We start from the raw sequence: 144,179 nt of genomic DNA on the forward strand, positions 1-144,179 counted from the left end.
GCGACGCGGCCTACCTTCATGCGGCTAGTTGGCCAGCGCTATCATATTGACAAGCTACTCCTCCCGGGAGTAATGCACATATTCGGCTTGTCCTCTACCACAGCCGACCTGCCCTGCAGCATGAGTAAATTCCCTTATCTTCCCGTTTGTTTTGTTTTAACTGATTTATTTTTTTCTTCTGCAGCTGAAGTCATGTGGCGCGCCAAAGCTACCGAGAAGCTCAAATTGAAGACCGCTCAGATCGAGGCGGTGACGAACAAGGAGGCCGCCGAACGGGGCCTTTCTCCAGCTGATCCAGCCGGTGAAGAAGGTGAGGGGACACCAATTGTCCCCGAAGCCTCAGACGCCCCTGCCTCTCACGATGAGGCCGCGGGCGACATAGAACCTCCTACCGAAGCCGAGGTGGAGGGTCGTTCGACCGATGACGTGCCGCTACGCACTCGGAAGCGCCGACGACCGGAATCCGCATCTGCCTCAACTACACTTGATGAGTCACAGCCCGAGCGGGGCGCGGATGCACCGGTGTTGTCCGGGACGGTTTCCCTTGAGAGTACTCCGACCCCTCATGGTTCTCCGAGGGCCAGCTCTGAGGTGCCGCCATCCAGCCCTTCAAGGACTTTGCGCCGTATCAGGCGCTTGGGCGAGCTTCCCTCCTCGTCCACCGGTGGGCCGTCCGGTAAGGCTGACGCTTCCAAGAGAGAGCCGAGCGGCCAGAATTTAATTAAAACCGTTCTGCGCCTTCCTTCGGAGGCGTACCTGGCTGCTGCTGATCGGCCTGTGGTCCCCGAGCAGCAGATTACCTTGACAGGCCCTCTGGCCCAAGCTTGGGTGGACGCTCGGCGTCGAATAGCCAGGCTGACTCCCGGGCAGCTCGGCGACATCAATCTACAACAGGCCACTGGAGTATGCTCTGTTTCTTTGTTTGCGTATTTAAATTATGTTTTTAACCTGTCCACATTTGCTAGCAGAACTGGGTGGAGCAGATCGCCATTAGCGATCGATTGGCCGAACTGGAGGACGAGTTGAAAAAACAAAAAGCTGCGGGGGAACCGAGCAGTCGACGGCCGCTCTGGAGAAGGCCAAAAAACTACTGGATGTCGAACGGAAAAGGGCTTCCGACTTGGCGAGCAAGGTCGTTCGGCTTGAAACGATGATCAAACAACGAGATAAGGAGATCAAAACGGCGACCACTCAGAAGCAACAGGCTATCAATGATATGGACCGCATGAAGGTGGAGATCAGGGGGCTGGAACAACGCATCAAAGATTTGGACGCCCTGCTAGCCACCGAGAAAGAGAGCCGCTCGGCCGACCTCCAAAGATTTGATGGAGATTTGAAGGATCTTCAGGCCGCCAGCGACGCTGCCCACGCCGCGCTCAAAGAATATCAAGAGGGGGAGTCGGCTCGCTCCGAAGAAGGGAGGAAGGCGTTCCTCCGCTCGGAAGACTTCGGAGAGAAGTTTACCGACAAGATATCCCTCACTTTCGAGGAGGCGATCAAGGCGGCGGTGGGCTATCTGAAGACCAAAGGCCACCTGCCTGCCGAGCTGACCATCCCCCCTGAGGACCTTGCGAGCGTGATGGACTCCATCCCCGACGCTCTTTTTTATTTTGATGCGTGAGGAGCGTTTTCATGAACTTTTTTGTATTCCCGTCGTTCGGCCCAACTTATCTCTGTAATGACTTGTTTGATTTACCTAATGAGTAATAGATGACCTTCTGCTCCTTTCACTTCTGTTTTAGCAAGGCATTTTTCCCTCGTCACGCCAAAGTGTTCTTTATATCCTTTCCGCTCGGCTCAATTCGATCGTCTTAATTACATCTATCATGCGACCGCGCAGCCGCTAAGCTTTCGAACGTAACCGCTCGGCATTTACATGCTAATATCCCTAACTTTCACTGACCAACTTTTTCTTTGTGCCTTACCCCCAAAGGGATTTTCCGTACATTTTTTATGAGCGAGCCGCTCAGCCGTATAACCAGGCTATCGTTGATTGTATCATGTGACTGGCTATCCGCTCGGACGTTTATAGACGTCTCTCGATATTTAACGTCGGAGCTCGACGGCCTTCCGCCGGACGTTTATAGACGCCGGCTCGTCTCGATATTTAACGCCGAGCTCGACGGCCGCCAACGTCATTATACCGTGGCACGCCGCACACCGACTTACTGTCGACGCCGAAGATGGCACAAGCCCGATGCTCGCGGATGCCGACCAGCTACCGAGCATGCTCGACGGCCTTCCGTCGGCGCCGGCTCGTCTCTCGATATTTAACGTCGGAGCTCGACGGTCTTCCGCTCGGACGTTTATAGACGCCGGCTCGTCTCTCGATATTTAACGTCGGAGCTCGACGGCCTTCCGCTCGGACGTTTATAGACGCCGGCTCGTCTCTCGATATTTAACGTCGGAGCTCGACGGCCTTCCGCTCGGACGTTTATAGACGCCGGCTCGTCTCTCGATATTTAACGTCGGAGCTCGACGGCCTTCCGCTCGGACGTTTATAGACGCCGGCTCGTCTCTCGATATTTAACGTCGGAGCTCGACGGCCTTTACGGCTAACTTCGATACTGCCGATCGGCGGAACCCTTGGCCATCCTTTGAATTAATTTTGCTGCCTACATTACAAGGACATAGGCGACCGAAATGTGTATAAATTTACGTTTAGCACCTTTCCCCCAGCGCGGACATCGTACTCCCGGCCGAACTGCTCGGGGTCTTCTTCGTCGAGCGCTTGGCTCGGATAACATACCTCTGGCCGAACGGCTCGGGGCCTTCGCTCTCGAACGCTTGGCTCGGATAATTTACCTCCGGCCGAACGGCTCGAGGCCTTCGTTCTCGAGCGCTTGGCTCGGATAATTTACCTCCGGCCGAACGGCTCGGGGCCTTCGTTCTCGAGCGCTTGGCTCGGATAATTTACCTCCGGCCGAACGGCTCGGGGCCTTCGCTCTCGAGCGCTTGGCTCGGATAATTTACCTCCGGTCGAACGGCTCGGGGCCTTCGCTCTCGAGCGCTTGGCTCAGATAATTTACCTCCGGCCGAACGGCTCGGGGCCTTCGTTCGTCGAGCGCTTGGCTCGGATACTATACACCATGAAGATAGGCCGCTCGGCCGATAATACCAATTGCGCATATTATAACATTTTGCCTTCTGCATTTCAAATATACAACCAAACGGAAAATATACAGCACATATTCTATTGGTGCACCTTTCACCCTGCCCCGTACAGGCTGGAGATAATTTGCGCTTCATGGTGGATCCAAGTGCCAATCCGTCTTCATACGCTCGGCGGCTCGTCCACCCAACTTCCTCGTATGCGGTCGATTCATCGCCTGACATCAAACTCCCGCTCTTGAGGTTCCAGAAGGAGGAGCTTGCTATAAGTTGAATTCGGGAGAGGAAGTATCTGCTTTTGAGGGAAATGGGACTGTGGCAATCGGTGCTTCCGCTCGGGAGAAGCGTCCGCTCGGAGGGCCTTGCCTTTTTTGTTGTCCCGTATTGGTACTTCATCTGACGAAGATCCCCGATTGCGATTCACTGCCACAGCATCAGGAGGCGTCCGGAATAGGGCCCGAAGGAATAGAACGGTAGCCGATGGTGTTTCCGCTCGACCACCAGACGCTGACGCTGCTTGCTTCTCCGGCAGCTCGGCTGTTACCTTCTGTTTTTGCTCCACAAGCTTGGCGGCCCTTATCTCGATCAGAGCGTCGAGTTCCTCCGTCGAGAGCGTCACCAAGTGTTGTCGTCCAGCCTCGTCCATGGCTGCCGATCGGATGCAGGAGCGTTCCCACAGACAGCGCCAAATTGATCCTGTCCGAATGGTCGAACCAATGGACGATGGGCACGTGGCGCACTCCTAGTCGATGGTGTAGGCCTCCGTCTGGTCACACGAATCTCCGGCGAACCTGCACAAAAGTCGGGCCGGGAAGGGGTTCCCGGCGGCGATCCTCCGACGCTCAAGTCAGGTAAGCGGACAGCAAAAGGGTGGCTCCAAAAATTCAAGAGCGCGTACCTCCGGCGAAGGAAGAAGCTCTTTATATAGAGCGGTGAAAGAACTAGTACACGTCCACCGAGGCGCATACGTGTCCGCAGCCCACACCTCGGTATGTACCTGTCAGAGAGCTTACCTGACACCATACTGCTACAGTTCAGTCATGTCTTCGATGGGACAACAGAACACCTTGTTGTCAGACTTAGAGTATGGACTAGCCATAGGACTTGACGACTGTCAGGAGATGTTCCTATCCTTCACCCACCGCCCGGCCGGGACGTCCGTCCGGCCGACCGACGTGAATAGCGTCGTCCGGATGGCCCTAATTTCCCGCGCCAGCCGGGCGGCGCGCCCATTATGTCCTGCCCTCTCTTAGCCCTTCCGCTCGGCCATTTACTACTTCATTGAGCGTCGGAACCCCGACCCCTGTCAGAGCGTCTTTCACGATCAGACGTGTATGGGCAGGCCGATCGGCCTGCTCTTTTGTCATACGTCCGATCGGCTCACCCTTCTCCGACGGACCACGTGGCCCTCTGACCTCCACGTGGCACTGACCCCTCGTTAGGGGGTCCCGGGCTCTTACCACCGGATCACATGCTTTTGATGGTTTATTCATAGCATAATCTCACATTTACTTTACATTTCATAAATTGCATATGATCTTGGACTTAATTGCAATTTAGCTAATTATCACGGTATTTGATGCTAATATTTGATTATCATTTTGTAGGCATCAAAAGGGTTTTTGACCCGATCAGATCAGGCCACACTTGGGCTCAAATCTAGGGCTAAACGAAGCGATCAAGCCTTGGAGTGTTTTGGACCGTCCATTGAAGATTAAGCAGATTTGAGCCATCCATTGAAGATCTGGCTCATCTGACCTAATGAGGAGCAGATCTGGACCGTAGATGAAGATCGGTACTGTTGGATCAGAATTTTGGCTATTTTCCACCATTGATCAAGCTTCGAGAATTCTCAGCCGTCTGATCAGATTTGGGAGAGTTTAAATACCGTGAGAAGCTACAGTGTACAGTGGGCTCGAGCAATCGTGATTCTTGCCACAGTGGTCTTCTTCTTCTCCGCTGCAACGCCGAGTTCCCTTTCCACAAACTAGATCCAAGCTTCTTCTTCTTCAACGACGGCGATCCTAAGCGGCCGGCGTTCACTTTTCGACGTTCAGAGAGCGATTGAGGGAGGTCTCCAGTTCGCGATTGAGTTCTGTTTCATCGCCGCAAACCCGATCGAGGGAGGTTCCAGATCGGCGTTGTTCGCTTCCACCAGAGCTTCAAGGGAGGTCTCCGGGAGCTTTTGGGCCTTTTCCGATTTCCATACCACATCAAACCTGGGTCGATTTGGCCGATTGATCTGGATTGCAAAATCATAGAATTCTCCTCTGTTCTTCGGATGGTGAGTTTATCAGTCGAATGTGAGCTTCGAGGGAGGTCTCCAGGAGCTGTGAGCATTCCCTGGTAATAGAAGGAAGCTTGGTTAATTGTAGTTGGTTGCCCGAAGGGTGTTTCCCAGAGGGTGCTCTGTTTTACAGCAGATTGAAGGAGTTGAGTTCAGGATTTGGATTGTGGAATGCTAGGGTTTGGTTTTCTTTATCTTTTTCTTTGTTTTGTCTTTGAAACTAGCTCAGATCATCAGATCTGATTCAATTCCTTTATCATTGCTTATTGTTTCAATTTATTGCAGTCCCTAATTCTGATTTACTACTTTGCAAACCCCACTTCTAATTTCTAATTGTAATTCTGATTTTCTTTGAACTTTTACAATTCTAACTAATGTTTAGCTGATAACTTAGTTTGAAATCTAATTCTAATTTTTAATTCAATGTTTTGGTTCACAAGTTATAGATTGTTTCAATTCAAAAACGTAGAAACACTTGTTCAATGTACTTGGTTTGTTGTGAATTTGGTGGAGTACAAATGTGAATGTTTAACTTGAATTTTTCCTTGTTACCTTCTATTAAACACTGTTGAATGAGATCAAGAATTGAAAACTAGTTGTTTAAGTTTGATTGTTGAATTTGATTGTTATTGAGAATTGGATGTGAAATGGGTTTCTACAAATATGTTTGGGCTAAAGGAGTTTTGTTCTTACTGATATTGTAAATTGGAAATTGGTAATTGACTCAATTATCTCAATGATGCTTTGAATCCGAATTTACTTGTTGTAAGCTTGATGAGATGGAAGAGAATCTTGTTTAGATGAAATTACTCTTTTCCTTGACTCTATTCTTGATTTAATTACATGAAGACAATTTGCAATGTGAATCAAATGGAAAAGATTAAGTGACCATGTAGACGCACGAATTCAATTTGTATTGATTCAAGAATTCACACACACACCTACATTTTATGCAAACTTTATGCTTAAAATAAGGACTATATATTGATATGGTCGAGAGAAAATTATACACATGAGATCATTAATTGGCTTGTAAGGTTTTTGAAAAACCTTAAACCAATTTCTCTTCTCCTCTCCCTCTTCGCTCTCTCTTTGCCCCTTCCCCTTGTTGTCGTGACCACCACAAGAAAGAAATCGCTATCTTGTGTGCTTCTTTTCCTCTTCTTCGCTCGTGACTAGTAACTTCCGAAGGAGAAACTTATACTCAAGGAGTTGTCTTGAGGAGCTCGGCGTGGATACGAATAGAGGCGAGGTTTGGCAACATCGCTACAGTTGATGCCCTTCTCATTACAGGTCATCCGTAAGGTACACCTAGCGTAAATTTACTTTCTGTAAAAAATTTAATTATGCGATCATGTTTGGCATGTTGTATCCTTGTATGTGTGTGGTGCATATGATATAATAATTTGGAATTATTATTGTTTTATTTTCAGTTGTGCATGTTTACGAAACGTGTTTTAGCATACACTGTATCGGGCATATCCCAACACCAAGTTCATCGAGGACAGTGGGAGTAAAATCAGGAAACTATCTTTTAAGGAAAGTATTGTTGATTCTCCTGTGGTCACTACTAGTGCAATCAATAGTGGTATAATTACCATACCGCACATTATAAGTATCATACATCCAGTGAGCATAGTGAACCAAAATATTCTCATGACATCTCCAATGTAATTGGAGGAACCTGCCACTGAAATTAAAGTATTGCCTCATTTTGATGAGCAAGTATCTCAACCATCTCAAATACAAGTGTCTTTAAGGCGATCTACAAAGGGAATGGAGAATCACGAATTCTCGTGATTATATTTATTTCCAAGAGCATCATTTTGACATAGGGTTGGAAAGTGATCCTACATCTTTCCAAAAAAATAAACAATGCTCTAACCTTGAAAGGTGGATTAACGCCATGTAAGAAGAGTTGAAGTCTATGACAGACAATGATATTTGAGAACTTGTCGAATTGCCTGAAGGAAAGAAGCCCACTGGTTGTAAATGGATATTTAAAATCAAGCGGGATTCAAGAGGCAATGTCGAAAAGTATAAGGCTCGTCTTGTTGCCAAGGGATTCACTCAGAAAGAAAACATTGATTACAAGGAGACTTTCTCACCTGTGTCGACGAAATACTCCCTTAGAGTAATTATGGCACTTGCAGCTCATTATGATTTAGAGCTATATCAAATGGACATAAAGATTGCATTTCTCAATAGAGATAAAGAGGAGTCTATATATATGGTGCAATCAGAGAATTTTGAGTCTAAGGACTCAAAGCACCTAGTATGTAAATTAAAGAAATTCATTTATGGTTTAAAGTAGGTGTCACATCAGTGATACCAGAAATATTACCTCATTTGGATTTAAAGAGAACTCCGTTGATCAGTGCATATGTCAAGTTTAGTAGGAGTAAGTTTGTTATACTTGTTTTATATGTGGACGATATATTGCTTGTGAGCAATAATAAGGGTATGCTGCATCAAACCAAGTCATTTCTATTTGGTAATTTTGAAATAAAAGATCTTGGTGAACCATCCTTTGTTTTAGACATGCAAATCTATCGTGATCGTTCAAAAGGCATTCTTAGACTTTCAAAATAGGCCTATATTGAAAATGTGCTTATAATATATGGTATACAGATTAGACTTTCACTGTACACCTACTGAGTGACACACCTGTGCCAACAGGTGACAAGTTCAGCTGGCAGCAATGTCCACGACTTGAACTTGAAATAAAGAAATGGAACAATTCCCATATGCGTCAGCAGTGGGAAGTCTCATGTATGCACAAGTTTGTACTTGACCAGATATGACATTTATAGTGGGGATGTTAGGCAGATATGTAAGTAACTCAGGACCATCACACTGGAAAGCAGTAAAGAGAGTGATGTGGTATTTACAAAGAACTAATTAAAGGACATATGCTTACGTATTGGAGATCAGATCATCTGGAGGTGATTGGATATTCAAACTTCGATTTTGCTAGATGCTTGGATAGTAGGAGATCTACTTCGGGCTATATTTTCATGCTTGCTAGAGGGGCTATACTTAGAAGAGTGTCAAGCTGACGCTAGTAGTCACTGTTAGAATGTATACTAAAAGCCTAACTTTTGATATAAAACATTTATCTAGAAATAAGAATCACATTGGTCAAATGTCTACATTTGTGATAAATGTAGTTGTTCAATTAATTTATACTGTAGATAACATAGTATGTGGTGTCACATGCAGAAGATGATGTTATCAGTACCTTATAAATTATAAACAGTAGCTCACGACCAAAATGGAAAGGAACAAACCATTAGAAGGTCGTAGTGTAATTAGGTATCAGTTTATCTTGACTGTATAATTACACTAGTACACTTAGAGTGTATTGAGTAGGACCATTTGAGGTTGTTTCTTTTATACTGACTTTATAAAGAAACAAAGACCTCGGTTATTATGGAAGTGTGTGCTCTTAATCCTAATATAATAACAAGTACATATATTTGATATTTATTTCTTTAATTTATCAATGGGTGAGATTTAGTTCGATGAATCAATAAGCCCAATAAGTTGGGAAATGACATCACTTATAGTGTGTGTTGTTGATTATAGAAGGAAACTGTGTCCTAGAGATACTAGGTTGATAATGTCCTCAAGAGGAGCTCATAAGGATTGTCATGTTAAACCCTGCAGGTGGTCCGACATGATGATAAGGTTGAGTGGTACTACTCTTGGACTAAGATATTAATTAAATGAGTTGTCAGTAACTCACTTAATTAGTGGACATTCGATATCTTAAACACAGGGAGACTAACACACTCATAATAAGAAGGAGCCCAAAAATGTAATTTGGGATTGGTGCGGTAGTTCAATAATAGTTCTCTAGTGGAATGAATTATTATTGATAAAATTAAGTTGTGTGTTAGGCGAAGATGCGTAATTTTATCGGGAGACCAAAACCAATTCCTCCTCTCGGTCCCTATCGTAGCCTCTTATTTATAGAGTACTATACTCACCTATACCCACCTTCTATACCCACCTAAAGGGGTCGGCCAAGCTAGCTTGGGAACCAAGCTAGGCCTAGGTATAATTGGGTGGCCGGCCCTAGCTTAAACCCAAGCTAGAGGGGCCGACCATATTAAATTAAAAAGAATTTTAATTTTAATTTTTATTATGTGGAAGATATAATTTATTAAAGAGAATTAAAATTAAAATATCTCTCTTGTAAAAGATCTACAAAAGATTAAAGAAAGAGATTAGATCTCTTTCCTTATTTGTAGATTGGTGAGATATTTTATTTTCTCTTTAAAAATTATTCACATGTTGTAAAATTAAAATTATGGAAATTTCTTTTTATCAACCATGAAGAGATTTTAGAAGAGAAATTTTAATTTTAAAATTTCCGGAAACAAATTAGGAAGTTTTAATTTGTTGATTAAAACTTGTCTAATTTACTTCCTTTTGATGTGGCCGGCCAATATAGTTTAATTGGGAAATTTTATTTTATTTTTCTCAATTAAATCATGTTAAGGAAATTAAGAAAATTTTATTGTAATTAAATTTCCTAATTTGCCTAGACCAAGGAATATAAAAGAAGGGGTGAGGGTGCCTTCATGGAAAAACCTCTATTATTTTTCTCCCTCTTTTCCTTGGTGTGGTGGTCGGCCCTTCCCTTTCTCTCCTCTCCTCTTATTGGCCGAAACCTATCTTCTTGGTGGAGCTTTTGTTTGTGGCCGGATCAAGGAAGGAGAAGAAGGAGAGAAAGCAAGTCTCGTCTCTAGCATCTCTTGGAGCATTGGTGGTGGCCGAAATTCTTCATGCTTGAAGAAAGTTATTATGGCCGGCCATCCTCTTCTTCTCTTCCTCTTGGTGGTGGCCGAACCTTCTCTATTGGCTTGGAGCTCTTGTGGTGGCCGAATACTACTCGGAGAAGAAGAAGAAGAAGAAGGGAAAACTTGAATCCCTTGGAGCTTGGTTGGTGTTTTGTTCTTCGTCCTTGGTGAAGCTTCTTTGTGTTGGCCGAACCTAGCTAGGAGGAGAAGAAGGTGCTTGGTGGTTTCTCATCTCGGAAGATCGTTGCCCACACAACGTCCGAGGTTAGAAGAGGAATACGGTAGAAGATCAAGAGGTCTTTCTAGAAGGTATAACTAGTAATTTTTCTTTTTCGCATCATGCTAGTTATTTATGGAAATAATACCAAATACAAGAGGCTTACGTTCTAGTATTTCGAATATATTTTTCGAAGTTGTGTTCTTTTATTTTTTTTCCTTGTGATTTGATTGTTCTTTTTGGTTAACCTAAAGTTATTTTAAGAAATTAAATATTAGATTTCTATAAAAGGTTTTGTCTAGTCGGTGGTGGTTGCTCTCATATCCAAGAAGGCCATGTGCCTCGCCACGTCAGTACTGGGAACCAATTATGGAAATTAATATTTAATGGAATTAATAACTTAAGGTGACTTGGGTCGAACGTGTTAAGTTCCTCAGGAGATCCAAGTCAAAACCTAAAAGAACAAATAGATTAAGTTTTGGATCAAACGTGTTAAGTTCCGCAGGCGATCCAAAATTTAATTTAAAAGAACACATGGTAGCTAGGAAAAGGTTCAGACCTTTGTACAAAATTTTTGTACAGTGGAACCTCTAGGTTTTCCGAGTAGCAATCAACAGTCACTTCTACTATGGAGGCAGAGTTTGTAGCATACTATGAAGCATCCAATCACAAGATTTGGCTACGAAACTTCATCACAGTATTACAGATTGTTAATGACATTGACAGACCACTAAGGATCTATTATGATAATAAAACCGCAAAACTTTATGCCAAGAACAACCAGAGCTCGTCGAAGTCTAAGCACATCGACACCAAATTTCTAGTAGTTAAAGAAAGAGTTCAGAGTAGTCAGATTATGGTAGAGCACATCAACACAAATTCCATGTTGGCTGATCCACTCATTAAAGCCTTTGTGCCTAAGGTGTTTCATGTGCATGTTATGAATATGGGAGTCCTTATGGAAGAAGAACTCATCTAGTGGGAGTCTGTATTTATTTTATTGCTCTATATTCGATAATAAAGATAAATATTTTATTTTGATTATTGTACGTACTTAAAGTTCAAAATATTAATAGAAATTTATATGTTTGTTTGACATTTTGACTGTGATATTATTATTTACTATTGATGTTTAGTATTTGGTGTTTATAAATATGATACAGATTCCTTTTGAAATTATAAAGTTGATCATGATTTACTATTGCAGTTTAGCATAAACTTTTTCACAAATATGATCTGACCTCTTTTGAGGTCATCTTAGGAGTAGTTGAAAATTGACATGTACCGATCGCATTTCATGTAATTTTCACTCTATACATCTACATTTTGATCTATGTCATTAATGACATTGATATTGTGATTACTGTTGGGGCTTGTTACAATCATATATAATAGCTATGACCTTTTTAGTCATATATCAATGAAGTTAATGGATCAGATTATTTATAGGGATATTATATGCCCATAAAGTTTGATATCAATGAAAATTTTACTTGTATTTCATATATAACTGACAAATAGTCTAAGTTAGATATTATTGATTATTATCTCTAATTAGTGGGCTTAATTGTAAGTTGTGTATATGAGTACAAATCGAACCCATTAAAGTGATCTAACTTAGGTTTATTGGATTTCGATTATTGGATGCAGACCTTGTATGTGTAGAACCTATAATTCCGTATCTATTATCATCTATGGACTGATAATAAATATCCACTACTATATATAGAGTTGATCCCAATAATTTAGGATTTTAATCTTGACAGATATTTTAATCTTGTAGTCCAAAAGTTAGATTAGAGGGAGAGAAGTTCTTCTGAGATTTATGTAGATCGATTGCTTCGAGGATTGTTATGCTCTGGTGAGAGACTGAGAGGGTATAATCATCAATGGGGTCTTTGAACTATTTATATCATACTGGGGGTTTTTAATGCTCCTCATACTACGGGGTTCATTTTGATGTTTTCCGAAACGGGGGAGGGGGTAATTGAAATTTCCCCCAAAAAAATAACAATCTGAGGAGAAGAAGCTCCAAATTTGATTCATGAGTTCCAAAGGTCCAACAAGGCAACAACACGTTGGAAATCCCTAAACCCATCAATCAAGAACAGTTCGTGAACTGATACAGAACAAGAGAGCAAGGGCTTGATGCCAGCTCGCCTCATTTATACTGATTCTTCTTCCAAAGGTTTCCGAACATCCGCACACCGGCAGCCTTCCTCCGCCCGCCGCGGCTTCCGCCGGCGCCATCCTCCTCGTACACGTAGTCTTGGTCCGCCAACGGCGAAGCCCAGCTGCCGTAACCGACCCCGAGGTGTTGTTTGTCCATCGACCTGCAACGCTCCGCCACCCTTCTCCCACCCGTCTCATCACCTGAGGCGGCGTCTCCCGTGGCCAGTGCTGCTGCGGCCGCTTCGGCGGCCTTCCGCCATTGCTCGGTTTGCACCTTCAACCGCTTCAGCTCCATCTCCAATGTCGCCTTGGCGCCTTCTGCCGTCTCCAGCTGCGCCGCCAGCTGTTTCTCATTAGTTTTACTCTCTTTGAGCTGTTCTTCTACTGAATTCAGCCGTGCCGTGAACTCCTCTTGCTTGGATCGAGAGGACTCTGCGATTCGCTGAGCTTCCTCCTCTGCTCTGGTCTTGAAGATGACGTTTTCTTCCAGGAGAATTGCCACTTCCTTCTCCTTCTCCAAAAGCTTGGCTTTCCAAAAGCCAACTTCTTCATCCTCTCTCTTCTTTCCATCTTCTTTCTTCTCTCCTTCTTCTTCTTCTTCCCCTGCCGCAGAAATAGTTTCATCGTTCTCGTTCGTCTCTGTTTTCTCGACCATTGTTATCTCCTGCATGCTGTCAGCTTCATCCTCCGTGGGAACGGATTCGGCCGGCACTAGTACTTCAAACACATCCATCGTCGCCGGCGAAGTGACGCTCTCCTCCATCGTCTCATTTTGTCGAACCCCTTCTGGTCGAGAACCCTGAGAAAGAGCAGCCTCCTCCTCTTTTCTTTTCTTGGCCAAGGCAGCGGCAGGGACACGCACCTTGACCTTGACGAGGGCTCGCTCCACTTCGCGTTTGGCAGCTTCCGCGGCGGCGAGCTGCTCTCTCAGCTTCTTGAGCTCAGCCTGCGTTTCTCTCAACTTTGTCTCGAGCTCCGCCGCCCTCGTGCTCCGTTTTCTTTGCTGCAGACCACACATCGGGCACAAAACTACACATCAAAAAGCTGAGAATGGCCAGTGAACCACGAACAAGGAGAAACCTTGATCCTCGCTTACCTCCTGTGAACCCCCGTGAGGGGACACCTTAGGGCTGCCATCGGCAGCAGCCGCCCTGCGGTGCGCGTTGTTGGCCTCGGAGCAGGCAGTGCTCCTGAGGTGCAGAGGTGCTCGGGGCGACTGCCTCTGCGGTGCGTCCGACGACCCTCTGCTTCCCATAATCAAAACGCCAAGGTCGCTCCCTCTCTCAACTCCGCAACAAGAAACAGCAACGCAGCAGACAAGATGTTCGAAGAAAGTCCTCACCTGGACTCGGGCGTCGCAGCGACCCCAGCTTTTAAGGGATCCTCCTTCTTCCCAAGCCGTTGTCTCCACCTGTCCATTTCGCGGATGATCAACGGTCAAATTAAATAGCTGCAGAGAGGAAGAAAGCAGCGTGACCACAGATTTCAAAGGCCTACTTCAAATTTCAAACTCCGTAGACAAGTAAGAGACAAAATGATCAAATGCGGACAGTAAACGTTAGGAATAGGAAGAATCATTATAGTCACGTGCATGCAAAACTGAGAAGCTTATTTTTATTTGATAGGCTCGCTCAACACTGTCAACCAGCTCACTTAATCAATTGCCTAAAGGGCTCGTCAGTTGCCCCTAAAGATGTAATATACTGGTAAAATATTTAAAAGAATAAATAAAAATAAAAAAATAAAAAATTGAATTTTACTAGACGTAGAGGCTTCTAAATATATCGTAAATTATATTTTAAATTTATCTTATAAATACATTAAGTGTAAAAACGGGAAAAAAAAATTATTCCGGGCTAGAGCCCTGGTAAAAAAAATATAATTAGAGGATAGATTATAATTATGATCGGATCATATTCATGATTTAGTAGTAATTAGTTGTGATCCCTCTTTAAATTTATCGTCTTCTCAAGTTATAATTTGAATCGAGACGAATGGCTGGAGGTCGCCAACAATAGGTAAGTGTCTAAGCCGTCGGACTCTTGGTAGTATGGTCACTTGTCCATCGTCGAGAGTTTTTAGTCATCCATTCTAATTTAAACTATAATTTGAAGGATGATAAATTTAAAGAAAAATCACAATCAATTAAGATGAGATTGTGACTATGATTTTTTTACCGGGGATCTGACCTCTATTTATTCATTCATGATTTAAGGCATTGGTTGTACAAGCGACCTAGTTATTTTAATTTATCATTTCCCCCGATTTTTCTCTGATAAAATTTATATTATTTAGGCTTGAAATGATATATTTATATTTTTGGGTTGAATTTTTTTTAAAAAAAAATTAAATACACGTCCCATTTATATTAGACCTGCTAAATGCTCATCAAGCGAGGCTGGTTGAGGCGGGCTAAGTGGGCTAGGAACAATCCAATCTAGGAGGGATTATAGATTAGATGGATCAACTCATTAAGAATTAAAAAGGAAAAGAAAAAAAAATTACCGTTCATGATTAAATATTTCTTACAAATTCTCTAATAAAATTTTTAATTCTTGATTTCATATGTTAGCCAAACATATACATACATGTTAGCCAAACCAACTGGCAAAAAAAAAATCATAACTTTTACTTAAAAAATACATATATAATTATAAATCCATAATCCATTTTTTTATGAAAGAAATTCCTTATCAACCCACTGAACTAACTCCTGATCAGAGATATAGTATATCTATATATAGAGATAGATGCTAAACTCATGTTTCTTTTATATATATATATATATATATATATATATATATATATATATATATATATATATATATATATATATATATATATATATATATATATATATATATATATCTTACTATTTTATTAAATATCTCCCCCCTTTACTAACTAATTTTGGTGAAGCCTAAAATGCATTTACGCTAATGTCCTTTTTTCTATTTACACTAAAAATAACTCCAATGTTTATTAGTAATTACACAAGTAAAACAATCAGTGATCTAGAGTTCGAGACTCAGCTACAACGTATTATTATAAATTTTTCTTATCATTAATTTTCTCTGGTTGTTTTATATAAAAAAATATAGTTCTCTTTAGTCCCATATCTTATAATTGATAACACTATGATCAAAGAAGCTTCTATAAATATTTAAGGCCAACGTTGTTAAAAAATATACTTTTCTTAGTTTTTTTACTAAGACAAGTATAATATTAAATTAAAATAATTTTTTGCATAGGAAAGTCCGTTACAGTAGTTTGTTGATGGGATTCTTTAGCGTCACTATTGCATGGGTCTGACGAATCTTACCCAAATAATTAATTCTTGGTTCTTACCCAAATAATTAATTCTTGGTTTATAAGGGTGACATTAGAAAATCCAAACAATTCGGATTTTTTCAAAGACTCAAATAATTTATATATTATTATATTACACACGCAACGCATGTGCACGATTACACTAGTATATATATATAAACATGGGTAACATCCAACAAAGGTGATCCAACGTAGCTTCCTCTCTCATCTTTATGTAATAATTTTTCTCTCTTTCCTCTTAAATTAAAATAAAATTTTCTCTCCTTTGATTACATGCAACAACCACTATGGTAATGATTTTTAAAAATCAGCACACAACTTAAATACATCAGTCATCCTTATATGGTGTTACATTGTTTTTTAAAACCCTAGTCTTTAAAGTTCAGCCACGACCAGAACCAAGGCCAGGTTGTACTAGTACTGGTGTTTAAAGATGAGCACCAAGATAGTAGTGTAGTGATGGTTTTTAAAAACCAGTACCAAGGTAAAGCTGGTGTGGTGCTGATTTTAACTTGGTGTTGGTCTTTAAAAATCAGCACCACAGCAATAGCTGGTGTATTTAAGCTGTGGTGTTGATTTTTAAAAATCAACATCACAGTGATTATTGTGTGCAATCAAAAGAGAGAGAATAAAGAATTTTATTTTAATTTAAGATAAAAGAGAAAAAAAAAGTTATTACATATAGTTGAGAGAAGAAGTCACATCAGATTGCCCACATCGAATGTTGTCCATGGTCGTTCACCTAAGGGTTATATATATATATATAATTTTAATACCCTGTACATCCTTATATGGCCGACCATGGGCAACAATATATGCGGATGATTTGATGCGGTAAAAACTTTTTTTTATTTTCCCCTCTCATGTGCATGCAACACTTTTCTTTCTCTTGCATGCAAACAACTCTTTTCTATCTCTTGCATACAAGGTGGTACTGATTTGTACAAACCAGCACCACCCAACACCAACGTGGTGTTGGTCTTTAAAGACCAGCACCAGCTAGTGTGGCCCTAAACCAGCACCAACGTTGGTGCTGGTTTCAAACTAGCACCACACTAGCTAGCGCTGGTCTTTAAAGACCAGCATTAGCGCTGGGTTGAAATTAGCACTAGACAGCACCAATGTTGGTTTGAAACCAACACTAGTCAGCACTAATGTTGATCATATCTGAAAACGGTGAAGATTGCTAGCTGGAGATCTGGCTCCTCGGTTGACTGGGCGAACACTCCACTCCGTTTTGTAACACAAAGAACGTCAATATCGGGCCAAGGAAGGGGTCCCCAGCGTTGGCCCTCCTACGCTCAAGTCATTCACCGGAATAGTAGAAAAGACGACAAGGAATTGTAACAACAACAGGAGCTCTAGCACGAATAATGCATATCTCCACCGGTGCATGGACCCCCCCCCCCCCCCCTTATATAGTGCTCCAATAGCATACGTGCATGTTTTTCAAGATGCATGCACATTTTCCCAACTATTCTATGAAAGGACATATCAGAAAAGTGACTCTGACATTATTCCTTAACAAAGCATGCAAATCTCTAACATGACAGTAGAAGCTTCCGTTGTACAATTTCCTTGCTGACCATACCCTGCTGTCAGCGGCACCAACTCCCAAAATGATACAATAAGCTAGGCAAGGGGTTCTACTATTAGGCCGAGCGAAGGAGCCGCTCGGTTGGGATTCCCTTTCCGGCCAATCTCAGTTGTTCTTCTCTGCGGTCGCTCGGCTCGGTAGGTAGTTCTTCGCATGACTAGCCATGCGGTCCAATCATACTATCCTTTATAGGATCGTCACAGTTGAGCCTCTAATGACCTCTCTATAGTCGACCCGGCTAGATGAGTGATTTGCCCAGATGAGCCTCCAGGCCGAACGGACCCTTTAGGCCCAGTCAGCATATTATCGCCCGCTCGACCAACTTTAGTGACCAGGCGACTTTCTGCCTTTGACCTCCTTGATTTAGACCTCCACGTCGGCTATTGTTCCACCTTTGACTTATACTTGGTAAGCTCCCTTTACCACTGCGTCACAAGTCTTCCCCTCAAGTCTAGTCGAAGGAGACTGTAAGTCCAACTGACTAGACGAGCAGTGTCTTTGGTGACCTCCCAGGTCAATCGGGCATTCTCAGTTTCGGAACAGTCGCTCGACTATGATAAGTACTGCAGGTAATCCTCACTCTGAGTTAGAGTTGTCGCCTGATTATCACTTACTAAAATAGACTTAGAGTCGCCATTCAACATTCACTTATTATCATGAGTTTAGAGTCGCCGCTCGATTATGGTGAATTTGAAGTTTCATTCTGCTATAGGTTTAGAGCCATCGTTCGACTATGAGATGAAATGATTATTCTGTTGGTGTGGTTACCACTAACGGTCTAACTCAGGTTTTGATGAATGATAAATTAGGTTAAGTTAGGTTTGTCGTTATCTAACATTCTGACGGAGTGTGCAGACGAAGTCCAGACAGGTCGACGGGCTGACCGGATGTCTGGCACAAAGTCCAAATGGGTCGACGGGCTGACCTGACATTTGGCACGAAGTCCAAGCGGGTCGACGGGCTAACCGGACGCTTGGCACGAAGTCCAGCTAGGTCGACGGGCTGACCGGATAGCTGGCGAGAAGTCCAGATGGGTAGAAGGGTTGACCAGACGTCTAGCAGGTGAGTAAAGGTAAGTCACTGGAAGGGAGTGACTGTGAGGACGCGTTCCCGGGAAGGGAACATTAGGCGTCGATCCGACTTAGATCCATTTCGGATATCTAAGTCGAGATCGTGACTAGATTCCGGTCTCGAAAAGACGGAATCTAAGTCATACTCTTTATGTTGAACTTATAAATTATGCTAAAACTTTATTTTGCAGGATACACATTATATATCTGCCTTGGACTAACCTTGTCTTGCAGGAGAAGGACTTTCTGGAGAAAGGAGGTCCGGGTGCTCGGAAGGGATCTGGGCGCTCGGAAGGGATCCGGGTGCCCGGAGGCAAACTTTATCCAAGACGCGGCGTCGACACATGGAGCTCGCTAGTTGGGACTGCTACGTCACACCAAGGCGCCCGAAAGGGATCCGGGGCGCCCCGAGCGTCCTATATAAGGAGGGTCAAAGGCGGAGCTCAAAACAACAACTTTGAATTGACGATCTGCTCTCCTGCGCCCCTACGACGTTGCGACGTCACTCCAACAAAGCTCTGATTTCTTTCTTATTGCTCTATTGTCGGTATTTTATTTCTATCAATTCTTGTACTTAACTCTTTTGTAATTATTATTTGAATTGATAGTGATTGCCCAACGAAAGTACTCAACGAGTACGGGCCTTGGAGTAGGAGTCGACACAGGCTCCGAACCAAGTAAAAAGGTTCTGTGTTAGCATTGTTTTACTTTTCCGCTACGCTTACTCTCGACGAATTTTTGTAATCAATATTCACCCCCCTTTATCGAACGATCACGATCCAACAAGTGGTATCAGAGCAGGTACCGCTCTGATTTGGTGCAACCACCAATTAGACAAGAGGGTGATCTATTTTTTAGATTTTTTTTCTCTTGCTTTCGGATTTCAGTTTTTCGTATAATTCCACCCTGATATTATTACCTTTTTGGAAGTCTCCTTCCGTCGTAATTAAATCTAAATTGGTACAACACCAATTTAGTTATTTTTATTTAATTCTTCCCGCACTACTAAACCAAGATCAAGTCTTGGAACCTCTCTATTTGTTTTTTTTTTGTGCAGATTAAAATGTCGCAGATCGAGAGCTTCAGCACAGTGCGACCTCCCCTTTTTAACGGGGATGATTTCCTGTACTGGAAAAAGCGGATGGAGGTTTATCTCAAGACAGATTTCGACCGGTGGCTGAGCGTCACAAAAGCTTACAAACCGCCAGTTGATAGCTCCGGGAATCTACTGGATCCTGAACAATGGACATCAGACATAAAGAAGAAGGCATCAACGAAGAACAAGACAATCAACACATTACAATGCGGATTAACGAGAGAAGAGCTGAACTGGGTCGGACCGCATCATAATGCTAAAGAGCTATGGGATAAACTGATCGAGCTGCACGAAGGAACTAGCGACGCTAAGGTAACAAAAAGGGATTTATTATTAAATAAAATATTTAATATAAAAATGCAGGAAGGAGAAACAGCGAGTCAGCTGCACGCGAGGATCAAGGATATCCTCAACGGGCTCCACGCAATAAGCCACCAAATAGACAACAGAGATCTAATCAGGTATGCGTTAAACGCATTTCCACGTAATAGTTTGTGGACATCCATAGTGGATGCCTACAAAATTTCTAGGAATTTAACTAAATTTAAATTAGATGAATTATTTTGTGAATTGGAGTTACATGAGCAGACTAATGCTGGAGCCGAGAAAGGTGTTGCCTTATATGCAGGTTCCTCCAAGAAGAACAAGCCTGAACCTGAAGAAAACTCTGACCAAAGCTCTGAAGATGAGGAACACCTAGTGAACCTGGTAAGGAAGATGTTCACTAGGAGGAAGAGAAGCTTCAGCAAGAAGGATCTACAAAAGATCAGTTCTCCAGCCGATTCGAGGAATGTAACATGCTTCGAATGCAACAAAAAGGGGCACTACAAGAACGAGTGTCCAAGACTGAAGATCGACAAACCGAAGCCGACCAAAAAGAAGGCCCTCAAAGTGACGTGGGACGACTCCTCCTCGAATGAATCAGATGCAAAAGATCAGAAGCATCAGAGCCACCTCGCGCTGATGGCCCACGAAGCAGAGTCGGAAGACAAATCGAAAGACGGGTCTGAACCTGAATCAAGCCACGAGTCTGTACTTGTTTCCGAAGGTTCCAAAAAGGTATTCCTAACCTTAAACCGAAAGTTTTTAAAATTATTTCTTGCTTAAATAGTAAGTTAGTTAAATTAGAAAATGAAAACAAATCACTCCTTGAGGAAAATCAAATCCTCAAGGAACAAGTTGTAAATAATAAACCAACTCAAGATCTAACACTTGAGGAGGAGAATTCATCATTAAAATTAGAAATTAATAATTTAAAAAATATGTTAGAAAAATTTACTACCAGATCAAAAAATTTAGACTTAATCCTAAATAATCAAAAAGCATGTTATAATAAAACCGGACTCGGATATAAGTCGAACTCAAATAAAACTTTTAAATCATTAATAACCCAATACAAACCAACGAATAAAGCCTGGGTTCCGAAAGCGTGTTTGACCACGCAAATAGGACCTAACCAATATTATATCCCTAAAGATAAAATATATTATGTAAAGTCAAATAAACCAAAACAAAAACCAAAATACAAACCTAAACAAAAAAATTTTAAAATCTAAATATATTAGAACTCACCAAAATTTAAACTATCACCAAGTAAAGTATAATTATAAAAGAAATAGACATAAACCTAGAACTAAAAATTAAATTAACGACCATTAATTCAGAGGGAGGCTCCAGAATAGCTGGCACCTCCAAGACTAATCTACCCAGCAGGGTAACCCTAACCAACCTACCCGACAGGGTAATTAGGACTAGTTAAAAAGGATTCAAGTTTAACTTGAAAAATGGTACTGGTAAAGTTTTGGAGGATAGTACGTTAGGGAAACTTAGTCTATGCATGTCTAGGAAGATATGGCTTCAACCTGGTGCATTTGGCTAAGTGGAACTGACCGAAGCTACCCTTTATGAATCCTAACTAGTTAGACCAAGGTTTTGTACTAAGTCTAGTGGATAGGACTATTTGGAAAACCTCGAATGCATGGTTACTCTAATGATGTCCAAGTGACTCACCATAGTCCAGAAGTTTATGTTAGGATCGGTTTGTTAGGACCAAAAGTAGCTAGAGGGGGGGGGGGGGGGGGGGGGAATAGCTCGTCGCGTTCGCTCGGTGCTCGGCGGTGCTTGTTCCTTCAAAGATGTGCAGCGGAAATACAAAGAAACAATCACACAACGCTAACACGGTTGGTTTACTTGGTATCCACCTCACAAGAGGTGACTAATCCAAGGATCCACACCAACACACACACCCTCCACTATGAATAACACTCCTTTATGGTAACTACCAAAGGCGGAGAAGCCCTACAACCCTCTCGGTACAAGAAGAAGGAAAGGGAAACAAAATACAAACACAAAGCTTACAATGAATGCAGAAAACCCTAACCCTAGCTTCTCTTCTTGCCTTTGATCCGCCTCTTGACTCGGAGAGCTTCCAAGAACCTTCAAGAACTGGCGATCACGAGCTTTGAGAGTGCTGTGGAGGAGCTGGCGAAGATCTGAGATGAAACGGTGAAGAGGTACCGCAGCCAACGCACGCCTGCAGCTCAAATACGACGCAACGGCCGGATCCCGATCGATTCGAATATTCCCAATCGATCGGGGAGGCTTTGGATCGATCCACGGATCGATCCAGAGCGCCTCTGTGCGGATCGATCCACGGATCGATCCAGCGCTTATCGCGCAAAGCAGCCGCGTCCCAATCGATCCACTGATCGATTTGGACATCTGGATCGATCCACGAATTGATCCAGAGGCTCTCTGTTCGCTAGGAAAGGCCTGGATCGATCCACTGATCGATCCAGCTCCTGGATCGATCCAGCACTTGGTTTTTGTCTAAAACCAAGTCCCAAGCCTCTCAAACCAACATCCGGTCAACCTTGACCTGTTGATACATCATACCTAGCATCTGGTCACTCCTTTGACCTGCTAGGACTTCCCACCAAGTATCTGGTCAATCCCTTTGACCCACTTGGACTTTACTCGTCGTGCCAAGTATCCGGTCACTCTCTTGTCCTACTTGGACTTCCACCAGATGTCTAATCATCCTTGATCCATCTGGATTTTCCCTTGCCTGGCTTCACTCACCAGGACTTTCACCTGGCTTCACTCACCAGGATTTCCTTATGCCTAGCTTCACTCACTAGGACTTTCACCTGGCTTCACTCACCAGGATTTCCAATCTACCTAGCTTCACTCACTAGGGCTTTCCTTCTGCCTGGCTTCACTCACTAGGGCTTTCCTTCTGCCTGGCTTCACTCACCAGGACTTTCACTTCTGCTGCCTAACATACCAGTTAGGACTTCCTAGTCAGGTATCCGGTCACTCTTGACCTACTTGACTCTCCTTCAATCACACTGATCAATCCCTGATCAGAATCTCCCCACATGAACAACTGCACCTGCATTGTCCATGTGTCTACATGTATTGTCAAACATCGAAACTATGACCAAGACCCAAGCTTGGTCAACTCAGTCAACCTTGACCTAAAGGATATTGCACCAACACGGTTGAGCTAGAGGGGGGGGGGGTGAATGACTCACTTCTTTTCTGACCAACTTTGTTTTGCACAGTGGAAATCTGAAGGCAATGCTAACACCGGTATTTACTTGGTATCCACCTCCTCAAGGAGGTCACTAGTCCAAGGATCAACACCACTCACACTCTTTCACTATCAAAAATCCTCCTTCTCGGAATCACACAGAAGGTGGAGAAACCTTAATAGAAATACAACTCTCCCTTCTCTTCAAAGTAAATATCACAGACACTACAAAGAAGAAGAAGAGAAGGATTACAAGCTTTAACCGGCTTCTTCTTTGCAGGTGAGACTTCAGTAGGTAGTGGAGAGGAGCTTGAACCCTTTTTCTTGAATCTTGATCACTTGAGAGCTTTCAAAAGACTTTTTTAGCAATGGAACAGTATGTTTCTCGTTGTTTTTGTTTTCCAGTTTCTTCCCGTGTTTTAAACGTTGAGAAAAACTAGCCGTTTCTCACACCGCCGTCGCCGTGGATCGATTGAGATTATATCTCAATCGATTCACAAGTATCCGTTGGAAGTTATCGCGTCAAGATCAACGGCGCAGATTCTTTCATTGAACTTGGATCGATTGGAACAGATTTTGAATCGATCCAGACACCTGCTCGTGAAATCGTAGCTTTGTGAATCGATCGGTCGATCGATTCAATACCTTGAATCGATCGGCTGATCTATTCAGAACGATTCTGTGCTTCGCACAGAATGTTCATGGATCAATCGGTCGATCGATTCAATCCCTTGAATCGATCGGCTGATCGATTCAATCCCTTGAATCGATCGGCTGATCGATTCAGAACGATTCTGTGCTTCACACAGAATGTTCATGGATCGATCGGTCGATCAATTCAACCCCTTGAATCGATCGGCTGATCGATTCAGAACGATTCTGTGCTTCGCACAGAATGTTCACGGATCGATCGGCCGATCGATTCAGTACCTTGAATCGATTGGTCGATCGATCCAAACACATTCTGTGCTGCGCAGAACCTTACCAATCGATCAGCCAATCGATTGACTTACCTTTAATCGATCGGCTGATCGATTCAGAGGCAATCTGCCGCACAACCATGTCTGAATCGATTTACCAGTCGATCTCTGACAGTGAGCCTAACACACACATAATCTTGTGACTTGCAGGAGCTTCTCTTGCCAAGAATCCGGTCCCCGGCCTTCTTGGACTTCTCTTGCCTTGCATCTGGTCTTCTGACCCGCAAGAACTCTTTTTGCCAAGAATCCAGTCCTCGACCTTCTTGGACTTCTCTTGCATCTGGTCTTCTAACCTGCAAGAAACTCCTCCTACAAACTCACAATGCATGTTAGTTCCACTGTATTAACCTAAACTTAAATAATTGTCAACACATTGAAACTTTCAGGGCATGATTGCACCAACAATTTCCCCCTTTTTGATGTTTGACAATCTATTTAAGTTTAGGCTAGTTTCCAAAACAATGATAAATAATGATTGTATTGCATAATTACAGTAAGCTTGATTTTAATCTACTGAGATAAGCATAAGCAATAAGTATGAACTTCAACATAGATCTCCTCCTTTGTCAAAAATCAAAAGCAAATAACTCCCCCTCAATAAGTGCACAAAGCAAATACGATAAATCCGAGGAGTGCTCCCCCTAAAACACACATATATCAATAGAACATAACAACACTGAAATGTAGAACCAAAAGGAGAGCTTATCGTAAAAGTATATCATACATTCAAAACGAAAGAGAGTTCACAAAAGGGACTCCAGAACAACCATCCATACAACAAATAAAAACATATCACACAGGAACATAAAACTCGATAAGCTCGTCTCCCGGAGGAGTGGGATCAGGATCAGCAGCTGGAGCGGACGTAGTAGCCGGAGCAGGAACTGCCGTAGAGTCAGGATCAGGGGCATCCTCAGCAGGGGGAACAGGGACGGTGGATGGACCAGACTGAGACGGGTGAACCGTCACCCACGAGCCCACTAAGTCCACTAGTGTATCCAGAGTCGCCTGGATCGAAGTCTGCTGCTGGACTACAGTATCCATCGTGGTTCGCAGACTAGCTACCTCCAGGGTCAGCTCCTCAAGGTGAGTGGAAACCGTCTCCTCAAAAGTCGGAGAAGCTGGTCCGTGGAACTCCTGCTCAGCCTCATCCTCCGCAGGAGCCAAGGCCTGTACATCCCCCCTGTGGCGAGCCCGGGGTCCCTCCCCAAAAGCACGACCATCTATCCATCAAACTCCAGCTGGACTACCAATCAGACCCGACTTCTTGAAAGAGCGGAAAGAAATCCGAGAATACGCCACTGTCATGTGCTCCAGCCGTCCCCGGGAGACATCGATCTTCTGGGACGCCAGCCAATCTGTGATAAGATGCCCGAAAGGCATATGTATCGTCTGCTGCACGGGCTGGGTAAAATGAATGATGCAATGAAAGATGTTCAAAGCGATGTTGATGTCAAGGGAATGACGAATGACATAGAGAGCAAACATATGAGGCGGTCGTAGAGCGGCTAGGGCACGAGAGGCAATGGGGAAAAGGCAGTTGATGATCACTTTAAACAAAGCGGCATTTTCAGCCGATAACTCAAAAGAAGAAAACTTAGTGATATGAGCATCTGGCCCATCCGGACGAGGATGACCAAAGAAGAACTGATGCATGGATGCAATGCTAATATGCTCAAAAGGTGGAGGCAGCTCATCGGGAAGATTTGGATAAAAGACAAAATCATTGTTTGAAGGTAGACATTCGAGATAAGATTGAAGAATCTCATAAGAGAAGTCCAGGCTCCGTTTTGCAACACGAGTGCGATAATTTACACCATTTGAAGTGTGTAAATTATTATAGAATTCGGAGACAAGGCCTATATTGGCGTCCCTCTAACAGGTCAACAAGGAGTCAAGTTTATAATGCTTGAACCTATTATAGGTATCAAAACAAGATGTCCTATAGTATTGCAAATCAACTGATCTAGGGGGTATAAGTTTGAAAGCGTTTTTGCTAAAAGCTTGTTGCATTGCAGCATTTGGAAATCTCGGATCAGTGGGAGGTTGAGGACGTGAGGAAGGTACAGACGATCCTTCACCCGATTCACGAACCTTTTGTTTCTTTCTGTGGGATAGAAAACAAATGCAAGAGAGGCACACGGTTTGACAGTGAACGGGAAGGATAAGCAAAAAATTCAAGGGCAATGCAAGTGATGCAATGTATGAGGGATAATGCAATGCACAAAGACACACAAGAACCATATAGATTAGATCAAAAATAGGAGCAAAAAGAACAACAAGGAGTAGAGCAAAGAACTTTACCTAGGGTTAGGGTTTGGAGTCCGCATTTTGTGTGAGGACGCGGAGACGAGGAAAGGAGCTGCCCAGTGCATCGAGAGAGAACTGGAAGAGAAGTGGAATAGCTCCCCTTCTCCAGAGAAGCACGCCGGAGTGACGATCGAGACAGACGAAAAACGTCGCCTGGGAAGTCGCCTAGGGCAAGACCGCGTCGAGAGAGAGAAAAAGGAAGAAATAGAATGAGGGGATCGATTCAGATCTAAGGGTTTAAGACGGGTTTTAAGGTCTCGATCGATCGACCAATCAATTGAGAGTAAGTGAATCGATCGGTCGATCGATTCACAATGCTTCTGTGAAAATCGAACAAACGGCTGAATCGATCCATAGATCGATTCAGACGCCTTCTGTGGAAAACCGAAAGGGCGTCTCAATCGATCCATTGATCGATCGAGGTGCTCTGAATCGATCCATTGATCGATTCAGACGCCTTCTGTGGAAAACCGAAAGAGCGTCTCAATCGATCCATTGATCGATTGAGGTGCTCTGAATCGATCCATTGATAGATTTAGACGCCTTCTGTCGAAAACCAAAAGAGCGTCTCAATCGATCCATTGATCGATCGAGGTGCTTTGAATCGATCCATTGACCGATTCAGATGCCTTCTGTGGCCAAGTGCGAGCCTCCCAATCGATTGACCAATCGATTGGGAAGCCTGATATTTCTGCACGTCTGAAAAACTTTCAGAACCAAGATTTGGAAAAGCACAACTAATTGTACACTACTCCAAAAATCACGAAATTTTGCATAGACACTATATGTATGCCCCAAATTATATTAAAAAAAATAAAATTTAATAAAAATGAACTCGCCTTAGTGAAAACTTACACAAAACCATAAATTATTGAAAACTGCAAAGATATGAGGAAGTTTGTATCTACCTGTTTCATAATAATCCCCATCCAATAACACACTTCAACCAATGTTTCAGAAGTGAGTTGTTATATGGTAAATTAAAAATTTCCAATCATAATCGTAGGGCAACGGGCACATGAGTTGTACACTTGCTTTCCCTATGATTGGACAAATGAATGTTTCATGTGAAAATCATTTTTCTTGGCCAACTTAATGCATCATAACAAGCATTATGACCAAGATAAATGTTCCTAACCTCTCACCCCCATCTAAATCATACAAAGAAGATAACCCTATGTGTTTGTGAGAGGCAAAAATTAAGGTGAAGAACCTAAAAGCTTTACCTATAAAGTGACCATGGAGGATTTGATTTAATCAATACAACACATTCCCAATTCTCTTCTAAGAAAGCTAAATTCAACTTCGGGAAGAGGTTTGGTGAAGATATCGGCTAAATTTGATTTTGATCCAACATAATTTAAAATGATATCACCTCGAGTTACATGATCACGGATAAAATGATGTTTAACCTCTATGTGTTTCGTTCTTGAATGATGAACGGGATTTTTGGTTAAGTTGATTGTACTCACATTATCACAAAGTACTTGAACATTGTTATAGGTAAGTTTATAGTCTTCTAGAGTATGAGTCATCCACAATAATTGTGATACACACTCTCCCATGGCAATATATTCCGCTTCGGTTGTGGAGAGAGCTACACAATGTTGTTTTCTACTTGACCAACTTACTAAAGAGGACCCTAGAAATTGACAGCTACCACTAGTACTTTTGCGATCCAACTTGCATCCGACATAATCGGAATCGTTATAGCCCACTAGGTCAAAAGTTTCGGTTCTAGGATACCAAAGACCAACATTTTGAGTCCCCTTGAGATAACGAAGAATTCGCTTAACGACACTCAAATGTGACTCCTTGGCACAAGATTGATACCTAGCACATATACCTACGGCGAAAAGTATATCCGGTCTACTAGCCGTGAGATAGAGAAGACTTCCTATAGCACTACGATACACTTTGGAGTCAACTTTTTTCCCCTCAATGTCTTTATCCAACTTAGTATTTGTGGCCATGGGGGTAGATATTTCCTTTGCATTTTCCATTCCAAATTTCTTAAATAACTCTTTGACATATTTGGATTGATGAATGTAAATGTCTTCTTTTGTTTGCTTAATTTGTAATCCTAGGAAAAATGTCAACTCACCAACCAAACTCATTTCGAATTCACTCTCTATGTGATTAATGAATTCATTTAAAAAATCTTTATTTGTGGAACCACAAATAATGTCATCTACATATACTTGGGCCACAAACAAATCATTACCATTATTTTTCAAGAATAAAGTAGGATCAATTTTTCCTCTATGAAACCCTTTTGATACTAGAAATGTTGACAGTCGTTCATACCAAGCCCGAGGAGCTTGTTTTAGTCCATATAAGGCATTTTAAAGTTTATATACATGGGTTGGACACTCCAAATTTTCAAATTCCGGTGGTTGCTCAACATATACTTCTTCTTTTATTACACCATTTAAAAATGTTGATTTTACATCCATTTGGTACAATTTGAAGCCCTTGTGGGCGGCAAAGGCCAACATCATTCTAATTGACTCCAATCTTGCTACGGGTGCATAAGTTTCATCATAGTCCAACCCTTCTACTTGATTGAAACCCCTAGCGACCAATCTAGCTTTGTTTCTCACCACTATCCTTTTATCATCAAGTTTGTTCCTAAAAACCCATTTTGTATCAATAATTGATTTGTTGTTAGGCCTAGGAACTAAATCTCAAACTTGACTTCTCTCAAATTGAGATAATTCATCTTGCATTGCTAAAATCTAATCCGGATCAAACAAGGCATCATCAATGGTTTTTGGTTCTATTTGAGATATTAAGGTAACTTGACTTCCTTCATTTCTAAAGTAAGATCGAGTTCTCACTCCTTGAGTAATGTCTCCTACTACTTGATCTAAGGGATGATTTACATGAGTCCTAGTAGGTCTTGAGTCTTGATTTGTTATAATTTCGGGTTCAAGTGGCAAAGGTTCATTTTTCTCACCATCACTTTCTTGATTTTCTTCTCCTTGATGATTTACCTCATTTAGTGTTAGTTTCTCTAACTCAAATTATAATTCTTCATCGTTTGTTCTTATTGAGTTTAAAGAGGGATTTTCTTCAAATACAACATTTAGTGATTCTTCAACTAGTTTTGATCTTTTGTTGTAAATTCGGTATGCCTTGCTATGACTTGAGTAACCTACAAGAATCCCCTCATCCGCCTTAGCGGAAAACTTTCCCAAGTGATCCTTGGTGTTTAGAATATAGACCTTACACCCAAATACTCTAAGATGTTTAATTGTAGGTTGTTTACCAAACCACAATTCATGAGGTGTTTTCCCTAGAAACCTATGTATTAAAGTACGATTTTGGACATAACAAGCCGTATTAATTGCTTCGGCCCATAGGAAACTATGTAGTGAATATTCATTTAACATGCTCCTAGTGGCCTCTTGTAACACCCTATTTTTCCTCTCAACAACTCCATTTTGTTGAGGTGTTCTAGGGGTTGAAAACTCATGTTTGTAGCCTTTTTCCATACAAAAACTTGTGAATTTATCATTTTCAAACTCACCTCCATGATCACTTCTTATTTTGTTTATCTTATGAGCCTTTTCATTTTCTACTCTATTACAAAAGCAATCAGGGTATCTAGAGTTTGATCCTTATGTTTCAAGAAAAACACCCATGTATATCTAGTGTAATCATCCACAATCACAAAGCAATATCTACTACCATTTAAAGAAATATATTTACTACTATCAAATAAATCCATGTGAATTAGCTCTAAAGCATTTGAAGTACTTACAACATTTTTACCTTTATGAGTAGCTTTGGTTTGCTTACCCATTTGACATGCATCACATATTTTGTCTTTTTAAAACTTCAACTTTGGCAATCCGTGCACCAACTCCTTCTTTGAAAGATTTTTGATATTCTTCATGTTGGTGTGAGCGAGTCTCCGGTGCCAAAGCCACGTCTCCTCTTCTTTGGACATGAGACACTTAGCAAACACATTAGTAGCACCAAATAGTTCAACTTGATAAATATTTTCTTTTCTATGGCCTATAAGAACATTGGTGCTTAGTTCACTATGTTTGACTAGGCATTGAGATGAGTTGAACTCAACTCTATACCCCGAGTCACATAGTTGACTAACACTCAAAAGATTAAAAGCCATGCCTTTTACTAGTAACACATTTTTTATTACAAATTTCTCGGAAATTCTAATATCTCCAATTCCTATAACTTTTAGCTCACCACTATTACCGAAAGAAATGGTACCTTTACTTTTGTGTCTAAATGATGAAAATTTTGATGAGTCTCCCGTCATATGCTTAGAGCATCCACTATCTACGAACCATGTTGTTGGATGCTCCCCCTTTGCGCATGCCTGTTTAAACATGATGAACCAAATGTTTTGGTACCCACACGTTGGGTCCGGTAGCATCAATAACAAATTGCTTGGGTATCCAAGCTTGAACAACCTTAACCCTTGAAGCATGGTTTCTACTAATTAGGGACATGAATTTAACTTCCTTATCTTGAGATTTAAAACCTAGTCCCGCTTTGTTGTACACGCTTCTTTGAGCTCCTAGAATCATGTCTAAGTATTTTGAGCTTGAAGTAAATTTTACTAGAGCACATTTAAGATCATCAACTTGTGATTTCAATGATACATTTTCTTTTTCAAGATCATCAACATCATTTTTGTCATTTTCATGAAGCATGCAACTTTCACATGGCACAATTTCATTTTTGAGTGATTTCAATTCATTTTGCAATCTTTTAACCTTCCCTTTTGATTTAGCTAGTGCATTGGTTAAGCATGCAATGGTGGCATACATCTTATCAAGTTTGAGAGAAATTACCTCATCATCACTAGATGATGACTCACTTGAAGACTCCACATCTTCTACATGACTATCTTCATCTTCACTATCTTCTACATGACTTAAGGCCATGAGAGTCATGTGCTTTGAGCTCTTCCTTTCATCTTCTTCCGATGAGCTTGATGATGAGTCATCCCATGTGGCTTTCAACGCCTTCTTCTTTTTCTTGATCTTTTCCTCTTGCTTCTTCAATTTTGGACACTCCGTTTTGTAGTGCCCCTTTTTCTTACATTCATAGCAAATTACATCAGTCTTATTCTTAGAATCCACAAGAGATTTACCTTTTCTTTTCTCATCATTGAAGATTTTCTTAACATCCTTCTTGTCAAACTTCCTTGAATGTCTCATCATTCTTCGAACGAAGTTTGCCATTTCACTTGATGATAGCTCTTCATCACTATCACTATCACTATCTTGTTCGGATTCTGAAGATGACTCCTTCTTCTCCTTTTTCTTTTCCTTGTGCTTCTTTTTACTCTTTTCACCTGCAACCAAGGCTATACCTTTCTCCTTATGGCTTGTGTTAGCTTGCTCATGCAATTCAAGTTCACAAAATAATTCATCCAATTTTACTATTGACAAATCCCTTGAAACCTTATACGCATCCACCATGGATGACCATAAAGAGTTTCTTGGGAAAGATTTTAAAGCATACCTTATGAGATCTCGGTTCTCCACACTCTGTCCAACTGAATGAAGACCATTTAGGAGTTCCTTGAATCTCCCATGTAGTGAGCTTACCATTTCTCCATCCTTCATGGTGAAGTTTTGAAGTTGATTTATCAACACATCCCTCTTTGCAATTCTTGAATCCTTGGTGCCTTCATTTAGTTCAATAAGCTTATCCCATAAATCCTTGGCACTCTTAAAGGGTCCAACTTTGTTGAGTTGTTCCGAGCTTAATCCACATTGAAGAGTCACAATCGTCTTTGCATTTGCTTGAGCCTTCATTTTTTGTTCAACAGTCCACCTTGATGACTCAAGCATTTTTTCATTTTCAGTTGGCGCCATGAATCCCTCTGTGATTGAGAACCACATATCAATTTCGGTCATGAGATAGTGTTCCATGCGGCTCTTCCAATAAGCAAAATTGCTGCCTTCATAGAATGGTGGTCGTGAAGTACTGTGTCCCTCCTTCATTGACATCTTGTAGCTCTTTAACTTGTGCTTTCTTGACGATGAATCCTCAAAAGCAAACCAACGCTCTGATACCACTTGTTAGGATCGGTTGAGCTAGAGGGGGGGGGTGAATGACTCACTTCTTTTCTGACCAACTTTGTTTTGCACAGCGGAAATCTGAAGGCAATGCTAACACCGGTATTTACTTGGTATCCACCTCTTCAAGGAGGTGACTAGTCCAAGGATCCACACCACTCACACTCTTTCACTATCAAAAACCCTCCTTCTCGGAATCACACCGAAGGTGGAGAAACCTTAACAGAAATACAACTCTCCCTTCTCTTCAAAGTAAATATCACAGACACTACAAAGAAGAAGAAGAGAAGGATTACAAGCTTTAACCGGCTTCTTCTTTGCAGGTGAGACTTCAGTAGGTAGTGGAGAGGAGCTTGAACCCTTTTTCTTGAATCTTGATCACTTGAGAGCTTTCAAAAGACTTTTTTTAGCAATGGAACAGTATGTTTCTCGTTGTTTTTGTTTTCCAGTTTCTTCCCGTGTTTTAAACGTTGAGAAAAACTAGTCGTTTCTCACGCCGCCGTCGCCGTGGATTGATTGAGATTATATCTCAATCGATTCACAAGTATCTGTTGGAAGTTATCGCTTCAAGATCAAGGGCGCAGATTCTTTCATTGAACTTGGATCGATTGGAACAGATTTTGAATCGATCCAGACACCTGCTCGTGAAATCGCAGCTTTGTGAATCGATCGGCCGACGATTCTGTGCTTCGCACAGAATGTTCATGGATCGATCGGTCGATCGATTCAATCCCTTGAATCGATCGGCTGATCGATTCAGAACGATTCTGTGCTTCGCACAGAATGTTCATGGATCGATCGGCCGATCGATTCAGTACCTTGAATCGATCGGCTGATCGATCCAGACGCATTCTGTGCTGCGCAGAACCTTACCAATCGATCAGCCAATCGATTGACTTACCTTCAATCGATCGGCTGATCGATTCAGAGGCAATCTGCCGCACAGCCATGTCTGAATCGATTTACCAGTCGATCTCTGACAGTGAGCCTAACACACACATAATCTTATGACTTGCAGGAGCTTCTCTTGCCAAGAATCCGGTCCCCGACCTTCTTGGACTTCTCTTGCCTTGCATCTGGTCTTCTGACCCGCAAGAACTCTTTTTGCCAAGAATCCAGTTCTCGACCTTCTTGGACTTCTCTTGCATCTGGTCTTCTGACCTGCAAGAAACTCCTCCTGCAAACTCACAATGCATGTTAGTTCCACCGTATTAACCTAAACTTAAATAATTGTCAACACATTGAAACTTCAGAGCATGATTGCACCAACAGTTATCCAGAGAACGTCTATTTATTGAACCCAAAGCTAAACCTGAATCTAACACAAGTTAAAAATAAACCCTAAAATTGAACCTAATTCATCTCACAAAATTATAAGATTCCCTGATTGAAAACATAAATCGGGTGAGATGACTAAGGACCTAAATGAAATTAATTAAATTAATTGAAATAAATTAAATTAAATCTAATTTAAATTAAATTAAGTTAAATTAAATTAATTAATTAAATCAATTAAATTAACATGTTAAATTAACTTAATTTTTTTAACTTAAAAATTATTTTTAAAATTAAACTTAATTTTTTAAAAAAAACTATTTTAAAAATTAAACTTAATTTTTTTAAAAACTTAAAAATTTATTTTAAAAATTAAACTTAAATTTTTTTAACTTAAAAATTAATCTTAAATTTTTTTAACTTAAAAACTAATTTTAAAACTTAAATTTGTTTTAACTTAAATATTATTTTAAAAATTAAAGTTAAATTTTTTTAACAAAAAAAAAATATTTTAAAAATTAAACTTAATTTTTCTTTTAACTTAAAAATCATTTTAAAAATTAAACTTAAATTTTTTTTAACTTAAAATTTATTTTAAATATCAAATTTAAATTTTTTTTACTTAAAAATTTATTTTAAAATTAAACTTAAATTTTTTAACTTAAATTTTTTTAAAAAATTAAACTTAAATTTTTTACTTAAAAATTTATTTAAAAATTAAACTAAATTTTTTTAACTTAAAAATTTATTTTTTTTTTTATTTTTTAATTTAAAATTTTATTTTAAACTTAATTTTTTTTTAAAAAAAATATTTTTTAACTTAAAAATTTTTTAACTCAAAATTTTAACTTAAAAATTTTATATTAAACTTAATTTTTTTTAACAAAAAAAAATTATTTAAAAAATTTTAACTTAAATTTTTTAAACAAAGTATTTTAAATTGATTTTACTTAAAAATTATTTTAAAATTAAACCTAATTTTTTAAAATAAAAACTTAACTTAAAAATTCACTCTAATAAATCTTATTCGACTTACTTTCATCAAATATAAAGAATGATTATAAGTCCAAAATTTAGACTAACCCAATTCCTACCTATAGTAGGAAACTAAGTGGATTTTGGACAGTAGTTGCTCCAAACATATGACTGGAGATCACATAAAATTCACTCAACTCACCTACAAAAGCCTAGGAATAGTTGCCTTTGGAAACAATGGCAAACTCAAGGTAATTGGTATAGGTAATATCGAACTAAAAATTGACTTTATTATTACAAATGTTTTACTTGTTGAAAATTTCAAGTATAATCTTTTAAGTATCAGTCAATTGTGTGATACTAGGTATAAGGTTAGGTTTTTATCTACAGAATGCTTAATCAAACACTTAGACAACCCTAACATAAGCCTAAAAGGATTTAGAAAAGACAACATCTATGCAATTAACTTAACCACTTCTTCAATTAAGTGTTACTTAACACAAAAAGAAGAAACCTGGTTATGGCATAGAAGAATGTCACACACAAATTTTAGAAATATAAGCAGACTAAATGGTTTAGTTAGAGGTCTACCAAAATTACCTAACTTAGATTCAACCATATGTAATGCCTGTCAACAAGGTAAACAAACAAAATCTACCCACAAACCAACTAATCAATCACAAACCAACTCAATATTAGAACTGTTACACTTAGACTTATTTGACTCCCATGGAGTCAAATCAATAAATGGAAGTCTATACTGTCTAGTAATAATAAATGACTATTCTAGGTTCACTTGGGTAAAATTCTTAAAAAATAAAGATGAAACCTTTGAAATATTTACAAATTTCTGTAAACAAATTGAAAATGAAAAAGGTATCAAGATTAAAAGAATTAGAAGAGATAATGGGGGAGAATTTGGATATCATCACGAATTTTCATGTTCGAAAACCCCCCAGCAAAATGGAATTGTAGAAAGAAAAAATAGAACCCTACTTGAAGCTTCCAGAACTATGCTAAATGAATATAATCTACCTAAATATTTTTGGACAGAAGCTGTCAGCACAGCCTGCTATGTGCAAAATAGAACAACACTAAATAAAACACACAATAAAACCCCTTTTGAAATTTACTATAACAAACAACTTAATATAAAATATTTTAGAGTATTTGGGTGCCCAGTCTTCATCCTAAACACAAGAGAACATTTAGGAAAATTAACTTCAAAAGTAGAAAATGAAACTTTTGTAGGTTACTCCCTAAATAGTAGGGGCTACAGAGTTTATAATAAGGTTACCTTAAGGATTGAAGAGACTACCAATGTGAAATTTGAAGAATCCAATGAAAACCTAGAACAAACTCAACTACAACCAATTGAATTTATTCAAGAAAATAATTCTGAAGGAACCAACCAACCCCTAAATCATGAAGAAGAAGATCAACCTCAAGAGAATCAACATCCTAGAACTATACAAGTCAACCCGAATCATCCAACTGATCAAATAATTGGTGACCCAGACCTAAGGGTTCAAACTAGGTCATCCTTTAGAAATCTAAGCCAAATATCATTAATCTCAAAAATTAAACCCAAAACCATAGCTGAATCCCTACTTGACCTAGACTGGGTCATAGCTATGCAAGAAAAACTAGCTCAATTTGAGTGTAATGAAGTTTGGGACTTAGTACCACCACCCAAAAACAAGAAAGTAATAGATGTTGGGACCGAAAAGTAGCTAGAGGGGGGGGGGTGAATAGCTCTTCGCGTGCTCTTCATCGGCGTTGCTCGTTTCTTCAAGGATGTGCAGCGGAAATACAAGAAACAAACCACACAACGCTAACAAGGTTGGTTTACTTGGTATCCACCTCACAAGAGGTGACTAGTCCAAGGATCCACACCTACTCATACACCCTCCACTAATAAAATCCTCCTTTTCGGTAACTACCGAAGGCGGAGAAGCCCTACAAGTTCACACTACAAGAAGAAGGGGAAAGGATACAAAATACAAGCACAAAGCTTACAATGAGTACAAGAAAACCCTAACCCTAGCTTTCTTCCTCTTGCAATAGATCCGCCTCTTGACTTGGAAGAACCTCCAAGAACTTCAAGAACTGGCGTGGAGAGCTCTGTGGAGTCGCTGGTGAAGATCTGAGCTTTGTCGTGGAAGCAATACCGAAGGAAATGAACGCCTACGGCTTAAATCGACGCTAATGGTCGAATCCCGATCGATTGGAATGCTCCCAATCGATCGGGGAGGCTTTGGATCGATCCAGAGCGTCTCTGTGCTCTGGAAAAACATCTGGATCGATCCACGGATCGATCCAGTGCTTATCGCGCGAAGCAGCAGCGTCCCAATCGATCCACTGATCGATTGGGACCTCTGGATCGATCCACCGATCGATCCAGAGGGGTTCTGTTCGCAGGGACTCACCGGATCGATCGGCCGATCGATCCAGATCTTCTGGATTGATCCACTGATCGATCCAGATCTGCTGGATCAATCGGCTGATCAATCCAAATCTGTGGATCAATCGGCTGATCAATTCAGATCTGCTGAATCAATCGGCTGATCAATTCAGATCTTGGTTTTTTCCCCAAAACCAAGTCCAAAGCCCCCTAAACCAACATCTAGTCAACCATGACTTGTTGGTACATAAGACCTAGCATCCGGTCACCCTTGACCAGCTAGGACTCTCTCACCAAGTGTCTGGTCAATCCCTTTGACCCACTTGGACTTTTCTCTTCTTGCTAAGTATTTGGTTAATCCCTCTGACCTACTTGGACTTTTCTTCCTCGTGCCAAGTATCCGGTCAATCCCTTTGACCTACTTGGACTCTCACCAGATGTCTGGTCAACCTTGACCCATCTGGGTTTCTCTTGCCTGGCTTCACTCACCAGGACTTTCCCAATTGCCTAGCTTCACTCACTAGGTCTTTCTCCTGGCTTCACTCACCAGGATTTTCCTCCTGCCTAGCTTCACTCACTAGGACTTCCCAATTGTCTAGCTTCACTCACTAGGTCTTTCACCTGGCTTCACTCACCAGGATTTTCCTCCTGCCTAGCTTCACTCACTAGGACTTCCCAATTGCCTAGCTTCACTCACTAGGTCTTTCACCTGGCTTTACTCACCAGGATTTTCCTCCTGCCTAGCTTCACTCACTAGGTCTTTCACCTGGCTTCACTCACCAGGATTTTCCTCCTACCTAGCTTCACTCACTAGGTCTTTCCTTCTGCCTAACATCCCAGTTAGGACTTTCCAGTCAAGTATCCGGTCATCCTTGACCTACTTGACTCTTTTTCAATCAACCTTGCATTGTCAAACATCGAAACCCAAACCAAGACTCAAGCTTGGTCAACCAGGTCAAACTTGACCTGAGGGATGTTGCACCAACAATAGAAACAAAATGGGTATTTAAAAACAAACTAAGTGAAACTGAGAAAATTACTAGAAATAAAGCAGACTAGTTGCTAAAGGGTTTAGTCAAGTAGAAGGACTTGACTATGATGAGACTTATGCCCCGGTAGCCATATTAGAGTCCATTAGAATGTTACTTAGCTATGCAACCCACAAAGGGTTCATATTATATTAGATGGCCGTTAAATCTGCGTTCCTAAATGGACTAATAAAAGCCTAGGAGAGTGCGTTGCACAATTATTATGGATGATGCACACCCTTCATGTCGATTTTGGATATCGATTTGAATACCGACACAAGAGGCTAGCAATCTTGTGCTTCAATCAAGGTGCGCTTTGATCAATCAAGATCTTGCTTGATTGATCAAACACACGTCTGACCAAGCATGTGGGTTACTAGGAAAGGTTCTGTGCTCGTACAAAATTTTTGTACAGGGGATTTACACAGAACGGAATTCCCAACGCCTTCATCAACATGTTTAACTTACCATGTGTAATAGTTTGAATCCCCTGAGGCGTAGACGAAAGACCTTTTGTTAAACAAGACAAGAACGGGTGCTTGGCTCGATCAGCTTGCGTATCTCCTACTTGTTGGTGCGGTTAGCACTAACGGTCTAACTCAGGTTTTGATGAATGACAAATCAGGTTAAGTTAGGTTTGTCGTGATCTAACACTCTAACCGAGTGTGTAGACGAAGTCCAGACAGGTCGATGGGCTGACCGGATGTCTGCCACGAAGTCCAGACACGTCGACGGGCTGACCGGATGTCTGGCAAGAAGTCCAGCTAGGTCGACGGGCTGACCGGATAGCTGGCGAGAAGTCCAGATGGGTCGAAGGGCTGACCGGACGTCTGGCAGGTAAGTAAGGTAAGTCACTGGAGGGGAGTGATTGTGAGGACGCGTTCCCGGGAAGGGAACATTAGGCGTCGATCCGGCTTAGATCCATTTCGGATATCTAAGTCGAGATCGTGACTAGATTCCGGTCTCGGAAAGACGGAATCTAAGTCATACTTTTTATGTCAAACTTATAGACTGTGCTAACGATCTATTTTGCAGGATATACATTATTCATTTTCCTCAGACTAACCTTGTCTTGCAGGAAAGCAGGTCTCTGGAGAAAGGTGGTCCAGGCGCCCGGGAGGCAAAACTCATCCTGATCACGCGTCGCAACGTGGAGCTTGCTGGTTGGACTTGCCACGTCCCACCAGGGCACCCGGAAGGGATCCAGGTGCCCCGAGCCTCCTATATAAGGAGGGTCAAAGGCAAAGCACAAAACACAACTCAGAATTCTCAGACTGCTTACTCTGCTGCTCTACGCTCCAGCGACGCTAACGAAGCTCCAACAACTCGCTCATGTTATTTTAATTTCCTCCTTTGTCGGTATAAGCTTTGTTTTATTTTCATTAGCACTTCTGTACTTAACTTTTTGTAATCAAATATTCGAACTGCTAGTGGATTGCCCAACGAAAGCACTCGACGAGTGCGGGCCTTGGAGTAGGAGTCAACACAGGCTCCGAATCAAGTAAAACCAAACTGTGTTAGCCTTGCCTTGCTTTCTTACTTTTTCTTTACTCTATTTCCGCTGTGCGCTTAACTCTTTTCGAACGAAAGTTTTAATCGATATTCACCCCCCCCCTCTATCGAATGCTTACGATCCAACACTACTCTTTCTTGCAAAGATTCTTCTCCTCCCCCTCATGATTCCCTCTATCGGGTCAGGAGTGTCTGATACTTGAAGTTTTTATTCAAACGTCTTGATGACGCCCGCTAGGTTTCATAGCCGTCGTTTAGCTGTTGAACCTGGGTTTATAGCCGGTGCTCAACTGTCTATCCCTCACATACTCGAGTTTTTAGCCACCACTCAGTTGTAGTTGAGGTAGACTCTCGAGTTTATAGTCGCCGCTAGGCTTTATTTGGTGTAGACATTCTCGGGTTTATAGTTGTCACTTGACTTTAATTAATGTAACTCTTGAATTTATAGCCGTCACTCAGCTTTAATTAACATAGACTCTCAGGTTTATAGTCACCGCTCGACTTTAGTTGGCATGGACTCTCATGTTTATAGCTGTCGGTAGTCTTTATTTAATGTAGACTCTCAAGTTTATAGTCACCACTCGACTTTAGTTAGTGTAGACTCTTAGGTTTATAGTCGTCGCACAACTTTATTTAATATATACTCTTGGGTTTATAGCCACCGCTTGGCTTTAGTTGGCGTAGACTCTTGGGTTTATAGCTGCCGCTCAGCTTTAGTTGGCGTAAACTATCAGGTTTATAGTCGTCACTCGGCTTTATTTAACATAGATTCTCGGGTTTATAGCCACCACTCGGCTTTAATTGGCGTAGACTCTCAAGTTTATAGTCATTGCTTGACTATTGTTTTCATATTCGACGCGAAGACTATACTTGCTTATAACTTAGCCAGACGGCTCAAGGTTCCGGGACACTTGGTAGATTTTCACTCATATCTTCTTGCACTCATAGAACAAACATTTCTATAAGTATATTTGAATTTAATCATGCACCTCTCATCTGGCCCTATAGGGTTGGAGATGGTTTGTGCTCCAGGGCCGCTCGAGCGTTTTCCCATTTTCATCTTGTAAATAGTAAGCTCTCGAGTGGAGCTTCTGAATGACTTTATATGATCCTCCCTACGGGGCTTCTAGCTTAACGACATCGCCGACCGGCTTCACTCTCTTCCATACCATGTTACTGATGTAAAATGACCTCGAGATCACCCTCTGGTTGTAGCTCTACTTCATTCGTAGCCAGTATGCCATGAGCCGAATAGCGTCCTTTTCTCGCGCCTCGTCCACCAAGTCAAGCTCCATGAGCCTCTGATCTGCGTTACCCTCGTCATAGAGCTGCACCCGGTCGGACTCTACTCCCACTTCAACTAGAACCACTGCCTCATCCCCGTACACCAGACGAACGGGGTTATACTGACCGCCTCTGTTGGTGTGGTGAGATAAGCCCACAATATGCTCGGGAGTTCGTCGACCCAGCTGCCCCTGAGGCCCTAACATGGTCGAGCCGAGCATGGAGTCCTCTGAGGATTTCTCTATTAGTGACTTCTACCTGGTCGTTACTCTTAGGATATGCCACTGACATGAAGGTCTGCAAGATGTCATAGCCCGTACATCATTCTTTGAGCCTCCACCCATAGAACTGTCTTCTATTGTCTGATACGAGCTTGCAAGGGATGCCGAATCAACACAGGATATTTTGCCATAAAAATTTGATAACCATGTGTATGGTTATCTTGGCGAGCAGCTCGGCCTCCACCCACTTTGAAAATAATCTACAGTCATAAGTAGAAATCTTTGTTGCCCGGTCGCCATAGGAAATGGTCTAACGATGTCCATGCCTCACTGGTATAATGGACACGACACAGCAGATGCCTTTAACTCTTCAGTAGGTCGGTGCGGGATATTCTGGTACTTCTGGCAGGAGAGGCAAGTGGTCACCGTCCGAGCGGCGTCATCTTGCAATGTGGGCCAGAAGTATCCGATCAGTAGGATCTTGCGGGCCAATAATCTGCCACCCGGATGACTACCGCAGGAGCCTTAGTGAACTTCTTGCAGAATGTACTCAATGTCATCTAATTCGATGCACTTGAGTAGCGGCCTTAAGAAAGCTCTTTTATATAACTGATTTCTAATTAGGTAGAACCGTTTGACCCTCTTTTTTAATAAACGAGCTTCCTCTCGGTCAGCCAGTGTGGCCCCGGCTCAAAGGAATTCAATCAGCAGCATCCTCCAGCCATTCGGGAAGCCCATTCCAGCCGTCCTGTCGATATGTACCACCAGTAAAACCTACTCGACCGACTTATCTATAACGACCGGAGATAAAGAACTTGCTAACTTGGCCAACTCATCAACATACTAGTTGTCCGACCAGAGGATCTTCTGTATAATTACTTCTTGGAAACTTATCTTCAATTTCTCAAAAGCCTCAGCATATAGCTTAAGTCAGGCATTATTTATCTCGAATGTTCCCGACAGTTGCTGAGCCGCCAGTTGAGAATCCGAATATATGAGGATTCTTTTGACTCCCACATGTCAGGCTGCTTACAGACCAGCTATCAGAACCTCATTTCTGCCTCATTATTTGTGCAATAATCCAGCCGTATAGACAACTGCATCCTATCCTCACGTGTCGATATTAATAGGATGTCTATTCAACTGCCTTACCAAATGAATGAGCCATCGAGATATTTCTTCCAAGTCATGTCTGGCTCGATGTTATGTACCTCAGTGATAAAATCAGCCAAGGCTTGGACCTTGATTATCATTTGGGGTTGATATTGTATGTCAAACTCACTTAGTTTGGTGGTCTATTTGATCAGTCGTCTAGATGCCTCCGGGTTAAGGAGGACTTTTCCCAGTGCTCTGTTAATCAGCACCACAATGGGATGTGAGAGGAAGTATGGACGAAGTCTTCGAGTGGCGAGTACTAGTCTGAATGCCAACTTTTCGAGACAAATGTAGCGGGACTCAGCATCTTTCAATATATGACTTAAGAAATACACCAGTTATTATTCCATGCTGTTATGCCACACCAATGCCGAACCAACCACATACTCTGTGGATGACAAATATATTTAGAGTGGCTCGCTGGTGATGAGCTTTGCCTGTACAGGTAGCGAAGTAAGGTATTTCTAAAGTTCTTCGAGTGCCTTGTCATATTCCGAGTCCCATTGGAATTTCGTCATGTGACATGGTATCTTGAAGAATGAGTAACTCCGGTTAGACGATTTAGAGATGAATCTTGACAACACGGTGATTCGTCCGGTCAGCCGTTGGGTCTCCTTTAAGTTGCAGGGCGGGGGTATGTCCTACAATGCCTTCAATTTGCTCAGATTACCTCGATTCCCAGTTCGGTCACGATATAGCCAAGGAAGTGACCGCTCTTTGCCCCGAGCAGGTACTTACTTGGGTTCAGCTTGATCCCATACGTCCTCAGGGTTCGACAAGTTTTTTAGATATATGCTCAAAGGTCAGTAGATTAGAGCAATTTTATTAATATATCATCGACATATACCTCCATATTTTAGTCGATCTGCCGTCAAAACACCTTGTTCATCAGTCTTTGGTAAGTGGCGCCAGCATTCTTCAGTCTAAACGGCATGACATTGTAACAGTAGATCCCGTCGACCGTAATGAAATTGACCTTCTCTTGATCTTCCTTGGCGAGCGACACGTGATGATAGCCCTGGTACACATCAAGCATGCAGATTAGCTCGCAGCCCACCGTGGAGTCCACCATTTGATCTATATAAGGCAGGGGATAGAAGTCCTTTAGGCAAGTTTTGTTTAAGTCGTGAAAGTCAATGCAAACTCACCACTTGTTTCTCAGTTTGGAGACTAGCACAATGTTGGCCAGCCAGCTAGGAAATTGGACCTCACGGATGTAATTGGGCTCCAGTAATTTTTCTACTTCCGCTCGGATGATATGATTTTGTTTCATGCTAAAATATCTCTTCCTCTATTTCACTGGACTTGCATCCGATCGGATGTGAAGCTCGTATTGTGCCACGCTCGGCGAGATGCCCTAGAGTTCATGAGTTGACTAGACAAATACATCATAGTTTAGCCCAAGGAAGACGACCAACTTTGCCTTCTTATCATCTGTCAAGTCAGCGGCGACAAATGTTGTGACTTCCGGTTAGCTATGATGGATCTGAACCTCCTCTTTTTCATCATAAACCAGCACAGGAGTTTCCTCCATGATTGTGTTCACCTTTAAACGCTGAGTCTTCCGAGCGGCATTTGCCTCAGATTTAACCATCTTAATGTAGCATCGTCGAGTAGTCAATTGGTTGCATTTGACTTTGCCCATCAAATTATCCACCGGAAACTTGATCTTCTAGCAAAAGGTGTGCACTATAGCTTGGAACTCGTTCAGGGCCGATTAGCCCAATTGACATTGTAGGTGGGCGGCGCATCCACCACGATGAAGTTTGTGATTCTTGTCCTCTTGAGAGGCTCTTCTCCGAGTGATATGGCTAGCTGAGTCTGAATGATCGATAATACTTCAATGCTCGTGAACCCATACAGCGGGGTCGTCATAGGCTGTAAGTCACTCCTGTCGATTTGCAACTGGTTGAATGCCTTTTTGAAGATGATATTTACCAAGCTGTCTGTATCCACAAAAGTTTGATAAATTGTGAAATTATCTATTACCGCTCGGATGATCAAGGCATCGTCATGAGATATCTCCACTCCCTCTAGGTCCCGAGGGTCGAAACTGATCTCTGGTCCTTCGGCCTTTTCTTTGCTGCATCCCACAACATGTATCTTCATTTGCCAAGCGTGTGACTTCCTCGCTCTATTGGAATCACTGTCGATTGACCCCCTAGCTATCATTTTGATTTCACCCTGAACCGCATTGCTTCAGTTTTCCTCCTCCCGAGCCGAAGGTTAATCCTACTCAGCCGAAGCTCAGACGGGACTTGCATTTCCTCTTCGTTGAGGCTGGCGTTGACACTGCTCAGCCACCAATCTCTCTTCTTCCCTTCGCCAATCTTATCAGCATCGATTATGTCGATCGAGGGAGGGTGAATGACAACGTTATCCTAGAGGAACTGGTTGTCTTGAAACTGGCCTCAAGTCATAGCAGTCCCGTGTATTGTGCGTCGTCAAGCGATGGTAGGAGTAGAATAATGGTGTCCATGGCCTGCCTTTCATAGCCTTTGGCCGCTCTATCTCCACATGCTGCACTGCATGAGCTCGGGGGCCTCTATCTCCACATGCTGCACTGCATGAGCTCGGGGGCTCCTGGGGCGGCTACATTGCTCCCGATCAGGGACCCTTTGGTGGTTGATGGTTATTGGTTGGTCGTCATTCAAGGGGAGCAGTATGTTCGACGGACACTTCCTTCCTTAGTGCCTCTTGGGCCTCTTCCACATTGATGTATTCGGTGGTGCACCTGAGCAGGTGATCAAAGTTTTTTGGTGACTTCCGAATGAGTGAGCGAAAGAATTCACATTCGATGAGCCCCTGTAAGAAGGTGCTCACCAGTATTTCCGAGGTGACTAAAGGAATATCCATGGTCACTTGATTGAACCTCTTGATATAGGCTCTTAATGTCTCCTTGGACCCTTGCTTCACAGTGAACAAGTTAACGTTTGTCTTCTGGTAACGGCGGCTACTAGCAAAATGATGCAAAAATGTCGCTCAGAAGTCCTTAAAGCTATGGATTGATTCGATCGACAGGCGTCTAAACCACTTATGCACTGATCCGAAAAGGATGGTGAGGATGACTTGACACTTCACTCCATCAGTGTACTGAAGGAGCATGGTCGTGTTGTCAAACCTGATCAGGTAATCCTTTGGGTCGGTTGTCCCATTATATTCCCCAATCATCAGTGTTGTGTAATGTTAGGGTAGTGGGTCATCCAAGATCCCCTGAGAGAATTGCCAGTTGATTCATTCGAGAGAATCATCGACCCTTAGTGTCTTTCCTTTCCGTCCATCCTGAATTGGCACGTCATCCTAGGAGGATCCTTGCTTTCTGTCTGCTCGGCCTTGTTCCTTTGAAAGAGTGTGGAACAACACCCAATGAAAAGGGATCGGCGCATTCGATGCATCCCCATATGTGTCGATTAGCTTCTTATTTTACCCCCAAATGGATATGTTTTCCGCTCGATCTCTATAGCTAGCCTGTTGTTCCGTTGCTGACGTCGCGAGTTCATTTGCTTGATGCTCGACCATTGCCTGTTGTTGTTGCTTCACCATCTTGGCCGCTCGGGCTAGTATCAACATGCCCAACTCCTCCTTCGTCAGTGTCACAGTCGTGAGTCATCTAGCGTCCTCCATTTCCACATCTCGGATATAGGTAAAGTTCCCACAAACGACACCAATATGATCTTGTCTGAAAACAGTGAAGATGGCTAGCTGGGGATGTGACTCCTCGGTTGACCAGGCGAAGACTCCGCTCCACTCTGCAACACGAAGAACGTTAGTGTCGAGCCAAGGAAGGGATCCCCGGTGTTGACCCTTCGACACTCAAGTCAGTCATCAGAATAGTAAAAAAGACGGCAAGAAACTGTAGCAACAACAGGAGCTCTAGCACTAATAGTGCATACTTCCACCAGTGCATGGACCCCCTTATATAGTGGTCCAATAGAAGATGTGCACGCTTCTTAAGGCACGTGCACATTTTTCCAACTATCCTATGAAAGGACATGTCAGAAAAGTATCTTTGACATTATTTCTTAATAGAGTGTGCAAATCTCTAATATGACAGTGGAAGTTTCCGTCGTATAATTTTCTTGTTGACCATACTCTGCTGTCAGCGGCACCAACTCTCAAAAGGATACAATGAGCTAAGCAAGGGATCCCATTGTTTGGCCGAGGAGGGGATCCGCTCAGACGAGATTCTTTTCCCGATCAATCTCAGCTGCTCTTCTCCACGGCCGCTCGGCTCAGTAGGTAGTTCTTCGTGCGACCGGCCATGTAGTCTGATTGGACTAGCCTTTGTAGGCGTCACAGTTGAGCCTCTGATGTCCTCTCTATAGTCGACCTGGCCGGATGAGCGATTTTCCCAGGCAAGCCTCTAGGCTGAACGAACCCTTTAGGCCCGGTCGGATTGTTACCGCCTACTCAGCCAACTTTGGTGACCTGGCGGCTTCCTGCATTTGACCACCTTGACTTGGACCTCCACGTCGACTGTTGTCCCGCCTTTGACTCATACTTGGTAAGCTCCCTTTACCACTGCATCAAACATGGTACTGGTCTTTAAAGATCAGCATCAGTGCTGATTTGAAACCAGCACCAATTAGTATTAATGTGAAAGGGTTGTAAATGAACCAAGCGTTCGTGAACAAACTTGGTGTTTATCTTGGTAAGAGCTTGTTTATGTTCGTTCAATATACATAAAATTAATTAAACAAACAAGCTTGAACAGCTCGTTAAGCTAAACAAACAAGCTTGAACACATATGTCTTCAGCTCGTTAACGTTCGTGAACAACGTTCGTGAACAATGTTCGTAAACAACGTTCGTGAACAATGTTCATGAACCATATTTATTAATAAAACTCTTTTCAATATGCTAAATAAATAATAAAATAAAATAAAATAAATAAATTTAAATTATCAATCTTAATAACCAATCAAACAATTAAAAATTGTAAACAATCAAACAAGCTTGAATTTAGAGCTTGATAACAAGCCAAGCTTGAATTGAGAGCTTGATAATATCTAAACGAACCAAGCTCAAGCCAAGCTTCAAACAAGCTCAAGCTCATAAAAAATAAACCAAGTCAAGCTTGAACACTCATTTCAAAAGCTTGGTTCATTTTAAGCTCAGCTCGGCTCGGTTATCTTATCAAATAAGCTTAAACACCCCAAAGTTCGACTCGAATTATTTACATTCCTATGAACCAAGCTCAAGTCAAGCTTCAAACAAGCTCAAGCTCATAAAAAATAAACCAAGCCAAGCTTGAACACTCATTTCAAAAGCTTGGTTCATTTTAACCTCGGCTCGGCTCGGCTCGGCTCGTTTATAGCCCTAAATGTGATACTAGTTTTTAAAGATCAGCACCAGCATTAGTTTGAAACCAACACTAGTTAGCACCAATGTGATGCTGATCTTTAAAGATCAACATCACATTGGTACTAGCTGGTACAAACTAAAACTCAGTACCATGTTGTATGTAGGAGAGAGAAAAGAATTGTTTATATGTAGGAGAGAGAAAAGCGTTGTATATATATATATGAGAAAGGGAATGTTGATTATAACTACTATAAATATTAAATTAATTTTAATTAAGTTAAATCAATTTTAATTAAGTCATTAAATAGTATTTTAATATAGTAGCCGTTACCTATATAATCATTTTAATTAAGTTGAAATACTTTTACTTTATTTGGCAACTATCATCATGATTATTATAATAATATTGAAATACGAATATTTTTAGAATAGAATATTGTTTTAAAATGATTTTTTAAATAATAAAAAAGGTGCATTTTTAATTGTTGACAAATAGATATATATATACATTGAGCATTTTCCAAAAGTGGTCTGTGTGAAACACTTTCTTTTAAAACCTCAAACAACCATAACACCTTTCTAAAGTATTTTTTTTGAGTCGTTACACTACTTAAAGAGATAAATATGTGTAGTCGAACTAAGGAAATGTTTTGACTATTAAAAGAGAAAAAAAAAATTGAAACTTTCTGTGAATTTATTATTTTTGAAGGTGTAAAAGTGGTGGTATTTTGAAACCAAGTGAACTTCGAGGGGTTCTCGGTGAAATTTTCTCAAATTTCAAATGCACGCGTCTAGTCGTTGCATTGTGTAACTGGTACATCTCCTCTAGAGCGTGGAGGCGCTAAGAGAACGCGCGCTCAAAAAAAAAAAAAAAAAAAAAACCAACACCGAAGTCAGAAAAGTCAAGTATTCGGTACTTTCTCTTCTTCGCGATGGAATCAATGAACTGGTGGGAGGCGGCTCCGGCCTCCCCTCCCTCCCTCCCTTCTCCCTCCACGACCCCCAACACTGTCCATCTCTCCACGCGCCTTTTTGTAACGGAAACTTCTCGATATCTCTCAAATCCCTTCCCCCTCCGCGTTTTTTGTCGCATTCCCATTCCCACAGCCACGGCCATCTCCCCCTCTCCCAGCCTCCATCGTTTCCCTCTCGCTCTCCTCTCGTCGTGCTCCGAAAGATGGCCGATCTGACCGCACGGAAGCGATTTCAGACGCGCTCGGCCTCGCCTTTCTCCGGCCTGAACCCCTCCGCCGAGGAGTTCGTTCCCCCCTCCTTACTGCCTCCGGGTCTCTCCTCGCCGCCCGATCAGCACCGGGTGTACGTCCCTCGCGACTCCCGAGCCGGGGCCTCCGATCATCCAACTCCTCGCCGGGTACGAGCATTCTTGGCCATGCTTATTGTGTTCTGGACGTGAGCGCGATGCGATCACGGTCCCCTGATCCGGACCTAATCTTCCGTAGTTGGAGGAAAGGGGAAACCTACCTGTCGTAATCGATTTTTTTGTTTTCTCTTTCCCGCAGAGAAACTACAGTTTGCTTGATATGCGTAATAGGTTCGACAGAATTCCTATGGCTCAATACGGAGAGTCTGTCAGGAGGACTGTCTTTGTTTCTAATCTTGACCAGCAGGTATGCAGGCTGTAACTTCATACCTCATAATCTTGTACGCGTTTTTGTATCCAACAAATATGTTACGGAAGTGAGATGGTAGCTTGAAGGAATAGTCATGTATTTTTCTGACTCTAGTTACTTCCGTCGTCTCAGATCACTGAAGAGCAGCTTGTTGAATCATTTAGATGCTGCGGGAAAGTAAGTTCCTCAATTGCACTAAGACAATAAGTTACTATATCTGTTCGCGCTTTCAGGATTACATTCACTGGAAACTAATTATTATACATTGGCTATATGAATTTACATTGTTGATTTCATCCATTTTGACAGAGACTAGAACACTATGTACTTAACTCTTAGAACAACTAAAAAAGTGTATATGTTTGCATATTGTGATCAGAAGAAATGTATGCTTATTGTCCTAACAATACATGGTTCTGTGCACCCTCCTACATTCGTTGTACTTTGTTCCTGTTGAGAAAGCTCTAACATGGTGGGAGCCTCAACTTGAAAGTAGTTTTAAGAATTTTTTTTTTTTTTCAAGTTTATGTTTGTAACAACTATGGATAAAAACATTCCAGACCACAATTATCATGCTGTAGTTTTGTTTATTTCAAAAAGCTGCAATATTTGTCGCTTTGCCTTATTCAGGTTTTAGCTACTATGCCTTCCTTTTTTCCTTTCAATTTGTCTTCTCCAAGTGCATCTGATATCTGTTTTCATGATCAAAAAATCTCTTCATCATGGTTTCCTCATCTCATACTTCAACCTAGCCCTTGGGTTGAATAAGTTTGGGCTAAGAGAAGAAGAAATAATTGTACCAATGATATTATTAATTTCTATACCTCATTTCTCTCCATCACACTGGTAAGTGATTGTTCTTATTCATAAAGGCCCCTATTTTTGACATGTTATTTGGCTTGCCTCTTTTTTTATTTCATCAACATGATTTTGTTTACATAAGTGTAGGACGAAAGGTGTTACCCTCATCCGTTCATTTTCTTTATAATTCCACTGTATATTTGCTTTTGTTTGGAAGGATTTTAAGCTTCCTATTTTTGATATGCGATTTAGCTCATGCTTCCATTGCATCATTATTATTCTGTTTCCATAAGTGTAGAACGAAAAGGTTCTAGCCTTCCTTTCTTTGTCATTCCACTTATCATTGCTATATAAGTGTTTGTATGTCTTCTTTTCTTAGCTATTTTTGAACTATGCAAGCAAAGTTCCATTGCCGGAAAATGTTTCTGAAAGGGACTTCAATTTTTGTCTCTCTTGCAAATGCCTATCACTTTATATTATTTTAACAATCTCTCTTCAAGAAATGTGTGTGCGCGTGTGCGAGACAAGTATAGACAATCATTAATGATACCTTCCTTATGAAAATTTGCCTATATGTTTTATGTTTGATTGGTAATTGCTCGCTGTGATTTAAAAATTAAATGGGGCCTTCCAATCCTGATGTTAAGAATGATGGATTCTATGCAATGCTTTTATTAGTTAGAAGCTTATAAAAAGTATAGAGGCATAGTTATTTAAGACGTTAGGGGCCCAAAAGCACATAGATACTATGGGGCCTAAGGTGCACAACACAAAGGTGCACGCCTTACCGAATTAAGGCGCTTTGGGTATAAATTTTTACAATTCAAGCATATATAAAGAATTTCTGCCAAAATATTTCACTAACAAAATTATAGTCCATAAAATGTTAAACGATAATGTAAATATAATATTCACTAGTAAATAAATACATTATATGCATAATTCAAATTTAAAAAAAATTCAAATATCTACACATGAAAAATCTTCATCATCTTCCTCAATCATATCATTATCATCATCATCAGCAGCAGATGTTTCAAATTTGTATAGCCGAATCTTCATCGGATTCCTCATGACAGATTTCTTCCTCTTCATCAATAAGTTGACTTGTAGAAGATTTCTCTTAGTTCTTTTTGATGTAGTTGTCCTTACTTCTTTTGAAGAAGATGAATCTTGAGATCTAAAACGGTAGCCATCTTCACCAATTCCAGAAGCTCCAACTTCACTCCAAGTTAAATTGTCATCATCAAATACTTAATCATTCAATCTTCTCATCAACCATTCATTACTATCATCTATCTCATCAAAAGAAATATGATCAATAGTGTTATGCATATCATATCAACGCCTCAAAGTCCTATTATACTCAATAAAAACGTCAGGGTGCGCCAGGCAAGCAGAGTGCCAAGGCACATCCAGGCGAGCGCCTAGCCATAGCCAGGCGAGCGAAGCGCCTAGGCACAGCTAGGCGAGCGCCTTTAATAACTATGTGTAGAGGGAGTTTGGTTTTGTGATCCATCATTATTGAGATGTCCACTTAAATCCTAATTGGAAAAAAAACATTTCATGCAATGCAAAGTTTGATGAAGAGCCAACGTATGATCATGAATAAAATTGATATTCAACTCTATAAGAGCTCGTATATGTTCATTTAAAAAAATATATTTGACAAACAAGCTTGAATATTTGTGGGCTATTCTCATTAATATTCATGAATAAAACTTGTGAACACTTCGTGAACATTATTATTTACCAACTTGACTAATGCTTTATTGTAAAGTTTTAAATTCAAACATATTAAGAGTATAACATGCAAGTTATTTATATATTAATATTAAATCTATTATTTTTAATATCTTAGACACTTCATATTCAAATTATCATGTAACAATATGTCTTCTATTTATTGGATCATTGATTTAATAAAGTTCCAAATACAACCATGCCACTAGTTGTGCTCAATAAATGCTTGAGCTTAATAAGCTTTTTAATAAACTAGCTTGAATAAATTAGATAAATAAACAAATAAGGTTGAACATGGTTAAAGTTGATTGGCTAACTGCTGATCTTAGAAACTCGAGCTTGTATATGGACTATCACGCTTGTGTTTGATGGACTAATGGGCATGGAGCCTCTTACCTTCAACACGCCCTTTGCACCCATCAAGATTTAGGGGTATGGGCCCTTTTTTGGTACAAGTTGATTTGAAGCTGGCCTTTTGTTGTTATACCATGTTAAGATTGATGGATTAATCACTTATAGCTTCTAGGAAAGAGTTCAATTTACATTTATATAATCGACCACCACATTTGTCCATGTTAGACCAATGGACATAGAGCCTTATAGCTTTAACAAACATTATCATGCTCGGAATTTTTACTCCAAGTGGAAAATCCTTGAATATATTGTATTCTCAAGCAATTAGGAAAATCCTTGAATCCAACTCTTTCTTTGAAATCATGTACTCTACTAATGCTTTTAGGAGTTATGTTCAATGTTCTAGTGCAATCATATAGGTGGTATAATGTTAATTTACTATGGTTGGAACTTATTGGTATGCTACTAGCCTTTTATTATTTTGTTATTGAATTGGTATAGTACACAATTTACAATATGTATAATTGATTGGTCCTGATTGATCAAGTTGGATTCAAATTAGCGAAGTCCATATGTTTCTTATTGTGAAAATGAATGTGAATATGCAATTTTTTACAAATTTAATAGAAAGTCCAAAATCATTCTAAATCCAAATGATATTAACCAGTATCATCACAAAATGGAAGAATCAAGATATTTTGTCAAAATTCAACCTACAAACTCACACTAAGATATATTTGCAACTAGAGAGGGAACAATTAGGGAAGAGGTGAGATGGGAAAAAATTTATTAGGAAAGCATAAGGGCATATTTCTCTAGTTTGCCTTTCCTTGAAGCGACCTCATTTTTTCGTTAGAAGGAAACAAAAGAAGGATGCAAAAAGGGGATCACACTGACCATGGCGATTGTTTAATAAAATCATAGAGACTTTACTAAAAACATTAGTGTTTGTAAAGTCATAAGAACATGTATGGGAGTTGACACCTGCTTAGTATCATAAGGTCAAGAAAGTTGGTGATAGGGGAGCTGATGACAGAGGCCCCAATGGCGGTTGTAATTATGACGGTCTTAAGGTAGCAAAATTCTTTGTCCGGTAAGTTTTGACCCACACGAAAGGCATAATGATCTGGGTACTATCTTGGAGAAAGACTAACTGAAATTGCCATGTATGTGAAGAAACAGAATACCCACACTTGACGGGAAGACTTTATGAAGCTTTATTGTTCTCTGGGATTGGCTTTTTGCCTTTCCTGCGCAACTTAAGTGCGAAGAAGGTCTCCTTCCCGGGAGCTTAAGTCATTAGTGAGATAGCACACTTGAAGAGCTAGAATTCTAAACTCGTGTCATAATTTACAGGCCAAGGAAAGTCTCAAAGGTAATAGAAGCATGCAAAGGTTTTCTCGGAGTTGTTGAAGATTGTCCCTTGAGTGCAAAAGTAGAAGGAAACTTGACTGCATGGTCCACCTATCATGTAGGGACTAAAGTTTAGCCTTAATGATGCAATGGTGTCGAGTGGAAGTCTTCACTTAATACATAAAAGTTACTCTAGAAATAATAGGTTGATCTTCTCCAAGAGTTCACATTGACGAGAAGGTTTGGCACCTCGATGTCAGCTCTTTGCCACTTGAGGTTGTAGGATGTTTCGAGGATTAGCTTATTTGTCTATTAAAGTAGTATGTGAGCTGGGTTTAAGATGTGAGATAGTTCAATCCATATCCAGTGTGGGCGTTAGAGCATCAAGAAGACCCTTCCTTTGTACGAGAGGATGGAGAAGTACACACTAAAAGATGTACCAGTTATCATGCACATAGTAATTGTTGGGTAGCCAAGTGTGGTGTGAATAAATGCTAAAAATATCTATGTAGCAAGCCCGCCCCACTTCCAGGTCAAGCTACTTTAATGTAGGTCTCTCTTAATCTACCCCAGGGAATCTCCTACATTGAAATCAAAGAGCCTAGGAGGACTCAAGGCATGCCAAGGAAAGCTACCTAGAAGATGCTAGGATTGCGAACTAACATATATCACTCTAAGCATCTTTTTCAATTAAAATTCATCGTTAGACTCTAAGCACTACCTTATACTAGAACTCCGTCACAAACCATTGATAAACACAAGTCTTTTCCGAAAAGAATGTTTTACCTGAATTGCCTACTTAGGAGTGGGTAGGGAATGGTTATTTAAATTCATAAGTCAAAGATAGGATGCTTAATTTATGTGTGTTTTTTCTATATCAACATAGTAATAGATGTGTGCCCTTAAACTTTAGAGTGATTGTTCTAAAGGAAGAGCAGAAGGTAAAGATTCAATTCATAAGAAACTAGGAATGCTTTAAGGGGTTAGGATGGGTCCCATTTTATTGGTGACCTTTCTTGTTTATTGAATGCTTGAACTCGAGTTTAGATTCTAAAATTGATTTGTTAACATCTTAGAAAAATAATAAAATAAATATAAGAAAGATAGAAAAAAATTATTATCTTACTAAAATCACATTTCTATCCAAATTGGTACTTTTGCCAAATTTGGGTCTAGAAATTGATGAAAAAATTCTGGGACTTTTCCTTCCCTCCATTTTTGCATGAGGAAATGAAGGAAAAAGGTGCTGAGGGAATCCTTCCCAAGGCATTTCCCTCAGTAAGGAAACACAATATAAGCAATTCAAAACCTGGGCATGTGGGGAGGTGCGACATTGAAGTGGTCACAAAGTCGGAGGTGGCTCATAGTGTCGTGTGACTGAGGCATACTTGTGGCAAAGCTCTACAATGAATGCAATCATGTGACGATGCTATATGGTAGAATTGATGCTGATAGTTACAAAGCATCATATTGGCAAAGAGAATCAATTTTGGTTAGATAGTTTTTCCACTTGGATGTATTAAATATTATACATAAGTTTTCCCACTTGGATGTGTAATAGATTGGTAATGATGATTATATATCATATGGTATCAGTTGATTATTTATCACCTATATATAAGCAGTAAATATTGGATTTTTATTATTTATTAACTTTTTAATTACTAATGACTTAATGTATAGTTCCTATTTATTTCATTCTATACTAGTTAAACAATTTGCCATATCTATAGGTAAAAAAGTTATTCTAATACATTGGCAGATCGTATTCTATCATTATCAAACATGGGTTATGTAATTGTTAAGGGTATATTAGTAATTATATCTTATACAATATATTGATAATATATCAACAAATATGATGTTATTTGTTGATGATTATATATTATGATTATCATTACTATCTAATTAAAATTATACTAATAACAGATATTGCTCATAATATTGTTTTTTTTAAATCATAATAATGCTAATTGTAATATATAGAGAACAAATGCTTGATGGTTGAGTCCGACATATTATTTTTATATCAGTGGTGTTAATGTAATCAATCTTTTAAAAAGCATATGCAAGCAGCATATGTTGTAGAAGGGGGCATCTTTAGAAGGATAAGTGATCTATATTCAAATATCAATATTACAAGTCGGTCGCTTGCTGTCCTTCAAAATCTGCCTAGGCATCCGCTTATGTAGTTCAAGCAAGTCTTTTGAACCCATGAATGTAATAATTCAAGATTCAAAAGAATTTTGGTGATATTTAAGTATGTGTTATTATTAAGTAGTTAATTACATTTAGATTATTGCATCTCATCTTATTATCTCATATGATAAAAACAATTCTTTTTTTCATTGTATTTGTTTAAAAATGTCTTCTAGTGTCTACCTTGGATATGCATTCAATATACTTGATATAAATGTTCTAGTTCAGCTGATCTTGATTCCTATTCCACATCCATGAATTATGACAATAAATGCCATTCCAATAATTTGAGATTGGTCCACATACTGCATATGCGAAACCAACTTGTGGTTTGGCTCATTAGTAGGCAATGTTATTCTATAATAAGGCCATATGTGGATTATGCAGCACACAAGATCAGTCAAGTATATCAATTTAACCAGATTAAGAAAGTGAATGAACAAGAAGCATATTATGTGACTTTCTTAGGTAGATATGTTAAATTTTCTATTATGTTTACTCCTATGGTTTATATGTAAATTTTCTTTTGGGGAATTTTGTCTATTCACAGAGACCAATGAGGATGATTTGGTAATAATTATGAAGAATTTTTTTCTGCTAGGCAATCCATGTTTGGAAGATTACAATGTCTATATTCACTGGAATGCATTTGTTTTACAAATATCATCTGCTTTCATACCTCAAATACCTTCTGGTGTGACTTCATGTCTGTTGATTGTTCACATGCTTTTCTTAATGTGTTCTCGAGTTTCTTAGTTATCTTTACACAACTTCTATGCTGTAGGTGCTGGATTGCCGTATATGTGGTGACTGCAGTTCTGTCCTGCGATTTGCATTTGTCGAGTATGCTAATGAAAGTATGATCGCCAATCTAATTACTGATCCATTGTGCTCATCTAGTGTCTTTATTTTTTTTTTCCTTTCTCAATGATATGGTTATTGTTTTAAATGTTCCTGCAGATGGTGCCAAACAAGCATTAAATCTTGACGGATGTGTTCTTGGTAATCATCCTGTCAAGGTTATTCCATCAAAGACTCCTATTGTGCCTGTGAATCCTATATTTCTTCCTCGTGTAAGCATATTCAATCTTAATAATTTATTTTATCATGCTCTTGGATTGCCTTTCTGGACTTGAAATTGATGTTTAACAGTCTGAAGATGAACGTGAACAATGCGCAAGGACAGTTTATTGTTCAAATATTGATAAACAGGTAGGCGGGTTCTTCTCAGTAGTAATTGTACCCATATTGATAAATCAGGTAGGGATATATGTTTTTAGATACCATTTGAATCTAACAAAGACGCTGGCTTGTTATGTTCATGAATTTGAGAAAATAAGCTTGGTAAAGCAGCAATTGGATTTGTCATACAGTGCGCATGTTGTTCATACTGTATCACTTATGATTGTCCTATATTTTCTACAGCTTAGTCCAGCAGATGTTAAACATTTCTTTGAGTCGCTTTGTGGTCAGGTTAGCACTTTGTTTCTTCCGGTCTATTTTTCTAATTGGACTATGATTATGGTGATTTTTCATTACTAATTTGATGCTTTCATTTATAGGTTTCTCGCCTGAGGCTTCTGGCTGATCAGGGGAATGCTACTTGCATATCATTTGTCGAGTTTGCAGAGGTAGTCTGTCATGTTTTACCGCAATTTAGCTTTATGTGAATTCTTATATTTGACTCGTAGAATGTTAAGTAATATATAAGAAATAGTCTACCAAGCCTAAGTGGCTAGATAGGTCTCTTCTCAGTACCCTTTGCTTTATAGTATATATTCATTGGATAATTAATAATTGGATTCAGTAGGAATAACTATTTTTTGAAATATCCTAATTCCTACAAACCAACTAAAGATGTCCATGTATGGGGAATGTGCATTCCCAATTCATTTTTGTCATTGTTTATTCATTTTATAAAAATTCATAGGGAACAGAATAGTCATTCCCATGAACTAAATGCATCATAATTGTTCTACCCATGTACCAAAACAGAAACTAGTTCGGCAAAGACAGAAATTGTTAATTATCCTTGGGACGTGAACCATGTAACTGTTTTAAGTTATAGTCTTTATTTGAGTTTTGACAAAAACTTCCCACCTTTTATAGCGTCCAACCTAAATTACTTTTCTTGTCCAGTGGCTATCTTATTCTACGTTTTTCTTTCCCAGTTTTCATGTGTCACTTCCATTTTTGACCATTTTTCTCATGGATTATTATATCCTTGGCAGGCTGAAAGTTCAATTGCAGCACTTAATTGCACCGGCCTTTTTCTTGGGTCAAATGCTATTAGGTACTTTCCCACAAAATCAAATGGAGAAGAAAGACATAGTAAAATACTAAATACTCAATGTTTTCTCTCATGTTAATGCCAGGGTCAGTCCGTCCAAGACTCCAATTAAGAATATTGCCAACATAAATCCACGTGTTCAGGATTGAAGCTGATGCAACACCATTTCTCGAAGGACAAACTCTTCAGTGCCATTTATGCCCAACTTTCATTAATGCTCATAGACATATTTATTTCTGTTTTATCAACTGGAAAGACTTATTCGTTATATTTGGTAATTGGTGAATTTTATTCATTGCATGCCCTTCAAAATCAGGGCACTCTATGCAATGTGGTGATACATTCATTATTGCATCTGGAAATAATTATTCAGGCAACAACTGTTTGCTAAAACATTTGATAGAATTAATATATTGATCGTTCTGAAATTTATGAATCCTATTCCTTTATTTGGTTAGGGAAAAGAAATTTCCCTGTATTTTAAAAATTTGTTAAAACAATCTCTTTTTTTCCTTCTTGTGAACACTTTTTCAAAAAAGAAAATTCACATTTTTTTGAAAAAAAAAACATATTCGAATTTTTGTATTCATAAGTGCGGTTCATGTAGTACGGTTCCAGAAAAAAATGCGATAGTTTGGAAGTTTTATTTTTTGGTCATATATGGGCTACGCCAACCTCCCTGAACTGCTCGATATTAATCTTTTACTATCCGAACTTGATTTTGTCTAAATTTTAGCTGCGTGATCTTGTTGTAGCTTAGATCAGACTTTCTTTGCTCATTGTCATTTAATGGTTGATTTTCACAATCTTATTAATGATTTTTATTTTTATTTTCAAAATCTACTTATTTTAACTTTTCTTTTTTTTCTTTTGATCCGATGCGACCAAAAAAGGTCTAATATCGGTTAAGGATCTCAGCATGGGATTTGGTCGTCAGCAGAATTAGCCTGAGCAGACATCTTTTACCATAGTCTCTGGGCTAAAAACAGGATATCAAGGATAGTGAGAATGAAAATTTACTGGTTAACACTAGTTACCTCCTTACAAATCCTTCAGCCCTGCAGAGTTAATCAAACAAATCATCTAACAAAAGAAAATGCAAACTTTTAGCCAATTCAATCCTCTTCACTTGCCTGAAAAGAAACTTGATTAAGGTTACAGATTGTCTGTGTAGAAGAGCCAAAAGGTCCATTAAATCGCAGTGATCATTATAAATCACAGTCAGTTGTTCACCCGAGTCAGAATGAGCTAATAAACAACAATCATGAGACGTCATAGATCTTCGCGTAGATATCGCAATTTATGACGAGCATTTGATAAAATGCATGATCCAGATGTACATGCCAAACCATGGCGCCCCGTAGAGAAAACCTCCCCTCCTACAAATAGCTGTCTGAAGATAAATTAAAGTGTGAGTACACATCTGAAAGAAAATGTTGCAACAGTAATAGAAGTTGTTAACATTACAAATTAGAACAATACATGTGTTCTTACTCAAGAATAGTTATCTTACTCTTATGGACAATAAAGTTGCAGTGACATAGCATAAATCTTAGCTTAGTTAACCGTCTAAGAACGCCAGAGTAAGCAATGAATAAACACTCAGGAACTAGAGAGTTCATTCACATATCCCTAGGCCAGACAACGCATTACTGCTCTCAATAATGAATGTGTCATAACTTGGATGAAACTACTGGCTGATTTGCTCAACTATATCAAAACTAAAACATAAAATCAGTCATGGATATACATACTACTTGAAAGACACTAGAACTTCTAATGTGTGACTAAATGCATACTGCACAATTTACTACCTTTTGTAAGATTTACAGCGTTCATGCACTGGTTCAAACCCAAGACAATGAAATATGTTGCCCGGTGAGTGGCAAATTAATTGAGGATGAGCCACATGACGGCTGTGCAATGAGATATGCACCTAGATACATCAAGTTGGAGCATATCCTCCTTGAGCTTCTTAATGTGATTCAATCATTCAGATATAAACAATGTGACAATCAAACAATGAGAATATTTTAGTGATCTGTTCCAAGAGAAAATTTGATAAGCCCTAATGCATTAATGGTAGTTGTCCTAACAAACTTTTGTTGACCAAAATAATTAGCCACAAAGTTTAAGTGTAGCATTCCTAGAGTCCAACAGAGGAATAAGATTCATGTAATAACTTGCTGATGAAGAATGTAGGAAAAAATACATTCATCTTGACATATGAGCATGTATAAATGTACCACAAAATGTAGGACGAACTTACAAACTGAATGAAGATACATTTAGAAGATAATGTAATATATGTGCCACCAATTATATTATTTTTATGCAAGAAACTATACTCATTTAAATCCATTTGACAAAGGTGACAAAAAAATGACCAAAATTTTTCCAACAAAGGCTATTTGGAACACTAAGGGAAAAATTGTTACAAGTGTCATTTTATAGACAGTTTATCTGGGAACCATTTTTTTTTAATACCGCCGTAGCTTAATATTTTGGTATTGATGTAAAAAAAGCACGGTTCAAACATTGTTTTATATAGTCAAATACATGAAAAATTTAATTATTAAAACTTGCAAGAATCTCAAACACTTGTAGGCTTGTAGGAAAAAAGAATTGTAGCAATGATATAAGATAGCATCATGCAGATGTACTACTGGCTGACGGACATGAACAACAGTGATTGAAGCTTGCATGCAGCATGCATCCATTACAGGATATTATAAGACAGAAAAAAACAAATAATGCCGAGGCATAGGAAACTCTTGCTGCAGCAGAAGGAACATGCAAGAAAATAGAACTAAATGACTTGTATTGGGTAGTATCACTTTTTTTTATGTAATCCAACGTAAGCATACATAAGTATCTCACTAACAAAACCCACAGAATCTAGTTATATGTCCGAACAAACATTTCCCAGATCCAATTAAAAGTATAAAAAAAATGTGAAATCAAACAAAAGAAACACAAATGCTAAATTCAAAGAGTGATAGAATTCAAAGAGTGTGATACACAATGGCAAGTAAGCATGAATATATATACAAAGTAATTACAAAATTGGAGAAATCTGTAAGTTCCGTTTCTTGAATGCATTCTCTTCAGTATAACTACGTTCAGACTACTGTGAACCCAACTAAATTCATAAAACGAGGAATCATCTGCAACAAATTGATTTCCAAATTATGAAATGATGGGATCAGGTCTGCAGTCAGATTACTTTTGAGGATCAAGTAATGTCCATGACCTAGTTATGGTATTTCTATGTGAAACTCAGGCTTCAAATGAGAACAATATACAAATCAAGGAAAGAGTACCTCCACCAACAACACATACGTAGATGAACTACCAGAAGAAGAATAGTGTGGTTAATATCTTGCAATCCATTCCAGATTTATAAGAAGGAAAAGTTGGAAATTCAAATAAATTAATTGTTTGGGAATTGACCAAAGAATTATATCAGAAACTTCATCTTGCATGAGGAATGAAGTAGAGATAACTACCACAATGAGCTGAAATGGTTGCGTCTCTTACCTGCGCCTGATCGTTTGGCACGCTTGATTTTGGCAATCTGTACTTGTGTGTCGACAATGAGCTGCATCTTTTGAAATTCGAGTGCCTTTGTGAACTCCATTCGCTGCTTCTCCAGCTCCAACATCTGCCTCTGTTTTGATCCTTCCAATCTCTCATAGATCTCCGCAAACCTCGAGATCGCCCTGGCCAACTCGCGGATCTCATTTCCCTTCTTCCAACTCCTTCCTGATCTTGAGGACGATCTCGACAGTGACTCAGAGCCCACATCGTCCTCATCCTTGATGTCCTCTGCAGCCGCCTCGGCAGCTGCGACTGCTCGCCTCAAGATCGGATTATCCACCGCTAACACGGTGGCGGCCGGCCGCTTCCCCTTTGGCTCCGCAGGGCGCACGGCGGTAGCAGTAGGCAAGAGAGTGCCCTTGCGGTGGAATGGGAGCGGCAGGGCGAGCGGCGGCGAGGAAGGAGTCTTCGTGGCAGGCGGAGAGGATCCGATGAGGACGTCGAGGCGGAAGAAGAAGGGCCACTGGCTTTCGCCACCGTAAGCGATCCGGGCTTTCTCGACCTTGTACTTCTTCTTCAGGGTGTCGATTCGGTTCTTGCACTGGACATCGGTGCGTGCCGGGCGGCGGCTGGCGCTCGGGCGGGAGTTGACGGCGTCGGCGACCTCCTGCCAATGCTTCTGCCGCAGGTTCCCGCGGTTGAGCTCAAGGTAGCGATCGCCCCACGCGTCGGCCAGCACCGACGTCTCCCCCTCGCTCCAGCAATCCTCTCGATAAGGCAGCGCCGGATTCGGCGGCTTCATCGCGTCCACCTCTCTTCCTTCCATCTTCCCAAACCCTAATCCCCTTCTCTCTTTCTCACGTTATTTGATCGTCGGCGGCGGCGTTAGGGTTTGTTGAGCAAAGAAAGAGAGAGGGGGAGTAAAAGAGGGGAGACGGCGAAGGCGCCGGCTGCGCGTGAGAGGCACGTGCAGCGGAACGGCGGGAGGCACGCTGGCGCCCGCCGTGGATGAGGCGGGTGGGGCCTCGAGGACGCCGCATCATCGCCGTTGATTGTGGGAAACGATTCGGGAGTGGACGGGGAGACCGGGTCAACATCGTCGACGACGTCGTAGCACGAGTCGTGTCGAATCCGCTGTCATCGCGGGCTTCTCGTAACGGGGGTTGCTGGGCGCGGTGGCGGAAGGACAGAGGCGATGAATTCGGCGACGGGTCGTGAATTTCCTGAATTATCCTCGCCAAAGCCGATACACGTCGACCGGATGGAGGGGTAGATTCGGGTTCTGAACTCTGGACGGCGCGTGACGAGTCGATGACAGAGCAGGCAGGACCACGCCGGTTGTCGTTGGTGCCGCTGAGGAAATGGGAAGGCGATCGCCCCCCACCCACTTAAATGCGTCTTTATATCGTTACTTGAAAAAACATAAATGATGAACATTAAACTCTTAAAATAAATGCTGGACATATTTTCAAGTTTTATCTATTATTGCCTACACTATTTTCAGAGAGATGGTGATCACATGACTTTATATACTACATCCAATGTGAAGTGTCGAAAGCATGATCTGAGATCATCTAATTCGATCCTAAATCAAATTAACCAAAAAAATCTTCGCTTTGAATCTTTTAGATATGATATTTCAACGCCAACTCAATGCGATCGCTAATGTGGCATCACACAACATCAGCTCTACATCAACATTTTAACGCTTAGAATATAAAATTTTAATGAGTTTTATTTAAAATAGATATTATATAAGATTTTATCATAAAAAAAATACTTGATTAATTAATAAAAAAACTAGTAAAGGTTTTTCACCAATCGGCAAGGATCTCCCTTCATCTTAATGCTTCAACAATAAACGTCATATGAGGAACACCTCAACCAAAGACTACGGCAGGTCAAATTGGAAATAACTGGACGAACTATATCATTGTTGTTTTCCAAGACAAAACACGTTACTATCTGCCTTCTAAAGCTGCATCTGATTGCATAACAAGGATGATTTTTTTTCATATATTCATATATCTGATATCATACAAAATTTTGCACGATTGTTCAGCAATCTCAAATACTAGAATGAATACTTCCAAGTGTCAATTGCATGAGATGAAATATGTATGAAAATTTTTTACTCACAGAACATTTACAACTTAAAGATGCGAAAGTTATGGTTCTACACTCGCTATACATTCAAATTCTAGAAATAGTCAAGATAGAGTATACTCGCAGTCAAGCAGGCGGGTTAGGATTTCCTGACAGCTCGGTCGCTCATCCGGTTCTGCCCAACAATCTGCAAGAGAAATATATTAAGGTGGCTGGTAAAAGAAGCAGTTAAGGTATATCCGGAACACAAAGCGAAGCTAAAACCAACTTGTGACTACCTGCAATTAGCTTGCCAAGAGGACCTTCAGGAATCTCCAGTCCCGTGCCTTCATTTGCAACTGCATAGATCACCTAAAAAAAGATCAAAGAGAGGATTGTTTTCAGGTGTTCTTTTAAACAAGGAGACTGCAAGAGACGAGAGAACTGTGCTTACTTGAACTGGTGGGGTGCCATCCCATGGTCTATTTAGGGTGCACAGCTCCCACATTATAACGCCAAGACTAAAGATGTCACACTTTTCTGTGAATGGCTCATTGCGAATGAGCTCAGGAGCCATCCATTCAGGAGTCCCTGCAGATGAATTGTCTCTCAAGGGGCCATCTGTTATGATTCGTGAAAGACCAAAATCACAAATCTTAACTGCCCAGTGTTTATCCACAAGGCAATTTGCACTTTTTAGATCACGATGGACTATTTTCATACGGTGTATGCACATCAGCCCCCTGATACCAGCAGAGAAGCAGATCATGTTATTGTGCATGAGCCCAAGTCAGCATAATTTCATAAAGTCATAATCTAGGAATACATTTCAGCAATCATCTAACAACATCTGCTGCAAGGTCATAGGGATGGTAATAGCAGATGGTTCTTTATTCTTGAATCATATTATTTCTGAGTCAAGATTAACTATGCAAACTGATACTAATTACTTTTAGTTCATAAATTGGAAGCAATTATTATTCTGGTCTCAGTTGAATATGACTCCTCATTGCATACCTGCAGATATCACGTAGCATTTTCAATCTCTTACGCCAGCTCAGCTTCTTTTTCTGGCCACTCATATGTATAAGGTAATACAAAGATCCCATCTCCATATATTCAGTTACCATTGACAGGTGAGGAGGCTTCATGCATGCTCCAAGAAATAAAATAACTGCAAAGTTTTAGATCTAAAATTCAAACGGGGAAAAAAACTACACGGGATTTCCTATTTCAATTGACATATCAGAGAATTTTAAAAAGTTAACAGGCAAGCTTATAAACAAATATTCAAATTGGTGAGTATCTTACCATTTGGATGTCTAAGGCGGCTGAAGAAAGAAAGGAATATATGGTCAGGACAAAAGAATATGTAGAAAGGAACACAAATTTCTCATATGTAACAACATATACCTTAGAATGTATATTTCATTGCAAAAATCCTCCATGTTCTCAGTTGTAAGATCTTGCTCGAGAAAGACTTTAATTGCAACATCAGTACCATTCCATATCCCGCGAAAAACTTCTCCAAAGAATCCTACAGAATATTAAATCACGAACCTCATAAGTGTCTTGTTTGTTTAATGTAGGGATGTTTAGCAATGTTGCTATCTTCAGAAAAAAAAAATGATTAGTATTTAATCCAAAAGGTCACAGATAAAGTTGTTGTTTTGTGACCTAAAGGTCATGGGTTTGAATCCTGGAAACAACTTCCTACAAAAAACAGGATAAGGCTGCATACAAAGGATCCTTATCCGGGACCCCGCATGGTGGGAGCTTCGTGCAGCGGGCTACCCTTTTATTTAATCCAAAAAATATATGCCAGATAATAACTCAATGGATTGAGACAAAAGAATAAAAAATTAAAATAATCAAACTCCATCAGTTTTCCTCACAAAGCAACAGCAATCCAAGAGCATATGAGTTGGACTATTTAATCCTCAAAACTCTTTTTTTTCTTGGTTTGGGCTAGGGAGGGCTTTAAGTTTTCCTACTCATGGTAAATTTAATTAAATACACAATTCAAGTATATACGTATAATGTATCAGTAATTCAAACATAATTTCAAAATTACTCAACATAATAAGAAAAATTCAACCAGAACTAATTCAATAGTTGGACACTATTTACAGAGAATCCTTAGATGGTTAGGTTATATAATCTTCATCAAGCCATGTTTCATTAAGTTGTCTACTATTTTCTTCGGTCTCCCTCTACATCTTACACATTTCACTTCAATAAATTGACTCTTTTAAGTATAAAATATATTGGTTACTTTTGAACATGTTTATAGCATCCCAACCTATGTTCTATCAAATTAACTATTGAAACTATATCTAATTGCTTCAAATATATTTTATTTTACACTTTCTAGTATCATTATACATTCATCTAGTATTTTTCATCTTTGCTATATCAAATTTTTGTACATATTTCCTAACAATTCAATGCTACAATCCCTCAAATATACCATACTCTTATAAGATTTTCCTTCTAGAATGAAGACATGATCATAAAAGACTATTGAAGCTCCTCTACATTTTGGCCACCCATACTTTATTCTAACAATTTTACTTGTTAGTAAACCTACATTTCATATATTTAGTGAAAGCTCTACTTATCTTAAAACATTTAATTCCTAAATTTTTTTCTCATAGTTAAAGATGACTTTGATCTAATTATAGTATTCTCATCAGTTAAAAACATTCACCAAGGTGGTTTAACTTCAATATGATTGGTTAATGCTAGTACTAAGCAAAAAGGTAGGAACTTAGGGCTACCCAAGATGTAAACCTATAGCTAAAGAAAATCATATGTCACACTCCAACTAACCCTAACACTAGTAACAATATTCTCACACATGCCTTATCACATACCCAAGATGTAAACCTATAGCTAAAGAAAATCATATGTCATATGCTTTTCCTAAATTAATAAGAATCATCTTCAAATCCTTCTACATTGATAATTATATAAGATTTAAAATATGTCAATCAATCTAGGATGATGACAGAAAGGCTCTTCCTCGATAGACATTAGATCTGACACTTAATCTACAGGATTATTTAATGTGTTACATCATAACTTCCTTCTTCCTCAAGTATATCCCATTCCATTGAGAGATGCAAGTTATACAAATTGCAACTTCTAAACAAAATATGTGCCTTAATTGTTTGAAATTCTTGATCATTCTTGGAAACATTTTTCATCATTCTTGGAACAGTCCCCTTGATTCAAAGTGATGAAAGAAGAGAATCTAGTAAGACCACTAAATTTCCTACCATGCTTGCTGTATATAATTGATTTAGTCCATACAATGAATTTTTCAAGTGACACGCCAAATCAACCTCCCTTGAATATAAAAGTCCATTGCTTGTTCCATGTACACTTACTATTTTAGCCCTCATGAAGGAAGACATTTGCAATATTCAACTTGTGAAAGTTCTAGAAAATTTATTACAACCCAAAATGGCACTTGGGTGGGGAGGTCCCTTGATACTTCAAGCATGTACAGGAGGAAGACTTCACTTAACCATGTAGGGCCAGAGAGAGAAGGGGGGTTTCTCTTGCCCCTTTAGTCCCAACAATGTCACGAGGTGGACTAGCTCTGAGACCATATAAATGCCTAATAGAATCCATTGCAATCCAAAATGCCAAGTGGTGGTGTCTTGATGTTTAGCATACCCAAGAGGATCTGCCTTAACCAAGTTGAATAAGGAAGAAGCTTACTCTATTTCTCTCTTGCGCCTAAAGATGTTGATGCATGACAAGGGTGAACTTAGGAACAAGTGCAAAAGGCAATGTCAGTCTCGAATGACAAGCAAAAAAGACTAGTTTGGTTAATTGATTAAATTTTGAGATTTCAACTCCAGTGGGTCAAGCTAACTTTGACGAACTGAAATGGCAAGCTACAATAACTCTATCCAATTTTGCCGCCTCTTCTTCCACTGTCTCCTTTTCCTTGATGCTCACCTATTAGAAGCTCATCGACTTTGGAAGGTGTGAACCATATCAAGTCCTTGTGAGCCCTCTGAATGTGCTTATTCTGGAAAGACTCGAAGATATCTTGATAAGAATAGGTGTGTTCTTCACCCCATCACCAAGAGACAAACATGGTTGATGAAATCAAATAAAGTGAACAATTTCAGATCCCATAATACAGCTTAAATCAAACTGTGCAGACCCAAGTTGCCCATAAGTAAACAAGGAATGCATCAGATCCCTTGGTAAGACAAATGGAGGAGAAAGTAATGCACCTGAGTAGCCCTCCACCCAAGCTATAGTATATAAGAGATTTCCCCTTATTCATGTGTATTTACTAGGTCAGCAATAATTCTTACAGAAAATTTTCCTTCCAGAACAATAGCAGATTCAGAGGGTAGATACAAACTAGTAGCATTGCTGTACGAGATTAAATTTAGGAATTAAAAACTTGCCTATTCCAACGCGTGTGCCGACAGTTATCTCTGAAAAATCAATGTTCCATTCCTCGAAAGGAATTAAAGGCTTAGTGAGGAATGGAGAAGACTGCAAAACATTGTTCCAGGTTGACAACATTGCTTCTGTTCTTGGAGAATCCCTGTTTCTCTCAGGACTCTTGCCGCTATATTCATGAGGTGAAGAAGGCAGTGATATAGCCTTCTGACTGGAACCTGTTTGCTTGGAATGCTTGAAAGATATTTCATCCTGGACAACAAATAAAATAGTGATTCAAGGACTGAAGTTCAAGAATCTGCTTAGAATAATAAAAGCACTTTGTTTGAGTCTTCAAGAAATTCTAGGAATTTGGCAACATGTAATTATCTCAATAGAAAGCATGTAAATTTCTGCTGTGGATAAAGTGTAATCATGAGAAATAAGGAAAAGAATCAATAAGTCAATAACCATTTAAAAAATAAGAACAATCATCACTTAAGCACATTAAAGACAGGAAACATAAGTAGAGTCAATTATATCATAAAAATAAATAGAGATCATGATTGAAAATTTCCATCTAGCTATAATGAGAAACTTCAGTAAAAATACAATTTGGAAATCAAAACCCAATGATACCTAAATTTACTGTTTCATGAACTTGAAAGGAAAATTTTCAGAGATATATCATCACAGGGTAGTGAAATTGAAGCATCGTGAGAACATTCGAGGCATCTTGTTCAACCATCTTGGAAGCAAGACAGAAGCTGATATGCCATTTACTCAGAAATATAAATAAATATTAAAAATTGAAATGACGTCAGGGATCCTTCTTAGGTATCAGGATCATGATAATCATAAAATGCATTATAAGACATAACCGAATCGTGACAAAACAGCCATTGCCTATGTAAATGGTCATCTTGGAAGCAAGACAGAAGCTGATATGTCATTTACTCAGAAATATAAATAAATATTAAAAATTGAAGTGGAGGTAGTCAGAGATCCTTCTTAGGTATCAGGCTCATGATAATCATAAAACACATTACAAGGGTTATAACCGAATTGTGACAAAATGATCATTGACTATGTAATTTGCATACAAAGATGTATATCTATAACATGTTAAATTATGATGTCTCAATGAATGCACTCTTACATAAACATGAATGAGACAAGTTCACCAATATATGGTGCCACAGAAAATACCTTATTTAGTGGATTATTCAACTGATTTTGGTCATTTGTGGAAAATGAGCACGAACCATCATCTCCAAGGTCCTTCAAGAGACGATTTTGCTTCAGAGTTTCATTCATCGCTCGAACAGCCCTGGAAAGAAACAAAGAAAATCAAACCACCGCACAAAAAAAACAAAACATGCTTACGAGCAAAAAAGAAAAGGAAAATTGGGGGCATATCACCATTTTTCACCCAAAATAATATACTACAATGAGCCACCTTAGCTTTAAGAACTACATTGCTATATTCACAACAATTAACGTACAACAAAAACAACTTAGGAAGAAAACAGGATCACACACTGAATTTGGACACTTTCATAGGCTATGATGTTTATGTTATATAGGAATTATTTAGAGGCATTCTCTTCTTTTATTCTTTTGAAGAAATTGCTGTTTGTGGCCAAAACTAATGATCCTTCTCAGAGATCATCACATTAGCAATCATGACATGAAGAGAACTTGTTTGAATGAGGGTAATAACCAAATTCAAGACATTGCCAAAAAGTGGATTGATGATTCTGTACAGTTCATTAGAAGAGTAGGAACAATGATTTCCATGGATTATATCCATTCACTGGTGTAAAGCCTCTTCACTCTCTTGATTTTTAAGGATTGACTCCCACAATATTATTGTCTGCAAGAGCGAAATCTATCGTTGCTTAAATTGATAAGGAGAAAGATAGCAAAAGGTTTAAACATCAACAAAGCTTCTATTAGCTGCTGACTGTTAGAGTATTTTTGAAAGGTTTGCAAAGAACAGTGCTCTGAGATCTGCATGTTGCTGGCTCCACTTTATTCAAAAACTATATGGAACAACAGATTTACCTAGCAAATTCTGAATCTTGTAAATGATCATAAGCATCTTATTCCAATCCTTATATGTAAAAGGATAGTTATAAATATGAATTACAATAGGTGACCTGAGTTTTGATAGTTCAGACAAAACAAATGCACAGGTAGCGGAGGTCATCTTTGTGATATTTTCAATTCTTCAAATCATTTTGTATTGATTCCCGTGTTACATGAACTATAAAAAAAGATAGAAAAAATAAAAGTAATGGGTGGTGGATTATTTATTTACAAACAAACAACATCATTGAAATGAATTTTGTAGTTTTTGGTTATAACTTTGTAGTTTAAAACTGCACATATTTTGACCTAGATTGCCTTCTAGAATAATTATGAAAATGAATGTTAGCTTAAGGGTATATTTCAGAGTAGGTTTGCGATAGACAAAGGAATTTCTAAGGCTGAAAAGGCAATGGGAGAATCCTATAAAAAGTCAAGATTATCAAGCATTGAAGGAAGTATGTACAAGAATCAAATATATTAGAACAAAGATCAACCTTACTATATCATCACCAATTTCTGGAGTAATGCTAATGCTTCTTCTTCGTATCCTGCGAGCATTAAATGTTGATGCACCATCTGATCTGCAAACCATGAAGCACTTAATTCTCTCTACTTGCATACAGCTCTAAGTTAAAAGCTTGAGCACAACTAAAACCAAAATGAAAATCTTGAAAAATGCAAAAGAAACATACACATTGACAATAAAAAGAACGCATTGGACCTATATCCCTAGACCTTCAGAATGCAGTAATATCAATCATAAAACTTAATGTGACAGAAAAGCAAGAGCTTCTATGTTGAGATCCCGGCTATCTTCAGTTATTGCAAAGAAAATACTCATAATCAACTTAGGCTAATTTCAGTTCCATACAATGTTTACCATGTGTTGTTTTACACTTCTAATTTCAAGTACACCATGTATTTTTGTGAACTATCTCATTTTTCTCAGAAACAGATAACTGAAATGTAATTCAACTTAAGATGGCATGAGTGAAATTAAGATTACTTATCAGAATCTATGGAGTAAAACTAAGGTTCAAGATCTCATTTCATGCTAGAGTATCAAAAGTGAGACTGTGCCAGTTGTGTCAATACATGGTGCCGAAGAGGAATTGCTAAGGAGAGAAAAGCACAAATGTAGTAGAAGCAAGCAAAGGAAGAGGGGGGTGTTGCCACATCTAGATGAGGAAGAAGCTGCCACTGCTATCTCCATCCCGATTGATTCTATTGCATTCCACTGTTACATTGCATTTTATTGTGGAAGCAGAATGCTAAATTTTAAATGTGTCAGTCAGAACAACACAAGAATTTAATTGTTGTGAAAAACTAAGGTCTTTAAAACTTCAAAACCAAACTAAGACTCGGATCAAATTTCCTGTGTCAAACAGAAACTAATCCAGGTATTTCACTTAATCTGATTTAGTCTACCTAGCCCCATGAGAGGTGCATGTGTCAAAAATACAAAAGGTACAAATTGGACAATTTTGTTATATTAAAAAAATGACAAAAATAAAAAATAAATAAATAGCATAGACAATATTTGTGATCTATCAAAGGACAGTAAGCATGTTCAAGGATGATTTGAATGATTATGTAGATGATTATTTATGTATAAGAATGGCTCCTCGATAAGATAAATTTGAATCTGTGGGTTTTGAGGCATTGGTTAGGGATGGAGCATATTCACGTTTAGTGGAGTCAAAATTGGACTCTATTTAGAGTTAAGTTGTCAAGCTAGATCCGAACCAAATTAATTTTGGAATAAATTATGTATTGGATGAACTTACCGATCATAACCAATATTAGTTCTGGTTAACTTACAAGATTGTCTATAAGCTTTGATTTTATACTATTTACATTGATGTGAACATCAAACGAGATTAAATATTAGAGAACATTGCAGTAGTTGGTGCAAAGTTCTTAACTGAAGAGGAAACCAACCTTGATGCATCTGCATTATCTGTGCATTCTCTAAATGTTTGCCTATCACCACTAAGCATGGACCACCCCCGTGCTCTGGATAGGGGATGCTCTGGACTGCAAACAAGCACGCAATATCATCATTATTACACCATTTGTCACAACAATTTGGAGTCAACTATAAGCCCTATGTAAGGCTATGTCATCATACTGATCTGGACCAAACCATACAATGATACTATCTGCACCAATTTATTAATTACGACACCTATGATAGTCTGAATTATCTGTGCATTCTCTAAATGCTTGCCGATCACCACTAAGCATGGACCATCCCTATGCTCTGGATAGGGGATGCTCAGGACTGCAAACGAGCAAACAATATAATTATCATTACACCATTTGTCGCAACAATTTGGAGTCCGCCACAAGGTCTATGTTAGGCTATGCCACAATCAACATGATGTGGACCAAGCCATACAACGATACTATGTGCACCAGTTTATTAATTAAGACACATAGATTAGTCCAATTTAAGAGATGGATCAAAATGTTTGTACACACTTCAGCCTTCACCAAACACTGATTGCACTGACAAAAAATGAAGGTTCTGGTGAAGAAGGGTTCAAAATCCAATCGCAATGTATAAAACTTAACATTAAACTAACATCAGTAGAAATATTCAAAATGCTTCTCTTGAATCTTAATATCATTACAGTCATGATGAGATGTTTTAGAACTGATATGATAGCGGATGGAGCTTGAGATGGGTTCAAACCTAATCTCAATGTATAAAACTTAACATTGCACTATTGAAAATGCTTCTCTTGAATCTTAATACAATGAAAATCACTAGTCACAAATGAGATGTTTTAGAACAAATGTGGTAGCAGATGGAGCTGAGATGGACTCATATTCATTACCATGCACTCATGCAGATAAATGAATGAAAATTTACAATCCACCAGGAATTGCAAAGCACTGAGACACATACTAACCAAAAGGGATCAGACGACAACATCTGCATTGCAGTGAGTAGGGCAAGGAGGCATGAGAGGCCTAACCACGTGATGCACCAACAGAACAAGACATGCAGTGATGACTGCTGGAGAATCATAAATGAAGTTTAATGGTTTATGGAAGTTTGACCTCGTTAGAGATATTTAGAATTATTAAAAGTATAATTATATAATGAATAGGTTTAATGCCACCTTAGAAATTTAGTTATAGGCTGCTGCCGACTTCTATAAATATGTAGTAGTTCTTCTTGATAATATTTTATCCTCTCCACCAAGACCCGTCATAGGAATTGTTTGGTTTTTCTCTGTGCTAACCTTGATAAAACTATTCTGGCTGTGCATTCCAATGGACCAGAGATGAGAAAGGGTTACATCTTGTGAAAGCTTCTGAAAATGTTATATTTCAACCAAATAAATCTCATTAAGGCTTTGATCCTATTGTCTAATGAGTATAAAGAAAGGACATAGTACATCAATTCCCACCTATCTTCTACTGAAGGATTAATATAGTAATTAAGTATATCTTAAGCCTTGCATCCAAAGACGAACTTTCCAAGATGAAATTCTTACTACTGAACTCCAAAAAACACCATCATTATAAAAACAATTCAAAAAAAGGAATAAAGTTAGAAAGTATTGCAAGCTCATAGACAAAACCTTGAACTAGCTGTATGCTGCTGTTCTGCAACAGTTTTTCTTTGGTTACATCCGGCAAGAGCATTTGCAATATCAGGTTCACTATGAGACACACTGATCAAACAGTCAAGGACAAAAACATGAAGTTTCCAAAATTTTAGTTTACATATAGATTAAGTTTAAAGAACCTTAAAATACTCAGCTACGACCACTTACCTCAGCCTTCCCTTAGTAAAAGTTGTTGATCTCAGTACAATGTTACGCAGTGATTGACCTGAAGATGAACCATCAACCCTCTGATGGAGAGAGTGATTGTTGTCATCTTGTTCACAACTGTTAGAAAGAAAAGGAGCATTAGATGCATTGAACAATGCATCTAAAGCATGGAAAGCAATGGGTGAAGTGCGGGAGCCACAGGAATAACAATTAAAAATAGATTGTCGAACTCATTACATTCCTGAATACAGCATCATAGATTGAAAATATATCGGCGAAAATATTTGCATGAATGCTCCTGATAATCCAATATACTTTATTACTACAAATGATACAGGGGAATAAGAACAGTAAATCTACCACATATCACTCCCATGCAGCACAAGATCTAAACCTATGCACCGCACCACTATGCTTATCTTGAGGCAATGAGATAAAATGTACTCTACTGAAACCACGTATACCAGATTATATCTCAGGTAAAAAAATGGGGCATTCTCCTCATAAGAAAATTTTTTACTAGTTGATTTGGATAGAAACTAATTGAGGTTATTCACTTCCACTTGAACAGTGGTGAAAAATAAGGGGATCATTGTATAGATGAACCATGGCAACAACTAATTGGGCATGGCACTAAAATGTTATCATGTATGATAGTGAAGAGAAAGCATTCCATTTTTAGCAAAAGACGTTCAAATAGTAGCAAGCAATACAAATTAATCAAATATTTATTACATGTTTTGATGGTTCTAAGAAACACATACTCGAAGACATGACACTTCTTTACTGATTAGGTATAAATTAACAAGTTGGTGCAAGAAGCATACCCATCAGCTTCCCCTTTGTCAGGAAGACCACAGAGTGGGCTATTTGGCTCAAGAGGAGAATCGCAGGAATCATTCTCGGCAGAGTCACTCTCCCCTGCTGCAGAAATATGGGATATAAAAATAGCCTTGGTTGAAAATGGGATTAATTGCCCAGGAAAACGCATAAGATCAACAAGCAGTTCCACAGAGTTCAGCACCACCACCACAGACATATGCTTGTAAGAATCAGCACATTCAATACCACCATCACTAGGTAGGCCCTGCAAAAATAAGCAGTCAGAATCAAAACTTGAATCTCAAAGATCCAAGGGAGGTTATACACTTACACAGAATAGAAAAATCAATGTAAAGTAGGTAGCAGTATCATACTGCTAATAAGTAATGTGAAGGATTACCCCTTACCACTACAAGTTTACTCTCAAGACCAACAGAATCTGCAAGAGCCTTAAATAAAATTGCTCTTGGTCGGCATGATCCATGCCTAATCTGGCCCAAAAGTTGAATGCTTTTATTTTCTGTCCAATGAGACATATCTTCTACTGCAGTTTTTGCAGGACTTAACTCTGAATTTGGACGCTTGTAAAAATCAAAGACCTAACAAGTAATAAGTATTAGGCACATACAAGATCAAGAGTAGTAATCTGGAATCTGGATATTGATGACAAAATACTAGTAAACATCTGCATGCAATCACCCAGGAGTGGATTCTCAATCAAACATCATAATAGCATTTGCAGCCCTTATATAGTTGGGGCAAAAAAATCACATTAACAAGGTTGTAGTACAAACGTTCACAAGGAATAAGATAGGAGTGATGACTAGTTTAATTATGTAAAATAGTGCCTGCAATTGGTTTCTATATGTAGGGGTAAATGCAACAGATACATGCTTATCCAACATATGAGTACAGAATTGTTTCAGCATATGGAAAAAGAAGGGGCTAACTCACCAAACAAGCAATCTTCTTAATTAATAAAGCAGGATTATTGTGCAGTCCTTTCACCATGGCAGCACTCAACTGCTTCAAAATAGAGAGTTTTTTATCCTTCTCTGCATCTACAAGAATGATATCTGCCTTAAACCCCTCCATACCAAGAGAATGAAGGTCATCTGGAGAAGGTATAGTTGAGAAGAGCTCCTTAATTTTTCTATCCTGCATAAATTTAATCGACAAAAGGAAAGTTACTATTTTACAAGGAATAACATGAAATACTAACAAATAGTAATTGCAAGTAGCTCCAAATCCAAAGAACAGAAATATCTACATGAACAGCATTAGCACTTACTGGGATGACAGAATAAAAGCCATTGGGTATTGATGCAGAAAATGTTCCAGTAGACCACAATATCTGCGATGCAGTTTGAGATAAGACTTCTGCTTTTCTAATGTTACATGTAGTCTCCTCTCGTGAATCCAGAGATACAGACTGCAAGTTGTCTATAAAATCTGAGGGCCACCAGGTAGTACTGGTGTTCCCTTGCTCAGATCTTGCTGAATCACCAGACATCTCATCCATTCTGGCAAGATAAAAATTCCAATAGCATTTTGTCCCAGGTCTCAGCCCATAGAAGCTGTGCAATAACTACAAGAGTATTTAAGATCACTCCAAATAGTCCTGAACATTCTTTCTTCTATCTGAACTTCAGCCATTTTGTCATCTTTGCCAATATTAGTCGAGCTGAGTAAAGGCAATTAAAAAGAAAATGTTAGATCAGACTTCTAGCAAGTGCAATTTAAATTGGCAACTTACAAACCACAATCACAAGTCTCATGTCAAAGAGATGTAATACAACAGATGCATGTGATTAATGGTTTTTTGTGTTGATTTTATTTTATCTATTGTACCCGTGCAAGGGAGTTCGGTGAAAAAACAGGATTGGATGACTCTTCCATATTTTAGAAAATTCAGATGTAGGTTTATTGTACATTTAGAGCATCTGTGTTTTAAATTTTGGTTTTTGCTAAATGCCCGTTTGAGATTTACTAGTAGTTACGTTTTCTTTATCCTCATGATATGTTTCTCTATTTTCGTTCTAAATTCTTACAATTTATCCTCAGATTAGTCTTTGAGTTATATCTACATTGTTTATTCACCCTTTTATATACGATTCAATCAACTGAAAGAAAAAAACACAAAAAACACACACACACACATGAAATCAGTTAATGGAATAGTTACCGATGCAATTTTCACCATACATTCTGTCTGTTTAATCATTTACTTTTGATACGTGACAAAAAGAAAGGAGGATTGATCCACTTGCCCATATCAAAATACTGCAGAAAATATTTTCTTCCCTTGGTGGTATACTAATAATCAAAATAAGATAGCCATCACAAGCCTGGACTTTTTGCAAACGGAAAAATCTATCGCGATTCAAACAAATTTCATGTGCTTGAAATAACCTACAAGAATATATGCATTGCGGCACCCACACGGGCATTCGCAAGCAGCCGAGACCATGTGAAACAATGAAAGTCGAGTACACTAAAATGTATATTAAACAGACTTAAATAAGGTGTACACTTTTGATCTGGCCTTCCGGGTAAAATTTTTTGATCCGGATCGGCCGATCGAGCGTCTTGATGGGAAGTAGCGGATCCAGGATTTACCGGTAAATATGGGACCGAACGAGGGTATTCCAGAGAACCCTTGGAAACTTCCGGGTACACTTCAGATCCGACGTATTCAGCCGGAGCTCACTGGAATTGGGCAAAAACTGAACCTTCCCTTCCGGACGGAGGCGGATCTAGGAAGAGACGGATCAGCAGCGAACCTTTCTTCCCCTTCGATAGCGCTCGGTAAAGAAGGAGGAGGGCGGTCGACAACGAGACTTCGAGAGTGGGCAGTGGCGCCGCGGCGAGCGGAGGCGAGGGCGAACGAGCTGAGGAGGAAAATAGTTCTATAGGTATATTACTTAATAGGGAAAATACTAGCCCCCCTTGTAATTTGTTGTTTTTTGCCGTAACACCCTCTTTATTTACAATGTCCAAATGAGGAACCTTTCCAAAAATGAAAAATATCCGTGTCCTTATCCGAATATATCTCCAGTCACCGGATGGCCGCTTTCGGTCACCGGAAATCGCCGGCAGCCCATCACCCGGCCGGGTGACGACTGAAACAGATCCGTCAATTACTAATTTTAATATTATAAATTAATACAAATTTACAAGGTAATTTTAGTTTCTATAGCCATGATCCGACCGCTAACGGTTACGATTTCTGTCGAATTTTAGCATTGATCATTGTTGAATTTTTTTTCAATTCAGAGTTTTCTTGCAATCAACATTGAAGCCACTTATGTTGCTCGTCATCTTCTCCGATATATATATATATATATATATATATATATATATATATATATTGGAGAAGATGACAAACAACATAAGTGCGGTCAACATATACAGAAAGTTTATGTTGCGGTGCATTTTGTGCGGTTCTGTGCGGCACAAAGTATTCGCACATCCAAGTTGGCAAAAAAAACCCGCTAGACTTACACATCAGCAGCGTTGCTCAAACTTTCTCCTCTCCACAAACCCTAACGGAAACAGCGCCGACTCCTCTCCTCTCCTCATCGCGCCCCTCTCCGAATCCCCTCCTCTCCTCGTCGTGAAGCAGAGCTGCCTCCCTCTCGCCCACTTTCTCTCGCAACGAGACCCCTAGCTTCCTCTCCTCGTCGTGAAGCAGAGTCGCCTCCCTCTCGCCCACTCGCCTCCCTCTCTCGCCGAAGCTCGGACGCCAAAGATCTCTCGCAGCGAGACCCCTCCTCTTCTCGTCACGTTTCTCTCATCCTGTGAAGGAACGCGATCCTCTCCGCAAAACCCTAGACGAAGCAGAGCCTCGGACGTGCATTTCTCTCGCAGCGAGACCCCTCTCTCGCCGAAGCTCGAGTGTTGTTTGATTCTCTCGCAGCTGATCTCCCTCGACACTAGGGCATTTCTCTCCGCCGAATCAGGGTAAAATTCGTGTTCCCTTGTAAAATCTTCTGAGTTAGGTTTTTCATTGTAAAATCATGTTTATGTTTCTGTCTGTTATGAAGCAATTATCAAATTTGGAATATCGTATTATCTTTGGGGATGGATGCAAATTTATGTTGTGATAGTGGAGTCAAATATAGTAGACATGCAAATTTATAAAGAATGGCACACCTATAATGACATTCGAGTTCCAGTTAGTGTTCATTGACAACTGCTTGTGACCATTTTTAGATAGATCTCTCAAGACCTTATTTTTTGTTGTGATTTACATTTTAATATCCTGAATAATAATGTTTCATATATTGTATCTCAATTCTCTGGTGTGATGCTTTCAGATGGTAAAATAACAACTTTAAATTCAATAATAAGAAGTTTACAAACTTACACTTAGGTTTTGGGGATGGGTGTAAATTTATGTTGTGATAGTGGAATAGTTGTTTACCTTAGAAATTGCATGATTTGTTCAATCAAATTTAGAGTTTAGAAATTGCATGTCTAATTAATTAGAACAGTTGTTTACTTTGAAATAAGTTATAGTTTTTATTTATTTATCTATTTATCTTTTTTCAAATATAATATAAGGGCAGTCAGAAATGGAAGAAAATAGAGTTGATGATCAGGAATTCATTCCTCGAGTCACATATGATTGAAAGCCAAAAATTAGAATGGAATTCCCTTCTCTAGAGGATGCATATTCATTCTATAATCAATATGCACGAGAAGCTAGATTTAGCTCAAGGAATATCACGAGCAGGAAAAACAAGATGACAAATGAAGTAACGTGGAAACAAATTGTATGTTTTAAAGAAGGGCATACAGATCGAATGAGGAACAATAAAAATCCAAATCATGATTAACTAGCAAGGGAAAGAACATGTGGCGCAGTTAGAACAGGTTGTAAGTCAAATATTGCATTTGTCAAGAAACAAATTGGATCGGATTGGGTTGTCTGTAACTTTATAGAAGCCCATAATCATCCGCTTTCGACTCCATCAAAGGTGCATTTGCTACGCTCACATCGTAGTGTTTTTGCAGCCAAAAAAACATTGACAAAATAATTTTCAGAGGCTAATGTACCAACTTGTCAATAAATGTGTTTATTAGAGATAGAGTATGGAGGCCTAGAACGAGTAGGTTGCACAGAATCTGATATTAGAAACTTTGAGATAAATCTAAGGAATGAACAAAAGGGTATTGATGCTGAAACACTGATTGAGTTTTTTTACATCTGATCAAGAGAAGAATTCAGCTTTTTTCTTTGACTACGAGAATGATTCAGATAATAGATTTAATAGGTGTTTTTGGGCTGATCATGTGTCAAGAAGGGCATACAGTGTATTTGGTGATGCACTTGTATTTGATATGACATATAACATCAATAAATATGGTTTAATTTTGGCACCATTTGTTGGAGTTAATCATCATCATCAAATAATTCTTTTTGGTTGCGGGTTTCTTAGTGATGAGAAAACTGAGTCTTTTGTTTGGTTGCTTACAAAGTTCTTAGAAGTCATGCCTAAAGGTGCACCAAACATTATTATCACTGATCAGGATCCTGCTATGACAAAAGCTATTGCGCAGGGTTTCCCTCAAACAGTACATCAATATTGTTTATGGCACATATTGAACAAATTTCCAGATAAATTAGACTCTTTGACTTTTCGAAACCACTATCACAGTATAAAGGACGTCATTGTAAATTCTACAACACCTGATGATTTTGAGAAGACATGGGAAGAGACTATCAAGGATGCTAAATTAGAGAAAAATGATTGGTTATCCTTGATATATGAATTACGACACAGATGGGTCCTAGCATATTTTAGTCATGTATTTTCTGCAGGAATATCAAGTAGCCAAAGACCTGAAGGTTCTCATGCATTTTTCAAGAAATATATCTCAAATAAGAACTCATTAATGGATTTTATCACACGTTTTAATAGAGCACTGAGACACCAAAGACACAATGAGTTAGTTGCGGACCATATTGATATGAATCAAACAGCACCCAAGCTTCAGCGAGAGAGGGGTCTCGCTGCGAGAGAAATGCGCGTCCGAGGCTCTGCTTTGTCTAGGGTTTTGCGGAGAGGATCGCGTTCCTTCACAGGAGGAGAGGAACGCGACGAGGAGAGGAGGGGTCTCGCTGCGAGAGATCTTTGGCGTCCGAGCTTCGGCGAGAGAGGGAGGCGAGTGGGCGAGAGGGAGGCGGCTCTGCTTCACGACGAGGAGAGGAAGCTAGGGGTCTCGCTGCGAGAGAAAGTGGGCGAGAGGGAGGTAGCTCTGCTTCACGACGAGGAGAGGAGGGGATTCAGAGAGGGACGCGATGAGGAGAGGAGAGGAGTCGGCGCTGCTTCCGTTAGGGTTTGTGGAGAGGAGAAAGTTTGAGCAACGCTGCTGATGTGTAAGTCCAGCGGGTTTTTTTGCTAGCTTGGATGTGCGAATACTTTGTGCCACACAGAACCGCACAAAATGCACCGCAGCAGAAACTTTCTATGTGTGTATATATATATAGGCACACGAGATGTGGAAGGTAAAGTGTGCAAGATTATTTTTACATGGTTTGTCAACTTCATAAAAGTTCCTATGAAATAGTTGTGTTTTTCATATGTGAACAGCAATTTTAAATAGTAATTATCAATATTAATTTTAAATAGTGATTGTGAATTGTAAAAAGTGAACCGTAATTAAAGGTTGATTGCTAAAACTCTTTTCAATCGTAAAAAGTGAATAATGTTTGTGAAACATATTCATTAATAAAACTCTTTTCAATATACTAAATAAAAAAATAAAAAAATAAAATAAAATAAATAAATTCAAATTATCAAGCTCAATAACCAATCAAACTGTTTGAATGTATACTAAAAGCCTAGCTTTTGTATAAATATTTATTTTGAAATGAGAATCACATTGGTCAAATGTCTACATTTAATTAAATATAGTTGTCCATTTAATTTATATTGTAGATAACATGGTGTGTGGTGTCATACAAAAAGATCATGTTATCAGTTCCTTATAAATTATAAATAGAAGCTCACAACCAAGATGGATTGGGACAAACCATTGAATGGTTGTAGTGTAATTTGGTACTAATTTATCTTAACTATAAAATTATACTAGTACATTATGTGTGTATAGAGCAGGACCATTTGAGATTGTTCTTTTTATACTGACTGCATAAAAGAGCAGAACCTCTGTTATTATGGATGTGTGTACTCTTAATTCCGATATAATAACAAGTATATGTACTTAGTATTTATTTCTTTAATTTATCAAAGGGTAAGATTTATTCGTTAAATCAATAGGCCCGATAAGTTGAGAAATAATATTATTTATATGGTGTGTTGTTGATTATAGAAGGAAATTCTGTCCTATTTATTAGGATGATGATGTTCCCTTGAGGAGCTCATAAGGATTGTCATATAAATCCTGCAGGTGGACTTAGTTCCAACATGACAATGAAATTGAGTGATACTACTCTTGGAGTTAGATGTTAATTAAGTGAGTTATCAGTAACTCATTTAATTAATGGACATACGATATCTTAAACACAGGGAGATTAACACACTCATGATAAGAATGAGCTCATATTGTAATATGAGATTTGTGCGGTAGTTCAATAATAACCCTTTAGTGGTATGAGTTATTATTGATGGACTTGAGTTAGGTGTTCGGGCTGAGCACGGGAAGCCCAAATCCATCAGGAGGTCAAAACCAATTCCTCCTCTAGATCCCTATTGTAGCTTCTATGTATAAAACCTCGTATCTAACCAAGTCCAGTTCTTACCCAAGTAATGGGCTAGCCACATCCTTGCTTGGTGCCCAAGCAAGGGTCGGCCAAGCTTTACTTGGAGCCTAAGAGGTGGTCGGCCAAGCCTTGCTTGGTGCCCAAGCAAGGGGTTGGCCACAAGGAATTAAAAGAGAGTTTTAATTTTTTAAAATCTTTCCTTTTATAACCATCCTCCAAGGGATTTAAAAGAGAGATTTTAATTTTTAAAACTTTCATTTTATAGTCATCCACAAAGGGATCTAAAAGAGATATTTTAATTTTAAAATCTTTCCTTTTTTGTAGCCATCCACAATGGTTTAAAAGAAAGATTTTAATTTAAAATTTGTCCTTAATTGTTGCCCAAATAAGGGCCAACCACACATAATAGGAATTAAAAGGAAGGTTTTAATTTTAAATCTTTCATTTTTTTCATTCACCAAGGATTATAAAAGAGAGATAGATGGTGTCTTATGAAAATAAAAAAAAACAACCTAAGTTTCTTCTTTTAATCCTTGTTTTGGTCGGCCCTCTTTCCTTTCTATTCTCCCCTTGTTTCCTTTACCAAGGGTCGGCGACATCAAGATGCTTCATCTTCTTGTGGCCGGTTACTTGGAGGAGAAGAAGAAGAGAATGAGGCTCCCTATCCTAGCATCCCTTGGTGGCCGAAAGTCTTGGAGGTAAAGAAGTGGTTCGAGTGGTGTTGTCTTGGAAGATCGTCGCCCATACGACGCCTAAGAGGGGAGAGAAATACAGCAGAAGATCAAGAGGTATATTGAAACAAAGGAAAGGTACAACTAGTTAATTATTCCGTTGCGTATTAGTTAGTTTATTTTTCCTTTGTATGGATCCTGAAATACCAACGTAAGAGGCTAGCGATCTTGTGCTTTGATTGAAGTCTCTGTAGTTTAACTTAGGGTTTACTTTAAGAAGTTTAAATATTCAATTTCTTTGAAAGACTTTGACTAGGAAGTGGTGGATGATCCCATACCCAAGAAGGTCGAGTGTCTCGCTAACGACCTGGAAGTCAATCCTTGAAATAGATATTTAATCAACTTCTGTAATATGGTTTAACTTCTGATGAACAAATGGGGTTGATTGAACTTGGATTAATAATGTTAAGTTTCGTTTGCAATCCAAGTTTAACTTCTGAAAAACATATGGGTTGCTAGGAAAAGTTTTATGCTTGTACAAATTTTTATAAAGGGGAAACAGAACGAAATTCCGAGTAACGCCAACACAAACAACTAAAAGTTTCAAATAATCAAACAAGTTTAAATTGAGAGTTTGATAACATCTAAATCAATCAAACTCGAACCAAGCTCAAACTAAGCTCAAATTAAGAGCTTGATAACATCTAAACGAACCAAGGTCAAGCCAAATTTCGAATAAGCTCAAGCTCATACAAAATAAATCAAGTTAAGTTTGAACACTCATTTCAAAAACTTGATTCATTTTAAATTTGGTTTGGCTCAACTTAATTATTTTATCAAACAATCTTGAACATCTCAAAATTGAGCTCGATTCGGTTTACAACCCTATCGATGACTCTAAAATTCTAAGGGGCAACTTGAAAAATAATGTATCATGGGTGGACCATGTCCAATTTTGCAATACGCTCCTAATATTTACAAACCGTCTCAAATTTTGCCCTAAACTACCACGCGGAGTTCAGCATCAATCTCGGCTCCGCTATTGGGAACTCGAAACGTGGCGCCGCGCTTGCGCTGGTCGGTCACGTGGTGGTCAAGAGCTTTGGATCGACGGCCGTGATGTCGTACGCCGTGATACGGCGGGCTCGAAAAGGACGGATGGATACACGAACAGGATAATCGACGGTATGGAATCGATAGACCGGGAAAAGGGTGGAACGCGAAAAGGACGTATGCGATACGGTGGGTAGGAGAGGGTGGATGAGAGTCACGTGCCGATTCCCTTCCGCACGGGGCTCTCCCTACAGGCGCCAGCAATGCCTTCGCTGGCTCCGCGTGCAGCCACAGGATGCCACCGACGGCGCTCGAGATCTTACCCGTTTGCGCACCAGCGCACCGCCTGAATTCAATGGGACCCACGGCCTTTTTTTTTTGTTTACCCCAATTACGACGAGGGTAGCTGTAAAGCTGTGTCGTTGAAAGCGTCGACGTAGGCGAGCATCGATGCTTTGTTCGTCACGTCCTCGTGCGCCGGTATCGTTTCTTTTGCGTTGACAAGATTTATTATTCTCAACGTAACGCAGAAATTAGCCACTGTTTACGAGGAGAAGGCAATAAATGATAACATAGCTTCATTTAATTTAATTGCTATTTTGTATAGATTAATATTGATCCAAACGATTATGACATAATTAATATGATAGACCACTTTGATGCTTCTCCTCGTTAATATTTCAAGCCGTATGAAAACAGAGAAGGGGATTAATAGTCAATTGAGTAGCTTTTTGCTGGTGTGCAGATAAGTATCGTAATCGTCGGATACAGTGCAACGACGAAGAGAAGCTTACTTTCCCGGCTCCTCTGATTTGGCCTTCTTATTTGACCAGTAATGTGGCAGAATCCTATAGGCTCTCCGTTGGTCGTATAATCAAAAGTTGTATTGAATTGTCAGTCCAAGTTAAAGTGAATTAGACATATATGACTCAAAGACTCAAAGAGAATCGGACATAGCCAGATGAGATTCAGATTTGAACAAATTTATTCAGCTCATCCCTCTCAATGATTTATCCGAAGATAAAATAACTACTAATATATAATTGGCCAAAGATACTCTTGGCATCATTTAACTTCATATCCTGACATCCATCGTATCTCAACCTTAATCACTGACATCTCCGTGCTACAATCTTAGTCGTCGACACTATTCATGTCTCGGTCTTAGTCGTCGATGTCCTCCACATCTTAATCTCAGATCGACCTCAATTGTCGATGTATATGTCTCAAATCTTGCCTTCATTCCTACCTCGGTCTCGGTTGCTGACGTTCTATTCGTTTCAATTTCAGACGTTGACTTTATTTATCCTCAAGGTCACTCCATATCTACTTCATCTCTTCATCCGCCCTATCGGAATGGATGGAGAGACATTTATGTTATGTGATACGGTGTGTGATCGTGGGGTCGGAGAGATGACGTGGTTGGAAGTCGAGATCACGGTATGGTCAGAAGTCAAGCGTATGTGACAGTCAGAAGCCAAGCTTATGTGGCGGTCAGAAGTCAAGCGTACGTGGCAGTCAGAAGTCAAGCTTATGTGGCAATCAGAAGTCAAGCTTGTGGGGCGGTCAGAAGTCAGGCCTACGTGGGGGTCAAAAGACTAGCCTACGCGAAGGTCAAGGATCCGGTCTACGTGTAGTTCAAGGGGCCCAGTTACAAGATGGGTTGGATTAGGCACGAAAGGTGTCTCGAGACTGGACCTGGGTGTCAAGTAATAGCTCGGAGACCAGGATTACAGGTTGGGATGTGTCAGCCAAGGATACAGGTCAGGACTTATAACCTTATGGTGCAGGTCAATGGACAAAAGTGTACAGGTCGGGATGTGTCAGCCAAGGATACATGCCAGGACTTATAGCCTTATGGCGCAGGTCAATGGACAAATGCGTACAGGTCGGGATGTGTCAGTCAAGGATATAGTTCAATGGACTTATAGCCTTATGGCGCAGGTCAATGGACAAAAACATACAGGTCGGGACTTAGGATAAGCGGAAGCAGACTGATGCGTACAGGTCGGGATGTGCCAGCCAAGGATACAGGTCAGGACTTATAGTCTTATGGCGCAGGTCAATGGACAAAAGCGTACAGGTCGGGATGTGCCAGCCAAGGATACAGGTCAGGACTTATAGCCTTATGACGCAGGTCAATGGACAAATACGTATAGGTCGGGTTGTGCCAACCAAGGATACAGGTCAGGACTTATAGCCTTATGGCGCAGGTCAATGGAAAAAAGCGTACAGGTCGGGATGTGCCAACCAAGAATACAAGTCAGGACTTATAGCCTTATGGCGCAGGTCAATGGACAAAAGCATACAGGTCGGGACTCAGGATAAGCGGAAGCAGACTGATGCGTACAGGTCGGGATATGCCAGCCAAGGATACATATCAGGACTTATAGCCTTATGTATAGGTCAATGGACAAAAGCATACAGGTCGGGACTCATGATAAGTGGATACAGACGGAGACGTGTAGGTTGGGATTCAGGATAAGCAAAACCATCTTAAAGCTGAGCGGGTAGCAACTTACAACGTAAGGCAGGTCGAGAGCTCACAGAATAGGTCACCCCGGACAGGGATGGACATACAGGTCTAGAGTTATGAAGCGGCAAGGGTAGGTCAGGAAAGGCAAGTCTATATCCACAGATCGTGGCCGACAAATACAGGGAATCAGTCTAGGGTTAACAGGTCAAGGCATGCATACACTATACGACAAGTAAGTCAGAGAATCGTAACAACCTGTCAGGGAATAATCACTGCTTGTTAGAGAATATGCTTAAGGTTTGGTGCTCATCGCTCGCTGATTCCTTCCCAGACCTATAGGAGAACGCCATGTGTCATGCACCACCAGACAAAGTCTGACATCCGACATTCCCTGACACCCGTCAGACTCCAGAAGCATCCATCGTAGTATAAAAAGGGATGCTTTGTCCCTTACGTAGCTACGCTTACTCGTCATTTCATACTAGTCTCTTACTTTTCGTCCTTTCTCTGTGCTTCTGGGGAAAAGTACCTGACTTAAGCGTCGGAGGGCCAGACCCGGGGACTTTTTCCCTGGTTTCTAGTGTTTAACGATTGGTGGGCTCGTCTGAGTGTGCGCAGAGCCCTTACTTCACCATCTTCGTCATCACCCCTCGTTATCCGTTCGCGTAAGCTCTCCCGGCGGGTGCCAGATCGACCAGGCTTCGCAGCGACTTGCCATCAACACTGACTCCAGCACCGCCCGCCTCTGTCTGACTCAGCTTCCGGACGGGATCAAATTTAGCGTCATCTGTGGGAAAACAACTACCTGTTTCGGAACGTGACGATGGAGGACTCGGGACGAATCAACGACGCCGTTAAATGTCACGTGTTCCTGAACACTCTGTTGGATCGAGAAGCGCTAAAGGGGGTGAATAGCGCTCGTGGTTATTTCGTACGATTTTGGAAACAAAGTCGGAATACGCAGCGGAAAAATAAAAACAAACACACACACAAACACAGATTGTTTACTTGGTTCGGAACTTATGGCGACTCCTACTCCAAGGCCCACGCTCGTTGAGCGTTTACGGTGGGCAACACTTATAATATCGAAAAGATGTTACAATTTAAGTACAATAAATAGAAATTAAATATACCAACGACGCTGGAAAATAGCAGATTCAGAACTCCGGGTCGTCGGGATGTTGTTCCAGCACTTCGGGATGAACTCGTTAGCAGTTGGATGCAGAAGGATTGCTTTTTCGAAGATGTGCTAGACTGCTTCTTGAGACCTCCTTTTATTCACTGTTGAAGGCGCCTTAAAACCCATCTGAGGCGCCTCCAACTCGCCGAGTCAGCAGCGTGGATCAGCACTGATCCGGTCGCACCTCATCCACTTGAAGGCGCCTTCAAGACACTCCAAGGCGCCTCCAAGCTGTAATCCAAGGCACCTTCAATCCCCATGAATGCGCCTCCAGCTCCTCTGCACAGCTGGCTTCGGCTTGCACCCGAGGCGCCTCCAAGCTCCATGGAGGCGCCTCGGACACTGTTCATCTGAGGCTTAACTTGTTCCTTTTGTACCTGCAAGATATGTTAGTCCCAAAACAACACCGTACCATGCAAGACAAAGTTAGAACAGATATAAATATGATAAATTAAGTGGTTGACAGTCATCGGACTATCCGAGTCTGACTTCGGATTTCCGACCGAAAACCCTAGGTCGACCCGACGCCTACTGTTCCCTCTACGGGGAACACGTCCTCACCTACTCCACTCAGGAGATTTACCTTTTGCCAGTTCGGTCCTCCAGACCGACTTGACTTTTGCTCTGCGTCCGATGCTTCCGGTCTTCATGCTAGATGTCCGGTCCTCGACCCACCCAGACTTCTACCTGGTTCACGACACCAGGATTTTAATCTAAGGTTACTGCCCCCTAGGATTTTTGCCCGAAGCTCCGACTCGCCAAGACTTTCCACATAGGGTTACCACCCCTATAACCTAGGGTTACCACCCCCTAGAGTTTTCCATTTGCCTAACCGCAGCTAGGACTTTCCTGAAACACTCAAACATACATATTAGATAACAATTAAACTTAACTTTGGATCCCTTTTCCATTATCAAAACTTGAGTTCGATCGTCGGATGCTTCCCGCACCAACACACTCTATCAGGCTCTGCCCAAAAATGGTTTGATGGGCTGTCACATGGGTCCATCACCTGTTTCTCTAACTTTAAGATTGCATTCCTGCACCACTTCGCCAGCAGCAGGAAGTATCAAAAAACTGATCACTGCTTGTTCGCTCTCAAGCAGGGGTTTGCCGAGCCATTGAGAAGCTATATCAAGCGCTTCAATCAAGTGGCTCAGGACGTTCCCTCGGCCACGCCCGAGATACTCATGAGCGCCTTCTCCCATGAGCTGACTGAGGGAGAGTTCTTCAGAGACCTCATCAGAAATCCCGTAAGGAATTTCGATGAGATGCTGGAGAAGGTGACCAATTACATAAATGTGGAGGAAGCACAGGCAGCGCGAAGAAAGGCAACTAAGCCCCCTCTCGCTACCAATAGATCAGAGAGAAGAGCGCCTCAACCGCCTGCTCAACCTCTCCCACGTGCTCGGGATGCCCGCCGACCTTCCATCCCGGTCAGGATGCCCGACTGGTGCCACATGTAGCTGCAATTCAGGTCCCTTGACCTGGACCTTGAGAGCCACGTTATTGTACATACCATCGGTCCCATACACACGATACCAACAATTACTTTCAATTTGCCCGTGATTCTCGGTGCGCTGCTGAGCTGGGCCTGCCACCCCCTGAGTTGGCTCCTCAAGTCCAACGAATGATGGAAGAACGGCGTAATGCAGCTGGGCAGGCCAACCGACCCCGGACCGAACAGGAGGGGCCAAGCATGCAACCACAAGGGCGCAGTGGAGAACCAGGAGAAGCCTGTGAGGCTGAAAATCGGGTAACACGACCATCAGAGATATAGGCATGATTTCTGGAGGTCCCATTGATGGAGATTCAGGCTGGGCACGCAAGTCTTATGAGGTTCGGTTGGAAATTCATGTTGTAGGGTGTAGCCAGGAGTAGGCTGCTGGCCCGACCATCATCTTCGAACCACAAGATCTGGAAGGACTAGAACTGCCCCATGATGACGCCCTCATCATCAAAGCTATCATAGCCAACAGCCGAGTGGCCAGGGTCTTCATAGATACTGGCAGCTCTGTAAATGTCTTGTTCCAGTCGGCTTTCGAAGAAATGTAGATTGACGTCAGTGAGCTCCAGCCGGAGGCTACTTTCCTATATATGGCTTTACTGGTAACGAAGTGAGGCCCATGGGTCAGATCAAGCTGGCCATATCTTTGAGGAACGAGCCATTAGTCGGAACCAGGAGGAGCACCTTCCTTGTCGTTGATTCTCCCTCTTCCTACAACGTCATTTTAGGTCGACCGACCTTGCATGAATTCGGGGCGGCAGTTTCTACATTTCATCAGAAGATCAAATTCCCGGTCGAGGATCAGGTCGGGGAAGTTAGGGGAGAGCAGCGGGTCTCTCGGCGGTGCTACATTGACATGGTCAAAGTAGAAGCTCGCAAAGCATAGAAGACTCAAGATGGGGCTATGCACGCTGATACGGTGCAGGTTTTGTGGGGTCGATAGGATGATGTGGTTACGAGTCAAGGCCCCAAGAGGGTCAGAAGTCAAGCTGACTTGGAGGTCAGAAAGGTCAGAAGTCAAGCCTCCGTGGCCGGTCAACAGTCAAGCTGATGTGGAGGTCAGGAAGGTAAGAAGTCAAGCCTCCGTGGTCGGTCAGTAGTCAAGCTGACATGGACAGCAGGGAGGTCAAAAGTCTAGCTTACGTGGTAAAAGTCAAGGTTTCAGAGGACAGGGTGGTCAAAGGAGGGGATTATAAGACCAACCCTGGCAGTGGGTAATAAACGGGCCCGCGAGCAGGTATAGCTGAAGACGGAGAACTACAAACACAGAAGTCTGGCACAAACCCAACGTGCAGGTCAGGACATCTAAGCCAAGGATTACAGGTCTGGTTACAGACCTGGCATGCAGGTCGGGACATCCAAGACAAGGATCACAGGTCTGGATACAGACCCAACGTGCAGGTCGGGACATCTAAGCCAAAGATCACAGGTCTGGTTACAGACCTGGCGTGCAGGTCGAGACATCCAAGACAAGGATCACAGGTCTGGATACAGACCCAGCGTGCAGGTCGGGACATCCAAGCCAAGGATCACATGTCTAGGTGCAGACCTGGCGTGCAGGTCGGAACATCCAAGACAAGGATCACAGGTTTGGATACAGACCCAGCGTGCAGGTCGAGACATCCAAGCCAAGGATCACAGGTCTAGGTGCAGACTTGGCGTGCAGGTCGGAACATCCAAGCCAAGGAGCAGAAGTCCGGATACAGACCCAGCGTGCAAATCGAGATGTACATACCGGAGATAGCAGATAACAAAGGCATGTCGGGATACAAGCTTAACACAGATCGGGGCATACAAGTCAAAGGTGCACAGATCGGGGCATATAAGTCAAAGTAATAGTATATAATAGCAGGGCGAATCCAGATCTCGGAACATAGGCTCGTTGTTCAGACACTACAGGACAAATCAGCCAAGGAATCGTAACTGCTTGTTAGAGAGAATAATCAGGGTGTCAGGGAATATGCCAACAGTCGGAGCTCAATACACCTTCGATTTTGCCGCCAGCCTATTAAAAAGAACCACGTGTCAATCACCGCCAGACAAAGCTGACAGCCGACATTCCCTGACACCCGTCAGACCCAAAAACTTCCGTTGCAGTATAAAAAGGGATGCCTTGTCCCTTATGCAGAGCAATAGCGTCATCGTCCCAGTCATTTCTCGCTGTCAACTGCCCGTGTGAACCTTTCCAGGAGGGTACCCGGTAGATTCAGCGCTTCAACGACTCTCCGTCAACTTTTTGCACAACAAGGCCCGCCTTCATCCGACTCAGCTTTCGGACGGGATCAAATTTGGCGCCGTCTGTGGGAACACAATAACCTGTTCCGGAACGTGACGATGGAGGAGTCTGGCCGCATAAATGTCACGATGACCGTCGGAGAATACGAGCTCTTCAAGGAGGCTAAGAGGCGAGCAGCCTCTGAGAAGCAAGCGACTGTGTCCCGACCAAGACAAGCTCCTGCCGAAGCTTCCAAGGAGCCCCTCCCTATTTCAGATCGGGGCTCTAAAAGAAAGCAGCCTGAGGTATTTCCTCAAGTTCCTTATAGTGAGGCTGGCGTGGGATATTACCAGCCACAGCCTCAAGGTCAAAGCCTCAAGAAGGAGCAGCCTCAAGCCTCCATGGCTGAGAGTTCCTTGCCGCGAGATTCGAAGAAGGGGAAGGCTTTTGTCGTACATGAGGTATTCCCAGAAGATCCGGACGAGAAAGTACCTTTCTCGACTAGGATTTTAAATGAAAGATTGCCTAAAGGTTATAGAGCTCCGTCGATCGGAGAGTATGACGGGAGCAAAGATCTGGAGGAGCACTTAAGAAAGTTTAAAAATGCAGCCCTGCTGTACCAATACAGTGATGCTGTCAAATGTAGAGTTTTCTTGAATACTTTAGCTGGCTCGGGTTTAAAGTGGTTTGATGGGCTACCTCAAGGGTCCATCACCTATTTTTTGGACTTCAAGACGGCTTTTCTATGTCGATTCGCTAGCAGCAAGAAGTATCAGAAGACAGATCATTGTCTCTTCGCCCTGAAGCAAGGGCCGACTGAGCCCCTAAGAAGCTATATCAACTGCTTTAATCAAGTGGCTCAGGATGTCCCCACTGCCACTTCGGAGATTCTGATGAGCACCTTCTCTCATGGATTGGGGGAAGGAGAGTTCTTCAGAGATCTTATCAAAAATCCCGCTCGGAATTTTGATGAGATGGTGGAAAAAGTTGCTTCTTACATCAAAGTGGAAGAAGCGCAAGCAGCTTGGAGGAAAGCTGAAAGACCACCTCCCTCCGCCAACAAGCAAGAAAGAAGGGTACCTCAACCACCTCCTCAACCTCTGCCGCGCACCCGGGAGGCCAGACCTGCATTTCATCCCGGGCTGGAAGTCAGACCCGCACCTCGAGTTGCCGCTGTGCATGCTCCCCGACCAGGGCCATGGAATAATCAGTATTGTACCTATCATCGGTCACGTACGTATGATACTAATCATTGTTTTCAGTTCGCTCGAGACTTTAAGCGGGCTGTCGAGATGGGTTTACCTCTGCCCGAACTAGCCCCTCAATTGATCAAGATGATGGAGGAACAAAGGGGCACAACTGGACATGCCGGGCAATCTCGTCCCGACCTCGCAGAACCTAGCACTCATCAACCTGGCCGGGGAAAAGAGCCTGAAGGATCACGGGAGGCTGAGAATAGAGGCAATGTTGCCGTCAGAGAGATTGGCATGATCTCTGGTGGGCCAACTGATGGAGATTTATGAAGAGCACGCAAGTCTCACATTCGTCGCTTGGAGGTTCATGTCGTCGGATGCAGTCAGGAGCAAGCTGCTGGCCCGATTATTAGCTTCGGGCCAGCAGACCTGGAGGGTTTAGAGTTGCCCATGATGATGCCCTCATCATCAAAGTCATCATTGCCAATAGCCGAGTAGCTCGGGTTTTTGTTGACTCCGGGAGCTCGGTCAACATTCTATTCAGGACCGCATTCGAAGAGATGCAGATTGATGCTGTTGAACTCCAGCCAGTGGCTACATCTTTATATGGATTCACAGGTAATGAAGTGAAGCCTATGGGTCAGATTAAGCTGGCCATATCTTTGGGCACCGAGCCGCTGGTGCGTACAAGGAGGAGCACTTTCATAGTAGTGGACTCCCCTTCTTCTTATAATGTCATTTTAGGAAGGCCCGCCCTGCATGAATTTAGGGTTGTTATTTCGACCTTCCATCAGAAAATCAAATTTCCCGTGGGCGAGCAGGTCGGGGAAGTTAAAGAGGAACAGAGGGTTTCTCGCCGGTGCTATATTGACATGGTCCGAGTGGAGGCTCGAAAAAAATCAAAGGATGCAATATGGAGGCGTCTATGCTGTTCAAGAGGAGCATCTGCCTATAGCCGAAGAACCCATCCCCTGGGAAGAAGTACAACTACACGCCGAGCGACCTGAGAGTTTGACCCGGGTGGCAAGCGACCTGCCCTCTTCCCTCAAAGAAGAGTTAATTCAGTGTCTGATCTGCAACCGGGACATTTTTGTCCGGTCTACTGAGGAGCTGCCCGGGGTTAAGCCAAAAGTAGCTGAACATAAGCTGCATTTATTACCAGATTCCAGACCTGTCAAACAAAAGAAAAGGAATTTTTCAGCAGACCAGAATAAAATAATAAGAGCTGAGGTATATCAGCTCAGGAAGGCAGGACATGTTCGGGAGGTGCAGTTCCCATCATGGCTCTCCAATGTAGTCTTGGTAAATAAGTCCAATAATAAGTGGAGAGTATGCATAGATTTCCGAGACCTCAACCGGACTAGTCCTAAAGACTACTATCCTCTGCCCCAGATTGATCAAATGGTGGACTCCACGGCCGGCTGCGAGAGGATATGTATGCTGGATGGCTACTAGGGGTATCATCAGATACCTTTAGCAAGGGAGGATCAAGAAAAGGTTAACTTTATTACGGTTGACGGTACTTTCTGTTATACTGTCATGCCCTTTGGTCTCAGGAACGCCGGAGCCACATACCAGCTAATGATGGATAAAATCTTCCGGGAGCAGATCGGGCGAAATGTGGAGGTCTATGTAGATGATATACCCATCAAATCCCTGCTGGCTATGAACTTGATCAAAGATGTGGAAGAAACATGCAGGACTCTCCGACAATATGGGCCGAAGTTGAATCCCTTGAAATGCTTATTTGGAGCTAAAGGAGGAAAACTCTTGGGTTACCTGGTGCCTGAGCAAGGAATAGAAGCCAATCCTGAAAAAGTTCAAATGCTAGAGGATATGCAGCCTCCTCAGAATTTAAAAGAAACCCAGAAGCTGGTCGGCAGAATAACATCCCTGTTAAGATTTATTTCCCGATCTGCAGACTGAGCTGCTCCTTTCTTCAAGGTGCTAAGGAAGACCTCCAAATTCCTATGGGATGAAGAATGTACCAGAGCTTTCGAAGAGCTGAAGAAGTATTTGGAGACTCTCCCCTCTCTCTTTAAGCCAGTTGTAGGAGAACCTTTATGGGTCTACTTGTCGGCTACCCCTGAGGCTGTAGGGGCCGTGCTCATTAAAGAACATGATAATGTACAACGGCTAGTGTATTTCTTCAGCCATTTATTGAAAGGAGTCGAGTCTCGATACACAACCCTAGAGAAATTGGTTTATGGATTGGTCCTTATGGCTCGGCGGTTAAGACCCTATTTCTTATCACATCCTATCACAGTCCTCACCAATAGCACCATGGGAAGAGCGCTAACTAATGTAGAAGTTGCGGGTCAACTTATCAAATGGGCAATGGAGTTGGGAGAATATGACATACAGTATCAGCCGCGCACCGCCATTAAGGCGCAGGCCTTGGCAGATTTCTTGACAGAAGTTCATCAGACCAACTCTGAAGAAACTTGAAAGATCTACGTGGATGGGTCTGCTAATCACCAGGGAAGCGGGGTTGGGGTCTTGGTAATATCTCCTTAAGGAGATATACTCCAATTAGCGGTTCGATTGAATTTCCGAGCCACGAACAATGAAGCAGAATATGAGGCTTTATTGGCAGGACTGCAAGCAGCCCGACACGTATGGGCAGCCCGAGTAATCATTTATTTCGATTCGCAGTTGATAACTCAGCAAGTGACATGCAACTTTATGATAAATTGTGATAAATTGCAAGTGTACCGGGAAACTTACGAGAGGATGAAGGAAGAATTTACAGAGGTCATTGTAATTAAGATACCCAGGTCGGAAAATGAGAGGGCAGATGAGTTAGCAAAGATGGCCAGTTCCTTGACTACTTGGGTGTTGGATCGATCAACGACACAAACTTTTCTGATAGCCCAGATAGATCTGCAAAATAATAGAGAAGCAACTATTGCTTGACGGACACCCATGATCAACTATCTCAGGCAGGGTATCTTACCAACTGACCCAGAAGAGTCACGGCTGATCAGGAAGCAAGTGCATGTTTATGTAATGATTGGAGATCAGCTCTACAAGAGGTCCTTCTCTCCACCTTTACTTAAATGCCTGGGGGTAGAAGAAGTCGACCAGGCCTTGCGAGAAATACACCTGGGATGCTGTGGCAATCATGTTGGCGGTCGGACATTATCTTGCAAGGTACTCTTAGCCGGGTATTTCTGGCCTACTTTACAGAGGGATGCTTACAAGTTGGTGAATACATGTTTGTCTTGCCAGAAACATCAAAATTTGACACATCGACCTACGACCCTTTTGAGAACGTCTATAGTTTTATGTCCTTTTGATCAATGGACCATGGATATCGTGGGACCATTTTCGATGGCACCTGGTCAGAGGCGTTTCTTATTGGTGGCAGTGGACTATTTTTCTAAGTGGGTAGAAGCAGAAGCCTTGGCCCGGATCACAGAAGATGCCGTCATTCAATTCCTATGGAAGAACATTCTTTGTAGATTTGGTATTCTCCATAAACTGGTGTCAGACAACGGCAAGCAATTTCAAGGGCAAAGAATCCAGGCCTGGCGCAAGGGGTTTGACATCACTCAAGCCTTCACTTCTGTAGCATATCCACAAAGCAATGGACAGACCGAGGCGGTTAACCGAGAAATAGTACGTGGTCTAAAGGTCAAGCTGGATCATGTGGGCAGCAATTGGGTGGAAGAGTTGGCAAGCATTCTGTGGGCCTATCGTACAACACCTCGGGAAAGTACAAGTCTGACACCATTCCACCTGGTTTATGGTAATGAAGCAGTTGTACCCATAGAAATTGGAGTGTCATCGGTCAGGAGGACACTATATGATGAAGGAAACACAGAGCGACGGTTAGCTAAGCTGGATCTTATTAGTGAAACTCGGGACAGAACGACAGCTCGGTTGGAGGCCTATCGACAAAGAATGAGACAAAATTATAACCGAAGAGTGATTCCTCGATTCTTCTGAGAAGGAGATCTGGTCTGGAAGCAAATCAAGCCAGTGGGGGACGTGACTAAGCTAGCACCTCAATGGGACGAGCCTTACAAAGTCATTAAAAAATTAGCGTCCGGAGCTTACTATTTACAAGATGAACGGGGCAAGAGGCTAGATCGACCCTGGAGCGCTAATTACTTGCGACCTTATCGAATTTAAAGAAGCAGGTCGAGAAGTGTAAGCTGGGCATTAAGTCGGGCTGTCACTCATACAACAAACCAGGATAGCAGACCAGGGAAAAGTAGATCGGAAAGAGCATAAGAAAATGTGAAAGCAGAAATTGTATGCCCTAATACTTTTTATGGCAAAGCTAAGCAATTTTAGTAAAAGCGAGCCTTAGAATGCAAATGAAGAAGTAGCAAAGTACTTTACAAGAAATGGTCAAGTCATTATGTACAAGTAGTCAAGAAATATCATTTGAAAGGAGCAAAAATTTCATCCGGGATCTCTTTAAGGATCCGATCATGGTCTAAAAATTCAGGAGGTGAAATTGACTTTAAATAGTCTTGCTCATAAAGTTGGCGCAGAGCCTTGCCCGCCCCATAGATAACAGACATGGAGAAACGCTGTCCAACTTGTACACAGAATTCCGGAGAACGCAGATACAGAGCACGGTTCTGTAGACAGCGGTCGTTCTCTCCATCTCTGTAAATAACCAGAGCTGTTGATACGCCCTCTGTGGTAGCCCGAGCCTCAGCCAGTTCATTCTGGACAGTGGCCAGTTCTGCTGCTTGGGAGGTCAATTGGGCCTCTTGAGATTTCAACTTCTTGTCTTGCTCCTGCGCTAGAGTCTCGGCAGCACGTAGCTTCTGAGCCAACTGGTCCATAGCTCGTTGATGCTCTAAAGCTTGTTGATTTATACTCTACTGGTGCACAATATCAACTCGACTTTGCTTTTCCTAGAGATCTTTAAGTTCATGGTTGGCCAACGCTAGGGATACTTCCAGACTGTTCTTCTTTTTGGTCAAATCTTTTATCTCGGCCCGCGAAGCATGGCTAGCTTGGGCAGGATCATTCAATTGTAGTTCCAATTCAGCGACCTAGTCCCACAGCACCTTATTCTGATAATGAATAGCATGGAAGGAATTGTTCACTGCCAGAGACTCTGCACAAGCCTGGGACATATAGGAAATATTTGATAAGAGCGGGAAAAACAACAATTTGGAAATCTTCAGAGTTTACCTTGATATACAATTCTGCGAATTTGTCCATCTGAGCCAGGGGAGGCAAGGAGTCCATGTGCTGTATGCTTTCTTCCCATAAAGTGACTAGACGACCTTTTATCTTGAGGGAGCTAGTGGAAATATCTGTTCGGGACCATAACCTCTTCTCAGAAGGGACAGTAGTAAAATAACAGTGATGAGTAAGCGGGGGTGGTTTTGAGGGCCCCGCGGCTGAGCCAAGAGGAACGAAGGGCTCAGCAGTTGAGCCAGAAGGAGCTGAAGAAGGCCCTTGAGGAGGTGCTGCGGGTGGGGTAACTGAAGGGCGTTCTGAGGGGCCAGCTCCGCCGCCCTAAGGTTGCTGCGATGCGTAAGGTTGAGCCAACGGAGGCTCGACCTGAATACCAGATGGAGTAGGGGGATCATTTACCGGGTTCAGGATTGGAGGCGGAGTCACAATGGGAGGTGGAGGAGAGGCAACTGCGGCTGGAGGAGGAGAAGGGATAGAAGACGGGCCTGAGTCAGACATAGGACGAGGGGCTCGGCATTGACGTCTCTGAGCCAGCGGCTGGCCATCCGAGTCAAAGTCATCGGAAGGTGATCGAGCCCTGCGTCTAGAGGGAGAAGGGGCATCATGGTTCAGACGGTCATTTGTGGAGTGGGCCTGGCGAGCTGCTTGAGAAGCTTCTCTGAAAATAGGGCTGGCGAAGGAAACGTTGCCTGATCTTCCACCAAGGCCCAGACGTCTTTCACCAAGGCCCAGACCAGGGATATAAGTGGCTCTGGCAGGACTAACTGATTGGAGGGGTGTGGGGGTAGTAGGCCGAGCTGTACGTGGGGCTCGGGGGCGAACAGGGGTAGCCGGCCGAGGTGGATGTGCAGCCCGGAGGCGAGCAGGGGAGGCCGACCGAGGTGGACGTGCAGTACGTGGGCGAGTGGGGCGAGCTAAGGGAGCAGGTCGGACACCAGAAGACCCTCGTCGAGCAGGTCGGGGTGGAGGATTGGCCGGGGCTGCCCCACCGATTGAAGTCGAAGATGAGTGGGGGAGTGCTCTCCTCTGTAGGATAACTCGACCATGCCTCATTATTTCCATATCGCTCAGAGGAAGGGGCTGAACCTCCGAAGCATTGATTAAGACTTCAGCTGCACAAGATAAAGTGAAACATTAGTTGTCGCAAAGAAAATAAAGTACCTATGAAGGGATAACAGAACGGAAAGAAAGGCTCATCTAGGGAACGAGGCGTCTCGAGGGTCAGATAACTCAGGCGAAAATAGGATAACAATTCCTCCTCAAATAATAGACGCGTTAAGTTCAACTGCCAGCTGGCTAAGCGAGATGAGGCTTCTATGTAAGAAGAATCAAGATGAAATTCCCCTAGTTCGGGAGATGGAGGAAGTGATTGTTGCCATCGCAAGGGCCACTCCACCTCGTGAGGAAAGCTAATGAAGAAAAATTTGTTCCTCCAGCTCGGGTCAGAAGGCGGTAGGGATGAGAAAAAAGTAGTTCGAAGACAGGGCTGAAAACGGAATGTACCCTCTTCCTGGCCCCGGAGGGTGAAGAAGCAATGAAATAAGTGAGCGGACCAGGATAGTTCACACACATCACATAACACTACAAGGCCACAGAGGATCCTTATGGAGTTGGGTGTTAGTTGTCCCAGGGGAATCCGGAAATAGCAACATATGTCAGAAAAGAAAGGGTGGAGAGGAATACGAAGGTCAGCCACAAATTGCTCTTTAAAGAAAGTGCAATATCCATGGGGAGGATCAAAAAATCGATGTATCCCGGTAGGAATGACTACATGCGCATTATCCTCGACTCCGTAATTATAGCCCAGGTCATCCCGATCCAATTCATCGAAAGTGGACGAGCCAGGATAGTACACCGCCGCCAAAGAAGGAAGAAAAGAGGGGGAGACCATAAGAACAAGAAACAAAAGGAAGAAAGATCAAGCAGAAAGCTATCGACACAAAAATAGGAGGATCAAAAGTAAGGAGGGATTCAAGCGGACGGAAGAAGAAAAGGACATGAAACGCTTGAAGTCGAAAGCGAGGAGAATATTTATAGCCGCAAGGCAAAGGGGTAATTTCGTCAGATTATCATCCATCGGAGCAAAATAATGGGCGGGAACAAAGAGAGCTGAAGGATCTTCCTCGGAAATAACGCCCAAGGGCATATGTGGAAAAGTACCGGCGCGAAATACGAAGAGACGGATCTCGGGAAAAGATATGAACAACTGTCTTAGAAAAGTGCCCTCGCTTTCCCAGGCTAGGACTTAAATTTTACTTACCCAATCTTCGTCTATCCAGACCTGGATCACGAGGGAGCTTGGTCTGGACTTAATTCTTAATTTCCCGGTCTTCGGTTATCCAGACCTGGAATACGTGGAAAGGATAGATCGAGGAGCAGGACCATGTCAGGGGGATCAGCAGAGAAAGGCAAGGAAAGCAGGTCGGGGCAATAGGGGGATCCCCGATCGAGCCTAAAATAGGTGGCCAAATTACACATTTACAAGGCCTTGGGGCGTTTCAGGAGGGAAGTATACAAGACTATCAACAATAGAGCAAACCTACTGTTAGAAGATTAATATGCTAAGAGACAAGCGAAAGCCCGCGGGCAAGTGGTATCACGAGAAGGATAAACACGCTAAAATGAAGATAAATCAGCAAATAAGTTGAAAGAGAATTGATCAGTACATCAAAAAGTGCATAAAAGTGCAATACATATGTCCATCTTAGGGATTATCGTCAGCAGGGTTGGGATTATCTTCAATAGAGCCAGCAGGGGGTTCAGTGGGGCAGGACGTAGAATCGGCCGGAGGCTCAGGGAGGAGGAAGAAGTCATCATCATCTTTGAAAGAAGGGAATGACCCATCAGGAATCTCGTTCATGATGCGACCTATATCTAAGAAATCTTCTGAAGGGGCGGCCCGAACCAAATTCTGTTTAAACATTTGGCGAGCTCCTCCACCCGCGCCACAGTATACCATGAAACTCATCAGATCTCCAAGTTTTCTCATGAAGAAAGGGGAGGTTGTTGGTGCAACCTTAGGTCAAGGTTGACCTGATTAATCTGACTCGAGTTGACCTGACTCGAGTTAATCTGACTCGAGTTGACCTGATTCGAGTTGTGTTTTGATGTTTGACGATGTTTGACGAGAAGAGAGTTGTATTCTTGATGTTTGACAAGCATAGGTGTTTGGGAGATTGTAGGTGCAACCTTAGGTCAAGGTTGACCTGGTTGACCTGATTCGGGAAAAGTCCAAGCAGGGAGCTTGGCACACGAAAAGTCCAAGTATGGAGACTTGGCACTGGAAAAGTCCAAGTACGGAAACTTGGCACGGGGAAAAGTCCAAGCAGGTAGCTTGGCACGCGGAAAGTCCAAGTATGGAGACTTGGCAGGGAAAGGCCAAGGGAGTTCTGGCAGGTGGAAAGTCCCAGTGAGTGAAACCGGGCGGTGGGAAAGTCCTAACTGGATGTTAGGCGGTTGGAAAGTCCGGTGAGTGAAGCCAGGCAGTGAGAAAGTCCTAGCTGGGATGTTAGGCGGTGTGGAAATCCTGGTGAGTGAGGCGGTGAAAATCCTAGTGAGTGAAACTAGGTGAAAGTCCCAGTGAGGGAAGCCGGGCAAGGGAAAATCCGGATGGATCAAGGGTGATCGGACATCCGGTGATGGATCAAGTAGGTCATAGGAGTGACCGGATACTTGGTACGGAGAGAAAAGTCTAAGTGGGTCAAAGGGATTGACGGACACTTAGTGGGGAGTCCAAGGGAGTGACCGGATGCTAGGCGCAATGTACCAACAGTCAAGATTGACGGGATGTTGGTTTGGACTTGGTTTGGGCGACAACCATGAGCCGGGTTGATCGGTGATCGATCGGTGATACCTCAAATATTACGATCGGTGCGGTGACCAATGGTAACACATCGATAGCCCTCGTGTGATAGCGGTCGATCGGTGACCGATCGAGTCGATAAAGCGAGCAGAGGCGGGCGCAAGAGGGGCTGATCGGTCTGGGGACCGATCAGCACAAAGCCTGATCGGTCCCCAGACCGATCAGGAAGTTCCCTGATCGGTCTGTGGACCGATCAGGAGGTTCCCTGATCGGTCCATGGACCGATCAGGGACGGAACAGAAGCTCCACATTGAGCCTGATCGGTCCACAGACCGATCCAGGCACTAGCCGTTGCGACACAACGGCTAGATTTCTTCTGTGTTTCTTTGCTTTCTTCGCAGGTTATAAAAGGAGGGCTGCTGCTGCGAGCCTGACTTCTTCTTTCTCTACTTCCTACTGAGCTACTGCTGTGCTCTTGAGCTTTGTTGAGTTCCGAAGCTTCGTGTGAGCTTCTTCGACTGGGTTCCTGCTGTTGTAGGCGTCTCGTGAAGTTGCTGCTTCAACCAGTCGACGAGAAGGCAAGCGTGTTTGTTTTACATTCATATTGTCTTGTGTTTCTTTGTATTTTGTATACTTTTATCTTGCTGTTGCAAGAGTTATTGTGGCGAGGCTTCTCCACCCACAAGGAGTATATATTAGCCGGTTCTCCGGGGACTCATCCACCGACGGATTGATAGGCTTCGTCCACCTTACGGACACGCCGAGGAGTAGGAGTTTCATCTCCGAACCTCGTTACATCGACGTGTATTGAGGTTTGATTTCTTGTCTTCGTTTTTTGTTTTTATTTCCGCTGCGCTAACCCTAGTTTGTAGAAAGAAACGCGACGATTTGGGGCGGCTATTCACACCCCCCCTCTCTAGCCGAGTACGAACGATCCTAACAAGTGGTATCAGAGCGAGGCCGCTCTTCGACGGATCAACACCCGGGGGAGCACTGGCTAGAGATGGATCTCTATGGAGAAGATGTCACGATTCAACCCTTCTACGAGTCTCACGACAACTTCACATATTGGAAGGTAAGGATGATGTATTTTCTTAGGACTAATATGTTAAATTGGTTTTGTGTACAAGAAGGGTTTTCCCCTCCGATGGATGAGGAAGGAAAACCTATCAAGAAGAAGGAGTGGACGAAAGAGCAAATCCGACAATCCGAAATCAATGACGAGGTAACGAAAATCATTGAATTTTGTTTACCTAATGATATTTTGTGTAAGATAGGAGGATACAATAATGCCAAGGAGTTGTGGAACAACTTGGCCGAACTCCATGAGGAGAGCCCCACTTCAAGCCATGAAGAGGAGCCTAGTGAGCCAAGTAGCTCACATCGTGGAGGTGAGGAATTAGAAGTTGAGGGCTACTCAACATCTAAAGAAGAAGAGGAGGTGAGGTCTTCTTCAAGATCGGAGCACGAAGAAGAAGCTTCTACCTCCGGAAGGGATGAAGAAGAGAGCATCCATCCATCCTCAACCCTAGGTAACTCAAACACTTTAAGTTCAAGTAAATTGCATATAATGTGTTTTGAGTGTAGGGAATTTGGACATTACAAGAGTAAATGTCCAAAGAAGACTAAGAAGACTTCACCGGCGCCAAAGATCAAGGAAGCCGGAGTCCCGACATGCAAGAGCAAGAAGCACGTGGTGTGCTTCCAATGCAAGCAACGGGGACACTATAGGAGTCAATGTCCAAGGGGGAGGCAACCTCACAAGGACAAGAGGCCAAACACGTGTAAAGGGGGAGCTAAGGCAAACCCTAAGGTAACATTTAAAGCCCATTCTTGCAATTCTAGTAGGATGCATGCTAGTAGTCTTATTGCCATTGTTAATAATGATAAGCATGTTAACACTAGAAACCGATACATGTGCTTAGGAGCCAAGCATGTTAGCCTAGATAAGAACAATTCTAGAAATGCTAACCCTAGAATTAACTCATCTAAGGCTAAGGAAAATCTAGATAGAAATCCCAAATCATCTAGACATATGCCTAGGAATACCTCAAAGAAAAATGAAAAATTAAAAATTGAGGTATTAGAGAAGGAGAATCAAGTCTTGAGGTCAAGACTTGATACTATGGAAAAGGCTCTTAAGAACTTCGAGAAGTCATCTCTAGGGTTTAAGGGTCAAAAACCAATGTCCAAGGACAAGAAAGGTTTGGGTGACAAACCTAAGTCTCAAGTGGTCAAGCCCACATATCATAATGTTCCATTCGATTATGGAACAAAACCTAGGGCTAGGAAGACCAACACCAAGGTTACAAGGAGAGTCACCCCTAGAGTGGATCTTGATGAGTCCCAAATGGCCAAGGCTTTAAAGCCTAAGAGGGTCATTAGGAGGGTTGCTAGGGAAGTTATCCCTAGTGAATATTTAGTGAACCCAATGAGCTCTAATAGGTATTGGGTTCCTAGGAGCATCTTCTCTACCCCATAGATGGGTTAGAGAGTGTCAACTCCGATTAGAAGGATAGTTAACCCAACTTTGAGGAAATTGACACTCAAGGAGCATTTTCAAGGTTTTGAGAACTTTTGAAAATGAAATGGAATTATCATTTACTCCTTTGAAGAGTTAAATGTGCCTAAAGATTGGAAATTTCATTTTTAATCTCAATTGGTACAATTTGGGAAAATCTAGAGAACTCTTGAAAAAAAAGAAACATGCCAAGTTTTGAGGATAAATTTGATTTTTAAGTGGCATGAATTAATCTAGAGTTCAAGAAGTGTCAAAATTAGGATTTTGACATTTTGGGGCAATCTAGGATTAAATTTGAAGTTAGCCAAGTGGTTAAGGATACTTAGATAGGTAATCTAGGTATATTTATGCTAAATCTTGCCATGATTGTTTGCCCTCACATGTCATGACATCATGTTTAGTTTTATTATCATTTGAAATGTCATGATAATGCTTAGGCTAGCTTTTATGTCATGTTTATTTAAGTTTCATACTTTATGCCATGACATCATGACATTGGCACATGTTTTCATTTATGATACCATTTTATGCCATGTCATCATCTCTTGCATTAATAATCAATTGAATTGATTTAAGGATGAAAAACACATTTTGATATTGAGATCAAATTTGTGTTTAGAAAATGCATGATACCTTAGTCTAAGATACCTAAACCCTTATCTCACATTAAAATTGCCATGGATGTGTTTGATACACTTTAGATGTGTGTGAGATATTAGGATCATGAATTAGGATCAAGGTGCATAGTTCTTGTACCTAGATGAGCCTAATTCAAGAAATGGAGGATCATAGGGAAAGCTTGTGTACAAGTCATGTACATTTAGCCCTAAGATTATGGTCCTAAATTAAAAGGTTTAAAATCATTTTGAAATTGATTTGGAAAACCTTGATGAAGCCATCTTAGTGTTTGCATTCATCATTGAACATTGTGATACAAAGTTGAGTTAAACTTGAACTATTTCAAAGTTTTTGAACTTTGTATCAAGATTGAAAAATGGAAGTTATTTTCATAGAAAACTATTTTTCCTTGATAGTATATGTTATGAGGAATGTATCCTCAAAATTTCATAATTTTTAGAAATTTCTGGAATTTGTTGTGAGTTTCTGAATTTCGGGAGAAGGAAATCAGAACTCGAATCTGTCCAAGGCTGGATCGGTCACTGGACCGATCCAGGGAAGGCTGGATCGGTCTGGGGACCGATCCAGAGGGGTTCTGATCGGTCCGGTGACCGATCAGGCGTGCTGAATTTACTGAATTTCGACTGTGGTCTGAAATTTCAGCTGTGGGAGTTGAGTTTCAGGTTTCTAAAGGTTTGAAACTCTCCAAGACATTGTTGGTGCAATAGTCAAGAGGGAGTTTTACCTATTAGTCAAGGGGGAGTTGACTTTTAGGGGGAGTTTTTACTCCTATAGACTTGAGTGATGTGGGATTATCACTAATTGATTGTTGAATTTAGTTTCAAGGGGGAAATTAAGGGTTTCAATGAAAGGTATAGGACTTTCATTAGGAAAAAACTCTTGACCTTGATTCCCTCTTTTTGATGTGTGTCAAAAAAGGGGAGAGATGTCCCAAGGGGGAGAGTGTAGGTTTTGGAAGAATGTTCAAGGAAGAACATTGGAAAACCTAAGTTAGGTTATCGGGTTAACCTAACTTGATTTTGGATTTTGTCAAACATCAAAAAGGGGGAGATTGTTGGTGCAACCTTAGGTCAAGGTTGACCTGGTTAATCTGACTCGAGTTGACCTGACTCGAGTTAATCTGACTCGAGTTGACCTGACTCGAGTTGTGTTTTGATGTTTGACGATGTTTGACGAGAAGAGAGTTGTATTCTTGATGTTTGACAAGCATAGGTGTTTGGGAGATTGTAGGTGCAACCTTAGGTCAAGGTTGACCTGATTAACCAAGCTGAGCGGATTGGCACGTGAAAAGTCAAGTATGGAGACTTGGCCTGGAAAAGTCAAATCGGAAACTTGGCGGGGAAAAGTCAGCGGTAGCTTGGCGCGGAAGAGTCAAGTATGGAGACTTGGCACGGGAAAGCCCAAACAGGGAGTTTGGCAAGGTGGAAAGTCTGGTGAGTGAAACCGAGGCGGTGGGAAAGTCCTAATGGATGTTAGGCGGTTGGAAAGTCACGTGAGTGAAGCCGAGGCGGTGAAAGTCTAAGCGGGATGTTAGGCGGTGTGGAAATCTGGTGAGTGAAGTCGGTGAAAATCCTAGTGAGTGAAACTAGGTGAAAGTCCAGTGAGTGAAGCCGGGCAAGAAAATCCGGATGGATCATGGGTGATCGGACATCTGGTGATGGGAAGTCCAAGTAGGTCATAGGAGTGACCGGATACTTGGTACGGAGAGAAAAGTCTAAGTGGGTCAAAGGGATTGACCGGACACTTAGCGGGGAGTCCTAGCAGGTCAAGGGAGTGACTGGATGCTAGGCGCAATGTACCAACAGGTCAAGATTGACCGAATGTTGGTTTGGACTTGGTTTGGGCGAAAACCATGAACTGGGTCGATCTGGTGATCGATCCAGTGATACCTCAAATATTCTGATCGGTCTGGTGACCGATCAGTAACACATCAGTAGCCTACTGTGTGATAACTGATCGGTCTGGTGACCGATCAGGAGTCGATTAGAAGCCGAACAGGAGGCGCAAAGAGGTTCGGGACCGAAGAGAAGCCTGATCGGTCCGGACCGATCAGAAGTTCCTGATCGGTCTGTGGACCGATCAGGAGGTTCCCTGATCGGTCCATGGACCGATCAGGGACGGAACAGAAGCTCCACATTGAGCCTGATCGGTCCACAGACCGATCCAGGCACTAGCCGTTGCGACACAACGGCTAGATTTCTTCTGTGTTTCTTTGCTTTCTTCGCAGGTTATAAAAGGAGGGCTGCTGCTGCGAGCCTGACTTCTTCTTTCTCTACTTCCTACTGAGCTACTGCTGTGCTCTTGAGCTTTGTTGAGTTCCGAAGCTTCGTGTGAGCTTCTTCGACTGGGTTCCTGCTGTTGTAGGCGTCTCGTGAAGTTGCTGCTTCAACCAGTCGACGAGAAGGCAAGCGTGTTTGTTTTACATTCATATTGTCTTGTGTTTCTTTGTATTTTGTATACTTTTATCTTGCTGTTGCAAGAGTTATTGTGGCGAGGCTTCTCCACCCACAAGGAGTATATATTAGCCGGTTCTCCGGGGACTCATCCACCGACGGATTGATAGGCTTCGTCCACCTTACGGACACGCCGAGGAGTAGGAGTTTCATCTCCGAACCTCGTTACATCGACGTGTATTGAGGTTTGATTTCTTGTCTTCGTTTCTTGTTTTTATTTCCGCTGCGCTAACCCTAGTTTGTAGAAAGAAACGCGACGATTTGGGGCGGCTATTCACACCCCCCCTCTCTAGCCGAGTACGAACGATCCTAACAGAGGTAACGTAGGCTCGCCTGTAGGCTCTCAGACGACCCACTTCCCCTGCCTGGTAATCTGTCAGCTTAGTCTCAACCTTCTCCTTGTCAGCGTTGGCCAGAGTCAAGGCTTGTTGACTTTGAGAAATGTTCTCTTGAGCTTTCAGAAGGTCGGCCTGCATAGATCTAAGAGTCGCTTGACTGACCTCCCACTAGCTTTGAAGGGTTTTCTCCCGGTCGGCGCTGAAAGCCAATTGACCCTAGACTTCTGTTATAGTCTTCTGAAGAGTCTCCCGGGTTTCCTGTAGGCTCGCCAACTGGGCATCCTTTTTATCCAGCTCAACTGCTAGCGCCCGACGCCTCTCCACTTCGGAAGCCAATTTGGACTCGCTTGTCTGCAGAGCCGCTTCCAAAGCCTTTATCTTGTCAAAAGTTGCATGAGAAATATTGTGGGCAGACTCTGCAGACTCCCCAATCAAGCGAAGATAATGCGCTAGGTCTCCAGGAGTCGGATTGAGGGGATTGCGACGAGTTAGCGGCAACTCTAACTCCTCAAGACGAGTCTTTAATACTTCATTCTCCCTCTGTAAGCTGCAGGCGTACTGAGCAACACTTAGGTTGGCGGAGCAGGCTTGCGTTAGATATAGGAAGAAAAATTATAAAAGATTCCAGCAGAGGAGCATAGAGATAAGAGGACTTGCAGTAACCATCTGGCAAGCTGCTTGATCTAACCCCATCATCAGGGGATTCTTCCAAAACTTCTGATTACCGGAGCGTTAGGAAGCTGCTAGGTCGCCCTCTAATTCAACCAGGGCAATCGGGGGAGGAGCCTCTTCTGTAGTTCCTTTGGTGGCACCAGGCTCTGTGGAAGAAGGCAGGCGCCAAGAGTCAGTAAATGAATACTTCTTGCGGAACTTCCTTCGAGAGCGAGAAGTAGAGGCCGGAGTGGTTATTGGGAGGTCAGCGGCTAAAGGGGCAGAACCCCCGTATGGGGTAGTGGCTGGAAGAGGGGCCTGTCCAGAAGAGGGAGCAGTAAGGAGGGTTTGCCCAGAAGCTTCATATGGATCGGGGATCAGGGCAAATATCTGGGGTGACATGACAGGAACTTCCGACCCCATATTAATCTCCCGGTCGGGGGTAGCATCCCTGGTTTCCGAGGTTTCTAAAGAACGAAGGGCAGCAGATGAGCGACGACTGGAAGGAAGAGGTTGAGGTGACGCCTGAATAGCTGGAGTAACCTTCTTCCTCTTGCACTGAAGTTTCATACGTTTGGCTGGCCGGGGAGATGCAGCTTGCTTTTTCTCGACCTGCTCTTCAGTGGCCTCCCCGACCTGCTCTTCAGTGGCCTCCTCGATCTGCTCTTCAGTGGGCAGATCAACCTGTCCTACAGCGGCCAGGTCTTCCACTGGAGCCACATCCATGGGAATGGTCGAAGAAGCTTCCTCCTGGGCCGACGTCGGTGGGATAGATGGTGGAGCGGAAGGAGCAGACTGTGCAGCAGAAGGGCCAGATAGGGAAGAAGCTGCCAAACCTTGCTTAAGCTCCTCACTTAAAGTTTTCAAATAGGAGATAGATTGGCGCTTAACATCGGAGGAGTACGCTCGGAACATGGCAACCTCTGCGATAAGAAAGAAAGATACCTCAGTTAGCGAAGAGTAGCGGAGAGGAAAACGGGGTCTTACCAAACGGAGCCCCGATGTCTGCCCGAACGGGGCTGAGCCCAAACAAATACAGAAAGCCTTCCAAAAGTAATATAGAAAGGCTAACGCTCACACCTTGTAGTGTTTCTGAAGCGGCGTTAAGGAGGGTTGGTGTCGATGTACAGGGAGGTTGGAAGGGATGTTAGAGCACCACTGGGCAGGCCCAACCAAGGGCTTAGGGGACATAATAAAAAAGAAACGAGATTTCCACCCCTTATTGGAAGAAGACATGTCCGAAAAAAATTTATAACCCGGCCTCGCCTGTACCATAAACACTCCCGGTTCCGAGCGTTTAAAAGAGTAAAAATGGTGAAATAGTTGGACTGTCAACGGAAGTCGGTACACACGACATAAAATGACGGTGCCGCAAACTGCTCTGAAGAAGTTGGGAGCAAATTGAGATATGCAGATGCCAAAATATTCGCTCAGGGAAGAAATAAAAGGATGGATAGGAAAACGGAGGCCCCCCAGCAGTTGATCCCGGAAAACAGTTATAAAGCCTTCCGGAGGGGATGAAGGATGCTCGATGGGTGTGGGGATGCGAAGTACGTATTCTTTGTCAAGCCTCAAGTCAGACCGAATCATGGATAGGTCGTGTTGGTCTATGTCAGAAATGAAACACGAATGCCAAAAGGTAGCCTTACCATCAACCATTATCGAGATGAGGAAGGTTGAAGAAGAGGATAGTTGAGAAGAAGAAGGGCACCCGGCGGGAAGAGTGTAGAAGGGGAGGAGACAGTGCACCAGAGACAACAACGCAGCAAGAAGACGAAGGCAGTCGAAACACTCAAGGCAGCGACGACGGACTACCTTTAGGGCTTATAACGAGGGTTTTCCTAGGGAATATCGAAAGGCAGTGTCGGGTATATTTTTGGGCAAAGCGCTCAAAGCCGTCCGATCATGGAACGATATGCTTTTCTCGGAAGACGTGTACAAAAAGTAGTGCAGTTGGCAGCGTCATACGACGTAAGCAATAAAGGCATGAGACAGGTGTCGCTCTCCTAGGAAGCGTATTAATGATGGATGTGATAAGGAAATCATGAGGTAAAGCGGGCATAGGGAAAACGTTCACTAGGCGATCTCTCAGGAAATGGCAAAGAAAATAGGCGGGAAAGAAGTTCAAACGTCACAAGTCCATAAAACGTCCTAGGGGCTAAGTAGTATTTTAAATCTCTTTATCCTCACAATACCTTTTTTGCCTGCAGACAAAATCAAGTGAGCTTCAAATAATACCTGGTCGGGAAATTACCTTCTGGGTCGACAATATCTATCCGGGGCGGGAAATAACCTCCCGGATTGGCAACATCTATCTTGGTCGGAATATACCTTTCAGGTTGGCTGTCCCAGACTCTTGCCCCAGTGTGAGTTATAAGTGAGCATGACTCTCACGCCCAACGACCTTCCCGGTCGGCTGTTCCAGACTCTTGCCCCAGTGCGAGTTATAAGTGAGCATGACTCTCACGCCCAACGACCTTCCAGGTCGGCTGTCCCATACTCTCGCCCAAGTGCGAGTTATAAGTAAGCATGACTCTCATGCCCAATGACCTTCCAGGTCAGCTGTCCCAGACTCTCGCCCCAGTGCGAGTTATAAGTAAGCATGACTCTCACGCCCAACGACCTTCCAGGTCGGCTGTCCCAGACTCTCGCCCCAGTGTGAGTTATAAGTGAGCATGACTCTCACGCCCAACGACCTTCCAGGTCGGCTGTCCCAGACTCTCGCCCCAGTGCGAGTTATAAGTGAGCATGACTCTCACGCCCAACGACCTTCCAGGTCGGCTGTCCCAGACTCTCGCCCCAGTGCGAGTTATAAGTGAGCATGACTCTCACGCCCAACGACCTTCCAGGTCGGCTGTCCCAGACTCTCGCCCCAGTGCGAGTTATAAGTGAGCATGACTCTCACGCCCAACGACCTTCCAGGTCGGCTATCCCAGACTCTTGCCCCAGTGCGAGTTATAAGTGAGCATGGCTCTCGCGCCCAACGACCTTCCAGGTCGGCTGTCCCAGACTCTCACCCTAGTGCGAGTTATAAGTGAACATGGCTCTTGCGCCCAACGACCTTCCAGGTCGGTTGTCCCAGACTCTTGCCCCAGTGTGAGTTATAAGTGAGCATGACTCTCACGCCCAACGACCTTCCAGGTCAGCTGTCCCAGACTCTCACCCCAGTGCAAGTTATAAGTGAGCATGACTCTCACGCCCAACGACCTTCCAGGTCGGCTGTCCCAGACTCTCGCCCCAGTGCGAGTTATAAGTAAGCATGACTCTCATGCCCAACGACCTTCCAGGTCGGTTGTCTCAGACTCTCGCCCCAGTGCGAGTTATAAGTGAGCATGACTCTCACGCCCAACGACCTTCCCGGTTGGCTATTCCAGACTCCCGCCCCAGTGTGAGTTATAAGTGAGCATGACTCTCACGCCCAACGACCTTCCAGGTCGGCTGTCCCAGACTCTCGCCCCAGTGCGAGTTATAAGTGAGCATGGCTCTCGCGCCCAACGACCTTCCAGGTCAGCTGTCCCAGACTCTCGCCCCTGTGCGAGTTATAAGTGAGCATGACTCTCACGCCCAACAACCTTCCAGGTCGGCTGTCTCAGACTCTCGCCCCAGTGCGAGTTATAAGTGAGCATGACTCTCACGCCCAACGACCTTCCAGGTCGGCTGTCCCAGACTCTCGCCCCAATGCGAGTTATAAGTGAGCAGGACTCTCACGACCAACGACCTTCTCAATCGGGTAATGATTTTCTCGAGCAGCATGTCTTATATTCGCCGACACGCCAAGCCGCAAGCTAAGTTATCGCGTCCGGCTGGTCAATAAGCAGTATTCAAGGGTTCTGATTATATAGGGAATCTCGTAGGCCTATCCTCAACTGGCTCATTGTCTTTGGTCAAGAGTTCATATGGTATGAGGTAACCTTGGGTAAGCAAGCTATTTTTATTATTGTTATTTTTGTTAGAAATATTAGACAGACACAGATGTTCTATTAAAACATGATGATAGCCGAAGCAAAGTGTGGAGCTACAATAGGAGGGGAATACAAAAAACAAATGTTGTTCTATTAAAAGCAGAGGTGCATTCTTTAAGGATTCACATGGCTACCAGAGACAGACGCTTGAGCCTGCTTAGTCAGATGAGCTCGGACCTTAATTAGATCTTCTGTAATAAGGTCGATGGTACGCTTCAGTTGCCCAATGGTTTCATCTTTGATCCATCCTTCCTCTTTCAAAAGAATCACCTCATCTTCATGCTTCCTCTTCAAATAAACAATATACTGCCCCTGACTATGAAAGTCCAATTGAGCTTTATGCTTAAGAGCGATTTCGGCTCGGGTCCTAGATTTGGCCGCCAGCCAGAGGCTCTCCATCTCATGAGTAAGGGAAGCCTGAAGATCTCTGCTAGCGGTCATCTCCTGAAGGATGCTTTCCTTTTGAGCCAACAACTCCTTCAAAGTGGCAATTTGCCGGAGCAAAGCTTCTTCTTTTTGAGTTGATAACTCCAACAGATGGGAAGTCTGTCGAAGCAAGTTCGCTAGTTTCTGTGGTAGGTTCCATGGAAATGAGGTACTCTATTCACAAGAGGATATTTGGAAGCATTGGACGTTCAGATTTTTTATAGGGAAAGAGAAGGTGAAGGGATTTCCTCGGAACTTGGGGCGATATGTGGAAAACAGTGTTACATTTATAGGAAAAAAGTGCGCCTAGAAGTTGAGGAGTCCTCATAAGTGCAGAAGGGGATCGTTCATCTCCCAAGGCAGAGAGAAATTTTGCAGAATACAGATAAAAGACAAGTCAGCAGAGCAAGCGGGAACCAGGTCAGCTAACACAAGGATGGGGGTCTAGTCAGTTGGACTAGAGCCTCCTTCTACTAGACTTGAGGGGGAGGCTTGTGATACGGTGTAGGTATTGTGGGTTCGATAGGATGATGTGGTTATAAGTCAAGGCCCCAAGAGGGTCAGAAGTCAAGCTGACTTGGAGGTCAGGAATGTCAGAAGTCAAGCCTCCGTGACCGGTCAACAGTCAAGCTTATGTGGAGGTCAGGAAGGTAAGAAGTCAAGCCTCCGTGGTTGGTCAGTAGTCAAGCTGACATAGACAGCAGGGAGGTCAAAAGTCCAACTTATGTGGTAAAAGTCAAGGTTTCAGAGGACAGGGTGGTCAAAGGAGGGGATTATAAGACTAGCCCTGACAGTGGGTAATAAACGGGCCCGCGGGCTAGGTATAGCTGAAGACGGAGAACTACAAACATAGAGGTCTGGTACAGACCCAGCGTGCAGGTCGGGACATCTAAGCCAAGGATCATAGGTCTGGTTACAGACCTGACATGCTGGTCAGGACATCTAAGGCAAGGATCACAGGTCTGGATACAGACCCAGCGTGCAGGTCGGTACATCTAAGCCAAGGATCACAGGTCTGGTTACAGACCTGGCGTGCAGGTCGGGACATCCAAGACAAGGATCACAGGTTTGGATACAAACCCAGCATGCAGGTCGAGACATCCAAGCCAAGGATCACAGGTCTAGGTGAAGACCTGGCGTGCAGGTCGGAACATCCAAGACAAGGATCACAGGTCTAGATACAGACCCAGCGTGCAGGTCGGGACATCCAAGCCAAGGATCACAGGTCTAGGTGCATACCTGGCGTGCAGGTCGGAACATCCAAGCCAAGGAGCAGAAGTCCGGATACAGACCTAGTGTGCAGATCGAGATGTGCAGACCGGAGATAGCAGATAACAAAGGCATGTCGGGATAAAAGCTTAACACAGATCGGGGCATACAAGTCAAAGGTGCACAGATCGGGGCATACAAGTCAAAGGTAATAGTATATAATAGCAAGGCGAATCCAGATCTCGGAACGCAGGCTCGTTGTTCAGACACTACAGGATAAATCAGCCAAGGAATCGTAACCGCTTGTTAGAGAGAATAATCAGGGTGTCAGGGAATATGCCAACAGTCGGAGCTCAATACACCTTCGGTTTTGCCGCCAGCATATTAAAAAGAACCACGTGTCAATCACCGCCAGACAAAGCCTGACAGCCGACATTCCCTGACACCCGTCAGACCCAGAAACTTCTGTTGTAGTATAAAATGGGATGCCTTGTCATTTATGCAGAGCAATAGCGTCATCGTCCCGGTCATTTCTCGTCGTCGACCGCCCATGTGAACCTTTCCAGGAGGGTACTCGATAGATCCAGCACTTCAACGACTCTCCATCAACTTTCTGCACAACAAGGCCCGCCGTCATCCGACTCAGCTTCCGGACGGGATCACACGCCATTCAAGAAGAACCCCTGCCTATAGCTGATGAGCCTATTCCCTGGGAGGAAGTCCAGCTTTATCCTGAATGGTCAGAGAGTCTTACTCGAGTAGCAGGTGACTTACCTCGCGAGATAAAAAAAGAACTGATCCAATGCCTGACCCGTAACAGAGATGTCTTTGCCTGGTCCACCGAAGAATTACTAGGGGTCATGTCTGAAGTGGCGGAGCACAAGTTGCATCTTCTTCCAGATGCTAGGTCTGTAAAGCAGAAGAAAAAAAACTTCTCAGCCGACCAGAATAAAATTATCAGAGCTGAAGTGGACCAGCTCAGAAATGCAGGACATGTTCGTGAAGTATAATTCCCGTCCTGGCTTTCCAAAGTGGTTTTAATAGCCAAGCCTAATAATAAATAGAGGGTCTGCATAGACTTTCGGGACCTCAATCGAGCCATCCCTAAAGACTGTTATCCCCTGCCCAGAATTGATCAACTGGTGGACTCAACTGCTGGTTGCGAAAGAATCTGCATGCTGGATGCTTATCAAGGATATCATCAAATCCCCTTAGCTGTGGAGGATCAAGAAAAGGTCAGTTTCATTATGGCTAATGGTACATTCTGTTATACTGTCATGCCCTTCAGACTCAGGAATGCTGGTGCCACATTCCAACGGATGATGGACAAAATCTTCCGGGAGCAGGCAGGGCGCAACGTGGAAGTCTATGTGGATGACATACTCATCAAGTCTGCCTTGGCGGCGAATCTAATAGCTGATGTAGAGGAGACTTGCGGCACCCTACAACAGTATGGGTTGAAATTAAATCCTTTGAAGTGCCTATTTGGAGTTAAGGGAGGGAAATTCTTGGGCTATCTCGTCACTGAGCGAGGAATTGAAACCAACCTAGAGAAAGTCCGAGCACTTCGGGATATGAAGGCTCCCCATAACTTGAAGGAGGCTTAGAAGATGGTTGGAAGGATAACAGCCTTGTCCCGTTTTATCTCCAGATTGGCAGACAAGGCAGCACCCTTCTTCAAAGTTCTCCAAAAATCTTCTAAGTTCCAGTGGGATGAAGAATGCACGCGGGCCTTTGAAGAGTTAAAGACATATCTGGAGACCCTGCCCTCTTTGTTCAAACCTGTCGTAGGAGAGCCACTCTGGGTTTACCTGTCAGCTACCCCCAAGGCCATGGGGGCAGTATTAGTAAAAGAGCAAGATAATGTACAGAGGCCAGTGTATTTTTTCAGTCATTTATTAAAGGGAGTTGAGTCTCGATACACATCTCTGGAAAAGTTGGTTTATGGATTAGTACTTATGGCTCGACGTTTAAGGCCTTACTTTCTGTCGCATCCCATTACAGTCCTGAACAATAGTACTATGGGCAAAGCTCTAACCAACGTCAAAATTGTTGGCCAGCTTATCAAGTGGGCGATCGAATTGGAAGAGTATAATATCGCCTATCAATCTCGAACAGCCATTAAGGCACAGGCCCTGGCCAATTTCCTGACTGAAGTTCATTAGACTGACTCAGAGGAAACCTGGAAAGTATATGTAGATGGGTCAACTACACGTCAGGGCAGTGGTGTCGGAGTTCTCCTGATATCTCCTCAAGAAGACATCTTGAAGCTGGTCGTGCGACTGAACTTCAGAGCCACTAATAATGAAGCAGAGTATGAAGCTTTATTGGCAGGTCTGCAAGAAGCTCGACATGTGGGGGCTATTCGAGTAATCATTTATTCAGATTCCCAATTAGTAACTCAACAAGTAACTGGCCGCTTTGAGATCAATTGTGATAAGCTGCAAGTATACTGGGAAACTTATGAGAAGATGAAAAAGAAGTTTAAGGAGGTCACGGTCAGCAAGATTCCCAGAGTAGAAAATGGCCGAGCTGATGAATTAGCTAAAATGGTCAGTTCTTTGACTACCTGAGTACTGGATAGGTCAATAGCACAGACCTTCCTCATAGCCCAGATATATCTGAAAAATAACATAGATGGGATTATTGACTGGCGAGCACTTATGATTAGTTATCTTCGACAGGGCACCTTGCCAATAGACTTGGAACAAGCGCGACTGGTCAAGAAAAAGGCCCATGCCTACACCATGGTGGGTGATCAATTATACAAGCGGACGTTCCCAAAGATACTTATGACTGACATGCTGCAGAAGTCCTAGAATATCACCATCAGAAAGAAATTGACATGGGACAATATACGTATCTTTGGGTGGTGCTGAAACAGGAGCAGGTTTCTCAATGGTTGGTTCTTTCCTAACAGCCTCTGGTTCATTTTTAGGTTCCTCAACATCATCATCATCACCCATGTCAAGACCATCATCCTCACTTCCACTTTCCTAAACACAGGAAAAAAGAGAGTACTTGTTATAAATAAAATAAACTTAAATATATGATATAAACAAACATGTAAGAAAAGAACTGACTCTAACATGTGAGAGTAAAGAAAATAGTAGATAAGCATAATCACTAACAAGCAACATAATTAGCTAATAGGAAGAGAAGATTTTTATTTAAACAGATAACCTCAAAAATTCAAAAAGATTCTACTTATATTGACATAATAAATTTTCAAAAGGGCTTTGGGTGTTCAGCAGAATTGACCAGTATCAATAAAAAAAAAATTATATGTCTAGGCAGAACATGAAGTTCAACGGTGAACCATTAAGTCCGGTTCAGTAGTCAACAATTTCAACACTGTAATATCTCCCAAACCATATATAAAGCTATCCTTTCAGGCATAAGTATTCCTGATGTTGCAATTCTAAATAAATTGAAAATCAAGTTACAAGCATCACATCTACAAGAAAATTTCACAAATTTTGCAATATAAAATGAAGAACAGCACAAAAAGCAAAGAAACATGAAACACAATGCATAACATTCAACACAAAACCATTCGAAATCCTAACAATCCTTGATAAATGTTAATCCAAAATGTTAGTTCAAATTCATATACAAGCTGCGGAGTGCTTAGAGAAAAGATAAGATAGATGGTGAGTAGAGCGCACAATAATTTAACCTGCTCTTGTGCCAATATTCTGCTGCTCTTTAATTGCTTCACCTGTGCCATGGACTCCATTGATGTTATGCACAACAGCTACTTCATCACCACCATGGTTGTGCACTGACTATGGTATGTAAAGCAGTTTGATCCTTCAGATCTTTTGGGTTTGTACCAATTAGACGTGATTCCATTCCACTGTATCTGATCTTCAAATCAATGCTCTTCGTGTAAATATTACAAAGAGGGCAAAGTTAATTGGCTAGACAGTGTCCTAGCACAACACAATAAGACAAGGAAGAATCACTCATCCAACGAAAATTAACAAACAGAAGAAAAAGTAAAGAACACATTATTTTTGGACCAAAAAATGAGAGATAAATACAACTTCAAGAGACACCAAAGATCCTACATTAGGAAACATCACTCCACAGAAATCCACTCTAACGAGATCATCCAAACCCCCAAGTTTACAGCTATTTCCGATAAGTATTGCTTAGTGCAGCGTGCAGAGAACTTCATCACGATGCAAGAAAATCACATCGTAACTCAAGCTACAAACACAATTAAGAGGCAAGATTAGAAAAGAAAATTCCCGTCTTTACAACCAACCCCACCCATCTCTGAACAACAAACATCTAATTCGATCAGGAATCAACATCTAAGGATAGTAGCATCCAACTTCAGTAATCACAGAACCCCCAAATTTCTCAAAGAGTAGGAACCAGGAAACAAAAGAACAAGCAATCGATGAAATCAAACAAAAACATAGAGGAGAATATGCCGAAACAAGCATAACATAAATTTCAGGCATGCACGTCTTGTATAAACAAGCATAACATAAATATTTATTTGGTACTAATATTATGTCTGATAGAAACAATATGTCAAAACATAAGGTACTAAAAGGGTCAGACAATCACCATTAAAATAATATTACAATAGAGGAGAATATTAAATTAAGAATTATTGATATCAATACGTATATATAGCAATTGTACCCTTAATCAATTAAAACAAGTTCATAATCATAAACAAACAAATCATAAAGCACCAAATACATAACAACAATAGAATACGACGACCAACAAAAATAGTCAATCTAGATGAGAAAAGAGCTAAAAAAATTAATTGGACCACTTGTTTCATCTTAGACAAATTATTCTTCATAGAAGATGGAGACAAAAAAAAAAATCTTTGTATCAATGTGGTGAGGAAACTTATAGATTGGTATACTCCCACCCATAATTTGTAAACAAGCATTCAGAACTTCAAACAATAAGCAAATCGTGAAGGTTGTTAAGTTTTCTTTGCTGCTGGTATGATGACACAAGGAGTCCGAGCTGAAATTATTAAGAAAAAACTATAAAAAAATTAAGAGAATTAAGTTTTTGTTATGATTCTCGTGTTGTATGAAAAAATAAGGGGAAGTATCAACTCACGGAGGAGCAAAATAGGATCCATCACTGTCATAACCATTCCCATTTACGTTGGCAGCAGAGACATGCAAAGGTGTCATATTTTCACTGCTGGAGCTAAAGGACGATTGGCTTGGTCTAGTAACTTGTATTGTTGCAGAGGGATTATAAATAGCCATTTCTGCGGATATCAACAACCTTTCCTCCTTGCGCACCACCTGTCATTGATTCAGCTCGCTAATTTTCTGCCTTCCAACAGAAGCGGAGATGATTCTAAAGAACAACAAACTTCATTTTCTGCCGTTGAGAATGGTTTGTATCTCCTCCTTCGATGATTGCACCACTTAGTATCAGAAGAGAAGTGAAATCATCCCACAAAGAGTTCTTCCCTTCCTTAAAAACTCCAGACCTGGAAGAAGCTAAAACTGTTCCCCAACTTTGCATATCTGATATGGTCGAATGAGTAAAATTGGTGTCACACAAATGGCTAAATTTCATGTGCCAATATTGAAGAGAGACAGCGACACCGGCTGGGTTAATGTTGTTATGCAATGCTGCACAAACTTCACTTGCTAGTCTTTTAGGATCCTGAAACCTCTTTGCAAATACATCTGCAACTCGCGATAGCTTACTCAGGCCGACGACACGCCCTCCGGATGGCACATAGCCAACATGGCACTTGATGCTAAATGGAAGCAAGCAAGACTCATAGTAGGAAAACAGGTTGATGTAGCGAACAACCACTAGCCCACCAACCCCTCTTGCATGGCCGACTCCCGGATTCAGTCCAGCTTCTGGAAACAAGGCACCCTGCACAATGTCTTTCGCCTTTTGTTTTTACCCTATTACAGAAAAGATTGGCTCAAATGAAGAAATTGATTGAACTATGCCATACACCAATACAAGCCACCAGTTCCTTACAGATCTTTTTGTGCATTAGTAATTCAGTAATTTGTAACACAAGTAACAGAGCAAATTGTAGGATAAGAATGCTGATAAAATGGATTTTATTCTCGGGTATGAATTGAAGTTTTTGATTCGGATAGTGAATCCAAATAACACAAGTTCTGAAGATTTCTTTACCAAGCAGAGAGAAGCAGAACATTCCTTATCTAAAGCGGAATAGAAAAACTACTCAGCTTTGTCTTTATGATGTCAACATAGCATACTACTAACTACTTATCCTTGTAAAGAAAGCATTTTGGTTGCTAACAACTACACAGAAATCTACTCACCAAATAAAGGATATTGGGAAAGCGATGGCAGATATCTAAAGTGAGTGGTTATGTTTTCTAAACTAAAGAAACGAAAGATGACCGACAGATCGTGTTAAATGCAAAAGGATGGAAAAAAATGAGGGGGGGGGACCAACGGAGTAGCAGCAGATTTACAATAAAACGATCGCAAACCTCTGGTTCCTCCGCGGAAGGCCTCGGCCATGCGATGCGGCGTCCTCTGGAGGTCTTCTCGCTCGTGATCCTCTCCGAGGGCCTGCAGCAGCGCCTTGACGGCCTCCTCGATCGAGAGCGCGCGCTTGGCCTCCGACGCCAGCGGATCCGTCGCCTCCTCCTCCTCCCCCCACTCGCACAATGAGCGGGCGAGCGAGCAAATAAAGAAATCAAACCCTATTCACTGATAGCAGCGAACAACACAATCTGCTCTTCTTCTTCCTCGTCGGCTGCTGCCTTCGCCGCCGCCGCCGCCGTTGGCAGCGTGGGGCTCCACTTTTCTGGTCTCCTCCGTGACGAGATGTTGAGATCCTCGAAAAAATAAAGATCGAAAACTTGGAATTTGATGGAGAGGGTGAGAGAGGAAAGAGGGCAGCGGTGAGGTTACTGCAAACTTAGAATTTAGAAATAAAAGGCACGATTTGATCGTCTTCATCGGATCGGTAGAACTTAGTATCACTTTTCCCCCTAGTCGTCTTCATCTTGCCTCCCTCCGCCGCTACTACTCTGAAACCCTAGAAAACAAGACCAACTCATCACGATATAGGTTTAGGTTTGGAGTATTGGGGGGGAAATAAATTATTTTATTTTATCATAGACACCGGGTTTTAAAAACCGCTGTTAAAATTGATGTCTATTAACAAAAAAAAGACGCTCATAGACATCGATTTTTGGAAAAATCGGTGTAAAATACTCAAAGACATCGATTTTTGCTTAAAACCGTTGTTGTTCCACCGATGTCTATGAGGGTTTTTGTTGTAGTGCAGGCCTAGTGTCAGAGGTTTGGTATTATTCAGGCCTTCACCTCTGTAGCATATCCCCAAAGCAATGGGCAGACAGAAGTAATCAATCGAGAAATTGTACGAGGACTTAAAGTGAAGCTGGATCATGTCAGAGGAGACTGGGTGGAAGAGCTGCAAAGTGTTCTCTAGACGTATCGTACGACACCCAGGGAAAGCACAGGTCTCACCCCGTTCCACTCGGTCTACGGCAATGAAGGAGTGGTGCCCATGGAGATCGGGGTGCCCTCAACCAGAAGAATTCTATATGATGAAGAAAACGCCGAGCTACGATTGGCAGAGCTGGATCTCATCACCGAAACTCGCGAACAAATAGCAGCCGGACTATTTGCTTATCGACAAAGGATGAGGCAGAATTATGACAAGAAGGTGGTTCCTCGCTTCTTCGGAGAGGGAGACCTGGTTTGGAAGTGAGTGAAACCTGTGGGAGACTTGGATAAGCTAGCGCCTCAATGGGATAGACCCTATAAAATCATTAAAAAATTAGCATCGGGCGTCTATTACTTGCAGGACGACCGGGGCAGGAATCTGGAGCGGCCCTGGAGCGCTAATTACCTTCAACCTTATCATACCTAGACAACTCTAGGGTCGGTAAAACCCAAGGCCTCATAAGGACAGAGCTGTAGAAGAGTAAGGCAGATCAGGAATGCATTAACTAGTTAGTGAAATTGCTTGCCCGGTCAAGGTTGTTACATATCTTTTGTAAATCATTGAGTAAATCATTGAAAAAGCAGATGATCAAAAGCAAAGTGCAATGTTCATTATCAAAGAGTAGTTCAATTTACACAAGGCATAAGTATAAACTACTTGAAAGCGGAGAAAACTTCATCAAGCATCTCATCCAAGATGCGATGATGATCCAAAAAGTCTACGGGAGGGGCGGACTTGAAATATCCTTGTCCGTATAATTGCCGCACAACCCCTGCTGCCCTAGAAGATACAACGACCACGAAGCGGTCTCCTTCCTGAACACTGAATTATGGAGAATGGAGATAAACCTCCCGACTTTGCCTGCAGCGTTCATATTCTCCTGCTCGGTATATTTCCAGAGCTGAGGTAACTCCAGAAAGGCCAGAGCGGGCTTGGGACAGTTCGACCTTCCGCGATTCCAAAGCCTGACTTTGTTCTTGTAGGAGGGACTCTTTTAATTTTAGCTCCTGGGTCAGCTGATCCATAGTCTGTTTATGGATACTCTCGACCCGACTTTTTTCTTCGCGAAGGGTTTGGAGTTCTTGGTCAACCGCCCATAGAGCTTGTTGATGCTGAGCATTCATCCTCTTTAAAGCCCCTATTTAGGCTCTTTAAGCGCGACCGACTGCTGCAGGGTCGTTCAATTGCAACTCCAGCTCGGATATCCTATCTGCCAACACCTTATTGCGATGATGACTGAATTGAAGTGTTCTATTTATCACCAAGGATTCCGCGTGTGCCTGAGTCATAAAACTAAAGTGTTTAAGAAGAATAACAGAAGTTTTGCTGCATGAGTAAGTGTAGGAGTAAGTGAAAAGCACCTGAACATACAACTCTGAGAACCTCTCTATCCGGTTGGGTACAGATAAGTTCTCCATTTGCTCAAGATTTCATCCCAACAGGTAGCCAGTTGTCCTCTCATGAAAAGGCAGCTGGTGGGGGCATCCTGTTGGTGCAGCAACCCAAAGTCAGAGGGTGTGGTGGAGTAATAATGGTGATAGGAAGGGCTAGGCGGTTGTTGAGATGGTGCTGTCGGTTCAGGAGGATTCGGAGGGGTCGAATAAGATGACCCAAGTCTTGATTCACTGGGTGGGGGTGTAGTTGAAGGACCTGCCATGTCACCTGGCACTTGGGAAGGAGTATCGACAGGCTTAGAGGAAAGAGATGCAGCTCGTTCCTGTGCATGTGTAGAAGGAGGATCTGCAATAGTCGTGGGATTGGGGATCGGAGCAGGAAGAATGGGGGATCGGGGAACTGGACCAATAGATGGGTGGTTATCGCCTCCAGCAGAGGAGCGACCAGCGCTTCCAGCACCCAGGTCTGGTTCTGATTGAAGACGCCTTCTGCGGAATCTCAGGGGTTGATCGTCTGAGTCCGAGCCTTCGGGGGGTGACCGGGATCGACGAGATAAGGGAGGAGCAGCTCTGGCGGGATCGACGGAGCGTGCCTATCGGGCTGCCCGAGAAGCCATTCGGAAAGAGGAGCTGGCAGGAGGAATGTAGTCCCACCCTGAGGGAGGACGGTTGGTCGGGCGAACAAAAGGTTGAGAGGCTGATCGGGGAAGGACTGTAGGAGTGGCTCCCAACCTAGCAGGGGCAGCATGGGGAAGAAGTCTTTTGTCCAGTATCATCCTACTCCTGCGCATTATCTCGAGGTTGCTCAAAGGGAGAGGTTGGACTTCTGACGCGTGGAGCAAGGTGTTAGCTGCACAAGGAAAACAAAATTATAGTCATTTCACCAAAAAATAGTGAAACAATTCAAGGGTAGACGAAACTTACTTAGAGAATGAGGCAGCTCAGTAGCAGAAATACGGCTCAGTCGGAAGAAGGCCAACACATCCTCGGATAGCAACCTTGTTAAGTCTAACCGCCAACCCCTTAGCCGAGCCAAAGAGTCCGTGAAGAGGGGGTCATTACTGAAGTCCCCTACATAAGGTAACGTCGGGAGGATGCGTTTCCAGCTGACAGGCCATTCTACAATGAAAGAAAATTTAAGGAAGAAGTACTTATCCTTCCACGATGGGTCAGAGGAAGGAATAGGGCAGAAGAAAGTGGTCCTAGTGCCGGCTTGGAAATGAAATAAGCCTTCGCTGTGCTGGCGAGGGGTGAAGAAGTAGTGGAACAGATGGGCGGACCAAGAAATTTCGCAGACTTCGCACAAGATCACAAAGTAGCATAGAATCTTTATAGAATTGGGGGTCAGCTGGCCCAAAGAAATTCGAAAATAATGGCTTACATCAAAGAACAGAGGATGGATAGGGAGGCGAAGCCCGGCCACGAACTGTTCCTTATAGAAAGTAACATAGTCTGTTGGAGGAGCAGAGACTTTGTGCAGCATCATGGGGATGATAATATATATATCCCTGGAGATTTCGTAGGAAAAGTGAAGATCATCCAGATCCATGCCATCAAAAGTGGAGACTCCAGAAGGGTAAATGATGTTGGGGAAGGCCATGGGGAAAGCTTAAGTGGAAGCCAGGAACAAAAGGATGAAGTAGAGAGTAGAAAGCACAAGGAAGCAGAAAGAGCAGAGAGCGACAACAAAGGAAGCGCTAAGGAAAAAGCTCCATGGAATGGTGGCGGTGGCCTATTTATAGCCGCAAGCCGCGAGGACAAAAGGGTCAAACTTCCATCCAACGACCCATAGTAAAAGTGATTCAGAATAGTGAAATAAAAGGAGTCGTCAGATCCTCATAGAAAACGAGGTTACTGTAGGTGATCCGATGTACGAGGGTCGTCAGGCGCTACCTCAGGAAACGACGGTGCATTGTAAAGCGGTACGAGTTCCGTGATGAGATATATTTTCAGTTTCGTTAAGGGATAAATCCAGCTCGAGAGTTAGTCTCGGTAAAGGAAGAAGCCAGCTCGGGAGTCAGCGTCGTTAAGGGGTGAATCCAGCTCGGGAGTTAGTCTCGGTAAAGGAAGAAGCCAGCTCGGGAGTCGACGTCATTAAGGGATGATTCCAGCTCAAGAGCTAGCTCAGGACACAGGGCGAAGTTCCAGGGGCACTAGTCGGAACGTCATCAAACTTAAAACAAACTCTCGATCAGGGAAATAACCATATCGCAAGTCGGGGGGGGGGGTGAGCCGACTGAAGGAGGAGAAACAAACAAATCCCAGGTCTGGAAATAAACAAATCCTGAGTCGAAAAACAAATAGATACTAGGACGAAGAACAAGTAGATCTGAGATCAGATTGATGGATTCATTAAGTACATCAGGGAGCACATAAGCGGGTCTGTCAAGTTTCAAAATTACACAAAGAAGATTACATCAAGGCCGAGGGCCTGTAGGAAGCACATCGCTCGGGAGAGGAGCCGGAAGAGTTGAAAAGTCGTTATCTGAGGCGAAGGATGGGAAGGCTTCATTGGGAACTTCATCCAGTAGATGCACCCTGTCCAGAAAGTCAGCTGGGGAGCAGAGCGAAGAAGTTTTTGCTCAAACAGTTGGCGCACTGCGCCCATACCCCTGTAGCAGACCATCCGGTTGACGAAATCCCCTATCTTCTTCTGGAACAAGGGAGACTTAATATAAGAGAGCTTGTAAGATTTAAGACGCTCACCTTCGCTTGATTTGTACTTCACCAGTTCCACCCGCACTTCCTCCTTTGAAGCCAGGGCCAGAGCTTTCTCTTACTTTAACTGGGAAGCTTCTGTTTGTACTTTGTGGAGATCTGCTTGAAGGGACATAATGGTGGCCTGGTCCCAATCCTGCTAAGCTTTGAAAACTTTTTCCTGGTCAGCGCTGGCTGCCAGATCTGCTTGAACCCGTGTTCTAAAAAGCGTCATTAAGCACCGCTTAAGCGTGCTTAAGCGCGAAGCGAGGAAGAAAAGCTTCACTTTAGGTGAAAGCGGGGAAAAAGCGGTCAAAGTATGTTTGACCAAATTAAGCATGATTAAGCGCGCTTAAGCGTAATTTTTTATTTATAATTTTAATTGATTTGTAAATTTTTAAAGAACATAAGGAAAAAAATTTAGAGAAAACGAAGAGACACAATGTCTCTCAACTCTTGAGAGAAAAGTCATAATCTGCCATAAACCCCCTATCTGTCTGCTATCGAGAAAAATTGAGGAGATCGAATTAGAATTAGACAAGGAATTAGATAATATCTAGTTTTTTATGTTCTTGTATTGTGAAAACTGAAAACTAATGGATATTATAAACTTTTTGACTTTTGCCTTTCTAAACATGTGAGAAATTTATGCATGAACCTTAAATTTATCATATTTAAGTATTATTTTATCTATTTATTTGTTTAAAATAATTAAATTTTATTTAAAAATAAAAAAAAATGCTTTTTTACGCTTATAATTGTCCTAAGCTCGCTTAAGCTTATAAAGCTTGAAGTTTGGACTCAGCGCTTCGTCGCGCTTCGTGCTTTTTAAAACATTGGCTTGAACAACATCCAGGTCTTTTTGTAGGGCTGTATGAGACTCCTGGAGGGCCTTCAGGTCTGCAGAAAGGGATGCTAGCTTGGAGTTCTTTTCCGTCAACTCATTTGCCAGCTGACGACGATGTTGCCCCTCTGAATTCAGCCTAGAATCACTGGTCGACAGGGCTGCTTGTAGCTTTTTTATCTTGTCAATGGATTCTTGGGCTAGGTCGCGAGTAGACTGAGCAGACTCCCCGACCGCATGAGGCGAGCCTTCAAGGGTCAAACGGGTCACGGGGAGTCAGCGGTAACTCCAATTCCCGGAGGCGAGCCTTCAAGGAATCTACTTCTCGTAGCAGGTCAGCGGCAAAACTGGTCAGGCATAGGTTGCTGGAGCAGGCCTGCTTGGTAACAGGAAGAAAATCAGTAATAATGTCAGAGTTAAGTCGAGAAAAGGGAAACCCACCAATATAATATGTCGGGTGGCCATATCAGGACTCTCCCACCTAGAGCCTCCACAAAATTGCTCGGTGGCGGATCGCCAAAGGGCAGCTAGGTCACCGTACAGAAAAATTTTGCCACGAACCGGAGGGACGTTTGCTTCCTCTGAAGTCCCTGCCAGGTCTGATTCTAATCCGACCGCAGAGGGCAGGTGCCAAGAGGCTATGAAATCCTGCTCGTTCCTCTGAGACCGTGTTAGGGTGTGTGCGGCTGATGGGGAGGTGGCTGGGAGAGTGGAGGGGATTGCAGAGCTCCCGGGCTGGTCTTCGGCAACTCCAGCAGAAGGATCGGCCTGCTCGGGAGCCAGGACCCGGACGGGAGTGGGAGCCGGGATTTCTGCCACTCGGGGAGACTCTGGAGTAGAAGCTCTAGATGTTTGTGGTTGTACTCGGGGAACCTTGGAGGTTTGTCCGGGTGAAGGAAGGGGAGAAGACGAGGTCGCGGGGGCAACTCTCTTACGCTTGCGCTTGAGTCACAGGCGTTGGTCTGGAGGAGGAGAGGGAGCCAGCTCTTCCTCGACTGGCTCCAGAGCTGCAGGGATAGCTTCAGAAGAGCCCGCTGGCAGAAGCAGTGGAGTGGAGGACTCTGAAGGTTCCTCTGTGCTCGCGATCTCATGAGAGGGAGTAGCCGAAGGGGCAGCCATGCCCTTTGCAACTTCGTCACCAATATCCTTCAGAAGGTGACTGGGCTTTCCGGCGGATCCCTTTGAGTAGGTCCGAAACATAGCAACTTCTGCAAAGCAAGAAAGAAATACTTCAGTTAGTGAAGACCGGAGGAAGGAAGAGCCACATCTTACCAAAAGGAGCCCCTATAGCTGCTGAGACCGGGCTGAGTCCAAAGAAGTGTAGAAAACTTTCTCGCAGTATCACCTAGAGAAGAAGTTGGACTCCCTGTATTTTCTCGAAGGCGGCATGACAGGCAGGGTGATGGACATGGTCGCGCAACTCGAAGGGAGAAGGAAGAGCAGATCGCCATTGGGTCGGCCAGTTCACTGACTCGGGTAATCGGATAAAGAAAAAAAGAGATTTTCAACCTTTGTTGGAGGAAGGCATATCGGAGAAGAATTTACATCCAACCCGGGACTGCACCATGAATACTCCCGGCTCGGATCGTTTAAGCGAATATAAATGATGGAAGAGTTCTGCGGTCAGATGAATCTGGTGCACCCTACACAGGATGCCCATGCCACAGATGGCACGAATAGCGTTTGGCGCGAACTGTGAAAGAGGGACCCTAAAGTACTGACTCAAAGAAGAGAAAATCGGATGAAGGGGAAAGCAGAGACCTCCCAAGAGTTGGTCCTTGAAGAAGGTTGCAAAGCCCTTGGAAGGGGAAGAAGGGTGTTTCGTCTGTCTTGGAGCACACAGTCGAAACTCATCAGGAAGATGAAGGCTTTCTCAAATCATAGCCAGGTCACTACTATCTATGTCAGAAATGTAATACGTATACCAGGGAGCAATGTTACCTTCCGCCATTGGAAACTAGAATAAGAAGGAGCAGGAAGACGAGGAGGAGGAGCGCTTGCAAGTAGCAACCAGGGAAGAATTTAAGAGATGGAGGAAGAAGCGACAGAGCTGAAGAACGACAGTAAGGTGAGAAGGTGACGACGGATGACCTTTAGGGTTTATAAAGAGAAGCCCCTCGGAAACATCGAAAGAAGAGAAGGCACAGTAACTTGAGTCATCGGATCTAGGGTAGCGTGCTGAAAGGTGCTGATCATCTGCAGTGGCGGTATAAGTTCATGGGACACGTGTCACTTCTCTAGGAAAGACATTAAAAAGGTCTTAATGATGGATGTGACAAGGAAATCATCAAAAGGGATTTTCGTACGGTCTCATTCCGGCGCGCGAAGATTGTACGTCAGCAAGAAGAGCAACCACGCAGTTACCTTGGGAAAAGCAAGACCATGCGTCATGATTATAAAATCACCTCGGAAAAGAGGAAGGAAGACGAAGATGCAAGAATTTGAATTGGGTGTTTCCTCAGATAAGAAGTAAACAAACATTGATCTAATTAAAATTTGCCTAAAATGTGTGCACAAGATATCGTAAGTAGTGCATAGCCGATCAGACATCTATAGTATATCACTCGGGCATGAATTTCAGGAAAGCTTCACAGGCCAGTCGGTAATTGTTAATATGATTCCTGGACCAGCCAAGAAGAGTTTCTCAAGGCTTCCAGGTCGAGGTCCCAAACTCTCGCCTCAGTGCAAGTTATAAGTGAGCATGCTCTCATGCTCAACGACCGTCCAGGTCGGGTCCCAGACTCTCGCCCCAGTGCGAGTTATAAGTGATCATGCTCTCACGCCCAACGACCGTCCAGGTCGGGTCCCAGACTCTCGCCCCAGTGTGAGTTATAAGTGAGCATGCTCTCATGCCCAACGACCGTCCAGGTCGGGTCCCAGACTCTCGCCCCAGTGCGAGTTATAAGTGAGCATGCTCTCACGCTCAAAGACCGTCCAGGTCGGGTCCCAGACTCTCGTCCTAGTGTGAGTTATAAGTGAGCATGCTCTCACGCCCAACGACCGTCCAGGTCGGGTCCCAGTCTCTCACCTCAGTGTGAGTTATAAGTGAGCATGCTCTCACGTCCAACGACAGTCCAGGTCGGGTCCTAGACTCTGGCCTTAGTGCGAGTTATAAGTGAGCATGCTCTCACGCCCAACGACCGTCTAGGTCGGGTCCTAGACTCTCGCCCCAGTGTGAGTTATAAGTGAGCATGCTCTCACGCCCAATGACCGTCCAGGTCGGGTTCCATACTCTCGCCCCAGTGCGAGTTATAAGTGAGCATACTCTCATGCCCAACGACCATCCATGTCGGGTCCCAGACTCTCACCTCAGTGCGAGTTATAGGTGAGCATGCTCTCACGCCCAACGACCGTTCAGGTCGGGTCTCAGACTCTCGCCCCAGTGCGAGTTATAAGTGAGTATACTCTCATGCCCAATGATCGTCCAGGTCGGGTCCCAGACTCTCGCCCCAGTACGAGTTATAAGTGAGCATGCTCTCACGTGCAACGACCGTCCATGTCGGGTCCTAGACTCTCACTCCAGTGTAAGTTATAAGTGAGCATGCTCTCATGTCCAATGACCGTCCAGGTCAGGTCTCAGACTCTCGCCTCAGTGCGAGCTATAAGTGAGCATGCTCTCACGCCCAACGACCGTCCAGGTCGGGTCCCAGACTCTCGCCTCAGTGCGAGCTATAAGTGAGCATGCTCTCACGCCCAACGACCGTCCAAGTCGGGTCCCAGACTCTCTCCCTAGTGTGAGTTATAAGTGAACATGCTCTCACGCCCAACGACTATCCAAGTTAGGTCCCAGACTCTCGCCCTAGTGCGAGTTATAAGTGAGCATGCTCTCAAGCCCAACGACCGTCCAGGTCGGGTCTCAGACTCTCGCCTCAGTGCAAGCTATGAGTGAGCATGCTCTCACGCCCAACGACCATCCAGGTTGGGTCCCAGACTCTCGCCTCAGTGCGAGCTATAAGTGAGCATGCTCTTACGCCCAACGACCGTCCAGGTCGGGTCCCAGACTCTCGCCCCAGTGCGAGTTATAAGTGAGCATGCTCTCACGCCCAACGGCCGTCTAGGTCGGGTCCCAGACTCTCGCCCCAGTGCGAGTTATAAGTGAGCATGCTCTCACGCCCAACGACCGTCCAGGTCAAGTCCCAAACTCTCGCCTCAGTGTGAGTTATAAGTGAGCATGCTCTCACGCCCAACGACCATCCAGGTCGGGTTCCAGACTCTCGCCTCAGTGTGAGTTATAAGTGAGCATGCTCTCACGCCAATAACCATCCAAGTCGGGTCCCAAACTCTCGCCCTAGTGCGAGTTATAAGTGAGCATGCTCTCACGCCCAACGACCGTCCAGGTCGGGTCCCAGACTCTCGCCTCAGTACGAGTTATAAGTGAGCATGCTCTCACGCCCAACGACCATCCAAGTCGGGTCTCAGACTCTCGCCTCAGTGCGAGTTATAAGTAAGTGTGCTCTCACGCCCAACGACCATCCAGGTCGGGTCCCAGACTCTCGCCTCAGTGCGAGTTATAAGTGAGCATGCTCTCACACCCAACGACTGTCCAAGTCGGGTCTCAGACTCTCGCCCCAGTGCGAGTTATAAGTGAGCATGCTCTCACGTCCAACGACCGTCAGGTCGGGTCCCAGACTCTCGTCCCAGTGCGAGTTATAAGTGAGCCCTGCCCTCACGTCCCTCATTATCCTACTGGTCAGTCTCTCTCAACCTTTTCTTTTATACATCTTATAAGCAAGTAACCCTCTGTAGGATCTCGGAGGCTGAAGTTAATACAAATCTTTAAATAGGTTCATGCACATGACTCATACACTATTAGAAATATCTAAAATCATTTCATTATACCCAATTCTTTAAATTATATATCTCCAACTTCATACATGATATTTTTCTCATAAGCAACATAGGAGATAGCTGATATCTAGGAAGGTCTGGCAGTGCTGGTAGAAGGGTCAGTCATCTGTTCAGGGGTTCTTCCCAGATGAGGGAGGTCTAGAAGAAGCCTGGGCTTTTTTTGATTCCACCTTGAGAAGATTCAGGAAGTCCTATTGTTGGGCAATGAAGTCCCGTTGCTGAGCGATAGTGTCATCCTTGATATGGATCTCCTCCTTGAGAAGGGATATTGCATAAGCATGCTTATTTTCCAGGCAATCTCGGAGATGCTTTTGACGCTCTAGGTCCATGTAAGCCTTTCGTTTCAGGGCTACCTCAGCCCTAACCCGAGATTTGGCTGATGACAACAAAGCTTCAGTATCCCAGCGAAGCGTTATTTGTCGATCCCTATCTTGCGTCATCTCAGTAAGCTCTGCTTATTTTTTAGCAAGTTGACGAGTAAGTTGGTTTAATTGAACATGAAGGTGTGACTAATCAACCTCGTTAGAAGAAGATGAACTCATAGCGTTGGCAGGAGGGGGTTGTGATTAAGGAGTGCTAATCTGGCGTCTTTTAAAGGAGTCGAATAGTGAGAATTAATGATACTGTAATTAAGGAGATGTAATTCCCCAGGCTAATGGAGCCATTAAGTGGGTAAAGAACCCTAAGGGACAATGCATAGGGGGCTGTATCGCATTTAGTTCAACAAGGTGGAAGAACAAGGAGCATGAAGGCAGATAATACATGGATTATAGTCCAATATAATCTAATAAAAGTTGAACATTTTGCAGTTCACATTATCATTATGAGATCCAGATCTAGAGGCTTAGTCCTTCCTGGTCAGATGAGCCTAAGCTCGTGCTAGGTCTTCCTTGATAAGTTCGATGGTGCGCTTCAGTTGGCCAATAGTCTCATCCTTTATTCGACCTTCCTCTTTTAGGAGAGTCATCTCGTCCTCGTGTTTCATCTTTAGGTAAATAATATAATGAACCTGGCTCTGGGAGTTTGATTGAGCCTTAAGCTTGAGAGCTACTTCGGCCCGAGTTCGTGATTTAGCCGCCAACCAGAGTCCTTCCCTTTTATGAGTAAGGGAAACTTGAAGATCTCTGCCTTCATCCATCTCCAGTAAGGCCGCATCCTTCCGGGTCAGTAATTCTGTCAGATGGGCAATCTATTGATGCAAATAAGAGGGGTCACCAGATTCCATCACAGGCTCTAGGGGATGGTTGAGGACAAACAATAGTTGAAAGGAAGGTAGAGGAGTGCACACCCCTTTTAAAGGAGAGGAGAAGGTGAAGGGACTACATCGGAACCTCAAATGATATTTTGGGAAATAGTGGGGTATTTATAAGACAAGGGCATGATCGGAAATCGAAGAGTTAGCGCGCATACGTTAAAATCCAGTTTATCTTTTAGAAAAGGTGATAGAGTCTGAGCGGGACATGGGGAAAGAGGTCAGCTAGTAGGCAGATGCAGGGCAAGAGCAAGAGATCCAGATCGGGTGACAACGGGACTTGGGTCTAGTTAGTCGGACTAGATCCTCCTTCGACTAGACTTGAGGGGGAGGCTTGTTATACGGTGTGTGATCGTGGGGTCGGAGAGATGACGTGGTTGGAAGTCGAGATCACGGTATGGTCAGAAGTCAAGCTTATGTGGCGGTCAGAAGTCAAGCATACGTGGCAGTCAGAAGTCAAGCTTACGTGGCAGTTAGAAGTCAAGCTTACGGGGTGGTCAGAAGTCAGACCTATGTGGGGGTCAAAAGACTGGCCTACGCGAAGGTCAAGGATCCGGTCTATGTGTAGTTCAAGGGGCCCAGTTACAAGATGGGTTGGGTTAGGCACGAAAGGTGTCTCGAGACTGGACTGGGTGTCAAGTAATAGCTCGGAGACCAGGATTATAGGTCGGGATGTGCCAGCCAAGGATACAAGTCAGGACTTATAGCCTTATAGCGCAGGTCAATGGACAAAAGCGTACAGGTCGGGATGTGCCAGCCAAGGATACAGGTCAGGACTTATAGCCTTATGACGCAGGTCAATGGACAAATGCGTATAGGTCGGGATGTGCCAGCCAAGGATATAGGTTAATGAACTTATAACCTTATGGCGCAGGTCAATGGACAAAAGCATATAGGTCGAGACTCAGGATAAGCGGAAGCAGACTGATGCGTACAGGTCGGGATGTGCCAGCCAAGGATACAGGTCAGGACTTATAGCCTTATGGCGCAGGTCAATGGAAAAAAGCGTACAGGTCGGGATGTGCCAGCCAAGGATACAGGTCAGGACTTATAGCCTTATGGCGCAGGTCAATGGACAAATGCGTACAGGTTGGGATGTGCCAGCCAAGGATACAGGTTAGGACTTATAGCCTTATGGCGCAGGTGAATGGACAAAAGCGTACAGGTCGAGATGTGCCAGCCAAGGATACAAGTCAGGACTTATAGCCTTATGGCGCAGGTCAATGGACAAAAGCATACAGGTCGGGACTTAGGATAAGCGGAAGCAGACTGATGCGTACAGGTCGGGATGTGCCAACCAAGGATACAGGTCAGGACTTATAGCCTTATGGCGCAGGTCAATGGACAAAAGCATACAGGTCGGGACTCGTGATAAGTGAATACAGGTGGAGACGTGCAGGTCGGGATTCAGGATAAGCAGAATCATCTTAAAGCTGAGCGGTAGCGACTTACAGCATAAGGCAGGTCGAGAGCTCACAGAACAGGTCACCTGGATAGGGATGGACATACAGGTCGAGAGTTATGAAGCGGCAAGCGCAGGTCAGGAAAGGCAGGTCTATATCCACAGATCGAGGCCGACAGATACAGGGAATCAGCCTAGGGTTAACAGGTCAGGGCATGTATACACTTCCCGACAAAGCAAGCCAGAGAATCGTAACAACCTGTCAGGGAATAATCACTGCTTGTCAGAGAATATGCTTAAGGTCTAGTGCTCATCGCTTGCTGATTCCTTCCCAGACCTATAGGAGAATGCCACGTGTCATGCACCGCCAGACAAAGCCTGATATCCGACATTCCCTGACACCCGTCAGACTCCAGAAGCATCCATCGCAGTATAAAAAGGGATGCTTTGTCCCTTATGTAGGTACGCTTACTTGTCATTTCATACTAGTCTCTTACTTTTCGTCCTTTCTCTGTGCTTCTGGGGAAAAAGTACCTGACTTGAGCATCGGAGGGCTAGACCCGGGGACTTTTCCCTTGGTTTCTAGTCTTTAACGACTGGTGGGCTCATCTGAGTGTGCGTAGAGCCCTTACTTCACCATCTCCATCATCACCCCTCGTCATCTGTTTGCGTAAGCTCTCCCGACGGGTGCCAGATCGACCAAGCTTCGCAGCGACTTTCCGTCAACACCGACTCCAACACCGTCTGCCTCTGTCTGACTCAGATTCCGGACGAGATCATTATGTTTAGTGAGGGGTAATCAACCTTGTAATATAATTAAAATTATATTATAATATTGATTACTTTGTTTGATACAGTTTTAAAGTTGTAATATAATGTAATTTAGATTACGAAAGATAATAAAATTTTATAATCTGGATTACAATGCCAACAACATGTAATCCAATTACATTTCACGTTCAATGTTTAACTAAAATTTAAATATCAAATATATCCCTAGTTCATTTCCTGCACCAACCAATCACCAACATTGCCATCGTCGTCGGCAACTGCCAACTGCCGGTCACCATCAACCTCCGGCCACTGCCTCGGGGGCGCCAACACTGTTGGCCACCTCTTGCCACCGTGGCCGCAAGCCATCGCTTGCCATCGTCACTACAGGTCATCGCTTGTCGCTGTCGTAGTCGGCAAAGGTCGCAAGATATTTTTATTATTTTATAATAATATGAATTACATTCTTTATAAAAAATAATAGTTACGAAACAAAAGAATGTAATCATTCTTGTAATCAAAGATTACATGCACTACAAGGAAAAATGTCTATTATGACATTTTCTTAATGACACTTATAAAAAAGTGTCATTATAAAATATTTATAATGACACTTTTTACAATTGATTATTTTTTTTATAAAAATAATCATAATAGACCTCCTATGGTAACATGTTTTATAAATGTCATTATAACGTAAACACTATTAACCTACGCTTTCCCTTCCCACCCGATCATTTCCTTTGTCTCCCACCTCTTCGTCTTTCCTTTTCTTTCCTCTATCACCGCTAGGTTTCCTTCGTCTCCCACCTCTTCTTCTTTCCTTTCCTCTTTGCAACATAGCCAAGTTCTTATTTCTTCCCTCAACACAGCACCGCGCGCAGCCTCACCAGGCGACGAGGGTCTGCTTCACGTTGCCGCATTCTGACGATGAGAAGGAGGAGATGGTGTCGGAGGAAGAGGAGATCAGCCTGTCTTCCTCTTCTGGCTCCCTCCCCACATCTAAGGGTGTCATTTTTAAACCTTGCTGTCTCTTTCCCTTCGTCTACTTCGGCAATGGCGGAAGAAGGAAAGATCACTCCCTCCGATCCCCAACTGAAAATGCCAAACATAGATGATTTTGGCTCTGATAAGCCACTGGTGCGTACGATCTTTGGTAACCCTATGATTCCGCATCCTTGATTTGATAGTTCATAATGGTTTATTGGAGCTAGGGTTTCCCTCCTATTGATTTAAAGATCAAGCTCTAATTTTTGTTTTCGTAATTGTTGTATCTCGTAATTGGATGCATAGATTTCATCTCTTTAATTTTGGATCGACAGTTTCGGTTGATAGGTATCAGGATTTGAGAGTCTTTGTTCTAAATTAGTTATTCAACATCTTTTGTATTGTGTTTATGCTGGAATCATATTTCGTTTGCAATTGACAGAAGGAACTATGAGGATTGATTTAGCTTCGACAACTGCATCCTTCTTTGCACATAGTTCAGCAGAGTATCTTTCCAAATTTTTCTGCTAAGATAAAAGATCAGGTCTCTCACTTGCGAGATTATCATACATTTGATCAACTTCCTCTTTTAGACATTTTTGCAGTTTTTCTCGACAGGTGAGTGCTCCTTTCTCTTTTACATAGTCAATTAGACTGTCATTTAGAGCTTTTTTTCTCATCCTCTAGACTGAGCAATGCAACTTTGAGTTCCTTTTCAACCACTAAAAATCATTGTTGTTCTTTTTCTAGCTCCCCCTCCCAAAACCTCTGTATATAACCTTTTGTATCAACTCAGTTCTGATTTCCTCCTCGTCATGTAGCCTAGACATCTTTTCAGCCTTGAGTCTTGATATTTCATGTTGAATTGCTTCGAATCAAAATAATATAGTAAAATCATGGCTATCAAGCATTAACAACCGCTTATCAAAGGGAAAGAGGGGTTCAGGAGGAGGGCGCTGCTCGCTTGCTCCCTGCACCTCTCTCACCAACCCGACGCCTCCGAGCACTTTTTCCTATGCCATTAAAATAGTTGTGCCAAGGAACAACACCCCAGGAGTCTTCTGGAGAGGTGGGCGATCTTGTCTGGAAATACCTCAGGCCGGTCGAAGATGTTAATAAGCTGGAATCACAATGGGGAGGACCCTATAGGGTGGTACAAAAGTGTAGGTTCCCACGGGTGGGCCGACTAGAAGGAGGGTTGAATAGCCCTGCATAAATTAAAAACAAAATACCCTTCTCAGACTTATAACTTAAACAAACACTTGCATAAATAATTAAATAAACAGAAAGACGAGGCTTACAGGATTTACTTGGTTACAATCGGGAAAGCTGTTAATCCAAGAAAGTTGAAGCAAAATAAAGATCTCCTTCAGGCGGAGAAGCCTCTTACATCATTCAAACACAGAAAATGAGAAGGTAAACTAAACAAGAGAAGCGTACAAGTGTTGAATATCAAATTGCTTGTTCTTTTTAGCTTCTTGGACCAAGACTATATTATAGCCTTGGTCGGGGCGCCTGGAGGGTTCCAGGCACCTGGAAGGGGATAAAACTTTATCCTCTTCGCAACGGATCACGGTCAAACATGATCTGGTCAAAGTTGGGTTTTGGGCGCCCGAAATCGCTCCGGGCGCCCGAACCACTTAAGTCAACTTTGTTGACTTTTTTCGATCCTGACCCTCTAATCCGATTTTGCTCGCCTCGGTATGAGTCTTGTGTTCCGGGTTTGCTTGCTTGGGTGATCTCGACCATCTGGAATATGCTCACCCAAACCCAACTTCCAGCCTTCTCGAGCAGGCTTCTGCTCCGCTTCTCGTCCCTCGAAATCGTCGTGTGCTTCCTTCTCATCCGTCAGCGTACTCATTCGCAGCTCTTCGTCCCTCGGACTCTAGAGCTGTCAGATGGGCCAACCCGTGGCGGGGCGGGTCGGCTCGTGACGGGCCAACCATTTGGCGGGGCGGGGCGGACCGACCCGTCAACATGGCGGGTTGAGAAACTTCCAACCCAACTCAATCCAAGATGGGGTGCGGGTTTGGCGGGCCAACCCGCGGGCCCATCAATTTTTTTTTAAAAAAAATAAAAAATATTTTATATCTTAAATGTTTTACTCTGGAAATGTTTTATCAATTAAATGTGTCCACAAATATGTATTTTAAATATAAATGGACACAAACAAATACTTATGTTGGATGAAAAGTACTATTTTTATTTAAAATTATAATAAAGAAAGATAATAAAATGACATAAAACTTAGTTTACATGTGTTTCTTAACCCACGGGCCAACCTAAGCCCGTCGCGGGCCGACCCATGTGGGTCGCGGGCCTAAGCGAGTCAGCCTATGGTGGACTTGAGTTGATAAAATTCTAATCCAACCTGCTTAAATTATTTAACCCGGCAAGCCAACCCGACGACCCAACCCAAATTGACGGCTCTATAAATTCTTACCCAAAACATAATTTAAGAGTTAAAGTGAGTAATGCCTATCTGAAGCAAATAATTCATAAATAAATAAATAAAAGTAAAAGAACTATAATACAATAATAAAATCTATAATAAAATCATCAAAATATGCAATTAGAGAGTGTTAAATGGACTAATCACCCATGGCCTAACCTTGCATGAACATAAACAAGCCATAGCATGCTGGGTTCAGCAACTTGTGTGAGCTAGTGTTGGGCGGTGTGCGCTTGGCAACACTATACAAGAAAATAGACTGCAGGAAAGCAAAAAATAAAAAGAGAAGAAATACCAGTTGAGGCGCGATGGCAATTGAATCCATAATAAGTCGTATGGAAAATTATCTTTGCACTCGGTTTATTTTCTTTGGTGACGCTGTAGTTCAGGAAAAAGGGAAACTGATAGTTGGAAATTCCGGTTATCCACCAATACGTACCTAATTAAAATTTCAAACACATCAAGATTAGTAGACCTAGGAAAGGAAGTGAAGAATCAAGAAAACAAACCTACCATGTCGAAATCCCTATATGAAAAAATGTTGAATCGGAGACAATCAACGTTGTCTATCTTCCACTGTGCAAGCCTCGACATCGTCCTCATATGCTAGAGTGAGCATTCGGTTAATTCGGTACCTAAATTAACCGAATTAATTGAAAACCAATTTAATGTTGGCTAACAGAATCTAATCAAAATTTTATTAAAATCGAATTAACCCAATCAAATTAAAAATAGGTTATATTGGTTAACCCGAATTAACCAAATTTGTTTAAAAAAATAATATAAAAAATTTATACAAAATTAATACCAAATTAACTGCATACTCATCCTTGCTCACAACTACCTGTCTGAACGAATCCTCCCACCTATCGCTATTGCAATGCAGCCAGAAAAATGGGTAATAGGTTCTTGAAATTGCAGTATAATTTATAGAAAATAAAATCTAAATTTAATATCAATAAAATAAAAAAATTGTGAGCATTTTATTTTATTAACGCATAAGAAATTATATTTTAAAACTTAATTGAAGCATAGGGTTTAGTATAATTCATGAGAATTATTTTTTTCATGATCTCGTAAATTAAAAATTAAATACTTTTATAATTACGTTTGTTTAAACGAAAAAAAAATTGGTTTGCACTTGTGGTGAAGACGGAAGACTTAAGAATCTCATAATTACCATCGTAAAGTAAATAGGCAAGAGTAAATATAATAGGAAAACTAATAATATTTAGATATGATACACTAGAAAGAGCAAGAAATGAAGTCAAAACTGACAGAGAATTTAGATTTTAAGTTATGGTATACAGGAAAGAGTAAAATAAGAAATTGAGTATGGAAAGAGTAAAGTAAGAAATGGAGTATGCATTGTTGTAGATGGTTTGTTAAAGGATGAAGTCGTAGGAATAATTAGAAAAGATGATAGAATTATAACCCTTAATAATAGTGATGAAAGAAACTATGAACATAATTAGCGTATATGCACAAGTAGGATTCGATGAAACTATCAAATCAAGTTTTTGAGACGACTTAGATGAAATATTACAAAATATTCCGCCAAACGAAATTATTTTAATAGGAGATGATTTAAATGAGTATGTTGGAGTGAAAAACAACAAGGACCTAAACCCAAAATTTAAATCTCAAATCACAACAATTAGTGTACATGTTTAGTAGGGGTGAATTTGATTAAACCAAATTAATCTACCAAATGATTAAATTTAAAAGTTTAGTACGATTATTTCCTAAATTCATTTTCTTTAAAAAAAATATGGGTTATTTTAGAAAATTTGATTTTAAAAGTGTTAATTCAGTTAAATTAAATAAATCAATATTATCCATTGGAGTTGCACAGTATTTATTTTTGCAAATAAACATCATTCAGTTAATTCAATCTTCCACCGAATTAATATATATTTTATTAGTTCGATTTATTCAATTTTTGTTCGAATTCTAAAATTTTCAATAAAATTTGAACAAATGGAAATAATAAATTATTAGTTAATTCAGTTTTAGACCAAATTAATTGAATTTTTTAAATAATATTAGAGATTTAGCAATTAATTAGGGATTTATATGTTCACTTACTTAGAAATTTACTGATTATTTTTTTATTTTAGATTATTCTATTTAGCCAAATAAAAGATTTTAAAATGTTCCCTAATAGCAACTAAACTGAACTAAATCTAAGAAAAATTTAAATTATTATAGTAAATTTTCACATAAAGAAAAAAATAATTAATTCAAGAGGATGAAATACAAACTTTGAAAATAAATATTTTAAATAAGAAATATAATAGTTTATAGAAATTATAATTAATTTTCTATATATAATAAGATCCTTAATCACATTATCAATAGATGGTTAAATCAATCTTATTTATCGGTTGTCTAATTTTTAAATAAAATTTGAATAAATAGAACTATTAAAATATTACTAGATAGCTGAATCTATATCAAAATATCATGTTATTTTGTGATATTTTAAGTAAAAAAGGAAAAAGTATAAAGGTGATCTAAATGTTATGGGATTCATTTTGTATCCTTATGAAGAGTGAGAGTCACAAGACTTGGAGCTGTTTTAATTCTCAAATGCATAATTGAGAAAAGACAACGAGTAAGTCCTAAACCTAAAATTTAAATCTAAAATCACAACAATTAGTTTGCATGTCTAAGTAGGGGTGAATCCAACTGATTGAATTTAAAAGTTCGGTTTAATTATTTCTTAAATTTATTTTCTTTTAAAATAATATGAATTATTTCGGAAAATTTGATCTTAAAAGTTTTAATTCGGTTAAACTAAATAAATCGATATTATCCATTGGAGCTGCACCACAATAATGTTGATTTTTGAAAATCAACACCATACGATTAATTCAATCTTTGACTGAATTAATAGATATTTTATTAGTTTAATTTATTCGATTTTTTTGGAAATCTAAATTTTTTAATAAAATTTGAACAAATGGAAATAATAAATTATTAGTTAATTCAGTTTTAGACCGAATTAATTGATTTTTTTAAATAATATTAAAGATTTAGCAATTAATTAAGGATTTATATGTTCAAAATTTATTGATTAATTTTTTATTTTAGATTATTCGATTTAACTAAATAAAATATTTTAAAATCGAAATCGAACTAAATTAATTGATATAACTGATTTTAAAAAAAAATTAAAATAACTTAACTGAATTTTTAAATTCGACAATTAGATTTAATCAAATTTTGCTCCCCTAATAGCAACTAAACTGAACTAAAATCTAATAAAAACTTAAATTATTATTAATTTAAATGTTTGATTTCGATGTCACTTGTATATCTGTTAAATTTTTCTTGATTTATCCCTTTTCTCACCCTAACCATAATTAAACTTTTGCTACGCGCTTATATATGTATGCCTCAATAACACATTTAAATTTGTTGATTTGAAAATTTTTTTGTCTATATATATTTATAAAAATCTAATTACTAACATTAGATTTATTGTAAGATTTAATAGGCTCTTTAATGTGGTTAAAAGATAATTTATTGTTGGATTTTTCAATAAAAACACTTTATATTGCATATCTAATATTTTTAAGAAGACTACGGATTTGATAATTGAAATATTAGATAATCACTGAATGCTCATTGTCTATGTCCAATATCATCTATTTTTAACTACATTCATGATTATAAGGAGAAAGAGTAACCAAAAACTATCGAAATACAGTGTCAATGGATAAAATTTTAACATTTCTTAATTATTTATATGATATAACTAACGCTTTCATTTTGTCAGTAGAGAGGAGAAACAAGGGTCAAAATGGATTTCATCAAAGACAATCAGCAGCAATCTCTAAGCTTGTATGACCATACACAATTTTAAGATTAAAAAATTTAAAATTTATTCTCAATTCTAACAATTTTACTAAGGTGTACACCCAATTATGTTTCTTTGAGAAAAACGGTTGATAAAACCTACTCTCTTTTTTAAAATCTAAACGGGTTCAATTATTAAATCGAATTGAATTGGTACTCACATTATTCACAGTAGAGATCATCTTGTCCGCAATTTATGGATCAGAGGATGGTCCACTATATGAGGACCATTGATTTGGATGAAGCCTACCTTTAAATTGGTAGGGTCCATCCAAATCAATGGTCTATAATAGTGGATCATCCCTTGATCCATAAATTACGGACCAGAGGATCTGTTCGACCTAAGTCCATCTAAAAAAAGGCGTAATAATTTGGAGAAATATTTGGTTAAAATATCGAACTGATTTAATCAAAATCAAATAAATTAAAAATTTTAAATTAACCAAATTAATCTAATTTTTTTAATAAAAATTGAACAAAATTAAATATCGATTAGATCCTGGGCCTCCCTTTTGTTTAAGCCAAGCCAATAAAAATTGCTTATAAATAAAAAATACAAAAAAAATACATTCGAGATTTATTTATAAAATTTATTCCCCGTGACCTCAATTTCGATTAAACTTGTCCTCTTTAATAGTTTTTTTATATATAAAAAAGGTATAATTAACTTTCATTGCAGTGCAAAACCTTGTGCGCGAAGGAAAACACAGCGCAACAGCTACAGAAAATATATGATTACAATAAATTGTTCTAGTAAAAAATTATGCGGTTTCTAATGATCCGAAGCCAGTGGCGGATCCCGACAAAAAAAGAAGAGGGTGTTCAAAAAAGAGAGTTGGAGCTTGTCTTCTTTCTCGTTGTCCCTCGGACTACAGTATACTGGTGGATTTTTCTGGAAGCAAGGGGTGCTCAAGTACACCCCTGCTCCTCCCTAGATCCGTCACTGTCCGAAGCTATCTTTGTGAATCTCGTTAAAAAAAAAAAAAAAAAAAAAAAAAAAAGAGAGCCTTAGCTTTCGAGCAGTGTGCTGGGCATCAGGAGGAAGAAGGGTTAAAATCGAACCTTGCGCTTTCAAGCAGTCTATTGGGTATCAGGAGGAACGTTATATCCTTTATTCCTCATCTCATCTGTTCCTTCTTCTTCAAGACCCATTCTCTACCTTTCCCTTTCTTGTTTACCTTCAATTTCTTCCTTGGCCGGTTTCAATCATATACATCAACCTGCATCCAACAACAAATGGACATTTGAGGTATTTGATTTTTGATAGAATCATGAACTTGAAACACTGGATCTGGGGCAATTTACTGCTATTTCTACTGTAAAATTTGAGTAAATGTGCCACTGGATCCCAAGCTTACACATACTCCAAACTGAATAAATTAACGGGCAATGCAAGAAAATTTTCTGGATCAAACCAAAATATCGAAATTGAAATACATTTAAACTAAAGGAATGGTGGTAAGTTCTCGACAGACAAACTCCAAGTGTCACTAGACTCACTACAACCTTGTGACTCAAAAAAATTTAAGGACATAATCTGGCCTTGCTCAATAGTCCATATTCTAACTCACTATTGTACAAATTAAATGGCCGTTTAGCTCGGGAGAGTAGGCTCTCTCTAATCGAAGAGCTAAAAATTCTAGCTTGGGAGAGTAGGCTCTCTCTAACCAAGTCCGTCGGTTCTCTCCCATGTTGACCTTCTTATTAGCTACGTCTCTTGCTCCATGAGCAATCTTCCACTCCGACTTCTCGTCCCTCGGAAACACTGCACTATTCCTTCTCATCCGCCGGTGTATTCTTCCGCAGCGCCTCGTCCCTCAGACGCACCGAGCCCGTCGACTCTTTCCTGTGCCGTCTTTCTCGCTAGCTGCGTCTTCTGCTCGACTTCCTGTGCTCCTAAGTTCCTGCATACTTAGAGACAGGGTCAAAACACCACAGGACCTAACTTAACTTATTTGATCATATCAAAACAACCTGGGGTTCCAATAATCTCCCCCTTTTTTATATGAGCAACTCAAGTTAAGCTAAAATAAACCAACATAAATCAAGAGTAATAAATTTTGCATTTTGCATGAAAGTACAAAAATTTGATCTAAAAATTTGATCTACCTCCCCCTAGAATATTTTCCTTCTCCCCCTTTGATCA

General features: G+C 41.9%; 5 protein-coding genes across 9 annotated transcripts; 1 reads left to right on the forward strand and 4 right to left on the reverse strand.

Moving 5' to 3' along the window:
- Positions 1-12,392: 12,392 nt before the first annotated feature.
- LOC122004022 (interactor of constitutive active ROPs 4-like) lies at positions 12,393-25,247 on the reverse strand. Its single transcript, XM_042558976.1, has 3 exons — positions 25,002-25,247; positions 13,692-14,045; positions 12,393-13,598 (listed from the first exon to the last, which is right to left on the reverse strand). The coding sequence occupies exons 1-3, from the start codon at positions 25,245-25,247 to the stop codon at positions 12,585-12,587; spliced, it is 1,614 nt and encodes a 537-aa protein (XP_042414910.1). The 3' UTR covers positions 12,393-12,584.
- A 23,594-nt stretch (positions 25,248-48,841) lies between these two features.
- Positions 48,842-58,499, forward strand: LOC122035998 (polyadenylate-binding protein-interacting protein 9-like). The gene is made up of 10 exons (XM_042595168.1): positions 48,842-49,107; positions 49,256-49,363; positions 49,499-49,543; positions 56,601-56,673; positions 56,777-56,889; positions 56,969-57,028; positions 57,242-57,289; positions 57,379-57,447; positions 58,048-58,109; positions 58,192-58,499. The coding sequence occupies exons 1-10, from the start codon at positions 48,913-48,915 to the stop codon at positions 58,253-58,255; spliced, it is 837 nt and encodes a 278-aa protein (XP_042451102.1). The 5' UTR covers positions 48,842-48,912; the 3' UTR covers positions 58,256-58,499.
- A 610-nt stretch (positions 58,500-59,109) lies between these two features.
- On the reverse strand, positions 59,110-63,009 carry LOC122036008 (trihelix transcription factor ASIL1-like). The gene is made up of 2 exons (XM_042595177.1): positions 61,647-63,009; positions 59,110-59,499 (listed from the first exon to the last, which is right to left on the reverse strand). Exons 1-2 carry the CDS (start codon positions 62,470-62,472, stop codon positions 59,486-59,488), a joined length of 840 nt encoding a protein of 279 aa, XP_042451111.1. The 5' UTR covers positions 62,473-63,009; the 3' UTR covers positions 59,110-59,485.
- A 754-nt stretch (positions 63,010-63,763) lies between these two features.
- On the reverse strand, positions 63,764-77,770 carry LOC122036014 (probable serine/threonine-protein kinase SIS8). Of its 5 annotated transcripts, none has more exons than XM_042595193.1 (17): positions 77,471-77,770; positions 76,143-76,535; positions 75,806-76,009; positions 75,259-75,450; positions 74,857-75,116; positions 74,030-74,146; positions 73,835-73,915; positions 72,180-72,275; positions 70,733-70,819; positions 69,354-69,474; positions 68,168-68,417; positions 65,145-65,268; positions 65,043-65,062; positions 64,749-64,905; positions 64,186-64,474; positions 64,031-64,103; positions 63,764-63,939 (listed from the first exon to the last, which is right to left on the reverse strand). In XM_042595193.1, exons 2-17 carry the CDS (start codon positions 76,371-76,373, stop codon positions 63,857-63,859), a joined length of 2,385 nt encoding a protein of 794 aa, XP_042451127.1. In that variant the 5' UTR covers positions 76,374-76,535; positions 77,471-77,770; the 3' UTR covers positions 63,764-63,856. The 5 variants fall into 5 exon arrangements, with proteins under 5 accessions (XP_042451127.1, XP_042451120.1, XP_042451148.1 ...); XM_042595186.1 differs by having other exon boundaries at positions 73,835-73,927; positions 77,471-77,769; XM_042595214.1 differs by lacking the exon at positions 75,259-75,450 and having other exon boundaries at positions 73,835-73,927.
- A 20,595-nt stretch (positions 77,771-98,365) lies between these two features.
- On the reverse strand, positions 98,366-107,935 carry LOC122004045 (protein transport protein sec31-like). Its single transcript, XM_042558991.1, has 2 exons — positions 107,761-107,935; positions 98,366-99,156 (listed from the first exon to the last, which is right to left on the reverse strand). The coding sequence occupies exons 1-2, from the start codon at positions 107,933-107,935 to the stop codon at positions 98,366-98,368; spliced, it is 966 nt and encodes a 321-aa protein (XP_042414925.1).
- Between the last annotated feature and the right edge of the window lie 36,244 nt (positions 107,936-144,179).

Source organism: Zingiber officinale, chromosome 1A, assembly GCF_018446385.1.
Source record: "Zingiber officinale cultivar Zhangliang chromosome 1A, Zo_v1.1, whole genome shotgun sequence".
Lineage (NCBI taxonomy): Eukaryota > Viridiplantae > Streptophyta > Magnoliopsida > Zingiberales > Zingiberaceae > Zingiber > Zingiber officinale.

Bases quoted from the DNA above. Each gene is read 5' to 3' on its own strand.
- LOC122004022 (XM_042558976.1), bottom strand. From the start codon at position 25,247: ATGGATACTGTAGTCCAGCAGCAGACTTCGATCCAGGCGACTCTGGAT. The intron at 14,046-25,001 runs GTGTGATATGTT...TCCTCTCTGCAG, and splicing joins TTATCGAGTTTTATGTTCCT to CTATTTAATTTGACCGTTGA. The intron at 13,599-13,691 runs GTAAGCGAGGAT...TGTGGTCTGCAG, and splicing joins CTCACGGGGGTTCACAGGAG to CAAAGAAAACGGAGCACGAG.
- LOC122035998 (XM_042595168.1), top strand. From the start codon at position 48,913: ATGGCCGATCTGACCGCACGGAAGCGATTTCAGACGCGCTCGGCCTCG. The intron at 49,108-49,255 runs GTACGAGCATTC...TCTTTCCCGCAG, and splicing joins ATCATCCAACTCCTCGCCGG to AGAAACTACAGTTTGCTTGA. The intron at 49,544-56,600 runs GTAAGTTCCTCA...TCTATGCTGTAG, and splicing joins CATTTAGATGCTGCGGGAAA to GTGCTGGATTGCCGTATATG.
- LOC122036008 (XM_042595177.1), bottom strand. From the start codon at position 62,472: ATGGAAGGAAGAGAGGTGGACGCGATGAAGCCGCCGAATCCGGCGCTG.
- LOC122036014 (XM_042595186.1), bottom strand. From the start codon at position 76,373: ATGGATGAGATGTCTGGTGATTCAGCAAGATCTGAGCAAGGGAACACC. The intron at 70,820-72,179 runs GTTGGTTTCCTC...CATGGTTTGCAG, and splicing joins GATAATGCAGATGCATCAAG to ATCAGATGGTGCATCAACAT. The intron at 63,940-64,030 runs GTAGTCACAAGT...TTTCTCTTGCAG, and splicing joins TCTTGGCAAGCTAATTGCAG to ATTGTTGGGCAGAACCGGAT.
- LOC122004045 (XM_042558991.1), bottom strand. From the start codon at position 107,935: ATGCAGGCCGACCTTCTGAAAGCTCAAGAGAACATTTCTCAAAGTCAA. The intron at 99,157-107,760 runs GTACTCGGCTAG...TATCTTGTGCAG, and splicing joins TACCTCTGTTAGGATCGTTC to CTGAAGTCTTAATCAATGCT.